Genomic DNA, 142,287 nt, shown 5'->3' with positions numbered 1-142,287 from the left:
GGTGTTTCTACAACTTGATTGGAGTCCACCTGTGGCACATTCAATTGATTGGACATGATTTGGAAAGTCATTATGCGGTATCGTCTGTAGATTGATGAGATAAAAACATTACATTTTAGAATAAGGCTGTAATTTATCAAAATGTGGAAAAAGTCAGGGGGTCTGAATACTTTCCGAAGGCACTGTATACGCATGTATTATCCCCCCCCAAAACAACACGTCACTCCAGGGTAGGAACACGAAACGCAGCCCTTATTTTAAGTGTTTCTAAAATCCCCTATGGGAAAAATAAATGGTGGAAAAACAAATTGGAACCATTTCCTTGTTAGACTGCCAGGTTTATGGGTATTATGACACCTCCACTGTGGGGCTCTATTGTTCATGAGATAACTCACCAGAGACTTCACTGAGATCAACAGTGATCTCACAAGATGGTCCCAATTCTCCTCTGGCGCCACGAGGAAGTTGACTTCAACAGCCACCTCAAATAGGTGGTCTGAGAAATACAGAAAGTAGGCATCTCCATTAATACTCATTCACAGCTCTATAACTATTGTACAAAGGCGAGTGCCTTGCAACTTTTGTTATAACCTTTGAACTATATTATACGGTAACACCCATAGAAGCCCCTGTGGGGCGGACTGGGTTTGCCTCTGATCAGCTGAACCACATGGAGGATGTTGGAGAGGGACCTGTACTTGGCCTCACGCCAACACTTCCCCAGGATCCTGTGACCCCCTGCGACCCCCAGGGGCTCGTCCAGGTGGATCTTGTCCAGCTTCCCGCTGCATGCGTCTGACTGGGTGAAGTCCTCTAGATGGAGGAGCACACGTTTACCGGGGTCTACCTGGATGGTCCAGTTACACCAGAACGGTAGGTAGTCTGGGGAGAAGAACTCGCTGCGCATCACCTGGTGGCAGCTCCGCAGCGCAAAGAAAATGCTTATAGAAGGAAGAGTCATCAATTTACTCGGGGCAGTTCGCAGTAAATAAACCATAGGCTAGTAGTGCACGTACAACTAGTAACTTTGAATGATTTCGTGGCATTTTAGTGTCACGCTGTGTTTACTTTTTCCAGTATTTGGCAAGCAAGTCCACTTCCCACACTGTCCCAGCTATTGTCAATTTTTTCATGCGGTGTTTCTTTCCGTTTCTGCCAAAAGTGGACGTAAACAGGTGAAATATATTGCTAATTAGCACGCCTTGATATTCGTGTGCTTCTGGTCTATTTGGGTTGTATCCACTAGGTGTCACTGCTATACTGTTGGTAAGTTTACTTGTCTTCTGCAGCTCAACTTCTCAGGTTCAACACAGGTATTATATGTAATACCTTTATCTTACCAAGTACTTTATAAATACAAATATATTTGACAAGAAAGACACTTCCATCAATTTATTAATTATCCAATGGTAAAGATGTTTATTCTAAACATTTGATGTTTTGTATACAGTAGTGAACAGATATAGATACCTTTCGTACCTTCATGATTCAGACCAACTTTGAAGAACGAGAGTGATTCCAAGGTTTGATGTTTGAATATTTTTTTATTCACTGTCATAAAAAATTGAAATACTCCAGGTATCCATCACATTTCTGAAAACATAAAAAGAAAACAGACATAGGGCATAAAATGGAGTTGGAAGTACAGACCCAGTTGATTCCATTATAGGCTTGTGAGTCACAGGAGGTTGGTGGCACCTTAATTGGGGAGGACGGGCTCCTGGTAATGGCCGGAGTTGAACCAGTGGAATGGTATCAAATACAAACACATGGTTTGATGCCATCCCATTCACTCCATTCCAGTCATTACTGTTGAGCTGTCCTCCCCCCAGCAGCCTCCACTGTTGTGAGAATACAGGAAGAGCTCTGCACATAACATCTCACTACAGCCTAAAAAAAACACTGGGTCACAGGACTACTAACGCCTTAAAATTCTGGATTATTCAACAAATATTTATTCACCAAATGTGCAAATTTGTTTTATTAATACAAAAAAATACTTTAAAGCTGAGCTCCGCATAAGGTGAAATAGAGCCCCAGGCACATTTGTTATTGTTTTTGTTTTGTTTATGAAATGGAGAAGAGGAGCTCGATAAGTGTGGTAAAACATATATATATTTTTTTTTACACACACTGAGTGTACAAAACATTAAGGATGCCTGCTCTTTCCATGACACAGAATGACCAGGAGAAAGCTATGATGCCTTATTGATTGTCACTTGTTAAATCCACATCAATCAGTGTAGATTTTTAAGCCTTGAGATAATTGAGACATGGATTGTTTGTGTCCCATTCAGGGGGTGAAAGGGCAAGACAAAATATTGAAGTGCCTTTGAACAGGGTTTGGTAGTAAGTGCCAGGCGCACCCGTTTGTGTCAAGAACTGTCTTGTTACTATTAAAAGAGATATGGATCCCCCTCCCAATCGTAGGTGATTTTCACATATGACTGTTAATTGTGACAAATTACATTTCTTGCAAATGAAGGACCTCTCGTGCAATAGTGCTTGAAAAGTACATACAGTACTAGTACATTTATATTAATGATACTACATTTGCCGAACACAGTCTCGAAGAGTGTACATGAATGGTTGCTCATGTAAAAAAATACTTTGGAATGCTAGAGATATATCAGCTGATTCTAATTGAAGCTGGAACACATTGACTTGTGACGTGCTAGTCGGAACTAGGAAACTCAAAAATGTTCAACTTCCTAACTGGTTGAACACGGCACGTGTATAACTACAACTAATTAGCAAGTCAGAAAATTCAGAGTTCCAACTAGCACGTGAACCCAGCATTGCTACCGAACCTCGAGGATTTTGGAATTCCACAAAAACCAAAGAAAGCACTTAGAACACATCAAAAAAATGCTCAAAGACCCATTGGATGCATCCCAAACGGCACCCTATTCCCTATATAGTACACTACTTTTGACCAGGGCCTATAGGTCTCTGGTCAAAAATAGTGCACTATGTAGGGAATAGGGTGTAATGTGGGATGCATGTAGATGTCTCACTGACAGTCCAATTCTGGATCGCTGAGCCAGGCCCAGATTTTGATCATCTCCTGCGGCGTCCTGCTGTGCACGAGCATTAAGCTCTTATACGTGCACGGGTTGCCCCTGTATTTCTCATCAATGTCAAACGTCCTGAAGCCCTTGTGCTTCTCCGGGACCAAGCCCAGCTTCTGGAGACACATCCCTGTGTAGACATCATCAATAGGATACAGCGCCACCTGCTGGGAGATGTTGTGCAACTGCAGTGCCAGTTCCCCAGAGTACAGGAACCCTCCTCCGCCGGCATAGGGAGGGTATGGCCCCACGAACACACTCTCTGGGATGAAGTACTTGAGCTTCCGGTCCCGGTGCGGGCCGGCGTTGGTGATTACATCCCCTATGAACAGATCCCTGGCCCTGATCTCTGGAAGATTGTGGAGGAAGTCTAAGATCCTCCAGGTGTTGACGAAGACGTCATCATCCCCCTTGAAGACAAAGCGGGCGTCAGGGCAACGCTGGCTGAACCAGTCCAGGAAGAGCACCTCTTTGAGGGTGAGGTTGAAGAAGGAGTCTCGGTAGTCCCACTGGAGGAGGTCCCCGTAAAGTCTGGCCTCGTGACTGAGCATCCCAGACAAGTTGGGGAAGTGGTCGACTGCCACGGCATTTCCAAGGAGGAAGACAGTGGCTACAGTCCGATTGGCCAGAACGCCCACCCGCCCCCACGACTCCCGGATGGCCTGCCGCCGGTCGAAGTGGGGCGCCAGGGACTTGACGGCCAATAGGAGGTAGGGTTTGCTCTCGCATACGCGTGGCTGGTCCATGATCATCGGATACGAGCGGCAGCGCATGTGCTGCAGGAAGTCATGGAAGCGGGGTGGCAGGGAGTTGTAGTCCTTCACCTGGGTGGTGACGCTGTAGTCCGGTTGGCAGGGGTCCGGGGACTTGGTGTCGTTGAGCCAATCAGGTAGCTCCAGGAGAGAGTCATTGGTCAAACCCAACATGAGGATGGGGTTGTAGATATAGTCCAGCCTCTGCTGCTCCTTATTCCAGAAGATCTCGCTGGTCATCTGCTTCTTCCAGAACCTCTTGGAGGGAATGCGTGGCTTCCGCTGGTCCCCCTTATCCTGGCCCAGGTTCCGAGACACGCCCACAAGGATGAAGACGAAGACATTGAGTATCATCATCACACACAGCACCCTGGTTTTCTTCCGACCGCCGTGCATCTTGGCTCTCTGCAGTCTCTGGACCTGGACAGGAAGTGGTAGAGACAAACAGGAAATAAGAGACCGAACCCAGAAGTTAGACTTACAACGTACAGAGTATATGAAGCGACCATAAGGAGATCGGCAGACTTACAACAAACCCAGGAGGCATGGGCCCATTCAGAAACATAGTGAAAGGTAGTCGTGGGTCACAGCTAACGGCCTAAAGTTTTGAGGCAGTAGACTCAAGGAGAAATGTTTGAAGGTAATGCAGGTTAGCGGGCCTTCTTGGTCAGTGCGTTGTTCGTGTCCAAGCCGGACCCAGCAGCAGCCGCATACCAGCCCGCTTTTCATCCCCTAATCCCCGAGGAATGAGCTTGTGCACATTTTTCTTTAACCCTTCTTTATTTCCTTTGCTTCCTCCCTCTCTTTCTACAATGCCCAGACGAGCATCATCATGCGGTCCCAATTCGAGGAGCTCTCCCCATGACACCAATTACAGGTGGCAGTGTGTCAGTGTCATCTCAGGCTAAACTGGCCTCGCCACACAAAAAGAGCCACACATTTCCACGTGCATTATTCATGTCACTGAGAGCTTTCGTGAGCCTCAGGGCACTGCCATGTAAGGGATCTCTATGATTGTGTCAATGGTAACAGAGTGTAAAATTAGACAAACAGAGCCTTGGATAGAAGCAGAACATGTCGTGATTTAATCATACAAATGATAACAATGGTTATGGCTTTAATTCAACACATGTACGGTATCCTCATATATTTCCAATTTGGAAGTGAGGGTGAACATACAGGCCGTCATTGTAAATAAGAATTTGCTCTTAACTGACTTGCCGAGTTAAATAAAAGGTTAAATAAATTTTAAAAAATTAAAAAATACAGCTCTGTGTTTCAAACACCCTGATCCAACCCGCTGAGCCATTCTAACCACTTTTAGTTCCTCCCGCTGTTATCAAATGATATCTAGCATATTACCTGTGAGTAGCAGGAAATGACTGGTCAGGCTGTTCCTGTGGTCCCGGCCCAGACCTTCTTAGCCCATGTGGGTCTCCTGCATGGGAGAAGGTTCTAGAAAGGGGAACTGAAACAGGACTGGTGTTCCTGCAGCAGCCACCTGGAAACAAACAACAAAAAAGACACAAGCCCACAGCATGTCAACAACACTGCGTTTTTTCTCCCTGAAGGGCAGGCTTTTTCTCAAGGGGTTATAAAAGGGCTTGCGCAAACCAAAGGGCAATTAGACATGCTTATACGCTCCCTACTGTAGCTAAGCCCTACCCTATCCCTCCAAAGAATAACACACAGACAAAGAACTACAAATCCCTCCAAAGAACCCGGTTACAACAGAGGTGTTGTTGTAGTTACTAGAGGTATTGTTGTAGTCAACGACTATCTGGATGTCACCATTTCTGTTTGCTGTAGATTGTCTACTCAAACCGTCACTGTAGATCATCTACTGAAAGCAATGGAATCCTGTACCTTTGACCTCAGAGTTTCTTACTTGTGAAAGTAGACGGAGGAATCTTAGCCTTTTAGCAAATGACGGTTGCTGATTGGCATTGCACCTCTTATTTACAAAACTAGACAGAGAGCTAGGCTACAGTAATTCAAAATATTGCTCTGCTGTGTGTGTGTGTTCAGCAGCAGCATGATACTCACAAGCTGTCAAATCTAACCAGACAAGTTGAGCTTTGAATGCCGAGTCACGAAAATGACCCCCCCACTCACTTGCAGTGGCAGAATAGTGTGCGTCCCAAATGGTACCCTATTCCAAGCTGCTTACCTATTGCAGATTCAGTCTTCTTGCCTGGTGCAGGTCTACAATTTTGTTTCTGGTGTCCTTTGTCAGCTCTTTGGTCTTGGCCATAGTGGAGTTTGGAGTGTGACTGTTTGAGGTTGTGGACAGGTGTCTTTTATACTGATAACAAGTTCAAACAGGTGCCATTAATACAGGTAACGAGTGGAGGACAGAGGAGCCTCTTAAAGAAGAAGTTACAGGTCTGTGAGAGCCAGAAATCTTGCTTGTTTGTAGGTGACCAAACATTTATTTTCCACCATATTTTTTGTGTGCAAATAAATTCATTAAAAATCCTACAATGTGATTTTCTGGATTTTTTTTTCTAATTTTGTCTGTCATAGTTGAAGTGTACCTATGATGAAAATTACAGGCCCCTCTCATCTTTTTAAGTTGGAGAACTTGCACAATTGGTGACTGACTAAATACTTTTTTAACCCTCTGTATATATATATATCTGTCATTAAGTAGTAATATTGTACTCAATGATGTAAACTGATGAAGTAAATACTATGTAACATAAAATAAACAACCACATCATAGTCCACTAAATAGTTACATAGTCTATCATTAGTTTACTTCATATGGTCAGTCATTAAACTTGAAGTCATGGTTGAGGGAGGCACTTGGGCACATGCTGGAGAGGCCACACAGACGTAAACATCTTTATTTGTATTTTTTTTTTTTAAATGTAACCTTTATTTAACTATTTGAGAGGGGGCCCCCATAATTAAACATCAGAAAAGCGTGTTTACTGAAGCACAGGTGACTCAACAGTGTGATATCAACAGGACTTAACAGGCCAGCCACTGATAAGAAAGTGAGAAGTGTTAACTTGAAGCACATTAGGTTTGAAATACATACACTCATCGAAGTATTTATTTGGACAGTGAAGTTACATTTGTTTTTATGTGGCTCTATACTCCAGCACTTTGGATTTCAGATTGAATGTTTTATATGAGGCAACAGTACAGAATGTCACCTTTTATTGTGGGGATATTTTCATACATATCTCTTATATTGTTTAGAAACAAATGCACTTTTATGTATCTAGTCCGCACATTTTAAGGTGTCAAGTATTTCGACAAATTCACTTATTATGTATTACATTTAGTCAAAAGGTTAGTATTTTGGACCAATATAAGAGTTGAGGAGTTGAGGAAAGACTGACTGTGTCACTTCTTGTTTTTATATGAAAATGAACGTGTTGGAAATTCCAAATTGTTTCCATAGTCAACTTACACACAGCACTGACAAACACACTTACCCCACCACACATACCACCAGGGGTCTTTTCACAGTCCTCAGGTCCAGAACAAATACAAGGAAACATATAGTATTATACAGAACCAAGGAACTTCCTTCCATCTCATATAGTGCAAGTGAACAGCAAACCTGGTTTCAAAAAACAAATAAACCAACACCTCACAGCACGACGTCTCTCCCCAATGTGACCTACTTGTTGTCTGCATGTACTGCCATGTACAGTATGTGGAACTGATAGATGCACACACACACGACATGTTAATGTTTTTGAATGCAAGCAAATTGTAAAGTCTTTTGTCTGCAATGTCTTCTTCGTTATTTGTCGGACCCCAGTAAGACTAGCTGGCGCCATTGGCGTCGGCTAGTTGGGATCCTAATAAATCAAATCAAAATCCTAGCACACAATGACCACGTCAAGCTTGTGACTCTACAAACTTGTTGGATGTATTTTCCGTTTTTTTTGGTCGTTGTTGTGTTTCAGATGATGTTGTGACCGGTAGAAATGAATGGTAAATAATGTATGGTCATTTTGGAGTTATTTAAAAAAATTGTAAATAAGAAAATAATATGTTTCTGAACACTTGTGCATTAATGTGGATGCTACCATGATTACGGATCATCGTGAATCCTGAATAATAATGAGAAAGTTACAGATGCACAAAGGTCATGCCCCCAAAACATGCTAACTCTTACCATTAGCAAGTTTGTAGAGTCACAAGCTTCATGTAGTCATTACATGTTATGAATAGGGGACCAAATACTAAACTTTTGACTAAATGAAATACACTAGAAGTGAATTTGTCCAAATACTAATGATACATTCAAATGGGGGGGACTAGATACATAAAGTGCTTTCATTTCTAAAACGGTAAAACCGATATGAAAATAACCTCAAATAAAAGGTGATGTTCTGTACTCTCGCCTCATGGAACATTTGATTTCAAATCCAAAAATGCTGGAATATAGAGCCACATTTTAAGTTTAGCTTCACTGTCCAAATAAGTATGTAGGGGACATGTGAATTATATAGATTTCAAAGGTTACTATGGACCTCTAGTGATGTAAGCCACTGATGTAAAAGTGACAATTGAATGAGCACACTAACTGTTAACCCGAAGGACATTTGGTATGACGGGAGAAATATACACATGTGAATGATGTAGATTTTCATGGTTACTACGGCGCTCTAGTCTGGTTGAAGACGCCTACAAGGAGCCTCTTTGGTTGGCTCTGGAGTGTCATAAATGGAGATAATGGAGAATAGAGTGCCTCTCGATGCTCCCTCATCAAATACAAAGGAAAACATTGCATCACTAATAGGCTAGTCTCTTTTCACAGATGCTGTGAAAAGAGACTAGTCATAGGCCTACATATGGAGCAACACGTTTGAGAGGGATGTAGTGTACAGTTGGAGTGTACAGTGTGTGTTTGTGGACTCCCCAGCACATGTCCAAGCGTCTCCCTCTGAACCATTACTTACCCTGTCAGTGAAGACTATGCAACAGACAAAAGGATTTTGACAGTATCACTTCGTAACCACTTGGTTTCTATGGTGAATTTCCCTTTGGAATCCCATTAGGTCCCAAATAACTGTTTCAATCAATGGTTCTACCTAGTGTTCCATATATCCAGAAATGACTGCCTCTCTCTCCCCCTCCTCCTAATGCATGCTATGCTATTAGATGAGCAACTGCTAGCAATCAGGTACTCAATGAAAACACAGACTGAGCCCCTTGTAGACTATACTGGTCACACACTGAGTGTATAAAACATTAGGAACACCTTCCTAATAATGAGTTCCCTTTTGCCCTCAAAAAAGCTCTACAAGGTGTTGAAAGCATTCCACAGGGACGCTTGCCCATAGTGACTCCAATGCTTCCCACAGTTGATTCAAGTTGGCTAGATGTCCTTAGCAAAGTGGACCATTCTTGATACACACAGGAAACTGTTGAACGTGAAAAATCCAGCAAGGTTGCAGTTCTTGACACAAACCTGTGCACCTGGCACTTACTAGCAAACACCATTCAAAGTAACTTAAATATTTTGTCTGGCCCATTCACCCTCTGAATGGCACACATACACAATCCACATCTCAATTGTCTCAAGGCTTAAAATACTTCTTTAACCTGTCTCTTCCCCTTCATCTACAATGCATTTGGAAAGTATTCAGACCCCTTGACTTTTTCCAAATTTTGTTACGTTACAGCCTTCTTCTAAAACTGATTAAATCTTCTTTTTTTCTCTCATCAATCTACACACAATAACCCATAATTAAATATTTTTTGCAAATTAATAAAAATAGTACAACTGAAAAAATACTTATTTACATAAGTATTCAGACCCTTTACTCAGTACTTTGTTGAAGCACATTTTTGCAGTGATTACAGCCTCGAGTCTTCTTAGTATGATGCTACAAGCTTGGCACACTTGTATTTGGGGAGCTTCTCCCATTCTTCTCTGCACATCCTCTCAAGCTCTGTCAAGTTGAATGGAGAGCGTTGCTGCATAGAGATTTTCAGGTCTCTCCAGAGATGTTCGATCGGGTTCAAGTCTGGGCTCTGCCACTCAAGGACATTCAGAAACTTATCCCAAAGCCACTCCTGCGTTGTCTTGGCTGTGTGCTTAGGGTCGTTGTCCTGTTGGAAGGTGAACCTTCGCCCCAGTCTGAGGTCCTGAGCACTCTGGAGTAGGTTTTCATCCAGGAGCTCTCTGTACTTTGCTCCATTTATCTTTCCCTTAATCCTGACTAGTCTCCCAGTCCTTGCCGCTGAAAACCATCCCCACAGCATGATCCTGCCACCACCATGCTTTTAGGTGCCTTTTGGCAAACTCCAAGCGGGCTGTCATGTGCCTTTTACTGAGGAGTGGCTCCCATCTCCCAAAAAATCCAAGATGGCATAGAAGTCAGGCATCTTTGTCTTCGTCTTATCGTGTCCCGTGTATATATATATTTTCTTCGCATATATTTAGCAAAACAAATTCTTAACCTCAACTTCAACATACTCTCCTGCAACCCGCCTCACCCAATGTGGTATGGATCTGCTATTTTCTTTACTTTAGAACCGGAACCCCCAACAGAAAGTACTAGTTAGTAGTCAGCTAGCCACTGCTAGCGGTCATCAGCTAACCTTTAGCCCAGACAACTCCTGCCAGTCTGCATAGCGCGATTCAACCCAGAGCATATTCGACTTCTTCTTCCCCATATCTCCGGATTCCTACCGCAAGCTCTGAACCTTTTCACCTGGATCATCGCAGCTAGCTAGCTGCTATCCGAGTGGCTACTCCTGGCTAACGTCTCTGTCCCGTAGCAAGCACCAATTAGCCTGGAGCTAGCCTATGCTAGGCCCATCTCCCGGCTAGCTGAAGAGGTCCATCAGCCACTCCTTGGGCTACAATACCTATTTTGCCAATTGGCCTGGACCCCTTTAACTGCCAATACAGAGCCCCGCCGATTCATCACGACTGGACTACCGACGTAATCCGCCCGAGGGCGTTTTTCAACAGGCTCCTCCGTCGTGACGTCCCCTGAATGCCCATCTGCTAGCCGCGGCTCAACTGGTTTAACTGGAGTCCCTAGAGACAATACCTCTCTCATCGTCACTCAAATGCCTAGGTTTACCTCCACTGTATTCACATCCTACCATACCTTTGTCTGTACATTATGCCTTGAATCTATTCTAACACGCCCAGAAACCTGCTCCTTTTACTCTCTGTTCCGAACGTACTAGACGACCAGTTCTTATATCCTCTAGCTGTACCCTTATCCTACTCCTCCTCTTTTCCTCTGGTGATATAGAGGTTAATCCAGGCCCTGCAGTGCCTCGCTCCACTCCCATTCCGTAGGCGCTCTCATTTGTTGACTTTTGTAACCGTAAAAGCCTTGGTTTCATGCATGTTAACATTAGACGCCTCCTCCCTCAGTTTGTTTTATTCACTGCTTTAGCATACTCTGCCAACCCGGATGTCCTAGCTGTGTCTGAATCCTGGCTTAGGAAGGCCACCAAAAACGCTGACATTTTTATCCCTAACTATAACATTTTCCGACAAGATAGAACTGCCAAAGGGGGCGGAGTTGCAATCTACTGCAGAGATGACAGACATCCGTCTTACTATCCAGGTCTGTGCCCAAACAATTTGAGATTCTACTTTTAAAAATCTTCCTTTCCAGAAACAAGTCTCTCACTGTTGCCACTTGCTATAGATCCCCTTCTGCCCCCAGCTGAACCCTGGACACCATATGTGAATTGATTGCCCCCCATTTATCTTCAGAGCTCGTGCTGCTAGGTGACCTAAACTGGGACATGCTTAACACCCTGGCCATCCTACAATCTAAGCTTGATGCCCTCAATCTCACACAAATTATCAATGAGCCTACCAGGTACAACCCCAAATCCGTAAACACAGGCACCCTCATAGATATCATCTTAACTAACCTACCCTCCAAATACACCTCTGCTGTCTTCAACCAGGATCTCAGCGATCACTGCCTCATTGCCTGCGTCCGTAATGGGTCTGCGGTCAAACGACCACCCCTCATCACTGTCAAACGCTCCCTAAAACACTTTAGCGAGCAGGCCTTTCTAATCGACCTGGCCGGGGTATCCTGGAAGGATATTGACCTTATCCCGTCAGTAGAGGATGCCTGGTTATTCTTTAGAAGTGCTTTCCTCACCATCTTAAATAAGCATGCCCCATTCAAAAGAATGTAGAACCAGGAACAGATATAGCCCTTGGTTCACCTGTGGCGTACTGCCTTAGCCCCTCCGATATGCAACTTTTCAGGGAAGTTAGGAACCAACATACACAGGCAGTTAGGAAAGCAAAGGCTATCTTTTTCAAACAGAAATTTGCATCCTGTAGCACAAACTCCCAAATGTTCTGGGACACTGTAAAATCCATGGAGAATAAGAGCACCTCCTCCCAGCTGCCCACTGCACTGAGGCTAGGAAACACTGTCACCACCGATAAATCCACGATAATTGAGAATTTCAACCCCTACCCCGGTCAACAGCCCTGCAACCCCACAGCAACTTGCCCAAGCCTTCCCCGTTTCTCCTTCACCCAAACCAAGATAGCTGATGTTTTGAAAGAGCTGCAAAATCTGGACCCCTACAAATCAGCCGGGCTAGACAATCTGGACCCTCTCTTTCTAAAATGATCCGCCAAAATTGTTGCAAACCCTATTACTAGTCTGTTCAACCTCTCTTTCATATCATCTGAGATCCCCAAAGATTGGAAAGCTGCCGCGGTCATCCCACTCTTCAAAGGGGGAGACACTCTAGACCCAAACTGATACAGACCTATATCTATCCTACCCTGCCTTTCTAAGGTCTTCGAAAGCCAAGTTAACAAACAGATCACCAACCATTTCGAATCCCACCGTACCTTCTCCACTATGCAATCTGGTTTCCGAGCTGGTCAAGGGCGCACCTCAGCCACACTCAAGGTCCTAAACGATATCATAACCGCTATTGATAAGAGACGATACCATGCAGCTGTATTCATTGACCTGGCCAAGGCTTTCGACTCTGTCAATCACCACAATCGGCAGGCTCAATAGCCTTGGTTTCTCAAATGACTGCCTGGCCTGGTTCACCAACAACTTCTCAGACAGAGTTGTGTGTCAAATCGGAGGGCCTGTTGTCCGAAACTCTGGCAGTCTCTATGGGGGTGCTACAGGGTTAAATTCTCGGGCCGACTCTTTCCTCTGTATACAACAATGATTTCGCTCTTGCTGCTGGTGATTCTCTGATCCACCTCTATGCAGGCGAGCACCATTCTGTATACTTCTGGCCCTTCTTTTGACACTGTGTTAACTAACCTCCAGACGAGCTTCAATGCCATTCAACTCTCCTTCCGTGGCCTCCAACTGCTCTTAAATGCAAGTAAAACTAAATGCATGCTCTTCAACCGTTCGCTGCCCACACCTGCCCACCCATCCAGCATCACTACTCTGGACGGTTCTGACTTAGAAAATGTGGACAATTACAAATACCTAGTTGTCTGGTTAGACTGTAAACTCTTCTTCCAGACTCACATTAAGCATCTCCAATCCAAAATTAAATCTAGAATCAGCTTCCTATTTCGCAACAAGGCATCCATCACTCATGCTGCCAAACATACCCTCGTAAAACTGACTATCCTGCCGATCCTTGACTTCAGCGATGTCATTTACAAAATAGCCTCCAACACTCTACACAGCAAATTGGATGCAGTCTATCACAGTGCCATCCGTTTTGTCACCAAAGCCCCATACTGCCCACCACTGTGACCTGTATGCTCTCGTTAGCTGGCCCTCGCTTCATATTTGTCATCAAACCCACTGGCTCCAGGTCATCTACAAGTCTTGGCTAGGTAAAGCCCCACCTTATCTCAGCTCACTGGTCACCATAGCAGTACCCACACGTAGCACGCACTCCAGCAGGTATATTTCACTGGTCACCCCCAAAGCCAATTCCTACTTTGGCCATCTTTCCTTCCAGTTCTCTGCTGCCAATGACTGGAACTAATTGCAAACATCACTGAAGCTGGAGACTCATATCTCCCTCACTAACTTTAAGCACCAGCTGTCAGAGCAGCTCACAGATCAGTGCACATAGCCCATCTGTAAATAGCCCATCCAACTACCTCATCCCCATACTGTTATTTATTTTTATTTTTTGCTCCAGTACCTCTACTTGCACATTAATCTTCTGCACATCTATCACTCCGCTGCTAAATTGTAATTATTTCGCCACTATGGCCTATTTATTGCCTTACCTCCCTTATCTTACCTCATTGGCACACACTGTATATAGACTTTCTTCTATTGTGTTATTGACTGTATGTTTGTTTATTCCATGTGTAACTCTGTGTTGTTGTTTGTTTTGCACTGCTTTGCTTTATCTTGGCCAGGTTGCAGTTGTAAATAAGAACTTGTTCTCAACTAGCCTACCTGGTTAAATAAAGGTGAAATAAATAAAATAAAAATCTACCCACTCTACCATAAAGGCCTGATTGGTGGAGTGCTGCAGAGATGGTTGTCTTTCAGGAAGGTTCTTCCATCTCTACAGAGGAACTTTGGAGCTCTGTCGGAGTGACCATCGGGTTCTTGGTCACCTCCCTGACCAAGGACCTTGTCCCCCCAATTGCTCAGTTTGTCCGGGCAGCCAGCTCTAAGAAGAGTCTTGGTGGTTCCAAACTTCTTCCATTTAAGAATGATGGAGGCCACTGTGTTCTTTGGGGCCTTCAATGCTGCCGACATTTTTCGGTACCCTTCCCCAGATCTGTGCCTCGACACAATTCTGACTCAGAGCTCTACGGACAATTCCTTCAACCTCGTGACTTGGTTTTTCCTCTGACATGCACTATTGGACGTTATCTACACAGGTGTCTGCCTTTCTGAATCATGTCCAATCAATTGAATTTACGACAGGTGGACATAGCAAAGGGTCTGAATACTTGTGTTGTTGGCCACTGTTTCAAATACTAAATTATTTTCGTATGTAAGTCACTATATTTATAGAACATTATTTGAAAAGGGCCCATTTGGTCGCAATTAATTAGCTTGGTTTCTCAGAGATCAAACTATATTTCAACAAAATAATGTTGCAAGAATGCTAATCCTATCTGTTTCTAACAGAAACTATTTCTGAACAATTTGAGATGGATGTCATGGCTTGATGAAATGACATTGAACGACCCATTATGAAGTAATTATCAACAGTTCCTATGTTCATTACAGGTGATTAACTAAGTCATCTTTCCCCTAGAAACAATGATGATTCGTTATATAATCTAACATTGATCAAATACTCGTATTTATAGGAGCAAAACTTATGGAAGCAAAATTAATAACGTTCATATGTTTTTCTATCTGGCATACGTAGCTATGGTGGCGTTGCAATATTAGAATCTAATATAATGTTTGCTATAGCAGCAGGACTCACACGTAATTAATGGTCTTCTAAGTTATAATATGCTAACCAATACGGTTAAACAGCGTGTATTCTCTAAACCTGGTTGCTGTACTTTACCTGAATAGCAAAGTTTCCAATCCAAGGAGCCACATTTTGGCCAACAGCCTACAAAACGAGTCTATGTGAATATACTCCTTTTCCGCAAAAAGTTAAAAGAAACATAACTTTAGAGTGAGGCGCCTATGCTCACTATAAGCAATCCATGTTAGTTTAATATTTCATAGATCACAGTAGAAGTCCTGTGTAAAGTGAAATCCAGGACTTGCCAAAATGAGAGAGAAAGAACACGCCTTAGTAACATTCGGGGTCTGTTCCTCTCTGATCTCGACTTCTACTCACCCTCCGCATTTTCAGGAAGAGGAAAATTCCAGCCTGCGTTCAGATCAGTGGGAGAAATAATACTATTCGTATTTTTTTCTTAGCGTAACGTTTGAGGGGCACGACTCCTCCTTGAATTATGTGACGTACCCTTTGATATTAACTAGGGGCAGCGTGTTTCCTTTTTTTGTGTACTTTACTGAATATGTTGGGAGAGCATGTCATTTAGATTTCTCATATTGTAAAACCAAAGTAGAGCACTTTCATTTCCCTCGCTATACAAGTAGACAGAGACAGAATGAAATGCGTGAATTCAGTTGAATGCATAGTATACATGGCTTCAAATATTGTTTCAGTTAATGTTGTTTGTTAATGAGGATCACCGACAATGACTAACCCACATCCTCATGTCACCCTCCCCCAAGTCAACTCAGTTATTACAGTGTTTCTGTCGCAGGTTGTATATTATTGTCACGAATTTTGCCCTGGAGGCTAACTCTAACCTTAACCACACCTATAACACTAAAAATAATAATTGGCGACCCCACTAGGCCAATGTGTTACTTTGCAGCTGGCGCAGTTAGCGTAAATCGCTCAGTTCTGCCTCCAGGGCAAGATTCATGACAATAAATGTCAACCTGCGTTTCTGTCTTGCCTTTACAGAACCAAAAGCTCCACTGTGATTACCATCTATTTTATGAGCTTGCGGTTCCAAGTTCATATGTGGACTCCATAATTAAATGTGTTGTTTGTATCTTTATGGGTAGATAGAGAGTATATACACTGTATACAAAACATTAAGAACACCTTCCTAATCTGGAGTTGCACCACCCTTTGCCCTCAGAACAGCATCAATTTGCTGGGGCATGGACTCTACAAAGGTATTGAAAGTGTTCCACAGGGATGCTGGCCCATAATGACTCCAATGCTTCCCACTGTTGTGTCATGTTGGCTGGAAGCCCTTTGGGGGATGGACCATACAGACAGGAAACTGTTGAGCATGTAAAAACCCAGCAGCATTGCAGTTCTTGACACAAACTGGTGCGCCTGCAACCTACTACCATAACCCGTTCAAAGGCACTTCAATCGTTCGTCTTGCCCAGTCACCTTCTGAATGACACACATGCAAAATCTATGTCTCAAGGCTTACACATCCTTCTTTACTCTGTCTCCTTCCCTTCATCTACACTGATTGAAGTGGATTTAACAAGTGACATCAATAAGGGATCATAGCTTTCACCTGTATTCAACTGGTCAGTCTCATGTACAGAGCAGATGTTCCTAATGTTTTGTATACTGTAAGTGATAGGCTTTCATATACAAAATTCAAGGCTCTATACAGCAAGACAGTTTTCAAATGAATGACTAAACAAAATTGGCTGAAGATTTCAGTGAAATATAGTAGGATGTAATGTTGGATGAAATGTTGTAGAAAGTAAATCCTCTTATGCAGAGGTTTCAGCCGGTGATTCAAGACTACAGGTGTTTCTGGTACACCATCTCTGCCTCACATGCTTCAACTTCCTCTTTACAGTAATCTTATAGTACGTCCTCTTTGACATAACTTTCTCAGCAGTGTCACTCTGGCCGTTTCCTCCTTCGGGGAAGTAGTGTTGTGAGCTTTTCCTTTACTTGAGAATGGCAAAAGCCCCGTGTTCTCCAGTCAACCCAACACCATTAAGACTCTCTAAAAAGGAAGTGACAATGCAATTAAATCCATTTCAAGCCTCTCAAAGTTCCTAATTTCCCAGTTCAATAGTCAACTCTGGTTGCGACACACACACTTGCTTATTTACATATTAACTAGATTCAACTTTGAGTGTCACCACCCCACCTGTATTTGGCAGGACTCTGTAGCACAGTTGTCATGCTCGTTCATAACTGGTAGTGTGTGGTATTTAGCACTCAAATGACCGTATTTAGCAATAGTACAGGGCCTTAAGTATTCGTGCCAAATGATCTCTATCAGGAGATCATGTCAAATTGAAAATGCATCATCTTGTCCACTCCTGGGCCTGTCCAAGGAAATCATTAGTGCTTAGGTTCCTGCTGGATTGAGAAGTGTGTTATCCATGTTGTTCAGGTGCCAAAAAGACCCAAACGCATAAGATTTCACACTAACATTTAGTTTACTAATAGGAGTTGGACAGAGTGAAAGCCATATGAGATTGGTGCGCTCTGAGTAACCACAACAGAACCACTGTTACCATGGTCTCCTCCACTTTATCTGCTAATGCAGTGGACCCCATCTAACATGCACGGACACGATGAAAGACGAGGAACGTGCATGGGAGGCAGAACCCTTGCTGCTTTTCTCTAAATACAAGGCAGACTCAAACACAAAAGAATGACTACAGGCTGATATAATTGGGTTAGCTGGAAAGTCTATTTCTTTATCGCCTGTCGTAAACATGGACTGATGCCATAATTACAACTAGAACTCAGTCTGATATATTTATAACTGCTAATTGAATGTCTCTGGCACTGAGTCCCAATTAGCACCCTATTCCCTACACAGTGCACAACTTTTGACCAGAGCCCTATGGGCCCAAATGTAGTGCACTATATAGGAAATATGTAATTTGGGAGGCAACCAGGGATGTAAGCAGGGAGTCTACAGCTGCTTTCGTCAGCGAGCACTTTCAAGCCTAAACCATCACACGCCCCTGTGCTAGTCCTTAACCAAAGCCCACTCCTTATTAAATTGTTACTAAAAATTCCATCTTGAACTCTGGTAAACTTTGGACACGTGTCCATGTGACTCAACGGTACACATGCTGGTGTTACATTACAATAATGCCTTTGAGATCTAGATGTTATAGTATGACAGCTGTAGCCGTCTGTTGTCTAATCCACATCTAGTTTACTGCAATTGTAAAATGGGACCTCCAGGTCCCATGTAAGGCTGACACCTCCAGGCGGAGATGTTTGGCTAGAGTGCTGGGTCTCTCTTCGGGTTGCGTAGTTGGCAGTGCCTGGATGACGACGACTGGATTGCAGAGCTGACTTTGGTCACTTAGTTGACAGTGAGAGGGTGTGAATGTACACTAGAAGACTAGTGGGTTACAGGGCCTACAGGTCAGCTCAGCAAGCCACCAAATCTTCCCGACCTGTTGGTCTCATCACTGCCCCGTGTGACCACAATCATGTCACACAACCACATTAACGATACCTAGATAAGGCCTGAAATCTTCCTCCTATCACTTTACAAGGAGGCTGTGATGCGGACACACAAGAATGTGTTCTTGTATACGAGGATGTATCAGTCCTCTCAGACCCAGTCAGCTCCCTGTCAATGGTGGTGGCACGCAAAGGGTGTGTATTAATCAACTTCCCCCACCTTATCAAAGCCTCGAGTGTCATTCTCTTCCCCCCTGTCGTCAGGAAGCCAGCCACCCCTCCTCCACTCCTCATTTCAGAGGCAACAGTGCCAGTCGGTGCAAGTCGGCTCGGTTGTCAAACAGTAACACTATCGCTTCCGTCCAGACTTTGAGCAGGAAGATTCGAGGACCTATGGTTCTTGGAATGAGGACGACACAGAAAGAGGTGATGAGGTCCTTTAAACTCTGTTTTATTAAATTACAAAGACAAAATGGAAAGCAGGCGTTGATACATTTTGTTAGTTTAATTTCTTTTCAATTATACCTGGTCCAAAGTGTTTAGCTTGGTAGCCTGTTACGGTGGGTTGATATCCCATTCTGCAGATGGGGGTAACAAGATGACATGAACCTTCATTAGAGCTGGGCGATATGGACAAAAATCCATAAATTGACTGAATTATCACAATAACGACCAACTGAACAATAAATTGATAACATGAATGTGCACCAGTTACTTCTTTTGTATTACCCTTAAAACTACTTTGAATGTTGCAGCTATCAATTATCCAGTTAGAAATAACGCATATTAGCAGACTTAATTAAGTTTTTCAAACTACACATTCCTCTAGTAAAGGCTACTTATCGTCAATATCAGTCAAATGTCCTAGATAAAAATGGTTGGTTCGGTATTGATTGTTTTATAGTCCCAGCTCTAACCTTCACGGTACAAATTCATCTTTATGAGATTACTATGGATGAATAAATGTTCGTTTTTTTTTCTCTTTCATGATCACTGACAGTTCGAAGGACCAGATACATTTCCATCATTTTTTACTTTTCAACAAATCAAAGTCTTTCAAATCAACCCAAAATAAATGAGACAAGAAAATAAGGATATGTAAAGCCATTGGGCCAATTGGGACAGCACGTAGGCCTGTCCAGGATGGTGCAACCATGCAAAATAACTCTAAATATGTTGTACGTAGAACAGATAGTCTTGCCTGTCATGTAGAATAGCAAATCTTGTCAGTTCTATTTGCAATGTTGTGAATGTCTCACCTCACCCAATATCCTACACCCCTGGCCTGTGCCCAGTGTTGAAAGTCTAGACCAGGTCAGGCAGTCAGAATGTTTCAAGGAGCTGTGAAGCACATTTCCCCCAGAAGGAAATTCATGATGGTGACAGTAAGTGTGGAAAGAAGCAGCTCATTTGGGAACAACGATATTGTACAAGTTGTCTGCCCAACATTAAGCAAGGGGATGTTAAGTTTACTAGGCTTAAACTGAAAATATCTATGTGTCACCGTCTGGAATGGCAAAGGGTACGTACAAAATGGACATTGCACTAATCGTAAAATCAAGCATAACAGTAGTGTAGGTTCTGTACGTGAAAAGAAGTCGTCCTTCCCGGGCCACAAAAAAAAACAGCATGTTTTCTCCTCTAGCAGTGATAGAACAATATCCCCTTTGGAGTAAATAAGGCCAATGTTAGATTAAACAGATAGGACTTACTAAGAAATTAACTAGCCAGTGTGTACAGTAAATACAAGTTTAAAGATACATCTATAAGGCATATTTGTCCTGTCTGATGTGGCAGGCTAATGTTTTCTGTCCAAGTCATAGAATGAAGGGAAATGGGAACGTTCCTCTCTTTCTATCACTCACACACACATTTAGACCCTAGCTGCGGTGTACGATGGTGTTGATGCTCTCCTGGATCTCAGCCATCTTCTTCAACACCTGGTTCACCTTCGCCTCGTCAAACTCCAGACACACAAAGTCTGAGTCCTGGAAGGAAAACAAGAACGGAGAAATGTGAAAGGGATGGGGGAAGGAGAAAGGAGAAGGAGAAGGGAAAAGGAGAAGGGAAAAGGAGAAGGGAAAAGGAGAAGGGAAAAGGAGAAGGGAAAAGGAGAAAGGAGCGGGATGGGGGAAGGGAGAAGGAGGAAGGGGGAAGGAGAAGTGAAAGGGAGAAGGAGAAGTGAAAGGGAGAAGGAGAAGTGAAAGGGAGAAGGAGAAGTGAAAGGGAGAAGGAGAAGTGAAAGGGGGAAGGAGAAGTGAAAGGGGAAGGAGAAGTGAAAGGGGGAAGGAGAAGTGAAAGGGGGAAGGAGAAGTGAAAGGGGGAAGGAGAAGTGAAAGGGGGAAGGAGAAGTGAAAGGGGGAAGGAGAAGTGAAAGGGGGAAGGAGAAGTGAAAGGGGGAAGGAGAAGTGAAAGGGGGAAGGAGAAGTGAAAGGGGGAAGGAGAATGGGAAAGGGGAAGGAGAATGGAAAGGGGGAAGGAGAATGGAAAGGGGGAAGGAGAATGGAAAGGGGGAAGGAGAAGGGAAAGGGGGAAGGAGAAGGGAAAGGGGGAAGGAGAAGGGAAAGGGGGAAGGAGAAGGGAAAGGGGGAAGGAGAAGGGAAAGGGAGAAGGAGAAGGGAAAGGGGGAAGGAGAAGGGAAAGGAAAAGGGGGAAGGAGAAGGGAAAGGAAAAGGGGGAAGGAGAAGGGAAAGGGAAAGGGGGAAGGAGAAGGGAAAGGCAAATAGGGACGGTATACTAAGAACAAGACAATAGGCAGTAGAGCATACTTCATGGATGATTGGTTGAGGGATGTAGCTCAAATGACGTGACATCAGAAACATTGTGATAATAGGAACCTTTCAACTTTACAGCAGAGGGAGAAGTTCACATCAAGTCCTATTTTAAGGTTCGGGCTCTCAGACAAAGTGGGAGCAAAGGTCAGATTAGGAAACTCCTATAAACATCCACTGAATGACATCAAAGAGCTGTAAGAACTAGACTGTTATGTAGTGGTGCTAAAGATGGGACCTGAGATCTAAGTCAGTTTGTGACCTCCATTGAACCTTTCGAAAGCTTATTCAACACTTTGTGCTACAGGAAGGTGTGTGAAAACGGGGTCAGAAAGTTGAGGAGCCTAGGACCAGGATGTGGTCCAGACACATTCAGTTAGGACCAAACACTTGTTCAAACTAAAAAGGACTAATCGAAAAAAACATTCATGAATAAACCATTATAAATGCTTCTACATTTAAAATATTTTTTTATAAAAAAGGTTTATAAATTATGCTTATTCAAGAAATGTATTTTTAGCGCGTTTGCAAGAAACTAATACAGTGGAAGAAGATTTCAGAAGACTGTTAAGCGGTGCGCGCGATGACCTAGATGTACAGGAAGCGTCACTTTCTGACAAATAAAAAGGCAACAGTTGGCCTAAATATAGCGACGCTTTGCCTGTAGCACAGCCATGAGTTTCCCCCACTTATAACAGGGTCCCTTTACTTTCACTTTCATTCCCTCTTACCCTCGGAGGCATTTAAAAAAAAATAGCCTCCAATATCACTAGTGAGAATGTGACCTTTAACCAGAGTGCCATCAAAGAGAGATGACGATAGGCACAAGGGATGAAGGACAAATGAGGGAAAAAGAGATATCTTAAAAAATTTAAAACAGTTGACTGTCCAAGGACATCCATACCCCTTGAACAGCTACCTTTGAGTCTTAAACATGATGCCACATAACATCAGGTTAACTCATAATGGTCACAGTTCGGACTAGATAATGGAAGCTGGTCCCAGAACAGTGAAGTTAAGCCAGGAGAGCAACTATAGCACCTGCCCTTAAAGGAAAACTCCACCCTAAAAACTAGATTTTGGTATTTTTCATTAATCCACTATTGATATAGTCCCAAAATAGTTTGTCAGTAATCAAGTTTTCAAAATATATAACATGCGTCACACCAGCTGTATTTCAGTATTTCGAAAGTTATACATCTTGAAAAGTTGGTTGCTGACATGCAAAACATTTTTGGTATATTTGAGTCAGAGTATATTTTCAAATGAGTAGCAGTGTACACAGACCGTGTGCAGATCGTGTGATTGGCCCATCTACTCACCCATTTCTATGATGTGTAGCATCTTTATTACATGCCACTGAAAAATTAATGAACATCCCTGGGTGGCCACAATAGGACACAAGACCCTCCATCTGGCCATGTCTTTGTTAGTCTGATTGTTCCCGAGAGTGGACATCACTACACAAGGGCCCCCATCACTGCTCTTAAAGAACAGTTGCCTGGTTACAGGCTACCGCTGCCCTATTTCTTTCCACCGTCATTTGTTTGATTGAAGCACAGGGTTTGAAGCGTGTCTGTTGCCCGGGACGATTCAGTGTTAATTTCGGTTGGCGAGAGAGAGGACCCTCATGAAGCTGTCCATCCACCTCAGCTTAATGGAATGCCATGCGCATTGTTCAACTGTCACTCAAGACTATGAAACACAAACATTGTAGCTTAGTGAATCCAGGCTGTATCACAACCGGTCGTGATTGGGAGTCCCATAGGGCGGCGCACAATTGGCCCAGCGTCATCCGGTGTAGGCCGTCATTGTAGATAAGAATTTGTTCTTAACTGACTCGCCTAGTTAAAAGGTTAAATAAATAAAATAAATGAGTTAGGACTTGATAGATGAAGTTACTCTGTGTAAACTCCTTGCATAGGCTTGCCCTGAACACCTATAATAATGTACTTTTATTAGGCTGCAAAACAGTTACTGTATAAGTGCTCCTCATTAGCCTCAATACCATTACATTTAGTGTTTAGCCTACTAAATTGTCAACCGAATACCATATGAGGCACACCTCAATCCTAATCTTCCTCTACTCTCAGGTGGAAAGTAGATTCACCATAGCGACAGCAACTGAATGTATGTATAACTCCTCTAATACAACAGCATAGTAGACTTCAACTAAGTGGTATCTTGTCTTCAAGGGCGTGCTGCTCTGCTGGCCTCATTCTCAGTACCAAGGGAGCGGCAGACTGTCACAGATCTGAGGGACATGGCACTGGAGCGACTGCTGACACCAGTTGCACCGGCAACTGATCACCTATGACGTTCTCAATGGGCTTGACCCCACAGTGACCCACATCCACACAGTGCCACATGCCCGTTCGGCTGGACATGGCAAAACACAGGTAACCAGGGGTGTATATTCATTAGTGTACAACATAGCAAATGTTTTCAAATCAAATTGTATTCGTCACATGCGCCAAATACAACAGGTGTAGATCTTAGTGAAATGCTTACTTACAAGCCCTTAACCAACAATGCAGATTTAAGAAAATACATTTAAAAAAATAAAAGAGAAGAATAACAAATAATTAAAGAGCAGCAGTAAATAACAGAGGGGCTATATACAGGGAGTACCGGTACAGAGTCCATGTCTGTGTGCGGGGGCACGAGTCGAGGTAATATGTACAGTTGAAGTCGGAAGTTTACATACACCTTAGCCAAATACATTTAAACTCAGTTTCACAATTCCTGACATTTAATCCTAGTAAAAATTCCATGTTTTAGGTCAGTTAGGATCACTACTTTATTTTAAGTGAAATGTGAAATGTCAGAATAATAGTAGAGTGATTTATTTCAGCATTTATTTCTTTCGTCACATTCCCAGTGGGTCAGAAGTTTACATACACTCAATTAGTATTTGGTAACATTGCCTTTAAATTGTTTAACTTGGGTCAAACGGTTTGGGTAGCCTTCCACAAGCTTCCCACAATAAGTTGGGTGAATTTTGGCCCATACTTTGGAAGTATGCTTGGGGTCATTGTCCATTTGGAAGACCCATTTGCGACCAAGCTTTAACTTCCTGACTGATGTCTTGAAGTTGCTTCAATATATCCACATCATTTTCCTACCTCATGATGCCATCTATTTTGTGAAGTGCACCAGTCCCTCCTGCAGCAAAGCACCCAGACAACATGATGCTTCATCAGACCACTTTTTTATAGACAGTCACTGGTGCTTCCTGCTTTAATTTTTGCTTGTAAGCAGGAATCAGGAGGATATAATTATGTTCAGATTTGCCAAATGGAGGGCGAGGGAGAGCTTTGTACGCTTCTGTGTGTGGAGTAAAGGTGGTCTAGAATTTTTTCCCCTCTGGTTGTACATTTAACATGCTAGTAGAAATGAGACAAAACTGATTTAAGTTGACCTGCATTAAAGTCCCCGGCCACTAGGAGCGCCGCCTCTGGATGAGCGTTTTCCTGTTTGCTAATGACGGTATACAGCTCAATGAAAGCGGTTTTAGTGTCAGCATCACTCTGTGGTGGCATGTAGACAGACACAAAAAAAATACAGAAACTCTAGGTAAATAGTGTGGTCTACAGCTTATCATGAGATACTCTACCTCAGGCGAGCAAAACCTTGAAACTTCCTTAGATATTGTGCACCAGCTGTTGTTCACATATATGCATAGGTCCCCGCCCCATGTCTTACCAGAGGATGCTGTTCTGTCCTGCAGATGGAGTGTATAACCCGCCAGCTGTATGTTCTTAATATCGTCATTCAGCCACGACCCCATGAAATTTAAGATATTACAGTTAATGTCCCGTTGGTAGAATATATGTGCTTTCAGCTTGTCCCATTTATTTTCCAGTGATTGAACATTAGCTAACAGGACTGAAGGCAAGGGCAGATTAGCCTCATCACCTGATCCTCACAAGGCAACCGGGTCCTTTTCCACTAAATCTCTGTTTCCTTCTCCAGCAAATCACGGGGATCTGGGTCTGGTTGGGTGTCTGTAGTAGTATATCCATCCGTCCGACTCGTTGAAGAACTCTTCGTCCAGTTTGAGGTGAACAATCGCAGTTCTGATGTCCAGAAGCTCTTTCGGTCACAAGAGACTGTAGTAGCAACATTATGTACAAAACAAATTACGAACAAGGCAAAAAAAAAAAAAAAGAAATTGCCGATAAGACTGCAGGCCTCCCCTCCAGTGCCATAGTGTTCAGAACAAGCATTTCTAATTGGAATAGTTCAGGTAGGTCCTGTTTGGTTACTAGTGAAGACATTCCTGATACTGTATGTTGAATGATACAAGTGTTTATCCTGTATGGTTAAGTATGTGCTCTTATGCTAGCCATGTGTGGAGGGAAAAAGCATTGAGAATGCACTACGTTGCAAACCATCGATGCACTCTAAAAAGTGTTTAAGTTCTCTGAGAGATATGCATGCATTTATGTTGCGCCTACACACTTAACAGCACAATAAACAGAATGATATGCTATATAGGCCTACACAGCATACCTGGCACAATTAACCGAGACAATGGTTTGCTAAACACTGACAGGCGACTAACATTTGTAATACAAAAGGATTCAGAAGACACAAACTGCATTTTAGACACACTACAGGTCAACCAAAAGACAACAGTAGACCTATCCAAATCTATCTTCCATCACCATTGTGTGCATAGCCAATAACCACCAACCACTCCTTACGTCTAAATACAGTAGTTTCTCAAGTTTGGCTGTGTCTCAAGTTAGGCAATCTATTCCTTAAAAAAGTGAACTATTTTTGAGGGCCATAGGCGCTGATCAAAAGTAGTGCACTATGTAGGGAATACAGGGCCATTTGAGATGCACACAGCGTTAGAATGCTGCCTCACTGTTGCTACACCCATTCGTTTCTTCCGTATTGGAGGCACCTATGAGTCTACCGGATCTGTAATCATATATTAGAGAACTAATTTAATGCACTCAAAGGGTCACGCCCAGGATCGCGCGGCACGCTAATGTATTTGTTTACTGGAAAAACAATAACAAGACATGAGATAACGAGAGCGCTGGCCAAAACGGAGCCGAGGCTTATCGTGAGATATGATACCCAAACCTGGTCTCAGAGCATTTCTTATTATTCTGTATGTAAATCCGATACACTCCCAATTGGTATGATATGTTACGTTTTGTATGGTACATATTCATTTGTGGGTGTCCAACAATGATATGTTACGAATTACAATTCGTATTATGTTACGAATTTGCTAAAAGTACAATGTTACAAATTTGTAAACGTACAATATGTTAAGACTTTGCAAAACGTATGATATGTTACGAATTCTAGCAAGGTGGCTAACATTTGCTCACGTTAACTAGGCTAGCGGTTAGGGTTAACCCTTTAACCTAACTGTTAAACTTAAGGGTAGGGTTAGGGGAAGGGTTAGCTAACATGCTAAGTAGTTGCAAAGTAGCAAGTAGTTAAAGTTGCTAATTAGCTAAAATTGGTCATGATGAGATTCTTATGGAACCATCGGTCTTATGTAACCATACCAAACGTAAAATATCATACTAATTTGAGTGGGCCGGATTTACATTTACTATGCTACGGCTAGTCTATGAGACCAGGCTGGACACCCTGGGAATACAAGTGTGCTCCCATTACTGTTATCGAGATCCATCATTCTTCTGTTTGTTGTGAGAGAAGACAAGCAGAATTTTTTAAATTTAAGATTTCACTGTGCAGTCCTCTGAGAAATCACCTGTGTGGAGAGAAGAATTGGTCATGCCTTCTATGTTTGCCAATGATTGACATGTAGGTAAACACATCGACATGTAAGAACAGTTAAGCCAACATCCTGAGAAAATAGGACAGGGAGATAATGTGTAATAAGCAATCATCCTCTTCTTTCCATGTCTTTTGACTCTCCACCCTCCAATTAAAGATGCCTAATGTTACATGCCAGCTCTCATCTATAGGCAGGAATTGGAATGCCTCATACCTATCATATTACTTCACTTTCCTAACTCTTGAAATTGTCACACACACACACACACAGAACAAACCTTCCCTTTTGACACTTTGGTCAAAAACAGTTTGGTCTTAGGGATTCAATCAACATTCTTTCTGCCTGATATTGTTAGTGCATTATGTCTTTGACTTCACAAGGTAATGGAGATTGGGTTGGGTCGCTGTGGGTAAAGGCAAAGCCTAACGACAGAGACAAACGATCCAAGCTTGTCTTGTAAATCAAACGTCAACTGGGAGCTCCTCAACTCCACAGATCACTGGTGCAAAACACTGTCTGCCAAATGTAATGCACTAAGGCTTAGGCTGTCATCCAGATGAAAAAAGACCAACGCCTGGATGGGCTTAGTTAATGGTGTTCAGTAGGACTAAATGTTTTGCAACGGGAAAAACAAATATGTGTTCTTATTGGACAAGATCCTGCAGCACCTCCATTTTGAAATGTTTCATAACGTTTCGTGCCTACAGAACAGGAACATGTGCTATATGAAATGTACAGATGTGGAAACTACAACCTCATACATTACCCACATACAGCCGGTTTAGTTCTGGAGCTCTGAGAATTCAATAGAATGTACAGCATGTACTGTGGTCATGCTCAAAAGGGGAGAGCACAGCCATCAGTGGTGCAATTTACGTAACTTCTCTCAAGCTAAGTAAATAGATCCATTGAACAACGACATCAGGGGACTTCAACAGAATTGGTTTACTATTCCACAGCACCTGATAAACAGTCAGTTACTTAGAATAGTATGTGTGGGTAGGATAGAGGATGTTTTAACCACAATCACTGGGCTAATTATAAAAAAAGGGGGATACCTAGTCAGTTGTACAACTGAATGAGTCTTCCGCATTAACCCAACCCCTCTAAATCGGAGAGGTGCGGAGGGGTGCCTTAAAAATCGAAGTCCACGTCCTCGGTACCCGGGGAACAGTGGGTTAAACTGCTTTGCTCTGGGGCAGAACGACAGTCAGCTCGAGGATTCGATCAAGCAATCTTTCGATTACTGACTCAATTACAAACTGTTACAGAACCCAATTGGCCTCAGAAAACCGGTTCTGCATAATTCAGACTTGTGCAACTGTTTGATTTATAGATGAGGGGCGACTAACCTGTAGAAACATTGCATGCGACCTTGCTAATCTTACTCCACAGACTACCAATTGTCTGTTGGCCTCTAGTTTGCATGCTGTAAATGTTACAACTGTGCTACTAGATTACAAAGTGAGGTTATTGATTTATCACGTTATTGTAAGAAGTACACACATGGGAATTCTTAGTTAAAGTTCTCGCAAGCGGAAAATAGTCTCTCCCACTGACAAATCAAAATGTCAACAGACCACTTCTATTCACCTTAGTACAAATGATGTCTTCATAAATCAGCTGTGAATCTGCTTTAGTACCCAATGAAAAGGAACAATGGCTGTGGATACAGCAAGAAAGTGATTGGGTCAGATTAGATCTTTTTTGACCCCAGATAAAAGCTGAAGCAGACACCACCCAGCCCATTATTAGGCTATACCAAGTTTATTTAAATAAGCGGGAGGGGAAGCTGTGCTCCATTTTAGCTCAAGTCTACAGGGAGCTACCGATTCAGTGTTGAATGAAAGTGGGCCACTCCGGTCTATTAGAAGATGAGACATGCAAAAGGAACAGGAAGCCATTTGAAATGTTGTCGGGATTGTATACATTTTCCTGTTAAATTAGGTCATTTCTGGGCAATATTTCTGCAGGACCCCTTTTGGTTCTAGAGCACCCTCCGAAGCAAAAGTTCTATATAGCCTTTTTAAGCAGTTGACTCTAGACCAGGGCTGCCCAACCCTCTTCCTGGAGTCCAACCCTAATTTAACACACCTGATTATACTAATTAGCTGCTCAACAAGACCTTAACTAGCTGAATCAGATATGCTTAATTGGGGTTGGACTGAAAACCTACAGATCTCCAGGAAGAGGGTTGGGCAGCCCTGCTCTAGAGAGTCAAGGCTATAGAAGCATTAGCGGGACAAACTAACCAACCATAGGATGGATGTAGCTCAGTCATGCAGATAAGACGTCGTCCAATAGCTGGAATAGAGTCAGGTTGGTGTTTTGGCCGTTGGTGATTAAGATGAGGACAGGAGTGGGGCAAGCTGATCCCAGACCTGTAACCTCCGTGGTGGTGGCTTCAGCTGGGGTCTGTCAGTTGACTTGTAGTGCATCCCAAATGGCACCCTATTCCCTCTGGCCAAAAGTAATGCCCTATAGGGAATAGGGTGCCATACCCTTCAAAATATTTCCCCCCTCTCAGACGTGCAAGGAATATCCATGTGTACATCTGGGCGGTGGGGTCCATAGCAGTTTGGCAAAACAAACAAGGGAAAATATTTTTCCGTCTGATCTATGACCAAACCAAAGCCAATCAACATTTGGCATATAGCTTATGGATACAGTTGAAGTCAGAAGTTTACATACACTTAGGTTGGAGCCATTAAAACTTGTTTTTCAACCACTCCTCAAATTTCTTGTTAACAAACTATAGTTTTGGCAAGTCGGTTAGGACATCTACCTTGTGCATGACACAATTAACTTTTCCAACAATTGTTTGCAGACAGATTATTTCACTGTATTAAAATTCCAGTGGGTCAGAAGTTTACATACACTAAGTTGACTGTGCCTTAAACAGCTTGGAAAAAATTCCAGAAAATGATATCATGGCTTTAGAAGCTTCTAATAGGCTAATTGACATAATCTGAGTCAATTGGAGGTGTACCTGTGGATGTATTTCAAGGCCTACCTTCAAACTCAGTGCCTCTGCTTGAACTCATGAGAAAATCAAAATAATTTACCCAAGACCTCAGAATTTTTGTTGTTGATCTCCACAAGTCTGGTTCATCCTTGGGAGCAATTTCCAAATGCCTGAAGGTACCACGTTCATCTGTACAAACAATAGTACACGAGTATAAACACCATGGGACCACGCAGCCGTCATACCGTTCAGGAAGGAGACGCGTTCTGTCTGTGGAAATCAATCCCAGAACAGCAAAGGACCTTGTGAAGATGCTGGAGGAAGCAGGTACAAAAGTATCTATATCCACAGTAAAACAAGTCCTATATCGACATAACCTGAAAGGCCGCTGAGCAAGGAAGAAGCCACTGCTCCAAAACTCCATAAAAAAGCCAGACTACGGTTTGCAACTGCACATGGTGACAAAGATCATACATTTTGGAGAAATGTCCTCTGTTCTAATGAAACAAAAATAGAACTGTTTGGCCATAATGACCATCGTTATGTTTGGAGGAAAAAGGGGGAGGCTTGCAAGCTGAAGAACACCATCCCAAATGTGAAGCACGGGGGTGGCAGCATCATGTTGTGGGGGTGCTTTGCTGCAGGAGGGACTGGTGTACTTCACAAAATAGATGGCATCACGAGGAAGGAAAATGATGTGGATATATTGAAGCAACATCAAGACATCAGTCAAAGCTTGGTCACAAATGGATCTTCCAAATGGAGAATGACCCCAAGCATACTTCCAAAGTTGTGGCAAAATGGCTTAAGGACAACAAAGTCAATGTATTGGAGTGGCCATCACAAAGCCCTGACCTCAATCCCATAGGAAATTTGTGGGCAGAACTGAAAAAGCATGTGCGAGCAAGGAGGCCTAGAAACCTGACTCAGTTACACCAGCTCTGTCAGGAGGAATGGGCCAAAATTCACCCAAGGCAATGCTACCAAATACTAATTGAGTGTTGTAAACTTCTGACCCACTGGGAATGTGATGAAAGAAATAAAAGCTGAAATAAATCTCTACTATTATTCTGACATTTCACATTCTTAAAATGAAGTGATGATCCTAATTGACCTAAGACAGGGAATGTTTACTAGGATTAAATGTCAGGAAATGTGAAAACTGAGTTTAAATGTGCTGAACTTCCAACTTCAACTGTATGTATTAGGTCTGAGGACTAACAGGTTAAAGGCAGACTAGTGTATGTAGTGCTGGTACATCAGACACAAAAATGTGGAACTGTGACAATGCAATAAATATACTGCTAAAGTAGGAAAGAGGAAGGTGAGAAAAAAAGCCACTGATGTGTTCTGAATGACATGTGCTCTTCAGCTTCCTCATAGCTTGCATAGTCCTGCATTATATTCACATTAGATTTCTTAGAGGTTCAACCCGGTGGGTTAAGATTTAACTTTAGGACTAATTAGATGGTTTAAAATCAAAATGTGCAAATTCCACACACCTGGGGCACATTATGGAACAAGTCCAGAGCAGAAAGCCTGTTGATTTGCATAATTTACTATGTCTGAAAGCACAATTTGGGAATCAAAACATATAATATTAGTCTAATTGCAGGCAGCCATGTAATGTGCTTGTACAGTCAGTGTGACTGGTATTTTAGAGTGTGGGCCTTTTCCTCTCCCCCCCACCCCAACTCCACTTTCCTCTCTCACCTCTCCAGCCCTGCCCAGTTCCAGCTCCACCAGGGCCACGGGAATGTTGGCAGCACCCCCTCTGCTGGCTGAGGTCTGGAGGTCCACCCTCCAGGTGAGGCCCTTCAGGCCGGGCTCCCAGCGGCTCTGGCCCAGCAGGCTCTCCCTCACCCGGGCCCGATGGCTCTTCCAGAACCTGGAGAGGGCGGCCGCCTGCTCGGCGCTCACACTCCCCGTGCCCTGCTTCCTGGTCTGGGCAGTCAGGAAGGCTTCCAGCTGGGCCTGGTCCATGTTTGCAGTGGCAATGGACTGAGAAGGGGAGAAGAAAACAAGCAGAGATTTGTTAGTCTAACAAAGAGGTTGATGTTTTTCTTGTTGTATTATCTTGGCCTGGTCAAGACAGAAATTTAGACACAATGTCATCTCCACATCAAGTTGCTACCATGCGGGGTTGCTGCCTTGCTGTGATGTTGTCGTCTTAGGTCTCTTTTTAAGTAGTGTTGTCTCATGTTTAATTTATCCCAGCCCCCGTCCCGGCAGGAGGCCTTCTGCATTTTTGGTAGGCCATCATTGTAAATAAGAATGTTCTTAACTGACTTGCCTAGTTACATAAAAGGTTATACAAAACAAATTTAAAACAATTTAAAAACAAGGACAAAGGGAAGTTGACATGTGTTTACACAGGTGTTCTAGTGCTGCCATCTAGTGACATGTAAATCTCAGCCTGTAGAGAAGACAAACTGATCTATCATTGAAAACCACCGTTCTCAACATGAATGAAGTTGTCAACATGAATTAATCCACACACCCTATGCTAGCCATTTATTTACAATGCCACGTGTACAAATTATATTAACTGATTTAGCTGAAAGCTGTTCTGGTAAGATTTTACAGACACAATTAAAGAAAGACAATAGAGAAACAGGGTTCAAGCATATGGGCTGCAGGACGAGGTTGAGCATTTGAAACATGTAACTATTTGTTACCTATTGCCTAACTAACCCCATAATAATGTAGCTGGTTACGTTTCTCAATCAACACAAGATGAATCAGGTGAGAATGATGTCCAAATGCAAAGTTGACAGTACCTTTAAAAGACCTTTCATCTTTTCATGCATCGCGCAAAATTCCTCCTGCGTTAAGTCTGGATAAAGTTCATTTTTCAAAAGTTCCTCTGTTATGTCAGCATTATTATAATACACTATTTGTGCTATTCCATTCAGCAAACCGTTCAAAGATTTGGTTGTTTCGACATCCGCCATGTTTCAGCCCCACGGGTCACGTGACTCCTGTCATGTGTATGCCCGCTCATTGGTTGTTTTTCTCACCATACTCACGCACATAAATCGCTGATTGGCCTACATATCCTCGAAAACCCACACACACACCAATTATCGTTGAAAGCGACGTGAGGTTGATTTAAAAAAAAAGTTGTCTTACCCAAAATATAGCATAGTTGAAAACAGTATTTCTTTTTGGACTTTGTGAACCTTTGCCAAACTAAATAGAACATGACAAGTATGTTAATGGTTGAACAGTCTCAAAAACAGCCTTTAATGTCTATTTATTAACATCAATAATACAGTGGTGAGTCTTGAAATGAGATAATGAAAAACATAGTAGCTTCAAGTTACAAATAGCGTCACTGCACGTGTTTGCTACATTTTGTGTAGCTAAGTACAGTCTTGCATTGTGTACTTACGGTATAAATGAGGTTTAAGACAATTGCATTAGGTTAGTCCTAATTACTGTACTTAATTATAGAATAATACCCGTAAAACACTCACAAGAAGGACACAGAATAGGTACAGCAAGAACCCTATCTATTTCATAAAAAAGGTACCGGGAAGTATGTATGAGTGTGTGTGTGTGTGAGAGAGAGAGTGCGCGCGCACGTGCGTGCGCGTGTGTGTTCATGGCAACATAGTAACAGTTACCGCAGGCTGTTTTTACAATTTGACATCGCATCTGTAACGTCAAACACCTATTTTATAGTTTGTGAATTAATGTATCAGCTAATAATAATCAAAAAAATTGAAAAAATATTTTTGAGTGTTTGAATAAACAAATGTTCACAAGCTACTGACCTCAATTTCTTCAACTCCGATCATAAACTACTATGAAGTTTGAGAGCAGCATTACATGCAGAATGAGGTTAGAATAGGTTGAGTTTGTGGCTCAGAAAATTAGGATGGTAGAGTGGTTAGGTTGTATTAGGTTGTTATAGGTTGTGACAGGATCAGGAAACAGGTATTTGGCTTCAGTCCACTCAATCAGGTAGTGGACAACGTTGTGGAACTCTCACATAGAAATACATACAAAAGCATAGGACACCCCTTCAAATGAGTTGATTCGGCTATTTCAGCCAAACCCGTTGCTGACAGGTGTATAAAATCGAGCACACAGCATGCATTCTCCATAGACAAACATTGCCAGTAGAATGGCCATATTGAAGAGCTCAGTGACTATCAACGATGTCACCTTTCTAACAAGTCAGTACGTTACTTTTCTGCCCTGCTAGAGCTGCCCCTGTCAACTGTAAGTGCTGTTATTGTGAAGTGGAAACGCCTTGGACCAACAACGGCTCAGCCGAGAAGTGAAGCTCACAGAATGGGACTGCCGAGTGCTGAAGAGCGTAAAAATTGTCTGTCCTCGGTTGCAACACTCACTACGAGTTCCAAACTGCCTCTGGAAGTAACATCAGCACAAGAACTGTTCGTCAGGAGCTTCATGAAATGGGTTTCCATGGCCAAGCAGCCGCACACAAACCTAGAGTGTGGAGGCTTTTATAGCAGCAAAGGGGGAAATACTCCATATTTAATACCCATGAATTTGTTATGAGATGTTCAACGAGCAGGTATCCGCATACCTTTTGGTCATGTAGTGTAGCTATATTGTGTATGACAGGCATGTCATGTAGTAGTAGGGTTAACATTTTGTTTTCCTCTCTCTCCTCTTTCCTCTCTCTCCTCCTTCCAATATTTTCAGGTGTATGGATGGCTAACGTTAAAACATTAAATGTAATGGGACACCTCAAATCGTCTGTCTCTGGTAGGTCTTGGCCCAGGCATGGGCTTTACCTGCTCCACTGGTTCTCCCATAACTACGTCATATTCGACAACAATGGTGACCTGCTGGCGCCGTACAACCCCAAAAGGAAGGAGTTCGGCTTCCATCGCTACGATAACCGCCTCGAGTGTGACGGTTACTGTTGGCAACTGCTTCCCAACCAGAACTTTCCGTACTATGAGATGGGCAACCTGAATACCTCAGGGGCAGATGACTTGCTATCATACGTTACGCAGAACTACGAAGGACACCATGATGACAGCAGTATGGACCGTATCATCATCAGCCTTCACCCCGACCCAACATGAGGATGTGAGGACCTTTGATCGCCAGAAGACCTATCGGATCATTAGGGATTTGGTCAGGCTCATCCGTAATCTGGAGCTGGGGGAGCTGCTAAGGCAAGCTTGGGTACCTGGTACCCAGACCGATTATGTTTGTCAAAGCAGTCAAGCGGCAAGAAACTCCAGCTCGAAGCCACACCACCGTTTATCAACCAGCTGTCAGCCAACCTGACCGGGTCAACATCAAGGGGCCATCAACATCAAGAGTCCCAGGCCAACACCATCAAGGGAGTCTGTGATTGACATGCCACATGACTCAATGCCTCGTAAGAACAAAGGAAACATGCGGACACAGAGTCATGTTTCTGTCAGTATCCCTGAGAACAGAGACTCCCATAAGCCTCGGCCGGAGAGGCGATGCTGTGTCATTCATGTAGACTGGGGCCAAAGAGAGTCAGAAGAGTTGTGCTACTTCCTCTTACAGGATGAATTGGGAAAATAACCGTGGACATCATTTATTGCGGTGCTCCTGTAAGTAAGTTTACTGTGCAATACTATTGTAATTACTCATTATTGTTACACTGTAGCTACAGCAGTGACCTTTAACCCCAAGTAACTTTTTAAACAATTATTTAGAATAATGTAATTGTTTTATTAAAAAGGATTTATTTCAACATACAATCACTTTTTAATATGTGTAGATTTCTTATAGATTATAATCAACCTCTATACTTCCAGTCTAAAGAAAACTACAACACCAACCAGAACCTGTTCCTGGTTTGGAACAGAATACAGAACTTGTTCCTGGTTTGGAACAGGTTTGGAACAGAATACAGAACCTGTTCCTGGTTTGGAACAGAATACAGAACTTGTTCCTGGTTTGGAACAGGGTGGGAACAGAATACAGAACCTGTTCCTGGTTTGGAACAAAATAAGCTACATTGGATGTAAATGGAGCTATGCTTGCAAAGACTGACAACCAGGACTCCAACCTGGGTCTGTAGACTGTTGGTCCAACACCCAAAACAGTTGGGCTAAGCCAATAGATCCAAACCGCTTCTCAAAATAACTGATATGTTGAAGGTATACATGGTTTGTTTACAAAGACTCAAATTACATCAAAAATATAAGTATGGAATAATACAACCTTACACCTATCGAAAAGCTTCATCTAAAATGTATCTAAGTCAAATGATATACTCTTGTAAATTATATGTTAACAGTTCAGTGAAATGTCTGCAAACTTTTTTGTCACTTTTGGTTATCATTGCAATACATATTTTTTCAAAGGCCTTTTATTTACCTAAATCCTAAGGGGATTCCCCTAGCTAGACCTTTAGGATGCCCAAGGATTAGAAAAATTTGTACAAGAAATTAATGCTGTACGGGGCTTAATGTGATGTCTCAAGGTATTTTTTGTAACTATTTTACATGAAATAGAATATTTGTTATCTATTGTCTATGAATTTCTACTGTCTATGAATTTCAGGGTTTTTACATTTCTTCAGTCCTATCCCTCAGGTTTTTACCAAACAGTAGTGGGGTACCCAGTTTGTTATTATTTGAACCGCAGATTGCCCTTTAGTTTATCAAATTCCCAGAGTGTTGTAACAGCTCTGTTCTAATTGGTTAAACAGCTTCTTGTTTAGATTCAAATGGATAAAGGGCTCTATCCAAAGCTGTCAATTATATGCATATTCTAGCATCTTGTCCTGACAAAATATCCCGTTTAAAACGGGAACGTTTGTTTTCCAAAAATGAAAATACTGCCCCTAGAGTCGCAACAGGTTAAGATCAATTATAAATGTTAGTCGTAATGGATTTGCCTTTGTATTTTGTTAAATGTATGATCTTATATTATTTTGTACATATAAGCTATTTATTTGATTATTTTGTATTTTTGACACTTCATTTAGACATTTGTAAACAGAGGGGGAGACAGGCAAGGTGGAGTATCAGTAGGAAGGGTGACCGCGGGGAATGAACCGGTAGGGAGAGGCATATATGTGGCTGGAGCCGGGAGCGTTGCCATAAGACCACCATATATTTTTGTTACCTAACTACAGTGGCGATTTTAGCATGTCAATCTTGGTAGGGCAAACTCCCCAAAACATTTTTAGATGCATGCCAGCAAAGCCACAACACTAAACAATACATTAATTGCACTATAATGGTGCCCACAAACTGTTAGGGCCTACATAAATCTGTCCCAACAGCAGCAGAGTCCTAACAGCAGTCCCAACACCTTACCACTGCTACACCTGGCTATCACCGGAGCCTTGTCTGGCAACGAAACAGTTAATTCAGCCTAATTTATTGCCTTTAAAAAAAACATAGCTGATATGGCTGACTTGCTTAAACAAATAAGCATATAAGCAGACAATGAAAGCTCTTAGAATATTCAATGATTACATTTCTCTAAAACAGGCTATAGGCTACAAATCATGACTTCAGTGATCTTCAGGTCCACTGGTTCCCGACATGGAATTCCGAATTGACCGTTAAAAACTTATTTTCCCAGTTGGAGCTCATATTTTCTGAGGTCCCAGTTGTCTTGAACTCAATGAAGTCTGAGACTTCCAGTTGTTTTGGAACGCGGCAGGAGTCATGCTGGATTGACAGCTTAGACAATGGTTTCAACCTTTTCTGGCCCATGGTGTTGAATGTTTATAATTTTAAGCTTGGAAAAGAGACCCTTAAACCCAGACTTGGACCACACACCGACTCCACTGAATAGCAGGCTAGTGATTGCTTTTCAACGCATGCAGTTAGCCACTGATTCCTTCCAAACCAACTCATTGTTGAATTTGCGATTTCCAACTTGTTGTGTAATGTTTATGTCCAATGCCCGATGAGCACTGAGCACGTTTATCTATAATTTATCTTCATATGACAAGGATTGAAAAGGATTTGCCAGTAGATTGTCAATGTGATTCATGATGATGACTTCTTGTCTAGTATGCTAGCTAAGATTTGAAAGTATGATGTTGACATGATCAGTCCAATCAAATCTACGGTAGACATAACATGATTTTATCTGTGGCCAATGACCTTGGGCCTTCTTGGATGGGCACTTCTAATGTAACTCTATGGCAGCACCCAAGGGGCTTGAATTTTCGAGCTCTCCCTGTAGATTTTGCAGGGATATAGTGTCCCCTTGAGTGACAGAACACTGAGCCAATCACGGCACAACTAGAGAACATTACCAACCCCTACGCTTTGTATTTTCCGCTGGCTGCCCCATCACCACAGAAAGCACTGAGCTACGCTGAAACACCTGCATTAAGGAGCTGCCTTACTCAATAAAGCAAAAAAGAGACCATGTTTGTGTGCGGCTTTAACATTTTTTACATTGTTTTCAAACTGATACAGTGGGGGAAAAAAGTAGTTAGTCAGCCACCAATTGTGCAAGTTCTCCCACTTAAAAAGATGAGAGGCCTGTAATTTTCTTCATAGGTACACTTCAACTATGACAGACAAAATGCGAGGAAATAAATCCAGAAAATCACATCGTAGGATTTTTAATGAATTTATTTGCAAATTATGGTGGAAAATAAGTATTTGATCACCTACGAACAAGCAACATTTCTGGCTCTCACAGACCTGTAACTTCTTCTTTAAGAGGCTCCTCTGTCCTCCACTCGTTACCTGTATTAATGGCACCTGTTTGAACTTGTTATCAGTATAAAAGACACCTGTCCACAACCTCAAACAGTCACACTCCAAACTCCACTATGGCCAAGACCAAAGAGCTGTCAAAGGACACCAGAAACAAAATTGTAGACCTGCACCAGGCTGGGAAGACTGAATCTGCAATAGGTAAGCAGCTTGGTTTGAAGAAATCAACTGTGGGAGCAATTATTAGGAAATGGAAGACATACAAGACCACTGATAATCTCCCTCGATCTGGGGCTCCACACAAGATCTCACCCCATGGGGTCAAAATGATCACAAGAACGGTGAGCAAAAATCCCAGAACCACACGGGGGGACCTAGTGAATGACCTGCAGAGAGCTGGGACCAACGTAACAAAGCCTACCATCAGTAACACACTACGCCGCCTGGGACTCAAATCCTGCAGTGCCAGACGTGTCCCCCTGCTTAAGCCAGTACATGTCCAGGCCCGTCTGAAGTTTGCTAGAGAGCATTTGGATGATCCAGAAGAAGATTGGGAGAATGTCATATGGTCAGATGAAACCAAAATAGAACTTTGGTAAAAACTCAACTTGTCGTGTTTGGAGGACAAAGAATGCTGAGTTGCATCCAAAGAACACCATACCTACTGTGAATCATGGGGGTAGACATTCTAACGTTTTACGACTATTCAAAATAAGTAAAATCTTCTCTCAGTTCATTCTCATTGTAGATTGACTCACTCACAATCACAAGTGCTTTAAGACAGTTAACATGGTATGGGCATTAGGTGGGCTGGTGACCGTTGTATACATTCCAAGTTATGGATGTCAAATATCAACATCTATCACTTCCTTCCAGGCATCATAGCAGGATGACAGCCTAAAGACCGCTGGCACTTTAGTGTCTGTTACAATCGAGGACGTCAATGACAACGCTCCAGAGTTTGACAAAGCAAGCTACTCTGTCACACTACTGGAGAACTCTCAAATAGACACGGCTGTTTTCAGAGTCACAGTCACTGACCTGGACAAGGTAGGTACGGTGTCCTAGAGGTTCATTACACATACAAAAAACTGGGTGATGGATTTACACAAAAAGAGATGTACTTTACTACTCAAGCTGGGATGCGATGTCAATAAGTGCACATATCACAACAGTTTACATGTTTGTATCTTGAGTTGTGTCTGTTTCTACATGAGCCAAATCTTTTGTCACACTAAAACTTCATTTTTTTCCCCAATTGGACATGAAACCATTTTGTCTTTGCCTCAGGGTGGATTTGTGGGAACGTTGTGGATCCTTCCGGAGACTGTGCCTTTTTCTATAAACTTGGATGGAACTGTCATAGTGAAGAGTTCAGCTGACCTGGACAGGGAGACTGTTGGGAACTTCATCTTTCAGGTCAGACACTCTGAAACACAGCAGTACTTAGACCTCCAACTTTTATCCATTTAGCAGCAGACAATCACAATAACTCATAAATCAGAAAGGAACCTGTAAATATGTCTAAAAAGTTGCAAACCAGGTCTAATGGCACTTGGCAGTGCCCTGTACTGTCTAACAAAACGTATCTTATCAATTAGTCTGTCACAATGGGCAGTGCACACGTCAGTTGGTATGCTGTTGAACACCTTCCCATATCTTCCATACATCCAATATGAAGATTGAAGCACGGGAAAACGACCCGCCTAACCACGTCGCGTTGGCTGATGTGAACGTCACCCTCCTGGATGAGAATGACAACAGTCCTCGATTTAAGAGCTCCAGGTACGAGGGCAAGGTCTTCAAGAACCAAACGGTAGGGATGTCGGTTACCCAGGTGAGATGGTTTCTAACCTTGCACCTCAATTCGTCACTGTGTTTGGTAAAGTGGTTTTTGTCCGAGACATTTGCAACGTGGGAAACACATGATAGCCTTTTTCATCAGCTGATGTCACCACACATATCCACAGGAACACGACTGTAAACAGGAAACAACGGTACTGCTTTGTCACCACATGCATTTTATGCCATGTGATTGGTAGGTTTTATGACATGTGATTGGTAGATTTTATGCCATGTGATTGGTAGATTGAAGCAGCAAATCTGGATGCTGGTGCTAATGGACAGGTCAAGTACCCAATAGAGTTTGGGAACCTAGAAGGATTTTTCTAAAGCTGGAAAAGAACATTCCTCTGGAGGAGAACAAGGTCCTTCAGTTCCCTCTCTATGTGGCAGCAAGAGATGGTGAGTCTAGGTACAGTCTCTGTCTACAGAACTTGAAGGCACTGTCATGTAAACAATTTTGTTGAGCGCATTGTAGTGTGGAATTAATCTGAACGTAAAGTTGAGAAAATATGTAAATGAACACAAGCAACTCAAGAAAACATACTATAGCCTAGTAGTCATAGCATATATACACTGTAGACTAGAAGAATATGAGAGGAATAGTGTATATCTACAGGAGGCTAGTCAGTCAACAGCTGGAGATTTGGTTATGGGTTCCCACATTTTTTGGGGCCCAAAGTGACTGGATGTTCTCCTCCTGTCCTGTAGGGGGCGGAATTTCTCATTCCTCCGTGGTGCTGGTGGAGATCCTGGAACCTGGAGATTCCAAACCCATGTTCATCTTGAGCACCTACCGTGGGAGCATAGAGGAAGAGACGGATCCAGGGGCTGTGATTGTCAAGGTGAACTTCCCCAGATCCATTAAATTCTACTTCATCTGAAAAAATAACCAGATCGATCCTATAACATTTTTGTCACCCCAAATACAGGTGACCTTCCTAGCAGTAACTACAGTAGTTCCCGTGACGCTTCAGGTCCTGACAGACGCCGACAAGTTTGCCATCGACTCCAAAGGCGTTTTTTACCTCTAAGGTCAAACTGGACTATGAGACCCGAAGGAACTACTCAGTCCAGATCTCAATCTCGGATGGCACAAGCAGCGATGAGGCAACCATCGTGGTGCTAGTGATTGGCACCAGCTCTGTGACACACCCTGTTCCGGAGGATACAGAGGTAGGGGCCAACCTCACTGCCATGACCACCAGGGACGCGGACGACGGCTTCAACAGGGAGCTCCGCAATGCCCTCTGGGGAGGCGAGGGGAAGTTCACTATCGACCCCAAAATGGGGATGGTGTCCCATGGCTGGGGCGCTGGACAGAGAGACCAAAGCCGAGTTCAGCCTGGAGGTGGTGGCTCAGGACCAAGCTCGTCCAGCTCTCTCCCTCTACCGCCACCCTGCTCATTCAAGTATCTGACGTCAACGACAACGTTCCAAGTTTCTCCAAGACAGAATATGAGGTTGAGGTCTTAGAAACAGAGTCCGTGGGAACGACACTGGTCACCCTAGAAGCGGTGGACCTTGACGAAGGCACAAACGGTGTAGTGACCTATAGTATATTTCAGCAAGACCCTCCCTCGACCGTGGCGCTCTTCCAGCTGGACTCTTCCACTGGGGTACTGCGGCTGGCTCGGGCCTTGGACTATGGAGCAGTGAAGGTGTACAACCTAATGGTACAGGCTGCAGATGGGGGGACCCCGTCCCTCGTTGGGAATGGATCAGTGGTGGTGAGGGTGACAGATGTGAACAACAACCCGCCTCAGTTCAGCGCAGAGCGCTACGATGTCGCCGTCTCTGAGAACCTGGCCAGCGGAGCGGCTGTCGTGACCCTGGAGGTCACCGACGAGGATGAGGTCAGAGAAATGAGAATGTCATTATCATCAGGAGATCTATTATATTTTGTTTTGATGGTAACAATATCTTGGACATTACTATCTACATTGAGATGAGGGATATATCTGCACGACATGAAGACTATTGGCTATATATAATATTGGTATATCGATTACGGTATATCAATGACAATATATATAATCGATGAAAATATATAATGGTGATACATAATGGTGTTTATCATGACGATATCAACAATCTGAAAATATTTCAATACATCCATCCCACTAATACATTTCTGACGAACCTAGGAATGATAAGCCGACACGCACCATTAACATATCTCTGGGTTATCCTTTTAGGGTGGATTCTTCTCGAGTATTTACAAGTGATACCTTCAACATAAACAAACAAGGTGTTGTGTCCCTGTAGAGTGACGTCACCTTGGACAGAGAGACAAAGGATAACTACGTTCTACAGGTATACCACGTCATGTCAAACAGCATGTGCTTTAGCTGAGTCTCTCATAAGATCTACACCCAAATATAGGCCCCAATAACAGTCGGGTCTACTTCCATAAATGTAATCCATGTGGAGGAGGGAACATTTTTCATATCTTAACGATGGGCAAGGACGCAGCTGGAGGAGAATCTCTCTCTTCCTATCACCCTGACCTTAACTCTACCCCACCTAGACGACAAAGTAAACATTGTCTTTGCTCATGTTGTTAAGTCATATAGGTGATAAAAATGTACAATGTGGATAGGCAAATGCAGGCTGGTATTTTGACTTAAGATGCTCAGGTAGACCATGAAGGTCAGCAACGTTATGCGTTGGAGTCAACAATGTTACGTTTTGTCAACTACGTTACCTGTTAAGATCTTACCCCTCTCACTGTGTTCAGGTGGTGGCGGTGGACAAAGATGGGCTGAACGCCACAGCCCAGCTCAACATCACCGTTCTGGACTACAATGACAACACACCCCAGTTCCCTACTCTTCCAGACCCCATCCCACCATGACTGGGAATACATATATGCATCTGTTAGTCACAGGTACAGTACTTCAAAAAGTTTTTAATTGCATGGGTCAGAAAACCAGTCAGTATCTGGTGTGACCACCATTTGCCTCATTGCGTGACATCTTCGCATAAAGTTCATCAGGCTGTTGATTTTGGTCTGTGGAATGTTGTCTCACTCCTCTTCAATGGCTGCGCGAAGATGCTGGACATTGGCGGGAACTGGAACATGCTGTCGTACACGTCGATCCAGAGCATCCCAAACATGCTCAATGGTGAAGTGTCTGGTGAGTATGCTGGCCATGGAAGAACTGGGACATTTTCAGATTCCAGGAATTGAGTACAGACCCTTGTGACATGGGGCTGTGCATTATCATGCTGAAACATGCAGTGATGCTTGAAACATGCACGCATTGAAGCTGTTCTGGCAGCTCGTAGTGGATGTATATAAATAAATAAGCCAACATCTCAAAGCATAGCCAAGGTGATTTGTCCACACTGATGCTGACATGGAGGCGCATGAAAATATAGCCAAACGTTTAATTACATAAATAGGCCTAAAGGCAGTGATGTTTGACAAATATAATTTAAGATAATTAACATTAACGTAAAGGCTCGTTCTGTTGACATACTCAAGGTGTAACAGTATAACTTTAGACCGTCCCCTCGCCCATACCCGGGCGCGAACCAGGGACCCTCTGCACACATCAACAACAGTCACCCTCGAAGCATCGTTACCCATCGCTCCACAAAAGCCGCGGCTTGCAGAGCAAGGGGAACTACTACTTCAAGGTCTCAGAGCAAGTGACGTCACCGATTGAAACGCTATTTAGCGCGCACCGCTAACTAAGCTAGCCGTTTCACATCCGTTACAAAGGCACGGTTCGTCCAGATCAAATGGTCACAAGAGCTGCTAGAAAGGCCAGTGCCTGTTGCGCACCACACACGTCAACCACCTTGAAATCTGAACAGAGGAAATCAGCATTTTATAACTAAAACTTCATGGTTTAAAACCTGGAGGTTTTAAGTCATTTTGAGGCATGTCTTACCTTGCTCCAAAGTAGCCTAGCGAAAATCAGACCATGAAATGTTGAGGGATTTTTATAAACAGTTCCTTATACCATTGAGCAGCAATTCTAGCATGTTCTACTGGGTTTCTATCAACTTCATTTCAGTTTCCAGCAGCCCAAGACAATCCTAGTTATACTAGCAACCAGTGCTATTTGCATCTTTAGATCTCCCCTCTTCCTAAATGTTAATATCGGTCACATAGAACCACTGACGTACTGTGCATTTTGAAACATTCGATTGTAGCCTATACTGCATTGTGCGCAGTGCTGCGCTTACCATGGGCCGGTCCAAAAGCATATTTTGCAGTGGGGGATACTATGATTAAATGAGGAACTGATTATGTGGTGCAAAGCCAGGAAGACAGTAGCTGCTTGGCGCTTTATAGTGGGAAATCAAACGAATCATGGCATATTAACGGGGGGGGGGTTCAAATTGACGTGTTTCTAATAACCCCCCGCCGTCCCCTCCGCAAGTTAGCGTGTTAGCATCGGCCTGCTAACTGTCAATCGCCGTGGACCCATATGTTCACTTGGCTACGCATGCCTCTCTCTAATATCAATATGCCTCGTCCATTACTGTCCTGGTTAGTGATTACTCTCTCACTGTAGAGCCTCAAGCCCTGCTCAATATGCCTTAACCAACCATGTTGTTCCACCTCCTACATATGCGATGACATCACCTGGTTTAAAACGTCTCTAGAGACTATAGCTCTCTTCATTACTCAATGCCTAGGTTTACCTCCAATGTACTCACATCCTACCTTACCTTTGTCTGTACACTATGCCTTGAATCTATGCTATCATTCCCAGAAACCTGCTCCTTTTACTCTCTAGTCCGAACATGCTAGACGGCCAGTTCGTATAGCCTTTAGCCGTACCCTTATCCTACTTCTCCTCTGTTCCTCTGGTGATGTAGAGGTTAATCCAGGTCCTGCAGTGCCTAGCTCCACTCCCACTCCCCAGGTGCTCTCATTTGTTGACTTCTGTAACTGTAAAAGCCTCGGTTTCATGCATGTTAACATAGAAGCCTACTCCCTAAGTTGGTTTTACTCACTGCTTTAGCACACTCTGCCAACCTGAATGTCTTAGTCGTGTCTGAATCCTGGCTTAGGAAGGCCACCAAAAACCTAGAAATCTCCATCGCTAACTATAACATTTTCCGCCCAGATAGAACTGCCAAAGGGGGCGATGTTGCTATCTACTGCAAAGATAGCCTGCAAAGTTCTGTATTACTATCCAAGTCTGTACCCAAACAATTCGAGCATCTACTTCTAAAAATTAATCTTTCCAGAAACAAGTCACTCACTGTTGCCGCTTGCTATAGACCTTCCTCTGCCCCCAGCTCTGCCCTCGATACCACATGTGAATTGATTGCCCCCCATCTATCTTCTGAGCTCGTGCTACTAGGTGACCGAAACTGGGACATGCTTAACACCCCGGCCATCCTACAATCCAAGCTTGATGCCCTCAATCTCACACAAATGATCAATTAACCTACCAGGTACAACTCCAAATCCGTAAACACGGGCACCCTCATAGATATCATCCTAACCAACCTACCCTCCAAATACACCTCTACTGTCTTCAACCAGGATCTCAGCAATCACTGCCTCATTGCCTGCATCCGTAATGGGTCTGCGACCAAACGACTCTCCTTCCAGACTCAAATTAAGCATCTCCAATCCAAAAGAAATCTAGAATGGGCTTCCTATATCACAACAAAGCATCTTTCACTCGTGCTGCCAAACATACCCAAGTAAAACTGACCATCCTACCGATCCTAGACTTCGGTGAAGTAATCTATAAAATAGCCTCCAACAATCTACTCAACAAACTGGATGCAGTCTATCACAGTGCCATCCGTTTTTGTCACCAAAGCCCCATACACTACCCACCATTGCGACCTGTACGCTGTCGTTGGTTGGCCCTCGCTTCATATCTCACCGGTCACCCCGAAAAGACAATTCCTCCTTTGGTCATCTTTCCTTCCAGTTCTCAGCTGCCAATGACTGGAACGAACTGCAAAAATCTCAGATCTCACTCACTAGCTTTAAGCCCCAGCTGTCAGAGCAGCTCACAGATCACTGCACATAGCCCATCTGTAAACAGCCCCCAGTATCTCTACTTGCACATTCATCTTCTGCACATCTACCATTCCAGTGTTTAATTGTTATATTGTAATTACTTCGCCACCATGGCCTATTTATTGCCTTAACTCCCCTATTTTACCTCATTTGCACTCACTGTACATAGACTTTCTTTTGTTCTACTGTATTATTGACTGTTTTGTTTATTCCATGTGTAACTCTGTGTTGTATGTGTCGAATTGCTGTGCTTTATCTCGGCCAGGTCGCAGTTGTAAATGAGAACTTGTTCTCAACTAGCCTACCTGGTTAAATAAAGGTGAAATTAAGTTCCACAGCTGCCTGAAGGGTCCCTGTGTGAAAGTGGTCTTCAGTAACCCTGTAACAAATCAATACATTTTTACAGAGAGGATGATTATGATAAAATACCATCACACACACCACACTGGTCTCTCAAGACCAGGATTGGGTAACGTTGAGTACACCGCATGTCCTCCTCTCAAGGACAGTTTCAAGACTGTTTCAAAACACTGACCTAGCATTGGGTTGTGCAGGACTTACACCAAAACCAAATGCATGCTTTTCAACCGATCGCTGCCTGCACCCGCATGCCCGACTAGCATCACCACCCTGGATGGTTCCGACCTTGAATATGTGGACATCTATAAGTACCTAGGTGTCTGGCTAGACTGCAAACTCTCCTTCCAGACTCACATCAAACATCTCCAATCGAAAATCAAATCAAGAGTCGGCTTTCTATTCCGCAACAAAGCCTCCTTCACTCACGCCGCCAAGCTTACCCTAGTAAAACTGACTATCCTACCGATCCTCGATTTTGGCGATGTCATCTACAAAATGGCTTCCAACACTCTACTCAGCAAACTGGATGCAGTCTATCACAGTGCCATCCGTTTTGTCACCAAAGCACCTTATACCACCCACCACTGCGACTTGTATGCTCTAGTCGGCTGGCCCTCGCTACATATTCGTCGCCAGACCCACTGGCTACAGGTCATCTACAAGTCCATGCTAGGTAAAGCTCCGCCTTATCTCAGTTCACTGGTCACGATGGCAACACCCATCCGTAGCACACGCTCCAGCAGGTGTATCTCACTGATCATCCCTAAAGCCAACACCTCATTTGGCCGCCTTTCGTTCCAGTACTCTGCTGCCTGTGACTGGAACGAACTGCAAAAATCGCTGAAGTTGGAGACTTTTATCTCCCTCACCAACTTCAAACATCAGCTATCCGAGCAGCTAACCGATCGCTGCAGCTGTACATAGTCTATTGGTAAATAGCCCACCCATTTTCACCTACCTCATTCCCATACTGTTTTTATTTATTTATTTACTTTTCTGCTCTTTTGCACACCAATATCTCTACCTGTACATGACCATCTGATCATTTATCATCCTAGTGTTAATCTGCAAAATTGTATTATTCGCCTACCTCCTCATGCCTTTTGCACACATTGTATATAGACTGCCCATTTTTTTTCTACTGTGTTATTGACTTGTTAATTGTTTACTCCATGTGTAACTCTGTGTTGTCTGTTCACACTGCTATGCTTTATCTTGGCCAGGTCGCAGTTGCAAATGAGAACTTGTTCTCAACTAGCCTACCTGGTTAAATAAAGGTGAAATAAAAATAAAATAAAATATGTTAAGATTGTTACGGTAGAAAGCAAAACCAGACGGCGCAAAATTAAAAACAAGAGCAGAGCTGATAATAGCGGCCATTAGTGTCGCAGTCCACCCAAAGACTTCTCTCGAAACTGCTGCAGTCTACGAACCAGGTTTCCCTTGAAAACATACATCCATCTAAATGGGACACGATTGATTTGATAAAGACACGGTTCAATTCAAATGATTGTGGTTCTTCACAGCAGTGTAACGTGTGGCGGAATAAGTCCGGAAACATTGTAGTAAACCTTACGAGCTGATGTTGTGGTGAAGGCTGTACGGGGGCTCCTTTAAAACAAATCAATCACAACGCTAAATCAATCAGATTGTAATCCAGGATGTGCGAGGACGCTATAGAACAAAATGATCATAGCTCATTTGTGGTTCAGTTCATAATTATTCAGATTACAATTTTTATTCATTGATCCTATAATCAAAATAAATTAAAAAAGAAACAAAACAACCAGAAGAAGCAAGAATGATAATAGATTATGGAAATGTATTTTCAGTAAATAAAATAAAGCTCCAACTGTTACACCAAGACTGCTTTATTTCACCCACAGATATCGTGTCAAATAAAGCACCATTATATATATATATATATATATATATATATATATATATAGTTTTCATATACACCGCCAGGCAACAACTAGAGAAGATTCTTTACAGAATCAAGTTTCTTGTGGTTCTTTTTTTAATGTACAGGTAAACTTAGTTTGGATATTAACCACAGAAAAAAGCAAGGCAACTTTTGCCTCTCATCAAGTACAAAACTGGCACAGAGGACACCATTTTATACAGAGTAAAAATGCAATAAAATTAAATTCATACAGAAGAGACTAAAATTCCTGTAAACCTTTCCCCGTTACAGCAACCTCAAAACAAATAAATCACTTCAAAAAGAACTCGGAAATCGGTAAAAAAAGTAATTATTTTTCGTCCAATGGATCGGCGGCTGTGCATGTTTATAGTCATTTGGGAGCATGCTGTCTAGAGCCTTCTTCTGCCATTGAAGCTGGGGAGGAGTGATTGCGTGACAAACCGGAGCACAAGAACTGATAGAAGCACATCAGCAGAGGCCAACGCAACACACACAGAAAATGGAAAACAAAAACGAAAGGATGAAAACAGGGAAAGAAAAGTGTTAAACGAAAGAGCATAATACACAGACAAAAAAGATTTTTAAAAAGGGCTCATAGCGCTGAGAGCAATAATGGGGATGTCACGAGGAGGCGGAGCACGGCCCTTTCGCAGATAGTTTTGTAACCACGGCGATAGTGGCCTCCACTGTCCTGTAGAGCATTTCCAGGGTGTCCGGAGGCGGGGCAGAGTTCGTCAGAGCCTGCGAGGGGGCGTGGCTACTGCACCCTGGGACCTCTGGCCCCTCTCCTGCCAGGCCCAGGGCAGATGGGAAGGCCAGGTCCTCCGAGCCTCCGCAAGTCTTAGAGCCCGTCTCCCTCTCCTCCTTTGTCTCATCCATTGCCGCCGTTGCTTCCCTCCTCTCTTCCTCCTCCGCTCCTGCCATGGCTGCCTGTTGCGTCTGAGACGACTGCGGCTCCTCCCCTCCCTGTCCGCTGCCGCCGTACGACAACTCTCCCGTCTCTGGGAGGGAGGAAGAGGATGATGATGAGGAAGAGGAGGAAGAGGAAGCCTCCATCTTCTCCTCCTTGGGGGAGGCGTCCCCAGGGGGTTGGCTGCAACTGGTGGCAGCGGTAGGATCCGGTGAGGGCGGGTCGTGCTCGGTTCCCGGGTCGATGAGGGACGAGGAGTCCCGAGTCTCTGTGTCCGAGGTGCTGGTGGGAGTCAGTGCCCCCTGGTGCTCCGGCTTCAGCTCGACACATGGGGGGAGGGAGGAGGTGGTGGCGGCTGCGCAGGTGGGTCCGGATACGGTCACACCCCCAGTGCTGGTGCCGGCGCTGGTTCCTTCCCCGGGGCCTTCGTCGCTACTCATCCGCCGGCGCTTCACTGGGGTGGCGCCCTCCTCCTCCACTAAAAGACAGAAGAAACTCAGGTAATTAACCTTTACATCGGTGTACAGGTAAGTACTACCATTAGCATTTTCAACTTCAATTCATCATATCCCAACGAGTTTAAATGACACATAGTGTAAGCAGATAACAGGGTTGGACTAAGTGACACCACACATTGACTACCATCGATGCGTTTAAATTTTTCCAAGTTTGTGACGGTATACTGTATGTGTCGTACCTTTGGCCTTGCGGTCCTTGGCCTCCTGTTCGAGCGCGCTGCGTTGCTGCACACAGGCGCTACACTTGGACAGCAACTCCTGCAGGGCCGGACCCAGAGCCGGGTCCAGCGCCTGGGGGGTGTGTATGGACAACATCAACGCCAACGCTCGCAGGTCCTGCAGAGAGGGAGGGAGAGGGACAAAAGAACAGTGATTATCTTGTAGAGAATAGCATTTGAACAGGGAATGACAATCTAGTAAGGCATGACTATGGAATTAACGAGTAAGCATGAATAAGGCCCGAGTAGAGCGTGAAAAAGGGATGAATAGCATGTAAATAGGGCATGAATTGCATTAGAATAAGGCATGAATAGTGCACTAACAGAATGTGAATAAGGCGTGAATAAGGGCACGAATAAGGGGTACTGACAGCGTTGAGGAGGCCGCTGGTCTTGCTCAGCTCCAGGCGGTGGGAGGCCAGCTCGGGCTGTAGGCTGCGGTACTCGTTCAGCAGGTTGGTCACCAGCAGACTGATCAGGTTGGCGCAGCTGGGGCCTGACAGCACCTGGCTCTGGACCTGAGAGATGACACACACACACACACACTTACGGTCATGCACTCGAAAGGCCCATCAACATGGCATTTACAAGTAGCAAGGGGTCCCAGATCAGATTATGCAGTCTTGCCAACATCATTGCGGTCATTTGAAGTTGACAAGACGGCAAAACAGATCTGGGACTCAGACCAGCATGACACCTTGGTAGAGCGTCAACATTGGATGCATACATGAAATGACACGCTATAAAAACAGGCTCAAGCAGAGGCTGTCGGTGTTGAAATAAACGGATGGTAGTGGTGGCTCCAAGATGGCTACCTTGTGCAGGAAGCAGGTGAGGAAGGAGTAGGCCATGTTGTTGTTGAGGAAGGTCCTCTCGTCCATCAGGATGCACTTGATGTACTCGCCGAACGCCGGGTCCTCGCACAGAAGCTTCACACAGGTCTTAGCCAGGGCCGACTACAGAACAGCACAGCAAGATGTTGGTGACAACGACCAATTATATTTTGTGTGTTACGTGTGTTTGTACATTTGGATGTGTGTTAAGTGTGTTTTGCAAGTGAGAGAAATAGTACACATTTGTGTCTGAGTATTGTGTGTGTGTGTGATTGTATTGGAGTGAGCGTGTTAAAGTGTGTGTGAAAGCGTGTGATATTTACCTGAGACTGGCAAAGCTCCGTCCACAGTTTGGGGAAGAGGGCCAAGTGCAGAGGCAAGCCCTCGTACGCTATCAGGACACCTGGAACCAGAGAGACATGGTCACATTGGCGATACACACACACACACACACACACACACACACACAGCCTTTTTAGTCATTAGATACAGTAACATTAGAAACGCATCCACACACACTCACTTAGTTTGACAAGGGTCTCTGTGAACTTCTCGCAGTTGATGGCGACTCGACACAGCAGGTGGATGAACTGGTGGTAGGAGAGAAAGTAGTCTAGGAGCATCCGGTCATACACCTCATCTTTACCCTGAGAGAGAGAGCGAGAGCGAGCGAGCGAGAGAGAGAGAGACATGGAAGTTGATGATCCTTCTCAATGAAAGCAGGAAGACCACACTAGCGCAAATATACACATGAAATGAACAGACCTTGAAATTGCGAAGAAACATGCATACATAAACCACTTTATTTACTTCAGCTTCCACTTATCCAACCATGACTGTAACCAGGTAGGACAGATGGTCTCATCTTAAATTAACCTTTACTTAGTAGCTAGGTCAGCTATCAACAACAATCTCCCTTACAACAACAACCTGCGGTGAGATTTCCCCCAAAACATCCTCTTTAGCACTAAGACCACCGCTCAATCAAACTTGCCATGATCTTGGTGCCAAAGATGGTCTTTATGTTAAGAAAATGACAAAACTGGCCAAGAGACACGAAGCAGTGGTAGTATTCAGAGACACACACCTTGCTGGTCTCCACCATGGAAGGCAGGAGGCACATGTTGAGTTCAGGTCTGGGAGGCCGGATGTTGTTCTTGCCTCCCATCAGCTTGATGTTCTCTCTGCAGGGCAGGTAAGGCCCAAAGGACACTGTGTACCAAAGAGAGTCACATTCAGACAAATCCTACCTGGTCTTACGCAAATCTACAGCAACATTTATGCCAATGGGAGATTGTGGTTGTCCCTTTCTAGATATGTGTAGGACAGTTGAGTGACTGCCTCAGGCACGGAGAGGCCAGGACAGTCAAAGACTCCCCCGGGTACTCTGGCATGCACTTGGAGAACCAGAGGCTACAAACAGAGCCAGGGTCCTTAGGATAGCATGCTGTGTAGTATTATTCGTAGGCATCGTTTCCCTGATCGCTTGCGTTTGTCCTCGTTAACTTTCGTCAATACATAAGACGAGCTCCAAGTGTAGCAGCTGGAGGGGGGGCACTCACTGGGGATGTTGCTGTGGTGGTAGGTGCAGTGGTTGTGCTGCAGGAAGGGCACCAGAGTGTGCAGGAAGTCATGGGGACTCAACAGGACCAGCTCCTTCAGAACATCTGGAAGGGGGGGGGGGGAATAACCAGGAACTACTAGTGACATCACATCTCATATTACATACAACAACAGGTACTCCCTCGAGTGATTGGAATTGTTCCAAAGGTGTATTGTATATACTATGTGGAATAGTTTAGAGGGGAGAATGTGGTCAAATATTATCCAAACTGTTTGCGTGTTCTTACCCAGGCAGGCGTTGCGGAGCTCCGGAGGGCTGTAGGAGTTGAGGAGGGTGAGCAGCTTGTGGGCAAAGTCGATCCTCTCCTGCCACTGGATAAGAGCCTGCTTCACGTCTATAGGAGAACAACACAGGTTACACAGAGACTTTACAGGGTCCCTAAATAAAGAAAGGCACTTAAGTCACTTAAGTCATGCATTGATGTCAAATGTTCTGTCTCCCATTGACTCGGAAATGAGGTTTTGCTACAAGGTAGGTGGTCGGCGTGGAATAACTATCTTCAAAGTAATTGACTAGAGACGTCGGTGGCGAGATGAAAGCTTCTTTTTAGTAATAATACATTTTACCACTTTAGATTCTACAGAACAATAAAAAGAAAGTTGCCAGCAAAAGCCACGATAATGACTTGCACATAACTGGCGCATAATAAAAAATAAAAAAAGGCATTCTGGTACTTGCAGTCAAGCTCTCTCAAATCGCCACATAAATTCTAATACAATTACTCTTACATATGTAAATAACTCAAATAAAATGTTTTTTAGGATACAGCGGAACAAATTAACTGTAAAGATGAACTCTGTATCCCATTACGGTTACAACATCCAAATTAACTGTAAAGATGAACTCTGTAACCCATTACGGTTACAACATCCAAATTAACTGTAAAGATGAACTCTGTAACCCATTACGGTTACAACATCCAGAGGAGAAGGGGGAGGGAGGGTCGTTTTGGCTGACCTTTGCGCTGCAGATAGGGCCGCGTGGCCTTGAGTACCGACAGGAAGATGGACAGCAGCTCCACCAGGTCCCCGGTCACATGACACGCTGTGGCCTCGTGGTACATCATGTGCAGGGTGTTGAACGACTGCAGGAAGCGGAGGGTGAGGGAGAGCGCGAGAGGGGCACATCAAATGACAAACCGTTGCCTACGCTAGAACCCTCGGCCTACGAAATTAACGTTACCAACACTTTATAGTAAAATATTATTTTACTGGATACAGTTCACAAACTACCAACATCATGTGTAGGGTGTTAAAGACAGCAGGATGGAGGGGGGGGGGCATGTCAAATGCCCGGTAACGATTTATGCAACAGCTGACACTCTTTACATTGAGAAACGTAAAAAAATATATATAGAATATTTTATATCGGATACTGAATAATACATTAAACGCTAATATTATTTACACCTTTGAACCCGTTAACCAAACCTTGATTTCCACTAGCCGATTGATACAAGAGACTTGGAAATATGGCAACACGAGACTACCCCCAACCCCACAACTAACTCAAAATGATAATATAGAAGCCAGTGAAATGAAGCCATGAACAGTTCGTTATAAAGCCTAATAACCATCATTAGTGCAGAATGTCTGGACGTACCTCTGTCATGAGGATGAGTCCTCTGTTGAAGACCACCAGTAGTCTGTCCTCGTCGTTCTCCAACAACACACGGAAGGCACTGCGGACGGACACAAAACACACTTACACTATATCATGGACATATATACCGTAGTTCACAGTGCTTTCATCTCAAAAGTAAAACAGTGCCCATATGATTCTCTAAAAGGCATCAGACATCTCTCTGGTTAAGTTGCCGTGAGTTCATATTTTTGATTAAACTCTGCAGATGCTTCGTATCTGGGCCGTGTTTTAGGGCATGCGACGGAATAAAAAACAACAACGTTTTGGCCCTCTTTTTGTGTCCTATTGGACCATTCCAGGTAGTCCCTGTTTCAGTCTATTTTCTTCAACGTGGTGCCTGATGAACATGATCCTGGTGGCAAGTGTGTGTGTGTGTGCGATCCCCTCTCTGTGTGTGCGATCCCATCTGTGTGTGTGTGTGTGTGTGTGTGCGCGTGAGCCCCTCTGTGCGCGCGCGCGAGCCCCTCTGTGCGCGCGCGCGAGCCCCTCTGTGGAGCGATGGGTAACGATGCTTAGTGGGTGACTGTTGTTGATGTGTGCAGAGGGTCCCTGGTTCGCGCCCGGGGACGGTCTAAAGTTATACTGTTACATCCCCTCCGAGTGCGGCGACCCCCTCCGCGTGCGGCGACTCCCTCTGTGTTACCTGATGAGTGTGGTCCAGCAGGAGCGTCCATCCAGGCAGCGGAGGTAGCAGCTGATGGTGGTCTTCTTAAACTGCTTGACATCCTCCAGCTCCTCCTCCCTCATGTCCGACCGCTGGGCCACAAACAGCTGCATCAGGTTGAACAGCTCCTCCACTGCCTGCAGGGTGACAAACACACAGACACACCAGACAGTGGTCAGAGATGTAGGGGGACAAACACACAGACACACCAGACAGTGGTCAGAGATGTAGGGGGACAAACACAGACACACCAGACAGTGGTCAGAGATGTAGGGGGACAAACACACAGACACACCAGACAGTGGTCAGAGATGTAGGGGGACAAACACACAGACACACCAGACAGTGGTCAGAGATGTAGGGGGACAAACACACAGACACACCAGACAGTGGTCAGAGATGTAGGGGGACAAACACACAGACACACCAGACAGTGGTCAGAGATGTAGGGGACAAACACACAGACACACCAGACAGTGGTCAGAGATGTAGGGGACAAACACAGACACACCAGACAGTGGTCAGATATGTAGGGGACAAACACACAGACACACCAGACAGTGGTCAGAGATGTAGGGGGACAAACACACAGACACACCAGACAGTGGTCAGAGATGTAGGGGGACAAACACAGACACACCAGACAGTGGTCAGAGATGTAGGGGGACAAACACACCAGACAGTGGTCAGAGATGTAGGGGGACAAACACACCAGACAGTGGTCAGAGATGTAGGGGGACAAACACACCAGACAGTGGTCAGAGATGTAGGGGGACAAACACACCAGACAGTGGTCAGAGATGTAGGGGGACAAACACACCAGACAGTGGTCAGAGATGTAGGGGGACAAACACACCAGACAGTGGTCAGAGATGTAGGGGACAAACACACCAGACAGTGGTCAGAGATGTAGGGGGACAAACACACCAGACAGTGGTCAGCGATGTAGGGGGACAAACATACCAGACAGTGGTCAGCGATGTAGGGGGACAAACACACCAGACAGTGGTCAGAGATGTAGGGGGACAAACACACCAGACAGTGGTCAGAGATGTAGGGGGACAAACACACCAGACAGTGGTCAGAGATGTAGGGGAACAAACACACCAGACAGTGGTCAGAGATGTAGGGGGACAAACACACCAGACAGTGGTCAGAGATGTAGTGGGACAAACACACCAGACAGTGGTCAGAGATGTAGGGGGACAAACACACCAGACAGTGGTCAGAGATGTAGTGGGACAAACACACCAGACAGTGGTCAGAGATGTAGTGGGACAAACACACCAGACAGTGGTCAGAGATGTAGGGGGACAAACACACCAGACAGTGGTCAGAGTGGCAACAGAGACAAACGCAAATCAACCTCATACCGGAGTCAGAGAGACTACGTAGAAACATCTCAGAGGCCTAGCCCCTACTACTATCCATCTGATCTCCTCATGAAGTGCTTAGAGGATGATAGTGGACAAGGCACAAGGGACTAATGAATCGCCTGAGGGGTCATGGACACAGGCAGTATAACAGAGGCATAAGATATGTCGACCTGACGCAGTGAGAGAGAAAAAAAGACAGACGGAGAGTCACACGAACAGACAACACACACCAGCACCCAGTCAAATCAGGTCATCTTCCCATTACACACAAAGGGACAGAGTCAGTCAGTCAGCTGGACCACCCACCCCTGGGTACTGGCTGGCGTGCGGCGTCAGGTTCTTGAAGGCCCACTGGATGTTCTGGTGCGAGGCCAGCTGGCGGGTGAAGGCGGGCGACTGCTCGCAGCACATCCTCAGGATGCCGTAGTACGCCGGCAGCATTCCCCGGTTGAACAGCACCACCTGTTGGTAAATCATTGCAGGCAGGCTTTCAGACTCACCTCTAGCAACTGGCCCACCTTCATTCTTTGGCGGTTGTGTTTTTGCTTGTAACATTTTGTACATTTTCAATGTGTTCCTGGATAAATTGCTCAGAAAAAGTTGAGTTCTCTCCGCTCTCTTTGCCAGTGGAAGGCGCTTCTTTCACTGAAGGTTATAACTATTGAACTGTTGTACGTTTTTGAATAATTAGGGGGGTTTGCAGCTAAAATGTATTATTTCCACCTCCTGGTCGTCGTGGTCGGCCAGGATGTAGTTGAAGGCGATGTTCTTAGTGACCACGGGGTTCTGGACGACCAGACGGACGTTCTCAGGACACTCCATACACACGTTGTACCAGAAGGAGAGGAGGGCCTGCTTGTTGTGGTTAGTGGCGATGGCTGGTTCAGACAGCTTGGGCTGAGAGGGGAGGGACATGGAGAAAGATCAGAGAAGTTCTCTTACTGCAACTCAATTATTTCATTACTATCACTAGTTATTATTCAATAAGGTGTGTACAGGTGAACACACCACAGAGGAAGAGAAAAAGGAACCAAACTAATCTAAATTAAACTAATAGACTTCATTTTCATGCCGTGAGATGAACCAAAACGCATGTATTTAATTATTCTAGTGTGGTGCAGTGAATGCACAAAGAGACTAACTTCTAAATGACTAATGTGACAAATCTAATCCCACTCTCATTTAGCCCACTCAATTCTTCCCAAAGCAGACAAAGCCCTTTCAACCCCCCCCACTCACCTGGAAGAGGTTCCATAGGTCCATGAAGTAACCGGAGAACATGAGCTTCTCCGTCTTGGAGATGAGGCAGTAGGTCATGAAGCTGAAGTACTGCACCAGCTTGGTGGTCCCATGCACCGCCGCGTCCACGTAGAGCTTGGCCCGACCCAGCAGGCCCAGAAGCAGGTTGTACACCTGGTACAGGAGCAAAAGGGAAAGACTACAGATATTTTTCGGTATTTTTCGTTTTCACACTAAATAAACACAATTTCAAAACAGCTCCTGTGAAACACGTACACTTCCATCTAATCGTTGTACATAATGTATCTTGTCAATAAATTGTATTATGTAAGTCTCCTTCACGGGTTGTAAATTACATCCACTTCTCCCAGTTTCAATAAAATATCTGTACTTGAAGTCTTCGAACTAGAAGATATCTGAGCAGGTGATCAAAAAATACCAGAAAATGGATATTATTGCCAAGACCTGATTGGTCGAAACGTCACTGATGATGGAAACCGTTTGACTTGAGCCCATTATAATTGTATAATACGCTCATTAGTAGTAGTCTTGTTATGGATTTGGTTGTTGGAGCTTGTTATTGTAGTGGCAAAGGGGAAGCACAGAACGTGTAGGTCTCAGGTCAGACACTGTTAGTGCTGTATATTAAGATGCTAAGGAAGTAGGTAAAAAAGCAACAGTTGGGTTGCTGTTGAGCTAAGTTAGTTTCTGAGGAACAAGGGCAAGGAGAGGACAATAGTTGGGTTGCTGTTGACCTAAGTTAGTTTCTGAGGAACAAGGGCAAGGAGAGGACAATAGTTGGGTTGCTGTTGAGCTAAGTTAGTTTCTGAGGAACAAGGGCAAGGAGAGGACAATAGTTGGGTTGCTGTTGAGCTAAGTTAGTTTCTGAGGGACAAGGGCAAGGAGAGGACAATAGTTGGGTTGCTGTTGAGCTAAGTTAGTTTCTGAGGAACAAGGGCAAGGAGAGGACAATAGTTGGGTTGCTGTTGAGCTAAGTTAGTTTCTGAGGGACAAGGGCAAGGAGAGGACAATAGTTGGGTTGCTGTTGAGTTAAGTTAGTTTCTGAGGAACAAGGGCAAGGAGAGGACAATAGTTGGGTTGCTGTTGAGCGAAGTTAGTTTCTGAGGGACAAGGGCAAGGAGAGGACAATAGTTGGGTTGCTGTTGAGCGAAGTTAGTTTCTGAGGGACAAGGGCAAGGAGAGGACAATAGTTGGGTTGCTGTTGAGTTAAGTTAGTTTCTGAGGAACAAGGGCAAGGAGAGGACAATAGTTGGGTTGCTGTTGAGCGAAGTTAGTTTCTGAGGGACAAGGGCAAGGAGAGGACAATAGTTGGGTTGCTGTTGAGCGAAGTTAGTTTCTGAGGGACAAGGGCAAGGAGAGGACAATAGTTGGGTTGCTGTTGAGTTAAGTTAGTTTCTGAGGAACAAGGGCAAGGAGAGGACAATAGTTGGGTTGCTGTTGAGCGAAGTTAGTTTCTGAGGGACAAGGGTAAGGAGAGGACAATAGTTGAAGAGGGAGGAAACATCTGCGAGGGGGGCCAGAGGGGCGCCAATGACACTAACTGCAGCTTTCTCTCCCTCACAGACACACTGGCCCACAAAAGGTTCTGGACACTAACAAAGAGGCACAGACCTAGTTTCCGCCCAGCAACAGAGACTAATTGTTTATCTTAGACATACAAGAAGGGGAAATCCGCCTAGTCGGGGTATAAATATATGCTTGTGTAACTTGCATGCAGGGCCGGGTCCTTGCCTCTCTGCCGCCCTAGGCGAGACGCACACAAAAAAAGGACCTTGGCTGGTGTTTACTGGGGTGCAGCCTACCATGTCGACCAGCCGTGGAATTTTAGGAATGCCCATACACCCGGTAGGCCCACCATTTGTAAAACAGGCCACTGCATTGGCTTTATTGGTCCTGTGACTAATCAATTTGGCTATTTAAGCTCCGAATGTCAGCTACCCAACTTCATCAGGAGTTACCCTGAGCCTATTTGCAATGTGTTTGCACAACACGTAATATAAACAGAATTCAAGGAGAGCCGCACACTCCAGGAGCTCAGATGCAATAATTTAATGTCCAACGTGTCGACAGACGAGCCGTCTTCATCAGGGTAGAATCAACACGTAATGCAGAAATATTAGATTTTTTCGCTATGGTCAACTTGTTAAAAATACACAAACTTGAAACCACTGATCATGACAAAGGGGGGGAAACTCCTGGACAACAGTTGTGATTGTGGATTCTATATTGTCCATGTTACTTTGACCTGTCCTGTTTTCAGGATATGTTGTTTGTTAACGTGACAGCGCATTTGTCGTCGTCGATTGGGCGCCATTTATTTTGATCAGAGAAACCTGCACGATGATAAAAAAAGTGTCCGTCTTAATACATTGTCGTACGTTTTGATCTCCAGCCTGTTGGCTACAGAAAAGGCCACATACTCTTTCTACGATATCTGACATGTGATTTATGTTCGATTTTCTTTTTGACGGAACGTTGGTGGCGCGCCGCATCTCAGCAATATAGCATCCTGGAGAAGTGCGCTGGGAATGGACAAGTGAAATAGCTCATCACAGGGCGGCATCAGAGCACACCTAAAAAGCCCATATGCCACTGGTTGAAAGAAATTGTAATTGTTTTTGGCCAGAATTCCATGAGGTTTTATGTGTTTTTGTTGGTGCGCCTTGGTCAGTTTAGATCAGAAAATGGCGCCCTCAAGTCAGTCTGCCGCCATAGGCGGACGCCTAATCCTGCCCAACGAGCAGGCCGGCCATGCTGGCATGTTACGCTATTTAGCTGAAGCATCCAGGCTGGGTGAATAAATCTGGTTTGAGCGTTTCTCAGTGTCCGACTGTACCTGGAGTCGAACCTAAACAGGAATAAAAACACAGGGAGGAAAGACTGTGGCGTGTAACCGTACCTGGTGGAGCACCACGGTGGTGTCGGGGGACAGGGGCAGGTCCCGCGTGGGGATGTGGAGGGAACGCGTGGAGCGGAACATCTGGCGGAACGAGTTGCTGGGAATCAGGGAGACCAGGAGGTAGGCTGCCGCTGGAGGGTCAGAAAGAGAACTTCAGAGTTGGAGCAGCGTTTAGCCTAAATGTCTGTCTTTTAAAGAAAGATTTCTAGGCTAACTACACACAATCGTTCTTTTGCTAGAGTGAGAAGAGAAGGATGGGGATGAGTGCAGTGGACAGCAGTGGTACCTAGCTCTCTGTTGGTTCTCTGTGAGGTGGGGATGGAAGCGAGAGAGGGAGTAACATATAAAACAAGTTGAAAAGGGCACTTAAGGAACCTGTTTTAGGGGATTGTTTTATGGGGAAAGTTTTGTAACCTACACTATATATATATTTTTTTATTTTACCATTATTTAACCAGGTAGGCAAGTTGAGAACAAGTTCTCATTTACAATTGCGACCTGGCCAAGATAAAGCAAAGCAGTTCGACACATACAACAGAGTTACACATGGAGTAAAACAAACATACAGTCAATAATACAGTACAAAAATAAGTCTATATACAATGTGAGCAAATGAGGTGAGATAAGGGAGGTAAAGGCAAAATAAAGGCCATGGTGGCGAAGTAAATACACGCGCAACGCCAAGCAATGGCTGAAGAGGTGTAAAACTCGTTGCCATTGGACTCTGGAACAGCGGAAACTTGTTCTCTGGACTGATGAATCACGCAGTCCGACGGACTAATCTTGCTTTGGCGGATGCCAGGAGAACACAACCTGCCCCAATGCATAGTGCCAACTGTAATGTTTGGTGGAGGAGGAATAATGGTCTGGGGCTGTTTTTCATGGTTCGGGCTAGGCCCTTTAGATCCAGTGAAGGGAAATCTTAACGCTATAGCATACAATGACATTCTAGACAATTCCGTACTCCCGACTTTGTAGCAACAGTTTGGAGAAGGCCCTTTCCTGTTTCAGCATGACAATGCCCCTGTTCTGCCCCTGAACAAGGCAGTTAACCAACTGTTCCTAGGTGGTCATTGAAAATAAGAATTTGTTCTTAACTGCCTTGCTTAGTTAAATAAAGGTAAAATAAAATTTAAACAAAGCGAAGTCCATACAGAAATGGTTTGTCAAGATTGGTGTGAAAGAACTTGACTGGCCCGCAGAGCCCTGACCTCAACCCCATTGAACACTTTGGGATGAATTGGAAGGCCTATTTGCCCAAAATAAATGCCCAACCTCACTAATGTTCGTGGCTGAAAGGAAGCAAGAACCCGCAGGAATGTTCCAACATCTAGTGGAAAGCCTTCCCAAAAGAAGGAAAGGGGGACCAACTCCATATTAATGGCCATGATTTTGGAATGAGATGTTTGACGAGCAGGTGTCCATATACTTTTGGCCATGTAGTGTAGTTCGTAAGAACTTCCAGACAGAGACATCACAAGTGTTCTTACAGGTGCGGACACGGGGGTAGTTGTGGGCCAGTAGGAAGCGCTCCACCCAGTTCTCCATGTTCTGCAGCACCCAGCTGTGAGCCAGCTTGTTCCTGGGGGTCTGCACCGCCAACCAGTCCAGACACTGGCTAGGGTTGTACTCTATCACCTGGGAGAGAACACACACACACACACAAAAAAAGGATAAGATTCTGAATATTTTAGGCAACGACGTCAAGATCAACTGAAATAACTTGACTAAGTGAATTAAGGACAAATACATAGATACATTTATGTTTAACTGAAGTCACTTGATAAAGAACAATTAATCAGATGAACCTATGTGACTATGTTCACTCCAAGCTCATCATTAAGTTCAGTACTCTGGGACTGAACACCTCCCTCTGCAACTGGATCCTGGACTTCCTGTCGGGACGCCCCCAGGTGGTGAGGGTAAGCAACAACACATCCGCCACTCTGACCAACACTGGGGTCCCTCAGGGGTGCGTGCTTAGTCCCTTCCTGTACTCACTATTCACCCAGGACTGCTTGGCAACACCTAACTCCAACACCATCATTAAGCTCGCTGACGACACTACGGTGGTAGACCTGATCACCGACGACAAGACAGCCTATAGGGAGGTCAGTGACCTGGCAGTGTGCTGCCAAGACAACAACCTCTCCCTCAATGTCAGCAAGACATCGTGGACAACAGGAAACGGAGAACCAGGCACGCACCCATCCGCGCGATGTAGTGGCGCGGGTCGAGAGCTTCAAGTTCCTCACTAAGGAATTAACACGGTCCACACACACCAACACGACAATGCCTCTTGCCCCTCAGGAGGCTGAAACGATTTGGCATGGGCCCTCAGATTCTCAAAAACGTCTACAGCTGCACCATTGAGAGCATCTTGACTGGCTGCGTCACCGCTTGGTACGGCAACTGCTTGGTATACCGACCGCAAGGCGCTACAGAGGCCAGTGTGTACGGCCCAGTACATCACTGAGGCAGAGCTCCCTGCCATCCAGGCCATCGATACCAGGCGGTGTCAGAGGAAAGCTCTAAAAATTGCCAAAGACTCCAAGTCATAGACAGTTCTCTCAGCTACTGTATGGCGAGCGGTCTGGAACCAACGGGACCCTGAACAGCTTCTACCCCCAAGCCATTAGACAGCTACATAGCTACCTGGACTATCTGCATTGACCCTTTTTGCACCAACTCTTTTGACTCATCACATACGCTGTTGCTACTGTTTATTATCTATCCTGTTGCCTAGTCACTCTACCCCCTACCTATATGTACATATCTACCTCAATTACCTTGTACATCGACTTGGCTATATACACACACACATGGTACCAGTACCAAGCTAGTTATTTATTCCTTGTATTATTTATATTTTTCTATCTGCACTGTTGGGAAGGGCCCGTACCGGTCACCGTTTACGAAGCATGTGACAAATAACATGAGATTTGATGTTTGTGTGTGTGTGTGTGACCGTACCTCCCAGATCCTCTGTAGGATGTAAGAGGCGAAGGAAGGCATGCCCGGAGGACCACCTGACAGCTCCATCAGCATGGTGAGCAGCTTGAAGAAAGGGTTTGCCGCCTAGACGAGGAGAAGCGGAAGACGGAGAGCAGGGTGGAGATGAGAGGGAGAGAGAGGGACGGAGAGCAGGGTGGAGATGAGGAGAGGGAGAGAGAGGGACGGAGATGAGGAGAGGGAGAGAGAGGGACGGAGATGAGGAGAGGGAGAGAGAGGGACGGAGATGAGGAGAGGGAGAGAGAGGGACGGAGATGAGGAGAGGGAGAGAGAGGGACGGAGATGAGGAGAGGGAGAGAGAGGGACGGAGATGAGGAGAGGGAGAGAGAGGGACGGAGATGAGGAGAGGGAGAGAGAGGGACGGAGAGCAGGGTGGAGATGAGGAGAGGGAGAGAGAGGGACGGAGAGCAGGGTGGAGATGAGAGGGAGAGAGAGGGACGGAGAGCAGGGTGGAGATGAGAGGGAGAGAGAGGGACGGAGAGCAGGGTGGAGATGAGAGGGAGAGAGAGGGACGGAGAGCAGGGTGGAGATGAGGAGAGGGAGAGAGAGGGACGGAGAGCAGGGTGGAGATGAGGAGAGGGAGAGAGAGGGACGGAGAGCAGGGTGGAGATGAGGAGAGGGAGAGAGAGGGACGGAGAGCAGGGTGGAGATGAGGAGAGGGAGAAGCGGGAGACGGAGAGCAGGGTGGAGATGAGGAGAGGGTGAGAGAGGGACGGAGAGCAGGGTGGAGATGAGGAGAGGTACGGAGAGAAAGAAGTAGAGAACATGAGGGACAAATTGAGATTTGTACAAACTAATAATTGAGTTGGATAATAGACAGAGCATTATGTATTAAAAGTATAGGTTCTCACATCAGTGCTTACCTCAGGCGTCAGTTTAGCGATAGAGGTGAAGAGCATGGATACAATCTGGAATAAAAACACAGGAGAAATTATGCCCCTGTATATAATAATAATTTGGTGGGTGCCTATATATGTCCTATTTCAAACATGTAAAAGTCTGTATTAATATCAATTGTGCTTTTTGCAAATCCCAACTCTCTCTGAGACACCCTCGGAGAGTGAGGTCACGGCCAGGGTCTACCATTAACAACGGCGACGTGTTTGTTTGTGGGTGCGTGCGTTAGTGTGTGTGTGTGTGTGCGCGAGCGTTAAACGTACGTGCTCGGCCAGAGTCTACCATTAACATCGGCGACGTGTTTGTTTGTGGGTGCGTGCGTTAGTGTGTGTGTGTGCGCGAGCGTTAAACGTACGTGCTCGGCCAGGCGGTTGTTGTAGCGACACAGGCTGAAGATGAGGTTGCAGGTCTGCCTGATGTTGATGCCGTCTCGGATGTGCTGGAAGAGGAAGGGGAAGCCTTTCCCCCCGGTCAGGGCTGCCATGTCACTCTGGGACAGAGTCAGGTGTCTGGAGAGAGAGGGAGGGGGAAAAGGAGATTAGAAAGAAGACGAAAAATTAAGCATATGAAGAAGGGTGAGGATTTGATACAGACAACAGTGAAAATATTGGGTGCTATATGTGGTAGTATTTCTAGCTAACTTCTGGGAAATATTACCAACACTATGTTGTGCTGTACCAGTGCCAGAGACTGCTTTTCCTGTGTCCCAAGTGGTGCCACGCAGCGCCCTACCTCTCAGAGCGGGACTGTTCCACCAGCAGGGCGATGAGAGCTATCATCTTCTCCAAGGCGGCAGGGCGGTACTTCTCTTCTGCCAGGGATAAGATGTCCTCCTCCTCATCCTCCTCTTCTCCCTCCTCCTCAGACAGCACCTCCACCTGGGGCTAGGGGGGGCAGGTTATTACACACCCAATCACAGAAACACACACACACACACAACTAGTGTTTACTTACGTTCTCAGGCCCCTTGGTGCCCATGTAGAAGTGCACCATGATGGAAATGGCTTGTAGGGACAGAAGGAACTGACTCTGGAGGTATGAGAAAAGAAAAAACAAAACAGACTTAACAAAAACCTTGTTCTCTAAAAACCCTTTCAGCCATGTATTTTGGTGAGGTAATGCCAAGGTCATGGGGTTCAAGCCCTGCAGGAATCACAGAAAACATGTGCACTCAGAGAGCAGGCTCTGGTCAAAAGTAGTACACTCTCTTGGTTATAGGGTGCCATATGGGGCTCATTTTTACACACTTAAGTCCTTTGGGATAAAAGTGTCAAGAGTGTTTTCCTATAAAATGACAATTGTTATCAACAACCCACCTCCTCCTCTCCCATCTTGGCGAACTCGTAGAGGAAGGCGAAGTACTCAGTCAGGTGTTTGCTGTGGGGCTTGACGCCGTGTTCCATGATGGACAGCAGCGTCTTGACGAAGCGCGTCACGCACGAGCGGCTGCCAATGTCCTCCACCGGCCCGTCCATGTCGTCAGACCTGGAGGCAGCACACAGGAAGTGACACCAGACAACTTGTGAGGTCATGTTCATTACCAAACAAATGAAGATGGACTGAAACAAAGGGACTACCTAGACTTGTTCAATGAGTAACTCATTTTCATTTCCTTTTGCAAAGCATTTTGAAACGTTCTCTGTTGAGTACCCTAATGAACATGATCCAGGTGATAGTAGAATTAAACATGTAGTTCTCCCCGAGTTTTTCCCAAAAATTATAAATCGATACTTCTTTTGTTTGTGACCATTTTCCTCAATGTTTTGCCACAAAACTCTCCAGGTGCCCATAGTGCTAGGGCAACAAGGTGACACATGGCCAGCTAATGACACCGACAACACGGTGATGTCATGCTGCCATGCCTCTAGTTTCAGCAAAACATGATCAGCTCAAGAGCCACGTTATAGACTCATGGGATATCAGAAGCCAGTTTAATCTGGGAAAAATTCAACAACAAAAAGATTATATAATTATGTGTAAGCCATCAATTGTTAACATTATAAAGCATACAAATTAACATGTTTCTCAGGTTGTGAGTGATTGAGTGGGTGGATGATTGATTGGTACACATGCAACCAGTCCTACCCGTCCTCCATGCCAGGTTGTAGGTAGAGGTGGGCGTGGACTGGCCGTAGCCTCTGGATGACGTGGATACACAGCCTCTGAAACATCTGATGGGGGACAACAGGGTAGAGAGTATGAGTGAGTGAGTGAGTGTGAGTGAGTGAGTGAGTGAGTGTGACCGCCGAATAATCTGATTGGGGCTCTCACCTGTCGAACAATCTGATTGGGGCACTTGATGAGGATCTGCATTGGCCACCAGTTGTCATCAGCCATGCGGTCCAAAAACCACTGAAAGTCCATGACAACATGAGAACAGGAAGTTAGCAATTACCCCGCTAATGATTGAAAACCATTTCAGCACAATGTGTTCCCGGATTTGTCCTTCAACAAACAGTCAATTCACCTCGCAGGCCGCCTGGCTGTTGTTGAATTGTTTGGTCAGTAGCTCGATCCACTGCAGCATGGTGGGCTGAAAACACACAGACAACATTTAGACAAACCCTTGCTATAAGTTACAGACCATCTTCCACACGGTATAAAACAGAGGGCAAAAAAAAAAAAAAAAAAAAAAGCTGAAAAATTAACCAGACTGCAATTGAAGCTGGCAACTAGAGAGAGCCATCCACTGACAGTAAGGAAGGACAACTCACCTTTTCCTTGGAGTGAATGAACGTCTCCAGGACAAATGATGTGCTAAGCTGTAACCAAGGAGGAGAAGTGTGAGAGTGGAAAGTATATTCAAAAAGTGGAAAGGTAAAACCATAAAAAATTAAACGGTGAAAAAAGGTCAAGGATTTTTCGAATGAAGTTCTACGGTTGCGAATAAGGCTTTAGTGGAGTGCGGTCGTACCTTGGCAGTCATGAGGGAGATGGCTTTGGGGTCTGGTAAAGTGCTAGGGATGCTGCTGCAAAGTTGCCACATGAACCTGTAGGTAAGAGTGGCGAGAGAGTCACAACACTGATCTCAGACCAGTTGATCCGCCAAGGCAAAACTACATCCTACATAACTTGCACTATGTTAATAGATCAAGACCACATTTGATTGCATATGAGCTTTAATTGAGACAGTATTTCATAAGTAAAATCAATTTGGTTATACATTTCAGGGTAAAGTCAAGGGCACACAAGCAAAGTACTGTTAACATAAACTCTCAATTATATCACATCTGCATTCTAGCTTCAGAAAAGGTACAGTCTTGACGGCTAGTACAAAAATGTGTCACTGACCCAAAGTACGTGTGCTCGAAAATGTTCTTGTCCTGGAGAAACTGCATGTTGTCTTGCCAAATCCACTGAGTAGAGAAAATAAAATAAAAACACAGAATAAGAGAGAGAATTTAGAATGTGAGAAAGGAGAGTGCAATGAGATTGTGACCAGCCGGGTACCTCGAGTAGATCTGGAGAAACGTCAAAGTTGAAGTCCTTGCCATTTTCCTCCTCTAGCTCCACTCTCTTGTAGAAAAGCATGTAGGCGCTGTGGGTCTGGAGTGCGAGACGCGGGACAAACGGTCAACTTTAAAACCCATCGTTTTATTAAACGAAATTTAAACATTCGAAAATGATTTACAAGGAAACTGACCTTCTCAAAGGAGAAGTCCATGAACTTGTCGGTGACAGAGTCATACGTTTTTGTCTAAAAGACAAAATATGTAGGCGAGACAAAACATTGAAATATTTAAAAAGGTATTAATTAACAGTAAAACATTGAAGCCGTGTCTTTTTTGTGTGGATTTACCGTCATCTCTCCACCGAAGCACTCGGAGGCTAGCTGGGCTGAGTCAAAGGGCTTCACCTCGGCATCGTTGAATAAGTACCTGAGAAAAGCAAACAAATGACCTTAATGACAGTCGGTTGTATTCCCTAAAATTCAAAAGCATCCAGATATCAAAAGGCGTGTCATGAATGAATCTCCATGTAAAGGGACAATAAAAGTGTATCGTAAGACAATAACATGAGACCTCTATTTTTTTTTAAATTCCCCCACTGATCTGATTTCAATACTAGAGCCAGAGATATTCCTCACCATTTGTTATTCTTGTAGGCGTGCGGGTTGACGATGTCTCGGATGAAACTGTAGTAATGGCCGCCGTCGGCCGTGCCCGTGTGAACCGTGACGCCGATGAGGTCGTACTCGTAGCTCTCCGCCACCTTGGCCTCACCCTCCTCCCGGAAACCTGTAGTAGGACATAGTGGACCACATCAATGACCAACCCATTCCTCCAATTATTGGTCCAGCTAGCCTCTGATAGGCTAGATAGATGAAGATACCAAGAGGATAAAAACTTTATATTAAATCACCGATAAATCACTGGGGAGCATTCGAGGTGCAGACATGACTTTGTTTTCAAATATTTGTTTTTCTAACCAGCACATGTGTCCTCTTTCTACAGACTGCGAAAAAGGAATTATCCGCAAATTGCTACTCAACCCGATTTCAAAACACACCGACTAGTACAGTGATACAAGTGAATTTAGTACAGAGCCTATGAGAACCAAATCATGCAGTTGGTGGGGGGGGGGTCTGTCGGAACAGGAAGTGACGCGTACCCTCTTTCCTGTCGCCCTTGGCCATGAGGAAGTCCTCAGTGTAGGGGGTCATATCGAGGCGCAGGGGGAAAGAGAAGTGCGTGTTGACCTTCTCCTTCATCATGGTGACCATGTTGAAGGTGTAGCGCATGGTGTTGAAGCTCAGGATGCGAGGCAGCTTCTTGAAGCAGGCCCTGGAAAGGAGAAGGATCGAGAAAGGGAAGGGAGATTAATATAAGCACAGGTCTTGTACAAAAAAAAAAAAAACTAGAGACGTCAATAAGTTATTTTTTCAAATGGTAAAACCAACATCAACTAGTGGAAAACCAGCCAACCATTCCAAAAATGTCTAGTACACAACTACGACGGCCAGCGTAGGATAGTTGGCTTATTTTCAGTAGAAACCAGCAGGGTCCTCTTCATGAGGTTCGCGTTGACTCACCTCTTCTCTGCGCGTACTTTCTTGCCACACTGGGAGCAGGTGTACATGTTGTCCCCCTCCAGAGTGTCCTTGATGGTCACCTCGTCCAGAGATTCCTGAGGAAGCACGAAGACAAGTCTCTAGCAACATGCCAAGCAGTACTATATGCCCACTAGAATTAGGAGCATAGAAAATACACCGGACTAACAGAGTCCGACATAGGATGACTTGAGGAGAAGTTGCCATTTGCAAGAGTAAGAATTCCAAGCTGAATAGAAGGAGGCAGTGTGATACTACAGTGCTATGTGATTTGAGACGTGTGATTGGAAGGTAAACCCCAGTCTATAACACTTGGTTGCACTTCTAAATGACGTCAACGGTGTTGATGGCGATGTTGTCCTTACGTAGATGTTCTTCATGTCGGCCACCTGGCACCTGACTGTGTAGAACTCCTCGGCTGTCTGACTCACGTGGTCACAGTCCTGTTGGACGGGGAAAATGACTTGAATGAGAATGTGTGTGTAAAGCCACACAAGTGCAATAAACACATGTAGGGCAACATTTTGTAGTGAATTTTTGTAGTGCAAAGGAATAGGTTTCAAGACTAGTCATTCAACTGAGACTGCTCTTCTCTGTATCACGGAGGCGCTCCGCACTGCTAAAGCTAACTCTCTCTCCTCTGCTCTCATCCTTCTAGACCTATCGGCTGCCTTCGATACTGTGAACCATCAGATCCTCCTCTCCACCCTCTCCGAGTTGGGCATCTCCGGCGCGGCCCACGCTTGGATTGCGTCCTACCTGACAGGTCGCTCCTACCAGGTGGCGTGGCGAGAATCCGTCTCCACACCACGTGCTCTCACCACTGGTGTCCCCCAGGGCTCTGTTCTAGGCCCTCTCCTATTCTCGCTATACACCAAGTCACTTGGCTCTGTCATAACCTCACATGGTCTCTCCTATCATTGCTATGCAGACGACACACAATTAATCTTCTCCTTTCCCCCTTCTGATGATCAGGTGGCGAATCGCATCTCTGCATGTCTGGCAGACATATCAGTGTGGATGACGGATCACCACCTCAAGCTGAACCTCGGCAAGACGGAGCTGCTCTTCCTCCCGGGGAAGGACTGCCCGTTCCATGATCTCGCCATCACGGTTGACAACTCCATTGTGTCCTCCTCCCAGAGCGCTAAGAACCTTGGCGTGATCCTGGACAACACCCTGTCGTTCTCAACTAACATCAAGGCGGTGGCCCGTTCCTGTAGGTTCATGCTCTACAACATCCGCAGAGTACGACCCTGCCTCACACAGGAAGCGGCGCAGGTCCTAATCCAGGCACTCGTCATCTCCCGTCTGGATTACTGCAACTCGCTGTTGGCTGGGCTCCCTGCCTGTGCCATTAAACCCCTACAACTCATCCAGAACGCCGCAGCCCGTCTGGTGTTCAACCTTCCCAAGTTCTCTCACGTCACCCCGCTCCTCCGCTCTCTCCACTGGCTTCCAGTTGAAGCTCGCATCCGCTACAAGACCATGGTGCTTGCCTACGGAGCTGTGAGGGGAACGGCACCTCAGTACCTCCAGGCTCTGATCAGGCCCTACACCCAAACAAGGGCACTGCGTTCATCCACCTCTGGCCTGCTCGCCTCCCTACCACTGAGGAAGTACAGTTCCCGCTCAGCCCAGTCAAAACTGTTCGCTGCTCTGGCCCCCCAATGGTGGAACAAACTCCCTCACGACGCCAGGACAGCGGAGTCAATCACCACCTTCCGGAGACACCTGAAACCCCACCTCTTTAAGGAATACCTAGGATAGGATAAAGTAATCCCTCTCACCCCCCTTAAAAGATTTAGATGCACTACTGTTCCACTGGATGTCATAAGGTGAATGCACCAATTTGTAAGTCGCTCTGGATAAGAGCGTCTGCTAAATGACTTAAATGTTAAATGTTAAATAGTGAAAAGTGCACAAAAACAGTAAACCTCGTAATCAAGCAGTGTGGTTTAATGCGGTTTATGATGAGTTTTGCACTTTACACAACTCTTTTGCACCAGGGAAACGTTGCAGGAAAACATTTAAAGGAGTATAGTGATTCTTACCAGCGAGACCACATTGTTGGTGATGACCCCTCCAAAGAGCGTCTTCACTGTGTTTTTCAAGTCCTGGGACATCTCCTCTATCTTGGTGATGAGGTCGGTGAAGAACTCTGTCATGTCCTTCTGCTCGCCCGTGTTCAGGGGCTGCTTGTCCATGGTGTAGGTCTTACAGAACGGGCGGGGGTTGTACGCCTTCCTCTCGCTCTCCTGGAACGAGGGATGGAGAGCGAGGGGGTAAAAATGGAAGAAAGGAGGAGCGGAGCAAAATGGAAGTAGCAGGGTCTCCACGGGGACAACGTCAGTTTGTTCCTGTCATGTGGACGGAGGAGCTAGATGAGAAGGGTGTGAGACAGAGGGCTGAGAGAGAGAGAGAGAGACCGGCTGCGTACCATGAGATAGGTGAACATCTTCTGGAGCTCCAGCAAGGTGGTCTTGTGCTTAATCTCCTCTGCGTACTGGGGAAAAAAAAGGAAAGAAAAAAAACACACAACTCTCATTAGCAAACAACATTCGCAAATACCAACATCGAAAGCATTCTTCCCGGGTGGCAGAGGGAGTGAAATAGCATGTGTGGGATGAGCATTCTTGCGCAAAATGGCTGCCGTGGATCTTCCAAGCGTGGATGTGGTGAAATTGCCCCCATACAAACTACAGCATTGTGAAAAAGGAACCACAGTAATATCATCCATTACAAATCGCTAATATAGAGCGAGGAGAGAGAGCGAGAGAACAAGACAGGGGGGGAAAAAACAACGAGGCGTAAGAAAAGAAAGAGGGAGAACAAGAGAGGAACGATAGAACAAAGAGAGGGCGTAAGAGGAGCACAGTATTTAGCGGACTGACCTTCGCAGTGAAGACGGCCTGGCGTGCCTCAGGGATCATGTAGAGCTGTTGGATCGTGGAGGCCAGGTAGCAGGTGGCCCCCAGGTTAGTGAGGCCCACGAAGCGACACTCGGCACGCACGTCGTCGTGGGGCCAGTAGTCCCACTTGTACGGGGCGTGAGAGGCTGTCAATTTAATTAACATTAACACAAATATTAATATCGTTCAGGGGCCTAATAAAATATACCGGATCTAAGATTGTTTGATGATGCTCAAATACCTTAAATCATAGCGACTTTGTGACTTTGAACCTTAATAAACCAACTTGGTTCACTCATTTGATCCGATAATGGAACTCCACGGAGCAGACATTACCAACAGGAAGGCCTGACTTCAATGGGATGCTATTTGGCTGTTTGTTTAAAACCAGCGTATATAGCATTTCTACTCCCCGCACCCCACCAAGGAAAACAGCTAGGCGCAGTTTAGGGGCGGAAACTATTTTCAGATTCTGTCAGCCAGCACAATGTCTAATTCAATGGCCATTGTATTCCCTTGGGCCCTCCTACCAATGCATTACTCTCATTGACAAATATCCCTAGTAGCATTTTCAACCGTTCTTAAAAGGTCCTTCTCACTCTGCATGTGCTGGGACATGACCCAGTTGTGAAGCAGCCTGTAGTTCTCCACCGAGCCCTTCACCGTCTCCACCAGGAGGTCGTAGGCGGCGGCGCGGGCCGCATGCGACTTGCACTTGGGCTGGGCGCGGTCGGCCAGGCTGGGAAGGAGGAAGAGGAGGTTGTGGACGTCGCGCAGGAACTCCTGGCCCTCTCGGGAGAACTTGAAGGGGGGCTTGTGTTTGAGGACGCTAGTGGCGAGGCGCAGGAGGCCCGTGAGGCCGTCGTCCTCGATGGCGCCGTCCTGCTGGTCCAGGATCTCGCGGCTGGGGAGCGGGAGACAGGTCAATGTTTGAGCAAGCAAACTTTAATTGTAGAAGTGGTTTAAAAACAATATTGTGCCGTGTATTTGAACTGAGCTGGCCTTAATTCTCCAGAAAGAACGTGGACAACGCAATCCATCACATCACATATTTCCTATATAGCGCATTTCTTTTGACCCAGGCACATGGTCCAAAGGCAGTGCACTAAACAGGCAATAGGACGCCGTTTCAGACGCAGACCTGGTCTTGGATTCATCTTGGACTCACCTCCGGATGCAGTCGGCCAGGTGTCTGGCTAAAGCATCCAGGTCCAACAGAGTGGTTTGGCTGGCGTCTTTGACGTGGATGTTGTCGATGAGCTTGCACAGCAGCCAGAAGTACTCCTTACAGCCCGTCCTCAGCACGGGCTCCTCTTCATAGTCCTCCACCTGAACACATGACCACACAGCACATCAGCTACAGAGCCCCCTTCATTTATATTAGATATAACTTGACCTAGGAATTTAATAACCCACAACAAACACATTTGTTTTAGTCAGTATACAGTACAAAACAAATTGTGCTTGTGTGTGTGTGTATATGCATCTGTCTATACGCGCAAGTGTGTACGTGTGCTGTACCCACCCGCAGTGGTTTGAGGGCCTGTGCGTCGGGGAGGAACTTGAGCAGCGTGGAGGCGGCCAGCAGCAGGAAGGACCTGTTGATGGACTCTCCCCCCTCCAGACCCGACAGGGACAGCTTGTACAGGCCGTTACACGCCTCGTGACGCACCGCCGTCTGAGAAGGCACACTCGCGTTAACCCATTCCTCTATTTGATGTTGTTACCAAGGTCACACGGATCGATTGGGTCACAGAATAGTTAGTATTCCAGTGGCATCAAAATAGAGACAATATTTTTGGATGGAAATTACCCACAAATGTTACACCGAAACAAACTGGGGGGGGTCAGTGTCTCATTATTCCCCCAGATCTCACCTCCGGGACCAGCAGGGTGAGCTTCCTGAGCCAGTCGTGGAGGTGGTCGCTGTCGGCCAGACCGGACTTGACCGTAGAGCAGCAGTGGGCCCAGCTCACCAGCAGCCACATGGAGTAGTGGGTCACTGGAACATGGGAATAACGTCGTCATTTCACATGTCTAATGTGTCATTCCTAAGAACAATGTGCTTAAGCACATACAGAATGGATAGGAGGCTATGAAAGCTCTACTTTCAGTGCAAAATGTGTGAAAAAAAAAAAAAATGTGGCTTTTAATTTCTCTTGCTGATGAACATTTAAGCATATGTAAAACGTAGCTCACCTTCATGGCGGGACCGGTGATCCGATTGGGCCTTCAAAACTCTGCAGGTGAGACAGGAAGTAAACAAAGTCAAGATAGGCTGACGGAAACCTTTAGTACAAAAACATTTCACACCGATACCCCATGTCAATAGGACAACACAACTTACAATGAATGCCTTCCTTCAAATTCAATAATTTGTTCCCGGTCTTCAAATTCAAAAGCCTTTCTTGGCATGGAGAGTGTGACCACATACATTGAGCCACACCAAACATACTTAGTAGTTAAGTACTACATATCACGCTAGTGGGTAGTGTGACCACGGAAACACAGGCCTCGTCTTCGGTGTTCTCTCACCTGTGTGCTAGGTTGTCGTAGGTGTAGGCCACGTTGATCAAGCGCTGGATCAGGTTGGTGCCTTGGACAAGGCCCAGGAAAACCTGACATGAAAAAAAATTATAATCAAGTATTACCAAGTATATCAAGTATTTAAGATACAAATAATTACCCATGGGGATAGTTTTGAAGTTCGTGTAGAGGACAAGACACCACAGGGAAGGAAGTACAGAGAGACAAAATAGCTGTGGGCAATAGAAGACTGCTTCAGAGGGAGAGAAGAGGCAATAGAAGACTGCTTCAGAGGGAGAGAAGAGGCAATAGAAGACTGCTTCAGAGGGAGAGAAGTGGCAATAGAAGACTGCTTCAGAGGGAGAGAAGAGGCAATAGAAGACTGCTTCAGAGGGAGAGAAGAGGCAATAGAAGACTGCTTCAAAGGGAGAAAATATGCAATAGAAGACTGCTTCAGAGGGAGAGAAGAGGCAATAGAAGACTGCTTCAGGGGGAGAGAAGAGGAAACAGAAGACTGCTTCAGGGGGAGAGAAGAGGAAATAGAAGACTGCTTCAAAGGGAGAGAAGAGGCAATAGAAGACTGCTTCAGAGAGAGAGAAGAGGAAATAGAAGACTGCTTCAGGGGGAGAGAAGAGGAAATAGAAGACTGCTTCAGGGGGAGAGAAGAGGAAATAGAAGACTGCTTCAAAGGGAGAAAAGATGCAATAGAAGACTGCTTCAGAGCGAGAGAAGAGGCAATAGAAGACTGCTTCAGAGGGAGAGAAGAGGAAATAGCAGACTGCTTCAGAGGGAGAGAAGAGTAAATAGAAGACTGCTTCAAAGGGAGAGAAGAGGCAATAGAAGACTGCTTCAGAGAGAGAGAAGAGGAAATAGAAGACTGCTTCAGGGGGAGAGAAGAGGAAATAGAAGACTGCTTCAGAGGGAGAGAAGAGGAAATAGATGGGGAGACAAAAAGATGCTGCAGGACATTCTCTACTACTTTCTACAGAAATGTTGCCTTCACTACAGAAATTAAGTTGAAAAAAATGTAATTAAAATGTTTTATAGATTTTTTTACGGTTTCTGGTTTCTCAATCCTGGGTTATTACACGTTTCTGTATTTCCTGGTTACGTCAAACAAAATAATACAAAAATCGATCGATCATTTCGCTTTTAAGTGCCTCAGCTGTGGAAAGAAAGGCCGTGTCCCGCACAGAAAGAGTTAAGGATGGCAACTCTCCCCACCCAGCGGTGAGCATAAGCTGTTAGCATTTAGCTGAGGGACCAGTGTACCTCTGTGAGGCGGGGGATGTGCAGGCCCTTGCCGTGGTCGCCGGCGGACTTGCGGGACTTGCCAGGCCAGGCCCTTTTGCGCTGGCTGTCGGTGAGGCCCGACCAGGAGAAGACGTCGTGGTAGGCCAGGTCCAGGTCGGCCGGGTCCACCGCAAACTGGCAGATGAGCTTAAGCAGGCAAGCCAGGCAGTCCAACAACCACTGGAGGAGAGAGAGAGAGAGAGAGACGTGACCCGTGTTAACACTCAATACTAACTTTTTTTAAACAATGATGGACATGGTTTTATTTCTGTCCTGTTCATTCCCCCCCATGTTTTTCATATATATTTGATGATTGTCCACTTTGAAATTGGAAATCGTCAGCACCTCATAAAGCGGTTTTCAATGTGTGAAAAACTTTCTTTTTTTTTTTTACAGAATAATTACCACTCGTCATATGAATGTAGAGTACCGAGACTTCAACTTTATTTAGTTTAATCTATACAACCCATTCTATTCCATTTCTCCCACGTATTATAATGTGTTTCTGATCCACCCACCACTGTCCAAGACTCCTGGTCCTTGGGCTCCAGAATGGCAGAGTTGAAAATCTCCAACAGCAACTGAAGCCCTCCAGACGACACAAACTGTAAGAAGAGAGCAACAAAAAAAACAAACAGGAAATGGAGTTGACGTGATGGATAAGTGGTTTGTGTAAGTGTGTACAGTATGAGAGTTAGTCAGTTTATAAAGAGGCGTACCTTGCAGCTCCAAGAGTTCTTACTATTCTCTATCTGGTCCTCGCTGGAGTCGTCGGAGTCTGGGTACAGGTCACTGTAGCTCCCCTGGACACACACAGACAACACAGGGGTCATTCATATGCGTGTTGGAATCAGTGAGCAGAGCAAGGGTGTGCATATGTGTGTGTTCATGAATGAGAAAAAGGTGTTTGAGTGACAAAGTGTATATATATATATATATATATATATATATAATATATATATATAAATAATTAGTCCCAGTAGTACCGTGGACTCCCGGTGGATGCGTCGGTTGGGCTTGCCCAGCGCCTCGATGATCTCCAGGGCGTACAGCAGCTTGTGGGGGCTCTTGATCCTCAGCAGGTCCTTCCAGCACAGACCCTCGCCTCCCTACGGACAGACGGAGAACACACACGAGACAGGACGCATATCTTTATGTTGTCATTCATTGGTGAGCAAAGTGGGTCAGAACAAGCACGGCTCATTGAACAACTCAACTAAATCGGCAGGCCCTTGATATGTTGAATGAGGCGTGTGCGTGACGGGCTGAAACTAAAATGTACACCCCTGGGGCCCTGGGAATGTTTAAGAAATACGAGCAGAAACTAATGAGCAGGATGCAAAGGGATAAGCAGGCCAGCATGAGCAGGGGCACAACAGTATTGGGGAGAGTGACGGCGTGTAAGGGGGAGCGTGACGGCGTGTAAGGGGGAGAGTGACGGCGTGTAAGGGGGAGAGTGACGGCGTGTAAGGGGAGAGTGACGGCGTGTAAGGGGGAGAGTGACGGCGTGTAAGGGGGAGAGTGACGGCGTGTAAGGGGGAGAGTGACGGCGTGTAAGGGGAGTGTGACGGCGTGTAAGGGGAGTGTGACGGCGTGTAAGGGGTGAGTGACGGCGTGTAAGGGGAGAGTGACGGCGTGTAAGGGGAGAGTGACGGCGTGTAAGGGAGCGTGACGGCGTGTAAGGGGAGCGTGACGGCGTGTAAGGGGAGCGTGACGGCGTGTAAGGGGAGCGTGACGGCGTGTAAGGGGAGAGCGTAAGGGGTGAGGACGGCGTGTAAGGGGAGCGTGACGCGTGTAAGGAGCGTGACGGCGTGTAAGGGGAGCGTGACGGCGTGTAAGGGAGCGTGACGGCGTGTAAGGGGAGCGTGACGGCGTGTAAGGGGAGCGTGACGGCGTGTAAGGGGAGCGTGACGGCGTGTAAGGGAGAGTGACGGCGTGTAAAGGAGCGTGACGGCGTGTAAGGGGAGCGTGACGGCGTGTAAGGGGAGAGTGACGGCGTGTAAGGGGAGCGTGACGGCGTGTAAGGGGAGCGTGACGGCGTGTAAGGGGAGCGTGACGGCGTGTAAGGGGAGCGTGACGGCGTGTAAGGGGAGCGTGACGGCGTGTAAGGGGAGAGCGTGACGGCGTGTAAGTGACGGCGTGTAAGGCGTGCGTGTAAGGGGAGCGTGACGGCGTGTAAGGGGAGCGTGACGGCGTGTAAGGGCGTGGCGTGTAAGGGCGTGGCGTGTAAGGGGAGAGTGACGGCGTGTAAGGGGAGAGTGACGGCGTGTAAGGGGAGCGTGACGGCGTGTAAGGGCGTGACGCGTGTAAGGGCGTGGCGTGTAAGGGGGAGTGAGCGTGTAAGGGGAGCGTGACGGCGTGTAAGGGAGCGTGACGGCGTGTAAGGAGCGTGACGGCGTGTAAGGGGAGCGTGACGGCGTGTAAGGGGAGCGTGACGGCGTGTAAGGGGAGCGTGACGGCGTGTAAGGGGAGCGTGACGGCGTGTAAGGGGAGCGTGACGGCGTGTAAGGGGAGCGTGACGGTGTGTAAGGGGAGAGTGACGGCGTGTAAGGGGAGCGTGTGTGAGAACAGGTGACGTACCGTGTCATCGGCCATGTTCTGGAAGGCCAGCAGCATGTTGGGGCAGGTGGGCAGCAGCATGAGCAGCTCCCAGACGCGCCTTGACAGGTTTTCAGCATGGAGATGCAGCTCCTCACATCGTAGGTTCTGGAGAGTAAAATAAAAATCATCTTTATTTAGATATTTGTAACGCGTTATTTTCTGCTGTCACAGTGACAGAACCCATACACCACACACACACACACACACCACAGCCTTGGAGCAGCAGCAGCCTTGGAGCAGTACTATAAACACAGCCGAAGGCAGGCACACACTATAGTCAATACCTCATTTTGATTCAAGTCATTTTGTTAACGTTCTGGTCAGATGAGTGTTAGATGTGAGGAAGTGAAGAGGGGGGAGAAAGAAAGAAAGAGAAAAAAAGAGACAGAGTCCCTGTGAAGGGAGAGACTATAAAAAGCACTGACCGCCGGGTGACTTTGCATTTCAAAACGAGACGGCTCCCGCCGCTGTGGCTAAAATATACACGTTGACAGATGAGCGCCTTACATCCTATGTATTACACACCTGAGGCTCGGTCCTAAATGGCAACTTATTCCCTACACAGTGCACTACTTTCGACCGGAACATATGAGCCCTGGTCAAAAAAAAGTGCACTATCAAGGGAATAGGGATGGCATTTGGGACACAAACATGCAGTACGTTTTACTGGACTATCAAACGACTGCCAGAAGACCATTGGACAGTCGTGATGCATTATGCATGATGCACCTGGAAGGAAGAGCCTACTTTATATTCTGGAAGGGCTTTTTGTTCAAAGACTATTTCACATTTAATCGGATGGAGAGTATTTCAAGTCTGGTTTCTATGTAGCTGTTTCCAAGCTGCTTTTTCAAACGCTCTGTTGCATTCTTATTTCCTTAGCTATATTATCAAGGGTAACTAATAGACGAAAAAAATGTCAAGATATACAATGAAACCCATCCCCAAACATATCTACTCCGTCACACACACATTTTTGATGGAGATGCCGAAGGGGACTCCCCCCCCCCAACATACAACCCCCTCAAACACCACGTCCTGCCAAACCATCTTTGTCTCCACCCCACCTACACACACAAACCATTGGACTGTAAAGGGCCTCCTCTCACAGAGCACTGGGGGGCATAAAGCAGGCTGGCATCTCACATACCCTCAACATCCCCTCCACACACAGCCCTAAACCCATGCCCCCACAACACACACACTCCATGACCCACCTCGGGGCTGTCTCCCAGGGCACTGGGGGGCTTAAAGCAGGCTGGCATCTCACATACCCTCAACATCCCCTCACACACAGCCCTAAACCCATGCCCCCACAACACACACACTCCATGACCCACCCAAGGGCTGTCTCCCAGGGCACTGGGGGGCTTAAAGCAGGCTGGCATCTCACATACCCTCAACATCCCCTCACACACAGCCCTAAACCCATGCCCCCACAACACACACACTCCTTGACCCACCTCGGGGCTGTCTCCCAGGGCACTGGGGGGCTTAAAGCAGGCCAGCATCTCCAGCAGGTCGAACAGGGTGGTGAGGTGGGGCTCCTGGAGCAGCAGTAGCATGGGGATGTGCTCCTTCTGGGGCGGGGGGAGACACGAGGCCGGAAGCTGCACCCCCTCGCCCTTACGCTCCCGCCGTGGGGCGCCCAACGAGACAAACACCATCTGTAAATGACGAGAGGGAGAGGCATGAGTGCCATAGCTGAAGGGGCCAATCGTGTGTTATTAGGCATTGCGGCTTTGAAAGCCAACGTTCCCCCGTTCGCAGAGATATCGTTCACGTAAACTCTGCATGTTATCGGCTCAAACAGAAATGGCCTTTAAAAATCCGCAATGACTAATAACCAGCGATCGGTTTGAAATCCCCGGCTCAAGTGTGTGCGAATATTTATGCCTAAGTGCAGACTGCCAAGTGTGTGTAGGTAGTTACCTGCATGTCTTTGAAGCCCAGCTCATGAAGGGTCTTCTCATCGTAGTCCGTGGTGAGCTCATGGCCAGAGGAGATCATTCTGACCGGGCCCATCAAACCACCTGACGGAAACACACACACACACACACGTTAGAAACACAGACTGGCGAAACACCCAATACTAAAAGCGGCTTCTGATCCATTAACTTGCTCCTTTCCCTTAGTGAAAAACCATGACTCAGATCTGAAAGGACGGCATAGAAACGGTGTAATCCTTCCTTCTGAGGTGATTACCTCAATAGATCACTGACCATTCGCTACATAAGAATTGCCCTTCGGGACAAAAAACGAATTGATTTCAATTCAATTCAAGACTACTGACACCACAGGCCCTGTTTGAATACCCCTAAAATACTGATACAAAATACACGGTGAGATCAGCGATTGCTTCAAAAAGGGAAGGATGCAACAGCCTTGGGGAGAATCTCAATTGCATTTCCTTGATCCCATCCAATCACATACTCATTATCCAATTATTATTTTATTTTTTTAAAGGCCGAGGAGAGGATGCGAGGAATCAAGGAAAAGCAATCGAGATTCTCCATTGGTATTGCCGCCACACTGGATCAGGGGTCAAAGGTGAGAGGTGACAGACCTGGGAAGTCCCCCTGGCGGCTGCTCTGCCCAAACTCCTGCAGCTGGGCCTGCTGGTTCATCTGCTCCTTCTGCAGGTTCTCGTACCAGTGGGTCACCTCGGCCCGCAGGTCTGCCACCTGGTCACTGGGGTACATCTCGATGGTCATCTGGTACCACATACACAGGTAGGAACGTAGACACACACACAGACAGACGCAACACACACACACACACAGACAGAAAGGGACAGACGCACGCGCGCGCGCGCACACACACACACACACACACACACACACACACACACACACACACGTGACCAAACAGACACACACAGACGCGCACACACAGAAAAAGTGTGTTAGAACATCCTTACAAACATCAAGAATGAGAACACAGCATTCTTCACAGTAGTATCACAACAAACATTTCTACTCCATAAAAGTATGAAATTAGCTTGCACCAATCGTTTCCATTCATTTTGACATTGTGGCCTGTAGATTTTCCCTAACACCACAGAACACAACAGCAACAAGAGCATTTGAGTGTTTCCAAGCGATCAAGGGTTAATAATTAAGTACCAAGATGCTGGGTACTTTCTTGGGTACCTTGTCGGGCAGGCCGGCGGGCTGGCACACGATCCTCAGTGGCAGAGACTGCTTGTCGCTCAGCGCCTTCAGGTGGCTGCTGATGCCCGTGCCCTCGATCTGCCACTGACGCAGGTGATACGCAAACCTGGAGACAAAGAGACAAAGAGAGTGGGGCAGGAGACAAAGAGTGTTGGGGGTGCAGAGAGAAAGTGAGAGAGCGCCAAAGAGAGACACGGTTCTTCGTGCTGGTTGAAATTAGCGTGGGAGTTGAGTCGGGGGGAAAAGTTTGGGTGAAGGGTGGATGGGTCAGGAGAACTGGACCAAGAGCTTGTCCTGTAGCTCTCCAGGTCCAGGGATGATCTCTACTAGGCGAGGCGGAAATATAGTTGATGATAAGCAGTGTACTGGTTAAGTTTAGAGGTTCAGGGCTTAAAGTACACAGGTTGAGAGGATGAAGATGAGGAGCGTGTGTGTTTCTCTGTGAGAGAGTTTCGGTGCGTCTGCTTGCGTACATGCATTTGTGTGTGTGTGAGTTCCCAACCTGCGTCGGAAGGCCTCCAGGTGGGTCTTGAGCATGAGCAGGCCCCTCTCGATGACGGTGAGGCTGGAGTGGGCGTCCTTCTCCAGGTTGGCCGAGGTCATCATCAGGCTCTCCATGCACTTACTGATGAACTCCTGCTCCTTCTCCAGGCCCGTCTTACCAGCTGGGGGACGGAGACGGACACGCAACCGCAGAATCAATATTGGCCAAGATCGGAAATCAGTAGGTCATCGCGGTGACTCCTGATAGGCACGTTGCAATAAGCCGAGCTTCTAGGCAAACGTCTAAAACCGCTCGTTCAAAATAATGACTATAAAGTAGGATGTTTTGGATCTGGACGTGCTGCTGCGGACAGGTTTTTTTTGCAGCAATATAAAACAAGGGTGTTATGGTGGAGAAATTCTACTACGAGTCTTCAACCATGTACCAGCTGAAGGTGCACTGACCGTTGATGTAGTAGGAGTTAATGTACTGGATGGCAGCGCGGCTGATGTCTGCGGACTGGGCCCTGAGGGCGATGCCCCACAGCTGGTCCATGCCACACAGCTACAGAGGAGGTGGTCAAAGGTTAGAGGTCATGGACAAGCGTTGACAAGGTTCAGTGAGAGGTATGGACGTGCCTGAAAGTTACCAAACACTCCATGACACAAATTGTGTGTGTATAAGAGTGTATGTTTGTATGACCAACTGTACTCGGGTGGGTGTGTGTGTGTCCCTGTGTGTGTGTGTTTGAATCCTTCTCTGTAATGTGATTTGTGGATTCAAATAAAGTGTGTGTGTGTGTACCTCGCAGTTGGAGCCGCTGTCGTAGGCGCTGGTGGCCAGACGGGCCAGGTTACAGAGATGCTGGAAGAGGTTGAGGCCCGTCATGCTGATGGTCTCCGGCTTCAGCTGGGGCATCTGAGGAAACAGGAAGTATTAAGGGCAAACGGTATTACAATGACAGATTCTGAGACTTTCAGACCAACGATTTAATGCCAAGGCTTTTCAACGATTTGGGCAACTTTTCCAATTTGTTTCCCCAGGCTAGTGAATCACTTTTCAATGACCTTTCACAATGAAGTGACAACTTTGGGACTTTTTAAATGACAACCTCCTCCCACTCCCCACCCCTTTTTTTGTTTGTTACAGATTCTAGCTATCAACTTGTTTAATTGGTTTTTAGCTCAGGTTCACCATCACAGACCACGTTGGAATGACCCTTGTCCAACACCCCTCCCCACTAAGACCAGATGGTCCAGTCCGGTCGTACCTTTTCCAGGAAGAGGTGTTTGTAGGTCTCCATGCCCATGGCGTGCTGGTCTTTGCTGCGGACCTGGTTGAGGAACCAGTGCAGCGCGTCGTCGTAACACTCTCCGTCCTCCACCAGGCAGTGCCACAGGATGTCCACCTGCTCTAGACTCAGTCCTGAGGGAGAGGAGAGGCTGTTAGCGTGTTCATATACAAATACCCCACTGTTATATATGCACACATTCACTGCTGGGGAGAGGAGGAGTTAAACTGGTGTCAGCGTTGGTACACAACCACACACACACTTTTGACTATAAAGGGGAAGATGAGCGTATCACTCCCACACTGGATCCACAATAGGCACACAACCACACAGGCAGATCGTCATGTACACCACATCCACATTTTCACATCCACACAATATAAATGGGTTCCCAGAGAAAATTGGCTGCAGTATTAATCCTTTTGTGTCCTGATCGGGCGCCACCATAAGACTGCAGGGAGTCTCCCAGTCTACCTCTAAATCAAAAAATATTAGCTCCCCTTCACGCATACACAAAAGCGTGCAAACACGCACACACACACACAAAAGTCACACACACACACACAGGCAACACACACAGGCATACACAAAAGTCACACATACACACAGCTATGAACAGAGTGAATTAGCTAGGTAGATCCAGTCACCCCTCTGGAGACGCCAGAGGACAATGAGGTCTCTGTTGTAGGAGAGAGAGGCTCATCAGGTTGCACATCTCCTCCAGGGCCAATTCCATTCCCAGGGTGTAGCCAGCCAGCCATAGAGGGAGAGAATGATAGGGAATGTTTCTGTTGAACTGTATGTGAAGACTGGGTAATGTAACGGAAAGCTGGAATAAGTCTTCCTTATTGGACACGTCATGGCTGAAACACTCGCCGTTTCAGTCTTGTTTCGCTCCATTTGGTGCCTAATGAACACGACCCCGTTGACTTACTGAAGTGGTCTGGGGAGCCCAGTGTGGAGAAGACACAGGTCAGGAACTGCAAGCGAACTTGGACTTCCGCACTGTGGCCATACCTGTGATCGCATAGTAATCAAAAGAAGATATTTCAATAATGAACTATTCCGTTTCCTTTTGAACTGCAACGTCACTCTAAACGTACATTCCAATGCGTTTCACATTTCAAATAAGGAAATCAAAAAGACTAGCCACGCTCTCTGTGGTTCTGTCAGGACAAAACATGCACGTTGTCGTTTTTGTCTCGGCGGTCCCTTAAAAGCAGCCAGCACCTCCCGAGCTGGCCACATACACAACCACAGAGTCACTGTCCGCAGCCATTGCACACCAGAAACGCACTGCAGCGAGACTGGTCGGCTTAATAAGCTGCAGTTACATTGGTGTACCTACAATACATGCTGTGTTGCCATACTCCACAGTAATAAGACTGTTACCGTTGTATAGTTACAAAGGCACGGTCAATAATGTCAATGGGAGAGTGGAGAGAACGGGTGTGTTACTCACAGGGCAAACTTGTGCCTCTGCTCTCGGACTTCCTGGATGTAGTGCAGCAGGTTCTCAAAGAACAGCTTCATCATGTACAGCTCCTTCTCCGCCCACCTGAAAGACACGACACCAAAGGGTGCGAGTTCGGAAATTAATTATCTGCTCCGCTTTCGGAGCCCGAGTGTAGCCAGAGCGCAGAATAACTGATAACGGCCGTTGAATATGGCCGGTGTAAGTAAACGTCTGCAAAACAAACGGAATTCAACTGTAGCCAGCGGCACAGTTACAGTCACTAACCAGCTCTGCTAGGGAGAGTAAAACGGTCAGAGTGAGGTGTTCTAGCATTTGTGTCTGGAAGTAGCTTGCAAAGCTAACCAACGTTAGACAGTTAGATTGGGTGCTTGACTGCCGTGTGAGAACACTTCTGAGAACGCTCAGAATCAACCCTATTCCTCGGCCAGAGCGTCCAGTGTGCACTCTGAACGCCCCGAGTGCAAAACACTCGGAATTTACGAACATACCAAATGTCACAAAAACGGTAGTTATTGTCACAATATGTCCAACATGTGCAAATCTGTTGCATTGCCAATGTTATTCTGTGATGCCATGTAATGGACAACGTTTTGTCTGTTCTAATCATGCTGAGGGTGCGATGCTTACATGGTGATCCAGTGGGTGTCGTAGCTAGAGCCGAACTGCTGAAAAGTGCCGAACAGTTTGGGAAGGAGGCGCAGGGAGACGACCACAGATCTGTGGGAGAGAGAAGCATGGAGTTTCACATAATAGCTAGCCAACGAAGAGATAATACAAAATCATTTGACTTTTCAGAGCTATGTTGTTCACACAGACATACACGCTCATATATATGCGCGCACACACACACCTGTGGTGGGCTAGGTTCTCCAGGCAGCCCTCGATGAAGCGCATGCGGATCTGACGGTCGGTGAACCAGCACACCAGAGAGCACAGCAGCTTCTCCGCCTCGTTGATCAGGCCCTCCGACAGGTGGATCTGATGGAACAAACAGGGAAGAACGGAGAAAGGTCACTCGCAACTCTTTCTAGACTTCAGAATATCACAAAGATCCTAAATTAATAGCGATAACTAACCTTAAATAATAAATGAGCTGCTCCTCGAAACCTGAAGGAGGAAGTGACGCATTCTCCTCTAATACGTTGAGTATTTAGTAGCTGACAAAACGTTTTTGCAACACAGTAACCAAGTTTCCATCCAACCATTTTTATCCGAGTAAAGTACCCGTGGAAAAAAAGAGAGCAAAAAAAAAAAAATCACGACAGGTCTGATTTAAACTGTCAAATTGTCGGGAAATTCCCTAAAAAGTCAACAAACAAAACAAACACTCGAGACATGGGTGGATACTTTCTTTGGTCGCTTATTAGAATATGCAACGAATTGCAGTGCAAATTGCACAATTGCTGATAGACTAACCATGACTTTGAGATATATTTACAGTCATGCGATGCTGTGCGTGGTCTTGTCACTACAACTTGAAAAAGCATGCAGTTTATTAAGCTCCAGATGAAATCATTTATAATGAACTTCACAGGGTGGTGAAAGTTGACAGTAATGAGCTTGATGCTCCTTTCCAATAAATATCAAGGGTCTTCATTTGTATGCTGGTGACATGATGATTGATGATTGGCTGCCTGTAACCAAATAAAAATGATCGCATTGTATTTGCGAGCTGTTGACTATAGCGCATGTGCCAAGACCAGAGTGGGCACATTTGCTAGTTATCATGGACCTTATGTGCCAAAACTATCGACAGAGTTAATTAAAGATAGGACACTACTCCTACTCCCCCTCGCCCAGTTAGATTAACAAGAACTTAAGCTTTCTGCCCATATAAGACATGTCTATGTCCTGGAAAGTTGGCCATTACATCATTCTAGTCACATTAGCGCACGTTAGCATCAACTGTCCTGGTATAGGGACACCGATCACGTAGAGGTTAAAAATGGGAAGGAAAAGCAGACTTTTTAAAATGTATTTTTATTCGGTGAATGAACATTTAAACAACAAAATGTGTACCTTGCTTCTGGGAACTCAAACTCTGCTTCTATGCCGCTAGGCTTCAAGGCTGTCTGACTACTAGCACGCTCCATGCTTTTGCACAGCAAGAAAGTCGCTAGCAGAATGCTTTCTTAGTGCACGGTGTAATCCAGTGTCACGGTTCTTACCGCGTCCTCATCCTGCACCAGGTCCCAGAGCAGCGTGTTGCCCTTCTTGCACACGTTGTCCAGGTTGATGTCAGTCACGGCGTTGCCAGAGTACTGGTGCTTGTGGACCTGCGGGCCTGCAGAGGAATAAAACACAGCCGCTGGTGAAAAAGAGAGCCATAAAAAAAAGGTTCAGTAAAGATTTACTGAAGTGCTAAAATGTCAAGCTAAAATATCATGCTAAAATGTGGCACGGATGACAACAAATCGAGTGACACTAAGAACGGCAATAAGAAAGCAGCCATATGGAACGGAACGCCAGACGGTCACGTTTACAGGTAGAAGATGATTTTGTATTATTTAGCAGACGCTCATATCCAGAGCAGTAGTGAGTGCATACATACACCGTGGGAATCGAACCCAGAACCCTGGCGTTGCAAGCCATTGGCGGCAGGTTGCCTAGCGGTTAGAGCGTTGGGGCCTGTAACCCAAAGGTTGTTGGATCAAATGCCAAAGCTGTCGTTCTGCCCCTGAACAAGGAAGTTAACCCACTGTTCCCTGGTAGGCCGTCATTGTAAATAAGAATGTGTTCTTAACTGACTTGCCTAGTTAAATAAAGGTTCAAATTTTAAAAAATAAAAGTGCCATGCTCTACCACTTGAGCTACACGGGATTAACTGATGGTGAAAGCGTTTGACTGGATTAGCCCATCCAGACGATTAGTAGAACCATAACTCTATGATTCGTGCCGCTGTAAACTGAGGCCCGTTATTGGTGTGCAATAAGTGGGTGAACCGTTCCGCGAGTGCGGTATTCTGTGAATTTTCCAGCCGCGATTTCTGGGAAACCTGGGAATTTTGGGGTAAATTTAAGTCAATTCACAACCCTAGGTGCACCGTGCAGTGCAGCCTACCTTGCACCATGTGCTCGTGGTAGATAGAGGCCAGGTTGGGCAGGTGCTGCTGCAAGTGGGAGCTGAGCTCGGCGTGCGAGTTGATCTGCACCAGCTCCTCCTCACAGCCAGACTCCTCACCGTCAAAGTCGGCCATGTTCTTCTCCGACTTGGCGCTGATCTGGGAGCTGCTGCAGGACACGTCATCTGCGCTCAGCATGTCGTCCGCCATGTGCCTGGTGGATGACTCAATGTTAGAAGGGCAATGCATGTTGTTGTCACTTGAATAAGCCTAAGATTCACGTTGCAAGGAAAACAAATACATTTACACTGAATGTACAAAACATGGCTCTTTCCATGACAGACTGACCAGGTGAATCGAGGTGAAAACTATGATCAATTACTGATGTCACTTGTTAAATCCACTTCAAATGAGTGTCGATGAAAGGGAGGAGACAGGTTAAAGGATTTTGAAGCCTAGAGACAATACGTTTTATTTCACCTGTATTTAACCAGGTAGGCTAGCTGAGAACAAGTTCTCATTTACAACTGCGACCTGGCCAAGATAAAGCAAAGCAGTGCAACACAAACAACAACAGAGTTACACATGGAGTAAACAAGCGTACAGCCAATAACACAATAGGAAAAAAACAGTCTATATGCAGTGTGTGCAAATGGCGTGAGGTGGTAAGGCAATCAATAGGCCATAGTAGTGAAGGAGTTACAGTTTTTTTTTTTCACAATTGAGACATGGATTGTGTATGTGTGCCATTCAGAGGGTTAATGGGCAAGACAAAACATTGAAGTGCCTTTGAATGGGGTACGGTAGAAGGTGCCAGGCGCACCGCTGTTGACTGTGTCAAGCACTGCAACGCCGCTGGGATTCACACGCTCAACAGTTTCCCTGTGTGTATCAAGATTGGTCCACCACCCAAAAGACATCCAGCCAATTTGACACAACCGTGGGAAGCATTGGAGTCAACATGGGCCAGCATCCCTGTGGAACGCTTTCGACCCCTTGTAGAGTCCATGCCCCGACGAATGGAGGCTGTTCTGAGGGCAAACCGGGGTGTAACTTAATATTATGAAGGTGTTCCTAATGTTTAGTACACTCAGTGTACAGCTAGTTCCTCATGACAAATGTAGACATGATTGACTGGACACTTCTACACATCTATGCAACTACAGGCAACTCAACTGTCTATGGGTGGTGTCTAGACTCATTTGGACGCCGACATAATTGCTAGTAGTTGGTCCTGATTCAACATGTAGAATCGGCCACGGACAGTTTGTCTTGGTTGGGGTCTGTGGTCGAAAGAACCCTTAAAAAGAAGCTCATCTCCCGAGGCAAATTTGCCAAACATAGAACATTGTGAAAGAGGAGATATAAAGAAGATAACAGGTTAGCGTAAAGAAAGCAAAAAGAGATGGTGATCGTCTTACCCTTCGTGGTGGTGGTGATGGTGGTGGTTGTGGGGCCCGATGAAATGTCGGCAGTTGAACAGCTCGTTGCCCATGGCGTCCCCCAGGAAGTCCCCGGGGCAGGGCAGGCAGGTCTGCTCCTGGGGGCCAGGGGCCATTTGGGATGAGGGGCCTCCCATCTCTGAATGTTGTTGTTCGGGCCCATCAGGCCGGGCCGAGCAGGCGTCCAGCATCCTCATGCGGCCCTCCATCGATACCGCAGCCGTTACCATGCCGACGGCTGCCTCGGGGTTAAATGGCAAACATTTGGGTTTTGGTCCGTCTCCTGCCCCTCTCTCGGCCCTGTCGCCATGCTCCTCCACCAGTACCTCGCCCGCTTTCCGCTTCCTGACCTCCGGCTGGTCCCGGGGCTGCTTCTGCGGGCTGCCCTCGGCCGCTACGCCCCGGTTGTTCCCCTCTTCATCCTCTTCGTCGTCCTCATCTTCATCATCATCTTCGTCATCTTCCTCCTCCTCCTCCTTGAGGACCTCGCTGTCAGCCATGTCATCAGAGTGCAGCTCACTGCCTGGGCTTCCCGCTGACTGGCTGGCACGGCTGGAGCCCGCCTCGTTGCTGGAGCCCTCGCTGTGGCCACTGCTGCTGCCGGGCCCACTGCTGCCCTCCTCCATGCTGTTGGCCGTCTCGTCCGAGCTGCCCTGCATCGACTCCTGGACGGGGCGGAAAGAGGAGACCAAATCAGTTCCAGTTAAACCGGCCATACATCAGAACCACGAGACGGGGATATTGACTTAGATTAGCTTTTTGATAAAAAGTCTAAAAAGTTAGCTATTGGAGACAGTGGCTAGGCAAACAAAAACAACAAGGCATGGATTTCTGAACAGCGCTGGAAAGTAACAGTTTGCTACTAACAACAATTCCCATTAAATGTATTGAGAACGTGCATCACTTGTTTCTCCAGCTAGATGGTGTGAAAAGGGTACTGGAGTGCTGCTAACCTCCGTGTCAGAGAGTCTCTGCTGGCCCCGCTTGCTGCCGCCCATCATCTGCTCGTCCATCTCCATGTCGCTACCGCCGCTGTGGTGAGTGTCGCTGTTGTCACTGCTGTCCGGGCTGGCCGCTGGGGAGCCTGGGTCGAGACGAGAAGCAGAGGATTGATGCATCAGATTCCGCATCTCACAAAACATAAGGTAGTCCTTATACAGCAGATATGTTTAAGAGCATATTTATCTAAGCAAGTGGTAAACCATGGTTACTGGTATCTAAAAAGGTGTTCAAGACTTTTGTTCCATCCCAGCACTAAAACATTCGATTCAACACCTTGATTAGTGGACCAAAAACATGCATACCACTCACTTAACAGCACTGGAGTTGTTGACTACCACTGATCAAACAAAAAGGTATATCCCCTTGAAATACACAGACACAAACACAACCATCGTACCTTTCTTGTTGCCCATGGGGACGTTGGTGTTGAGCAGCGAGGCGAAGGAGCTCTGCTTGGAGAGCTGGGCCTTTGCGGACAGGGCGTTGTTCCACAGAGCCTTGATCAGCATGGAGGCCAGGTATAGGGTCTGGGGGAGCAGCATAGAATTACATACAGAATCACAATTATAGGATCTTTATGGTGGGCAGGTGTCCAAGACAAAGAGCAGCTCTGTTAGTTAGACTAGGTGTATGTGACTATAAAGCTCCTTATCAAAGTCTTTTTTTATTTATTTTATTTTTGTATTTCACCAGGTAGGCCAGTTGAGAACAAGTTCTCATTTACAACTACGACCTGGCCAAGATAAAGCAAAGCGACAGAGTTACACGTGGGATAAACAAATGTACAGTCACTAACACAATAGAAAAATCTATATACAGTGTGTGCAAATGGAGTAAAGAGGTAAGGCAATAAATAGGCCATAGTAGCAAAGTAATTACAATTTAGAAAATTAACACTGGAGTGATAGATGTGCAGATGATGATGTGCAAGTAGAAATACTGGTGTGCAAAAAAGTAAATAAAAACAATATGGGGATGAGGTAGGTAGATTGGATGGGCTATTTACAGATGGACTATGTACAGCTGCAGCGATCGGTAAGCTGCTCAGATAGCTGATGCTTAAAGTTAGTGAGGGAGATATGTTTCCAACTTCAGCGAATTTTGCAATTCGTTCCAGTCATTGGCAGCAGAGAACTGGAAGGAAAGGCAGACAAAGTAGGTGTTGGCTTTGGGGATGACCATTGAGATATACCTGCTGGAGAGCGTACTACGGTGGTTGTTGCTATGGTGACCAGTGAGCTGAGATAAGGCGGAGCTTAACCTAGCAAAGACTTATTGATGACCTGGAGCCAGTGGGTGGTGGGGCTTTGGTGACAAAACGGATGGCACTGTGATAGACTACATCCAATTTGCCGAGTAGAGTGTTGGAGGCTATTTTGTAAATGACATCGCCGAAGTCGAGGATCGGTAGGATAGTCAGTTTTACGAGGGTATGTTTGGCAGCGTGAGTGAAGGATGCTTTGTTGCGAAATAGGAAGCCAATTCTAGATTTAATTTTAGATTGGAGATGCTTAATATGAGTCTGGAAGGAGAGTTTACAGTCTAGCCAGACACCTAGGTATTTGTAGTTGTCCACATATTCTAAGTCAGAACCGTCCAGAGTAGTGATGCTGAACGGGTGGGCAGGTGCGGGCAGCGATCGGTTAAAGAGAATGCGTTTCGTTTTACAAGCATTTAAGAGCAGTTGGAGGACACTGAAGCAGTGTTGTATGGCATTGAAGCTCGTTTGTAGGTTTGTTAATACAGTGTCCAAAGAAAATTCAGATGTATACAGAATGGTGTCGTCCGCGTAGAGGTGGATCAAGGAATCAAGAGGGACATCGTTGATATATACAGAGAATACAGAGAAGAGTCGGCCCGAGAATTGAACCCCGTGGCACCCCCATAGAGACTGCCAGAGGTCTGGACAACAGGCCCTCCGATTTGGCACACTGAACTCTGAAAGGTAGTTGGTGAACCAGGCGAGGCAGTCATTTGAAAAACCAAGGCTGTTGAGTCTGCCGATAAGAATACAGTGATTGACAGAGCCGAAAGCCTTGGCCAGGTTGATGAAGACTGCTGCACAGTACTGTCTTTTATCGATGGCAGTTACGATATAGTTTAATACCTTGAGCGTGGCTGAGGTGCACCCGTGACCAGCTCGGAAACCGGATAGCACACCGGAGAAGGTACGGTGGGATTCGAAATGGTCAGTGATCTGTTTGTTAACTTGGCTTTCGAAGACTAGAAAAGGCAGGGCAGGATGGATATTGGTCTGTGACAGTTTGAGTCTAGAGTGTGTCCCCCTTTGAAGAAGGGGATGACCGCGGCAGCTTTCCAATCTTTAGGAATCTCGGGACGATATGAAAGAGGTTGAACAGACTAGTAATAGGGGGTTGCAACAATGACGGATCATTTTAGAAAGAGGGTCCAAATTGTCTAGCCCAGCTGATTTGTACGGGTCCAGGTTTTGCAGCTCTTTCAGAACATCAGCTATCTGGATTTGGGTGAAGGAGAAGCTGGGGAGGCTTGGGCAAGTAGCTGCGGGGGGGCAGAGCTGGTGATATGTAATTCAAATCACACTCAACATTTATTGTCCACTCCTTGCCGTGGCCTAAATTTACTTAGTGTTGTGTTACCTTGCCACAATACTAACTAGTATCGCGATACTGGCATCTTCCCGGATCGAGGTAATTCGTAGAATACCATCAACTACCATTGGGCACTCATGGTGTGTGGTGTGTGCGCGTGTGTACCTGTTCGGTGTGTGCGCTGGGGTGCAGGCCGGACACCAGGTTGAGGACGTGGCGCAGCGGCACCGGGTCCAGGTTCTTGATGAGCGAGGGGAACAGGTCGTGGATGTAACGGCTACAGTGCTTCAGCTACATGGGGAGAACAGATAGAGAGGCAGGGTCAAGGAGAACATCAATGGAAAAGAACAACAAATAATTAAATGGATTATGATAGCAAAACTAATTGGTAGAATACAGTAAAGAAAAATAAGTTAAAAATATGCATACAAATTCAGAGTAGGAGTGCTGCTCTAGGATTAGGTCCCTCAATTTGATTAGAGGCTAAATGTATCCTACAAATCCGCATTTCTACGCTGAAAATCTATATACATGCGGCCCCTGGTGTTTAGGACCTAGTTACCTGAGCTGCTGCCCAGATGCAGTCCACATGCTGGGTGCTGAGCCTGCCCTCTGCGGCAAGGAAGTTCAGGATCACTTGGCACTGCTTAATTATCTGGAACGACAACAAAGAGGCACAAAGACAAACTCTGCATTATAACAGGGGAGTTAAAACACAGATTGCCCATAAAAATGTATCGAATTGGTGTAAGAACGACTTGGAATGGGAAAACTCACCTCTATGTGCAAATTTGGTCCAAATATGTGCTCCACTACATTGTTGTTGATTAGCCAGTCAGCTAGTTCCTTTGCTATTGACCTGGAGGGACAGTTTGAGGTACGCTGCTTTTACGGTCCGTGACGCAGTGCTAAATCAACTCAATGGACTTACGCTTCATTGTAAAAATCGACACAACTGACTTGAGTTTCATTGTAAAAAATCTAATCAATTGACTTACGTTTCGGTGTCGGACACCAGAGACTCATTATTACAGACATCGTTGAAGGTGTGGAGCTGATTCTGTGGGGAGAAAACGAGTTGTAAAAAATATAATGAATGTATGCATGTACACACCAGTGTACTTAATTTATTGAGTTATTGACCCTCGTGTAAAAGTCTTAGTTACATTAAACTGAAAGTCCTAGTGAAGCTTTAACAATGTACACCCTGTGTCAAAAACAAAACAGCTGTCACAACGTGCTTCACAGTAAACCCGGCCTAGACTCCTCCCAAAGAGCAAGCGACACGGCAGTGTGTGAGCCTCACCGTGATTTGGCTGAGGCCGGCCAGCCTCATGGTGAGCGTGGGGGACATGAAGTATTTGAAGGCCAGGTCCAGGCTCTCCTTGTCGAAGCACAGTGCGCTGTCCAGCGGCTCCTTCACCGTGCTCCACATCAGGTCGGCCATGTTGCGTGCAGCGCTCTGACGCAGCTCCTGGTCCGACAGCTTGCACAGGTACCTGGGGAGGGACACATTTGGAAAGAAGTTACTTGTGAATTGAGTTAACTTTGTTTAAACCAGGAAGTTTCTTCTTTAGGAAATACTTTTAATTTGTTCTGTTTAGTTTTAAAAAGTAGAAGACATGGTAGACAAGTTGGACATAATGACTGGACAAATGGGACTAATTAAGTGTGGGGCATCTATCGAGGCTGGCTGCAACACTCAGATGAGGAGAACCGTGACAATAGTTGGCTACAATGAGAATCGAGTCTTTGCGATCAATAAGATACAGTATGTATCTTTTTAATAACTTCTGAAAAAAACAAACATTTTGCTCAATTCAGGAGGAAGGAGTGATACGCTAGAAGGTGTCAATGCACTGGAGTCAGAAATTCACATTTCATCATTCTTCGTCGACTAAGGATCAAAATGACTAAGGAATGTTCCATTTGGACATCAGGACCAGTTAAACCAGCCCACCCAGGTCACATGACAGAGGTATGACGAGGCCTGCGAGATGTCTGGCTGCTCCAAGGTCATGTGAGGAGAAGCTGACTGGAGCACTGGCCACTGTTACCATGGCGAGGGAAGCTCTTCCTAGCAACACCAGTTGGTGGCACAGCAAGAGAGGGCTCTCAGCTGCAATTGCTTTCCATCCAGAAAAAATATATATACAGTCAAGTATCTGATCGAATTTTGAAATTCAACTCAAATACAAAACTATGCTTGCTTTGGAAGAGCATCCACTAAATTCATCCTTGATTTATGCTAATCGACTGCCAATATGCTGGATTACACCATTTGCATAATGTCCCCCTAATACTACATCCAATATTCAGGGGAGCATCTCTATCAAGTGCGTTTGATTGTGTGTTGGAAAGTGGCGGGCGAGTTGAACAACACCGCACTGTGTATACAAATTCAATATGCATCTCAAACAGCCCCTTGGGCCATTTCAGACTCCGACTGCAACAGCAACTCTCCTCTCCTCTCTCTGCCCCATTTTCTTATTCTCTTACAATGACTGCAGGAAAAAAAAAAGCACTACGCAGAAGTATGGGATGCCATATTGTATAGAGCTGTATTTGATATGGGGGAAACGACATGACTAACATTAACCATTATATTCAATAAAAGAGGTGTGATTCAATCTGTATTGACACATGCCTAAATAGGGATTTCAAGGCACTAGTGAAAACTCACTGGCGGTGAGAAACTAACGTAGACTTAATGATCCTCACTCTGAAGTAAATAGAGATTTCACCAAAAGAGTTTCATTGATATGGAGAGTGTGAACTTACCGTATTACATACGTGCGGAACGGGATGATGTGCTGCATGACGGCGGGAATGTGCAACCATATTCGGATCTGTGTGTGTGTGTGGAGAGAACAAACAGAATTGGAATCAGACTGACATCCCTTGAGATGTGTGAGAAGCAGTGGAAAACCTAAAAAACGGATGCCACTTTAACAGAGCTGGCTGACAACTGATTATTCACTGCAATTACTGACGGAGAGAGCATTCACAAATGAAACAGCTGTGCTATAACATAGAAACTGCATCAAGAACATCTACATATGGAGCTGAAACAGCATCTGGAGGTTGTGGTAAATATGTCCAGGATTGGGTGGCTAAATATTAGGCGGTTGGGTTGGGCTGCAATGTTGGGTGGCTGGATTAATTTGTTGGGTGGCTGGATTAATTTGTTGGGCGGCTGCCAAGTGGGCTGTGGTGCCATCTTGGGATCAACTCCTACTCACATTGGAGACGATGGTGATGAAGGCGTGGGCGATGGGGAAGGGCAGGCTCTCCGGCGTGCCTGACTCAAAGCAGTCCTTCATGAGCGACAGACCGTGCTTGCCACAGAACAGGCAAACATAGCGCAGCAAATGCAAGGGGACCTCCACATCCTGGTCAAGGGGGACAAACAAGGTCAATGCAACTTTATTGTCCACACGGAAGTGGAAAACTAACTTTGGCTTCATATCCCAAATCATAGTGGAAGAGACTAGCGTGATGGGTGCAACTCAATGGTTTCAAGTGGTTTCATACCCTCATCTCCTTTTGGTTTATCAGAACTATAGATTGAAAGCAATATGGTGGATGGATGTATACTGGGAATGTGCTTTCACTTGTCTAGTTCTTTCACACCATCTCATGAAGGAGAAGAGATTATGGCTTTTTTGCAGCCTATTCAGGACAGAGTACGCAGACCAGAACTGGGTACATAGTATATGAAATCTTTGAGCATTTGCTTATGCCTGCCTAGTGTGCCAGATAAGTAGGGAGCTTCATCAATAAGTGTATCGATGACGTCTTTACCACAGTGGCCGTACGTACATACTCCAACCAGAAGCCATGGATTACAGGCAATATCCGCAATGAGCTAAAGACGCTTATAAGAAATCCCGCTATGCACTCCGACGGATGTGGCAGGGCTGGCAAACTATTACGGACTACAAACGGAAGCAGATCCGCAAGCTGCCCAGTGACAGGAGAAGCCTATCAGATGAGATTAATTATATGCTCGCTTCGAGGCAAGCAGCACTGAAGCATGCTTGAGAGCACCAGCTGTTCTGGACGAATGTGTGATCACGCTCTCCATAGCCGATGTGAGTAAGACTTTTAAACGGGTCAACATTAATCTGGCCGCAAGGACGTGTACTAAGAACGTGTACTAACTAAGAACATAGGTTGCATCACCGCCTGTTATGGCAACAGCTTGGCCTCTGACCGCAAGGCACTACAGAGAGGAGTGCGTACGGCGAGTACATCACTGGAGCCACGCTTCCAGCCATCCAGACCTCTATTCCAAACTGTGTCAAAGGAAGGCCCTAAAAGTTGCCAAAGACAACAACCACACTAGTCATAGGGTTCTCTCTGCTACCGCACGACAAGCAGTACCAGAGTGCCAAGTCTAGGTCCAAAAGGCTTCTTAACAGCCTATACCCCCAAGCCATAAGACTCCTGAACAGCTAATCAAATGGCTACCCAGACTATTTCCCCCCCATTTTACACTGGTGCTACTCTATTTATTATCAATGCATAGTCACTTTACCTATATGTACAGTACCAGTCAAGTTTGGACTCTTACTCAATCCTGGGTTCTTCTTTATTTTGACCATTTTCTACATTGTAGAACAAGTGAAGACATCAAAACTATGAAATAACACATAAGGAATCATGTAGTAACCAAAAGTGTTAAACAAAACAAATGTTATATTTGAGATTCTTCAAAGTAGCCACCCTTTGCCTTGATAACAGCTTTGCACACTCTTGGCATTCTCTCAACCAGCTTCATCTAAAATGCTTTTCCAACAGTCTTGAAGGAGTTCTCACATATGCTGAGTAGTTGTTGGCTGCATTTCCTTCACTAAGCGGTCCAACTCAACCATCTCATTTGGACTGAGGTCGGGTGATTGTGGAGGCCAGGTCATCTGATGAAGCACTCCATCACTCTCCTTCTTGGTCAAATAGCCCTTAACACAGCCTGGAAGTGTATTGGGTCATTGTCCTGGTGAAAAACAAATGATAGTCCCACTAAGCGCAAACCAGATGGGATGGTGTATCGCTGCAGGATGATGTGGTAGCCATGCGGGTTAAGTGTACCTTGAATTCTAAATAAATCCCAGACAGTGTCACCAGCAAAGCACCCCCACGGTTCACATGGGAACCACACATGCGGAGATCATCCGTTCACCTACTCTGTTTCACCAAGACATGGCGGTTGAAACCATAAATCTCACATTTGGAATCAACAGACCGAAGGACAGATTTCCACCGGACTAATGTCCATTGCTCGTGTTTCTTGGCTCATGCAAGTCTTCTTCGTATTGGTGTCCTTTAGAAGTGGTTTCTTTGCAGCAATTCGACCATGAAGACCTGATTCACGTAGTCTCAGCTGAATAGTTGATGTTGAGATGTGGCTGTTACTTTGTGAAGCATTTATTTGGGCTGCAATTTCTGAGGCTGGAAACACGAACGAACTTAACCTCTGCAGCAGAGGTTTCATCACAGCACTTGACGGTATTTGAGACTGGCACTTGAAGAAACGTTCAAAGTTCTTGAAATGTTCCAGATTGTCATTACTTTAAGACATGATGGTCAGTCAGACTGTCATTTCCCTTTGCTTATTTGAGCTGTTCTTGTCTTGCCATTATATGGACTTGGTCTTTCACCAAATAGGGCTATCTTCTGTATACCACCCCTACCTTGTCACAACACAACTGATTGGCTCAAACGCATTAAGGAAAGAAATTTCACAAATTAACTTTTAACAAGGCACACCTGTTAATTGAAATGCATTCAAGATGGTTGAGAGAATGCCAAGAGTGATAAATGTCACCAAGGCAAAAGGTGGCTACTTTGAAGAATTTCAAATATAAACTATATTTAGATTTGTTTAACACACTTTTGGATACTACATGATTCATGTGTAATTTCATAATGTTCATGTCTTCCCTATTTCCAACAATGTAGAAAATAGTAAAAATTCAGAAAAACCCTGGAATGAGTAGGTGTGTCCAAACTGGTACTGTACATATTACCTCAACTAACCTGTGCCCCCGCACACTGACTCTGTACCGGTACCCCCTGTTTATAGCCTATTATTTTATTACGTTATTTTTTCTATACATTTTTTTTACTCATGAGTAAATACTTTAAAACCGCATTGTTGGTTAAGTGCATGAATGTGCCGCCCTGGCTTTCACTGCCGGGGCGGCAGGGTAGCCTAGTGGTTAGAGCATTGAACTAGTAACCGAAAGGTTGCAAGTTCAAATCCCAGAGCTGACAAGGTACAAATCTGTCGTTCTGCCCCTGAACAAGCAGTTAACCCACTGTTTAATATGGTGGAGAGGTACGAGCTGGAAAGTTATTCAATTAGCCTGAGATTATTGTACTCTGGGGAAAGATCGACAGTACTTGGAGGTGGAAATAAGCCTCAATTTAATAAAAACTCTAAATATACTGCAGACACATTTCACACCTCATGTGTACGTTGGCCTGAAAACCACAAGAGGGACCTGAGATCAGTGTTTAGAGAGCCTTCTCCCCCTGTCTCCCCTAGTCCTAAAGGAAATATTTGTAATTGGACCCCTGAGGGAGAACTATTCTAGGACCTATTGTTAACCAAATCTACACCAAACCTCCTCGAGTGAAAACCCATTACAACAACCTGGGAACAGTGTTCAGAGTCCTGCCTCCCTACTCTCCCAGTCCTAAATGGGACATAGCTGTTGGGTTCTGGGCATGCCACTTTTCATGAGGCTTCCCAATAAAATAGAAATAGAGCCAAGATGTCATAAATCACTAAGATGAGTAACATGACCACAGGAGAGAGGAGAGGGGACTAGGAGGAGATTGACGATTGGTCAAACAGGCAGCCCAGACATTAAGGCATGGGATGCATCCCAAGTGGCACCCTATTCCCTATATAGTGCAGTACTTTTGACCAGAGCCATACGGGCCCGGGTCAAAAGAAGTGCACTCCAAAAAGGGAATAGGGTGCCATTTGAGAGACGTAGATGTTGCTGTAAAGAGTTAGAACCGACACAAAGCGACGATCAGGCAGATTGAGTATTGTGTTTTCCTTACGTTCATGTCGCAGAAGGAGCCGAGGATATTGCTTTCATGAGCAGAGATGTCCTGGAAAAAGGAAACAAAAAGAAAGTATGACGAGTATATTGTATACTGAGAAATGTTAGAGAACATTTTAGAACAGGATGACACCAATGTCATTGTCAAGTATTACGTACCCCATGGAGACAAATACTGATTCCATAATAGACTTGTGTGTATGGCCGCATGTTACGCTTTTACCTCTATGGTGCAGTGTGTGTTGTGTCGGCGGTACATATTAAACCATTAATGCTTTGGTGGGGTGGGTGTTGTGTAGGGGGGAACCATGTTATTTGTTTACCTCTACAGTGGGGTTTGGGTATGTATTGTGTTGTATCAGGGTGTGTCATTCCATTACCTCTATTGTGGGGTGTGTGTTGTGTTTGTAAGCCGTGTACAGTGGGAACTGGATCTGGAAAATCTTGGCGGCGCAGAGCAGCAGCTTCTCCCGGTCCTCTGTGCTCCACGAGTCAAACATGTCCTCCTGAGCCTGGCTGTCCGTACTGCCGCTAGCTCCAGCCTCAGACGCCCCAATACCACTACTACTTTCCTCTGGCTTGGGGGCCTCCTGCTGGGCCTTGCTTGTCCCCTGGACTGGGTTCTGGTTGTTGTTATTCTGGTTCTGCTCCGGTGCGTCCCCGGCGGCGTCCTCCTCCGCCGAGTCCCTCTCCACATTCAGCGGCTCGTCCTCAACAGGTGAGGAGGGCGGTTGCTGGGGGTGTGGCACTACTCCAGTTATTCCACCCTCTCCCTCGCCTCCCCATTCTGTCCCGGGCCCCTCCGTGCCACCTGCGGCCCCGTCCCCGGTGTCGGCCCGTTGGCTGATGGTGCTGCAGAGGCGGTCCCTCAGGCTGGTGACCTGAGCGATGACCAGGTTGATGAGGGCGTAGACCAGCTGGTTGAATACCTCCAGGTGCTTGTACTCTTTGAAGCAGCATAGACATTGCCTATGGAGGGAAAGGAGGGGTGGCCAGAGGGATTGTGTGAAATACGAATCACGAAGACCCACCAGTGAGTCGCATTCAACTCCTACTGGGGTCACAGTTCGAGGCTGACTCATTCCATTTGGAAGGTCAAAGAATCAAAACGTTTGGGAACCATAAAAAGGCAATGCACGGTCCACACTGCAGTGAACTGTAGCTTCTGCTTGTGTTGGCCTCAACAACCAGCCATCTTTAGAGAGACTCATCTACGGGCTCAATTCAATCAAACTTGCATTGAAGCGAATAAGGCATAGGAGAAAAAAAAATCTCCCCATATTCAAATAAAATAGCAAGAGGAGCCTAGTTTTAGGTACTTGCAACAGAAAATATTCAGTTCACTCACTTTCTGAATAAGACATGTAAGTAGGATTTAGTTGTATTAACAACAATGCAGAATATTCATTGTCGGAGGATTTGATTGGATGAAGCCCTTGATCTACTGAACTCTGTTCATGAATTCTGTTTCTTTTGACAGTTACGTAATGTTAAAACGCATGTCTGACTATATTACTGACCATCCTATTTTAGAAACCCCCCCCCAATGTATTTTCATGAGACAGCAACCAATTAACACACATGAAGGATCCCACACAAATGACGGATCCCACTAATCAGAAACACAAAGAGAAGATTGCAAAAGTAGAAGAATGCCTTCAGTCAAGTTTCCCTGATTAGTCAAGCACTTTTCCCCCTGATCTCAGAGAGTGGGAGAACTACTAGGAAAGGTCAATAATTCCTCAAGGCTCTTCTCCGCAGACAGGCAGGCACGCACACATCTAGCTAAACAACAATACAACCACCACTAAGCAAGACGAAAAACCTATTATGACCTACTTGTCCTCTGGTGACCTTAGCGAGCCTACATGCTAAGCTACACTTAAAACACATTGGTTAGCCTTTGGCGCTAGTAATACATTTTGAATTCACGGCTGATAATGACCTCCGAGTTATCCAGGAGCGGATATCCTCCCCTTTTAAATATTAACGGTCTACGTTCCCAATGAAACCCTTTTCCCTACATAGGGGTCAAAAGAAGGGCACCTGGTCAAAGCAGTGCATTAAATAGGGAACAGGGTTCCATTTTGGACGAATCCGTGGAAGAATAATGAATGCAGGGAACAGAGGAGAGCGGGAGACTGACCTCTGGGTCCATGAGCTGATGTAGCTGAAGACTCGTAAAGCATGCTCCTTCTTCAGCTGTAGGCCCTCAGTGCTGTCTGCATCCGATACTGGAGGGGAGAGAGAGCAGACAAGGTGGTGAGTACAGTTCAATATACATGGAAAAGGCTAGTGTAGGACATGACCCTTGACCCACACTGCTTGTTCAAAGGCTACTGGCCTATATAGTGGCCAGGCGCTAGAACATTGCACATAGGAAGCTGAAATTGCAATGCAAATATTTGAGGCATTATCCAAGATCGTTGAAGAAGGAATAGTGGTTGTCAGACGCTTTCCTACAACAACAAAATATATTTCCCGAGGCGCAATGCGAACGGTCCTTTGGTCAACAGGAGAACAGAGATGATCGTCTCTCTAGTCTGGATGGGAGACTGACCCATGGAAGTCTCAAGCCTCTGGTGAGAAACGTGCCTCAGCACCACATTAGCACAGTGCCAGGCAAGGCTCCCCATCGCCGACCACTAACAGGTACACCAAAATGCCTTCCCAAGCAGCATTGGCTTGTACAACAGGCTAAAAATAAAGTCAGCTACTGTATTATGTGTTGGTGACTAGGAATGGGGGTCGAAATACATTTCACTATTTGAATAGTATCAGACATTGTCGTCGGTATCCGGATATTAGAAATATACAAACGTTTTCAACCTGAGCACTGCTGTGCGGAAAAGAGGCTGGCGCTCTATCGCTGCTCCTGCTTGGAAATGCCGGTGAGATGGGAGCGAGCAGACAGGCAGAGGTCGTGTCTACACTTGACACTTACATGCGACTTCTGCTATCAGAACACGAAGATCACATTGAAAAGCCACTTTGCGGTCTGACGGTGTTCAGATCTGGCTGACCACTTCAGGAGATGGTCGGGGACGCATTGTGTGCCGAATTTCTCCTAAGTCTGGACGTAAACAGGCTACCGAAATCGCATACAGTGTGCGATGTTATCAGCAAGCACTCCTCCCACAAGTCTCCAGAAAGCGTGTGTTTTGGGACCGAGAGGCACCTTTTCATTATATTGCTGGAGGAAATACACTACCGGTCAAACGTTTGAGAACACCTACTCATTCAAGGTTTTTTCTTTATTTTTACTATTTTCTACATTGTAGAATAATAGTGAAGACATCAAAACAATGAAATAAATCAAATACAAAAACATTTTTTGGGGCTGGAGTTATGCTAACCCGTTTGCGTTGCTTGCTCTTGACTAGCTACAGAGGTTAGCTGGCTCGTGTGCAACACTAGTTCGCTACTGCCATCAGTTGTTGCTGTATCATATTTTGCCTAGTCCACAGTTTTTAGAATGCATACTGGCATTTGAATATAGCGCTGGAAAAGGGAATCCGGACACACTGTGGACACCATAGACACATTTAAATGTAGGTGCTGGCGTATGACATGTTTGGAATTCCATAAATCAGAACTCTATATCAGAATACTAAATCTGCATGAACTGTCAAGTCTAGACACGGCCAGAGAGAGAGACGCTGCCTCGCTACAGCCTAGACTAGCTAACTTGTAGCAGGCAATGTTATTTATCATCCCATGCAATAGTGTCCGTCTTGACTGGAGTAGCCTACAAAAACTATAGGTAGCTTGGCTAATTTAGGCCACATTTAGAACCCTCTCCCCAACCCCATTCAATAAAACTAAAGCCTACCTATTGGTTGCTTGTTGTAGCCAAATAATTTCGCTTCCGTAATTTAATTCCGTCTCAATGTGGAGTGAACGCTCACTACACATTGAGCCTCGTTGATTGGCCAACATTAAACAACAAGCGACACGTGAAGGCTACCAGACAGCTACCGGCCTTTTTTAACGGGGCAAGTCATAAAAACAGTTGATTTTATTAAATTAATCATTTGAAATGTCACAGACCTTGTATGTAACAATGTCACATGGATATTTAAATTTAGAAAATGCCTGTGTTAAAATAGGCCTATACATTTTTTTTGATGCAAAAATGTATTCCCACAAGTATTCATATACTAACATCCTTTAAGACATTCGTAAAACCATGCACATCCCTATTGGTGACACACAAACACACAGTCTCAAAACAAAACGTAAGCGACGTGTGGGGCAAGGCATGTCCAACGGAAGGTTATTGCCGTGTCAAAAGTTCAGCTCTAACATTTCAGTGGAAAGTGCAGCATTGCCTATATTATTTCCGCAAACCCAAAGCACTTGTGTCTTCACAAAGTCATTGGTGTAAATGAAAAACATTTGTGACACTGGGGAGGCTGCATTTGTGACGCGTCGTTTTCAGCCGCACCCACAGATCTGTTGTTGTTGTACCAACAGCCTATTTTCTGCTCTCAGAAAAAGAGAAAACGGACCATATTGTCGCCTCCCATGCCGAGGCTACTAACAAGAAAAGCAAAAGGACACCCCGATGAAAGCGTTAGCTGATACGCAAAATGACTTAGCCCACATATTAAAGGCTTTTTAACTTGCAAACCCACACGAGTGCTTCATGTTAGACTTTTTTTATGCCACTTCAGACCCAATTTTTGTTGGGCATTTCGAGTACTATTTCACGACAAGAGCAGCTGTGGTTGTTTTGGAATACTTGAAGAGTTACTGCTACTTACTTTTCTTCACTACTAACTAAAAGTTAGAAGTTTAAGATAAATTGCTAATGAAATCAACTATACATTGAATATTGCACGTTATGTTTGAGGGAGAAGTGTCATTTAAAAAAGGCACAGCCTACATGCAAACTTTGTGACAAAGTTTCCATACCCGACTGACCTAGGCCTCAATGCCACATTCTTATCATGCATAATAACAACCACTGTGAAAATTGGAGTTGTGCCAAAACGTTACCAAGAGAAGCAGAAAACATAAAGGGGAACTAGTGTCTAGGTAAGTGGGTCTGTTCTTGAGATGAAGAAACAACAAACAGGGTTCTAAAGTTCACCAGGGCAGCTTGTCTTAACTCTGACCTAACTGTGTGTCTGCCTTCATTCCCTTTTCAACAACTTTTCTTTTTTTATCTTGAACTGGACTCAGCCAAAATTCCCAGCTCCCTTCATAAAACAATCCATGACATTGTGTTCAGAGGCCTGTACCAAAGACATTGCGATCATCCCCAGATAAGACCATCTGGATATCCCAGCCATTGTTCTGACAGCAAAGCTTTGAGCTTGTAACAAAAACATTAGAGAAGTAAAATAGACACCTACAACTCAGCAGTTCTCAGCAGGGCTCTGCTGTGCTCAACTGCCTGTGTTGGTGGAAGTAACGTCGGTTGTCTTAGGTGCTGATCTAGGGTCAGTTTTGTCTTTTTACATCAATGGATTAGTATTAGGCTAGGGGTGGGCAGGTAAGCTGGTCCCAGAGATCTATGCTCAAGAGCAACCTCTGCCTTGCTGGCCACAGTGCCAGACAGCATCTTAAAGCAGGGTGTGTGGAGATTGACAATGGCAGTCACATGTTACATTTTAGTCATTTAGCAGACGCGCTTATCCAGAACGACTTACAGGAGCAATTCGCAGCGTCTTCTTCAAGGGGCAATCGACAGATTTTTCACCTAGCTGGCACGGGATTCGAACCAGCGACCTTTTGGTTACTGGCTCAACACTCTTAACAGCGAGACTACCTGCCACCCTGCAGGATTACTTGCACAGCATATTCAATAGCAGGTTGAAACCCTTCATTCCCTCAGTAAATCCCTCACTTCCCTTGCATGCATGCAGCCACACACAAAAAATTCCCGGCTTCATGCATACCGCAAGAGCAAATTTGGGGTCAGGGGGTCACCTAGTGAACGCACCCATGGGGCTTCCAGTCTCACACACATGGGGCTGCCAGTCTCACACCCTGGCGCTCCAGACAAGACTCTCACACCTCTACTGGCGGCAGCCTGGTGCCGACAAACACTCACACAGGGGTGTACTCTGTTTTGCTCAACAGAGGGATGACCCCCGTCACACGTAAAACAGCAGCTCTACTGTGAAAACATACTACTGTGTGGCCTACTAGCCATTTCAGAATTATTGTTGATAGACGTACATGTGGGCCAGAGAGAGGGTGTTTTGCTCAAAGACAAAAGGGGGCTGTTTTAGACCACTAGTGACATAGGCCTACTCCTCCACACACTTTAATAATACATCAGTGTGTTCACTGATTATAGGCCAAAGGAAATGTATAGAACCTTTAAGTAAGGCTACATTTCTCTCTCTGCCTACAAACCACCAAATGAATGAGCGCCTAAAGTGTCATACCCATTGCTCATTTGAATAACAGATTTGCAGAGGGGATAGGTTATGTTATATTCCATTCATCTAGTTTATTTTAAATGTGTATTGGCAGGATGAAAGAACCTTTGAGCAGCAGCATCATGATGCCCCTTTCAAAGGGGTCCTGCAATAATCAACACACAACTGCTTTACCATGTGGGTTTGGATGTCCTCCCAAAACATGGAGACAATTTAAAAAACGATTACTCCCCTCTGGTCCAAGTCACCAAATCAAACGCTTAGTCACTAATATCAGACTGAAAATAGGTGTAAAACATCAAACTCACAAGACATCCTAACTAGTAAACAAACATATTAAGATTAAAATGAAAAATCCCATATTATTGACGGCAAACAACTCATATGGCAAGAAGTACAGTACACCAGGCCTTAAGGCAGACTGTCTGTCAGCAGTGTCTTCTTGCTACCATCGCCAATGCATTCCCATATTCAGTTCGCTAACTAGGCAAAACAAGTGCACTCTACATATACAAACCATTGCAATTTCATAGACGTATAACTAGCAATAGATGCAATGGAGGAAACAAGAGACGTAGCCCCCCAAAAATGGGCCTTTGTTTATTCGCTCCCATATCCCGTTATGAAAGCAATATGGCCTAGTTAGCTAACGTTACATCGTAACTAGCAAATAATCTGTTCTGATGTTACTGTCCATTTTAATCTTAACTAGGAAATACATCCAATGGCATTCGAAGGCACATTTGATTTTGATTAAGAACAAGTTTATAATAGTTAACTAGCAAACAAAAACTCAAATGAATCATAGTTGGCATATGTTACATGCCTAGCTTGCTCGCTAGCTTGCTCGCTTAATGTATTTACGTAAATAAACTAGTGACCCCATATTACTCAGCTAACTAGCCGACAATGCTAAACATTTGCTTGTAATCTGGCAAAATTATATTACAGCGCCTGTGTCAACTCAAACATGAAAACTAATCAGTCCGTTTTGATGCTAGCTGGCTAGTCAGTGAGTTAACGTTGGACAACTCGTTAGTCAACGTGAAACTGACAAACATATCAACCAGACAGGCTAGCTAGAAAGAGCGAACACGCCTGCACAACATAACCACTTCCACAGCCACCCCTCTCGTCTCGGACATAAAAAGGGCACATGCAATGTGTAGCAAACATTTGTTATGGCCAAATACATGTCAATCCACATGTATACAGGCAGTTCACCAAACTGTTAGCTAGCTAACCAAGTTACCATACAATGGCATCAACCCAATCTAATTAGTTAGCTAACTAAGTTAAATTATGTTCAGAATCTCGTCTAACTAACAAGCCAGTTAAATCTGCTCAGGCATCCCCTTCATCCTGCAGCGATTTGACAGAGACAGGCCTCAAAGTTGCAGACAAGGTTCCATTTACATTCAGATCATTAATTCAAGACAAGGCCTTACATTGGCAGCTGTCTGGCTAGTGGAGAACCGGGTACGATAGCTAGCTGTCCAGCTTCCATCAGGTAGCCTGACTTAGCTAACGTTAGCTAGCGTTAGGGGACCACTACGGCCAAAACATTTAATATATTTTTTTCACTTACTTTCATTTAAAACCTCCACCAGCTCGGCGCAGTTTTCACACATCGTTCATTAAGAAAATAACAAAGGAAAAGTGTAGTCAAACCATTGGAAATTGTTGATGGATACGAATTGTTGGCACCTGGTTGTTTTGGGGGAAAAGGCCCGACGTAGTGGTTGGTGAAGGTTTGCTAATGCATTAAATAAAATAAGGGAGAGTAATAGATTCAGATTGAATTTGATACTAAATATCGTTGATAAAGTCAAAAAGTAAGAGGCATTAAGATTCAGTCGAGTCAATATCCAATCGGAGCGTTACTGGAGAGTGTAGATACCGCAGCCATATTGAAAAGGGGTGGGGGCACAGCATGTTCATAATTCGTAACTTTCCGTTGTCTCTTTCGCCTTGTTCGTCTTTTTCCGCTAGTCTCGCGGTTACACCATCAGCAAGAACTGTTTACAAATGGCGTTTCATTCACAAGCAGCAGACAGTCAAGAGAGCACCAGCCAGTAGCCACTGAGGGGATTCGATTATCTGGCCCGGGTTACCCCGATGAGGGAAGGATACACAGGGCATGTGCCCTTTTCACATGCATAAGTGATTGCTTTTTATCTGCTTTCCCATTGAGAACTCTTTTGAAATTTCAAAAATAAATTTGATGGAAAATGTTTGTTTCAGGACGAGTCACAATGCTGCCTTGTTGACAACATAGAGCGACGCAGATTACGGTTCGATTTGAGGGTGCTCCTCCCTCATTGCTTGTGCCCTTTCACGTCACGGACCATAGACCGGTGAACTGCGGCTCAGGTTTATAGATGGCCCTCATTGGCACCAGCAGACAAGCGCACCTTTGCAGACATTTTATTAATTTGGGGAATTTGTCAGAGAAGCACGATACCATGGCATCGTTTTTATTTTATTTGTTTACTCCAAAGTATTTAAGTAATTTAACCTTAACGTTTAACCTTCCTCTCAAAATGCAGATTTATCAGTGAGTGTTTAATAGTTTCAAATCCTAATTCAGATATTGGATTTAATAACCTTCAATGATGGAAGGAAACACACACACACAGAATAGGACATAAACAGTTTTGTAAAAATAACCAACTTTATGTTCCCATAGTACTAAGACAGCTTTACAAACAGGATGATATGCACATAACCTTCCTTTGATCTAACATTCTTGTCCAAATGTCAGAGCAGTCCGTTTTTGGTGCAAACAAAACCTGACTCGCCACATAAAAACTGCTGCCAAAACAGAAACAAAGGAAGCAGCGTCATTTACCGTCACATTCATCTGCAGGTTCCTCCAAAAAACACACGTTCTTTCTATTGGAGCACTTCCTGACACTACAGCGCTTTTTAAAGTAACCTTTTAACGTGTGCTTTTAACATATCTTACATATAAACAAATAGAAGAGGTGTTGGTGGGGGGGTGTAGGGAAAGAAAGAGGGTTAAAAATAATTATTTCTTTCAACTTCATGCACGGCGAAACAAAGGATGACCAAAAATATAACGCTTGAATTAGGAGGGAAAAGGAGCAATACCATATTATTACACAAATGACTCTGTATAAAATGCGTCCGTATGCAAAAAAATGTGAGTGCCCGAATCATAGGCGCAATTCTCATTTACATATTGGCATTGATTTGGTCGACAAAGCAACTCTCAATCTCACACACACACACACACTTGACAAGAGGAGCTCCCAGCTTCTCTTGGCTTTCTTTTTTTCAAAAACTGTACATGTTTACTGTGGTGTTCGTTCCTATATGGCGGCGCTCAGTCGCACATCTCCTCGGGGAGCTCATGGGGGTTGAGGATGCCGGGGACTGACATCTGCAGCTTGTGTTTCTCTTCCTGGGCCTGCCGCAGCGACGTCTCCCGCTCCTCCAGGAACAGGTCTGTGGTGTCCTCGCCAGCAAACTCCTGGACAGGGAGTAAAAAGAGGAAGTTGAGTGCGAGGGACAAATATCACGTACATCTACCATGCTTCAGTGGTTTGACACTTCAGACTGATAAGACACGCGAGGGCCAGAGAGTTACTAAGCGTTTGCACCCATGTGTGTGTGTGTGTATGGCAACAAAACCAGAGTGACTCACCTTGATCTGCACCAGGAAGTCCCTCAGGTGCTCCTTGAAAGCGGGGATATCCTGGTTCAAGCTGAATAGACCTGTTACAAACACCTTCACCTGGGCACTGGAATGGAGAGGAGAGTCAGGATTACAACACAATCACCTATCTATATACCAACTACCTACAGTAAGTACATCACTTTAGATCAACTAGTTATTGTCTGTAGTACAAATGTATCCCCAACACCAATGTAAAATAGATGAGGCCCATGAACTACAGGTTCACTGTGGCAGCCATTTGGGCCAGTGCGGTCCATTGTAGAGGAAGCAGCGAATTTGACAAGGCTGAAAACTAACACATCCCCATTTCAGTGCTCAGAGTGGAGCACAACAAAATGTTTCATTTAAAATTGACTTGACAGGGTCCCTCAAGGCAGCTAAGAATAATGCAAATAGGCAGGCTGACAGACACACTTACTCTTGTAGATGGGGGAAGGCTGTCTTGAGCAGGTTGGCCACATACTCCTGAACGTAGCCCTGGTTGTTCTGGCTGGCTGGGTTGAGGGAGGTGCTGATTTTACCCTCCTCCACCAGGTTGAACATGTAGGCCAGGATGGATGCGTGCATGGTTAGCCCTGCAGAAAGTCAAGCATAACATCAATTATACCCACGCTTGTCTGGCACTCACCAATGGCACTTAAGCACATTGTCGCGTCCATCTGCCATGTCTGTGTTTGACTCTGCTGCAATGTGACATCAAAGTTAAATATCCCCATCAGGAATCAAACCATCTACCCATCTAGTGTAAAACAAGGACTCGGATTCCTCGCCTGTACCCAACACTTTTTACAGTACCATAGATGTTTCCGGTGATATTTAACTGTCAGCCACCGACCCCACCACCCCCTCACCTGCTGTATGCGAGGTATCTGTGACGACAGAGAAGATGTGCTGGAGGATGTCACAGAAATAGGTCTGGTAGAAGCTCTGTGCAGCAGCCTCCTCCTGGGCCACGTTCTGCAGCAGGGTGTAAAGAATCTGCAGACCTGGGGGACATAACGAGACAGACGGAGAAAAAGAGGATGCGGGATGAGTGGCTTGATGACAATAAGCAGGGCATATTCCACAATGTACCGAAAGGACTATTTTCTCAGACTCAGATTAAGCCTAGTCCTGGACTAAAAAGCTGTTCTCCATTGAAAGAAAAGCCTTAGTCCAGCATTAGATTTCACCTGCGTCTGAAACGCCCATAATATTTGAAATATAGAGTTAAGTGAACTGCATTTCACCTCAGAGGAGTTTGCCAACCTCATTCATCAACACAGTTCCAATCTCGTGAAAGTCCTAGTATGTATGAACAGGTAGGTAAGGCAAAAGCATATGGAGGGTCCTACCAGTGTCTGCAACATTCCTCATGGTGTGTTTGAAAGCCCAGATAATGGAGTCCAGAACCAGTTTGAACTGGGCCGGGGGAATGGAAAGGAAGGCCGGGAAGCACTGCGAGTTCACAGCTTGGAGGAGGTAGAAGAAATGGGTCCTATGCTCTGGGTACTCCTCAAAGTCCTGGAGGAAGAAAAAGGGGACAATTCAAGTTGGACAATGTCAGTGGAATTACTTTCTATAAGGAATAAAGACTGCTTGGATTATCTCAGTCATACAGTTTTTGTTCACATAAACAATTACAAAAAGTATCCTGTGTTCAACAATCCTGCACAACCATGCATTGTAAAGACTTGACCGATTGTCTGTAGTACAAATTTATCCCCAACACCCACGCAAAAGGGATGTGGGGCCCATGAACTACAGGTTCACTGTGGCAGCCATTTTGGCCAGTGCGGTCCATTGTGGAGGAAGCACTGAATTTGACAAGGCTGCACACCAACTCTAACTTTCTGTTAATGTTCCTTTGACATCATGCACAGTCTTATAAGGGCCACTCAGGCCAGCTAAGAATATAAATTAATTAATAGATTACCACATTTTTAGTATCGTGCTATAATAGTATAGGAAACATCTATGAAACATACTTTATTGATCATGTTCAAAGTGCACTCGAAGACTGCGTCGAAGATCTTCGGGATCTCCCCGGTAATGTGTCCACCCAGTTTATTGACGATGGTCGCCATGGTGCTGAGCACCTCAGGCTCTCTGGCGGCGGGGACGTTGCGCTGGTAGTCGATGAGTACGGCCTCCAGCAGGGGCGGGACAAAGTTCTCCCCCACCTGAAGAACCACGGAACGTGGTAGAACGTGACCAGTTAATAAAAGGACATTGAATCTAACAAAGCAAACTGTCAGATAACTGAGGGCTTGGGGCTCCACTGGGGGATAGTGGTGGTTCAATTCATTGGCACCATAGTTATTTTGGAGGAACTGACAGGCAAATGCTATATCTTTGTCTGTGATGTGAGCTATACTCTGCTTTTTCAACCTGTAAGTGGATGAAATTGTTTCAATGGGCATGATGCCTCTGGATAAGGTTGGGGCTGTGTGGAGTGCAAGCTAGTCCAGACAGCGAGTTTGATCTTTCTGGTTGTCTTTCTGCCTCCCGTTTCTCTATGGTGTGGTTTAGACAGGCCATCTATGGTCTGAGAGACGCCCGCTCTGATCCCACCATTAGATTTACTGTTTATTTAACAAGGAAAGTCAGTTAACAACAAATTTGTATCTACAATTACGGCCTTCTGAGAGGATCTATAGAATAACCACTGGTCTATACCATTCCCTACAGGCTGTGACTCTAGATTTGATTAAGACAGGACAGACTCGCCATTTGTGGGTCGTTGGAGCGGCTGACCCAACCTGAGATCAGCTTGAGCGTTTCTCTCTTCACCGTCCTCATGCTCCGGATCAGGGGCTGCTTGGTCACCATCTCTCCTTGCAGGACAATAGAGCATTAGTTATCTAGCATAGGGATTAGTGTGGTAGCATGGTGTTAGCATTGGAGAGCTCAGTGACGCTTAAGAAACGTTATTATGCCACGTTCAAAACAACTGAGAACTTCAGTGCGTTCAAGACAAACGAGACAAAATCGTTGTGAATGGTCACCCAGCCCCGACTTTCCGACCTGAATATCACTGACGGCATGATTTGACATCGTAATTTTCCAGAGTTCCCAGCTGTCTTGAACGCAACGTTTGACTGGACTTATAGTTCTGTGACTGATGCCGCAGACATACAGTTAAGCACACACACACTTTGACAAGCAAGTGCCTCAGGCATACTAGAGTGACAGACCCACACACCAAGACAAACAAGCACCTCGGGCACACAGATCAGATAGACCAGAGACAGACGACTAGACACACACGTCTCACCGTTGGTCTGGATGGCAGAGGAGATGTTCTCACTCAGACACTTGTAGACATTGAGCATGTCCAGGTAGATGCGTCCCAGCTGCACCACGAAGGGATGTCCCACGGCCTTGCAGGCCCGCACGTTGGTCTTCAGGATGCTGCCCAGCTGACGCACTGTCTCTGCATCCTTCAGGATGTCCACATTCTGGGGGAGAGAGAGTCAACAAGTCAGTTAAAATGCTTTCACCGCATCTTCAGACAACACATGGTAAGTCGCTCTGGATAGCTTTTTACTCAAGTGTAAAAAGATGAGGCTTTGCGAGTTGCTATTTACAACAAATGGGAGAAAAAGCATTTGTTGCTTATAAAACTACAAGGGCATCTAAGACGGTGGGTGTTCCTCTTCATTTCTTCATGGCACAGTGGTACAAGGTGGATGACACCCCCGTGTTGTTTGGGTTGTGGGGGAGATCTTCATGGGCTACACTCAGCCTTGTCTCAGGATGGTAGGTTAGTGGATGAAGATATCCCTCTAGCGGTGTGGGAACTGTGCTTTGGCAAAGTGGGTGGGGTTATATCCTGCCTGTTTGGCCCTGTCCAGGGGTATCGTCGGACGGGGAGCCAGTGTCTCCCGACCCCTCCTGCCTCAGCCTCCAGTATTTATGCTGCAATAGTTTGTGTCGGAGGGCTAGAGTCAGTCGGGAGTATTTCTCCTGTCTTATCCGGTGTCCTGTGTGAATTTAAGTATGCTCTCTCTAATTATCTTTCTTTCAGAGGACCTGAGCCCTTGGGACCATGCCTCAGGACTACCTGGCCTGATGACTCCTTGCTGTCCCCAGTCCACCTGGTCGTGCTGCTGCTCCAGTTTCAACTGTTCTGCCTGCGGCTATGGAACCCTGACCTGTTCACCGGACGTGCTACCTGTCCCAGACATGCTGTTTTCAACTCTCTAGAGACAGCAGGAGCGGTAGAGATAATCTCAATAATCGGCTATGAAAAGCCAACTGACATTTACTCCTGAGGTGCTGACTTGTTGCACCCTCGACAACTACTGTGATGATTATTATTTCACTCTGCTAGTCATCTATGAACATTTGAACATCTTGGCCATGTTCCGTTATAATCTCCACCAGGCCCAGCCAGAAGAGGACTGGCCACCCCTCATAGCCTGGTTCCTTTCTAGGTTTCTTCCTAGGTTCTTTCTTAGGGAGTTTTTCCTATCCACCGTGCTTCTACACCTGCATTGCTTGCTGTTTGGGGTTTTAGGCTGGGTTTCTGTACAGCACTTTGAGATATCAGCTGATGTAAGAAGGGCTATATAAATACATTTGATTGATTGTGTTGCATCCATATAATTTAAAATGCTTTGAAACAGAGCTAACCAAAACCCAATCCCATAGTGGAGTGTGACTTACCTTGGTGGCCTGTTGGATGATGCTGTCCCACACCTGGTTGGGTAGCAGCATGTACTTCTCGATGAGGTGCTCTTGCACGGCCTGGTCCGTCTGGGCCCCGATCATGTAGCCCACCGCCTCGTAGAACGTGTGCACCTGAGGGGAAGCGATACGAGGTTGATTATGGTCATGTGAACAACTCCAGCCATTTCACATGGCTGTGACAACTAGAAACATGGTGCTCCCTGAACTTGGCCAATAGAAAACTCAAAACCAGTGTTGCTACTTGAAAATGTTCAACTACTACTGTATTTTACTCTTAGTTTTGGTTGTTTTCAGAGGCCTGTAGCTCAACTGTGTCACTGCTAATCTTGGTGTATCTGTGTACCTGTTGGGGCTGGAGGTCACAGATGATGGTGTTGATGTTGTTGAGGATCTCGTCGATGAAGGGCATCACCTCGCCCACCTGCACCTGGACAAAGTGGCGCCGGCACTTCTGGGCGATCTTAATGAAGGTGTCGCACGCCATGTCCTGCACACCATCGTGAGTCTCTGCCAGGAACAATTACATTCAAATAAAACGTTCAATAAAAGACACTGTTGGGACGTGTTCATTTGGACATACCGTAGCGGAACTTTTTTTTTTTTTTTTTTTAAAGCTTTGAATCGTAAACCGCAAATGACTGTTTCTTATTGGACTAGTCCAGGTAGTCCCTCCCTGTTTGTTGGCTTTCTTCTGTCTTGTGCCAAATGAACAGAGCCCTGGTATTTTGCATGGATGCAAAATCACACCAAGGAAATCCATTTTCAAACGACACTGAAAACAGTATCCTGTATCTTTTTGAGATATGCAAGTGATGGCCTGAACAAAGTTGCTTACCGTGCATGAACTCAAAGAGCTTGTTAACAACAGTCTTGAGGAACTTCCAGTGGGCTCGGAGGAAGCGTGGGTACTGGCCCACGATGTACATGATGTTTGAGGCGATGATGGCCTTGTTGTCCTTCCCCCTCTTCTGCTCACAGAGACCCAGCAGGTCCTGGAGACATGATGAGAAAACGACAGTCGGTCAACAACACAGAAACGCAGCTCAGTACATCCTGACAGTCACTCTACAGCAGCAGAGTTGGGGCCAATTACATTTGAAGTCTTGTCAGGTGACGTGGATGTGTAATTTATCCATAAGTGTCATTAAATTCTTTTTTTGGGTCAAATGTCAGTTCTATCAATCACTCCAAGCACCCACTGTTCTGAGTCCTCGGCATAGACATAGCCCTGTTACTCTCCGCCCCTCATGACACAGGCTCAACATGCACAGTCGGACTGCAACACCTCAACAGGCAGGCCATTCAATTTCTGAACAGTAAGGGGAACATTTCTGGTCTAACAGAGCACGGAATTGATGACTAAGACCAGCAACTACTGTATGTGTGTATTTTCCCCTTTAAAGACCGTAGCTACCTGTGAAGGTGCGACGCGTGTATGTGCGTGGTTGCGAGTGCATGAGTGTGCACTGTGTCCGTTAAGACTACTACAGACCTTGATGACGGTGACCAGGAAGCGCTTCTCGTCCTCCTCGTGCATGGCCCCGCTGATGGAGCCGATAGCCCAGCATAGCGTGTTCAGGTTCCTCCACGACCACTCTGTCCCGTTGACCTGGTTGTGCAGCTTCTCCGTCATGATGCGCTCCGTGTCCGCATAGTCCAAATGGGTCAGGTAAACTGGGGGGGAGAGAGGGGGTTATGGTAATCACAGAGAGAGGGAGTATGTGAATAGTTCCCTACGTTATAGACAGTGAACAAAAGTGTGCGGGAGAGATGTGCATCACTGACAGAGCGATCAATTGTGGAAAATACCTTTGAGAATGGAAAAGATTGCAGATTAACTGACATTACAGACTAGAGAGAGGACGCGTATATGTGTGTGGAATGTGCAGACTGTCCTGGGCCAGGCACTTACCCAGTGTCTCTCTCATGTTCTTATAGAGGTTGATTGAGTCTGTGTCCTTCATGAACTCTCGGACCACCTCGCCCTGGTCGTTCTCCACCACCAGCACTTCCTCTGGTTTGGCCATTCGGCTCACCATGAGCGTACGCACCTGTGTTACCGGGCAGACAACATGCCAGTGACTATTAATGGACAATCTAAATAGTGTAATCCTATCAGACACCATGAGGCAGGGACACAGTAGAACAGTAAGGTTATGTCCAGTAGGGGGGAAACAGTTTGAAGTGGTGGAAACCTTGTTCGATTGTCACACATCTTGTCACACACAGTGTGTGTACCCGTCCGTCGGTCTGTGTGTTACTCCTCACCTTGGAGAGCACGGGCAGGTAGAGGTGCCGGCGTGGCGGCACGTCAAAGTGCTGGCTCCCAGAAAGCAGGGGGGAGGTGGAGGTGGAGAAGGGGCTCTCCCTGTAGAGCTCGGCCGCCAGGTGATTCCAGTACTCCAGACAGATCTTAAAGATCTCCGTCTCCTCCACCTCAGACACCAGCAGCATGTAGTGCAGAGCCTGGAGGGGGGGGGGGGGTGATTAGAACAGAAGGTAAGGAGAATGTTGAGGATTGGGGGGGTTAGTGCCATTTCAATGGTGCGTGACTTGAGATGACAACAAAAACTGAACAAAACATAATAAAATGCAGATAATACATATCTTCATTGTAAAGCATGTTTCCCATGCTGGTTCAACTAACCATAAACAATTAATGAACATGCACCTGTGGAACAGTGGATAAGACACTAACGGATTACAGACGATAGGCAATTAAGGTCACAGTTATGAAAACTTGAGGACACTAAAGAGGCCTTTCCACTGACTCTGAAAAACACCAAAAGAAAAGATGCCCAGGGTCCCTGCTCATCTGCGTGAACGTGTCTTAGACAAACTGCAAGGAGGCATGAGGACTGCAGATATGGCCAGGGCAATAACCACGCTCCTCGCAGTGGCAGACCACGTGTAACAACACCTGCACAGGATCGGTACATCCAAACATCACACCTACAGGATGGCAACAACTGCCCGAGTTACACCAGGAACGCACTATCCCTCCATCAGTGCTCAGACTGTCCTCAATAGGCGAAGAGAGGCTGGACTGAGGTCATGTAGTTCTGTTGTAAGGCCGGTCCCTCAGACATCACAGGCAACAACATCGCCTATGGGCACAAACCCACTGTCGCTGGACCAGACAGGACTGGCAAAAAGTGCTCTTCACTGACGAGTGGCGGTTTTGTCTCACCGGGGGTGATGGTCGGATTCGCGTTTATCGTCAAAGAAATGAGTTACACCGAGGCCTGTACTCTGGAGTGGGATCGATTTGGAGGTGGAGGGTCCGTCATGGTCTGGGGCGGTGTATCAAAGCATCATCGGACTGAGCTTGTTGTCATTGCAGGCAATCTCAACGCTGTGCGTTACAGGGAAGACATCCTCCATTATGTGGTACCCTCCCTTGCAGGCTCATCCTGACATGACCCTCCAGCATGACAATGCCACCAGCCATACTGCTCGTTCTATGTGTGATTTCCTGCAAGACAGAAATGTCAGTGTTCTGCCATGGCCAGCGAAGAGCCTGGATCTCAATCCCATTGAGCACGTCTGGAACCTGTTGGATCGGAGGGTGAGGGCTAGGGCCATTCCACCCAGAAATGTCCGGGAACTTGCAGGTGCCTTGGTGGAAGAGAGGGGTAACATCTCACGGCAAGAACTGGCAAATCTGGTGCAGTCCACGAGGAGGACTGCAGTACTTAATGCAGCTGGTGTCCACACCAGATACTGACATACTTTTGATTTTGACCCCCCCCCTTTGATCAGGGACACATTATTCCATTTCCAGTCACATGTCTGTGGAACTTGTGCAGTTTATGTCTCAGTTGTTGAATCTTATGTTCATATAAATATTTACACGTTAAGTTTGCTAAAAAAAATAGTTGACCGCGAGAGGACATTTATTTTTTTGACGAGTTTAGTATTTGAGGTCAAAGGTAAAATTGTTCTGGCTGCAGTACAGGTTGGGGAGGAACAAGAGGGTATGTGAACTGTTAATACGTGACTTATGGATGAAAACGATTGATTTGTGCATTTCTCCCAAAAAAAACATTGTAGGAACAGTATCTCTGCTGTTATTGTCCAGTATTCACGGCGTTAACGCTACCTCCACGAGTGTCTCCCTAAGGTTGGGCCTCTTCTCGATGAGCTGTCCATGCTCTTTCAGGAAGGTGCAGAGGAACAGGCTGAGGTTCTGGATGAAGTTCTGCTCGTCGTCCTTGCCGTTGGAATATGCCAGGCGGATGTTGGTGTTCAGGGGGAGCATCTAACACGCAAAGAGAGATGCGGGAAAATGCAGATTATGTGATGCGTCAATTAGTGTTAAATCACCTTTTTTTTATGTAAAAATGTATGCTAACTTCTTAATAGTTCTTATGATGCCTGCAATATGATCGTTGTTGAAACATAGGGTCTGCAGTATCCTGTTTAAAATAATATATGAAACCCATCGGTTTGTCCTGCTCCATCATTTGGGTACCACTGCTACAATAGAGTTTTGACAGTAGGCTTAACTGGCCAGCAGATGGAGCTAAGCATACCAGTTTGAGCTGACATGGTGTGTACCTGTTTGAGCTGATCCATGGTGAGCGTGAAGAGGTTGACAAACTGCTCCTCATACTGGTTGACACTCACGCCGGCGATCTCCGTCAGACACTTCAGCGTCACGTTGCGGAACATGGGCACGTTCAAGAACTGGGAACGGACGAGAGGAAGAAGAGGTTAGTCAACAGGGTCGTATTCACTAGGCACCAATCAGAAGAAAACTGACTGAAACAAGGAGGGACTACTTGAGCTTGTCCCAATAAGAAAAAGTTCTGGACCGAAGTTGAGTACACAACAGTTCACCTAACAAGACTGAATCCAAACATTACACTTGATTTTATGTGCATTTTACATTCTGTACTTTGACGCATTTGCTGATAACGAAATCTGAAAATACTCTGGATACATTCAGTAACATGTGGAGTAGGTGCAACATAAGACAAAAAAAATGACAAGGATTTGAGTGAGAGGACTAACTGGTGTCTCCAAGTGGCCACACACCTCTCAAAGAAGAGTCTTCAACTATAAGCTTCTTTTTTTTGCTCTCCTATCTGTGCTGTTGAGGAACTAGAGCAAGCACACTTGTAGTTTAGTCCTGAACACATCCCCGCCGTCGCACAATTACTATTGTGTTTTATGCAATCCAATAACTCCCAATTATAAATCGCAATCTGGGTCAAGTGGGCATAATTTGAAAGCTTATTCTATTGCCAACATGACCAGTCTTTATAAAAATATGATATTACAGTGTTCAAAAGGCAATTCAGAGAAACAGATCGGAATGTTGGTGCACGTAGAAAGGAGTCATGACTGCATTCAGGTGCTGCTGCAAATTTTCTTCACAATTGACAAACATAGGCTCATTCTGTTCAGAACAACCCAGGGTATGCGGCCATGTCATATTGTAACTGTACAACAAACAGTAATCATAAACTTTGACACAGTATATGACATGAGTTTTGAGATTTGGACACGTGAAAGTCACATTTGGACGAGTGTTTGGCTTGCTTGTATGACATCAAAGCGGTATTATAATCCTCATGTCTCAAATACAGTCCTGCTCAGCCACTACATCATGTACAGCATGTTACTGTACAGCCACTATGTTCCAATTTAGGCATTTATTAGTGGCCAAATCTGCCATTTTCAACCCGTACACGGGTACAAGTGTACGGATGTTTGCAGCAGACCAAGTCACCGACGCAACAAGGTGCAAATGTCTCAAACATTCACAATATTGTTCCTCCGGTTCTTACGCACTTGCAAGCAAAACCAATGCAAGAGCGCCTTTGTGAGAGGATGCCTATAGCTCAACAGCCGTTTCAGGTTTACACAAGCCGGTATTGCTGTATCACGTCAAAAACCCCACTAAATTGCCTAGGGAGATGTTTCAATGGAACCGAGAAGTAGTAATAAACCGATACTTAGTCATCTAATTTTCAGTATGGGGACAGGTGCAAGTGAGTCATCAGGAGTTGAGTTACCTTGTACACCAGAGTGCTGATCAATTTGGTCTCAAATATGTACCCCAGGGGGATCCAGTTCAGGAAACGCAGGAGAGTCTCGAGTGTGGCTTGGACCAGAGGGGCATTCTGGGAGTTTTCCTGCAGAAAATGTTTGCATTGAACTTGTGTTGGGTATTCAACATGTCAATTTCATATCATATTTAGAATCCCTGAGCCATTGCTTACCATGACAAACTGGCAGAGCTGGAATATTTGCGAGAATTCGTTGCACATACTAAAAGAAAAAGAAAATCATTACTAAATAGCATGTCAGTGTACAATTCCATCTTATCTACCCATGCCTTCAAATAATGTGATGATAAAAAATGTACAATTCAGTTGCCATGAAGAGACTGGTAATGATACCAACCACTAATACTCAGGGAAACAGACTCTTTGCGATATACAATACATCTCCAAGCAGCCAAAGCATTTATTGTATAAATAAGCATTCAATTGTACCGTGTAGGCTACATTGTATCCTGCACATATGACAAACTTTAAAGTTATTAGGTAGCTGGATAGGAGACGTTATGTACCTGTCTTTCAGGTGCTTGGCCTTCACCTGGGTCATCTGTCCACTGGAGAAGTCAAAGACCTCCTCACTGAGCAGCTTGAGGATGATCATGTTGTTCTGACACAGACTCTCACTGGTGCGGCTGGCACCCACGATGTCACTGATGAAGGTAGGCCAGTGCTTGGGCCACTCCTGCTTCAGGATCTACACAAGCAGAGGAGACACGTTGCGTTTGATTGTTTCGGTTTTAACCATTTGTAATGACAGGACAGACGCGTTTCTTACAAAATTGCTTTTTTTTTTTTTTTTTTACCTGTACGAGGATCATGTTAAGTTTTGCAATGTACACTCCATCTTTCTGAAACACAGATAAAAAATGCAGATGAAATTTGGGAACGAGCACAGAATTTCAACATGGAAAACATTGCGGCGAGAACTGGGTCAAACACAGGAACGACTCTTTACCTCAACATTTGCGGCATCAGATGAGGTCTTGATAATCAGACCAACGACATACTTCTTTATTCCTGAAAACATGCAGAAATGTTTGACTCAACATTGTCAAAGATCAAATGTTTGTGCCTGCATAACACGGAACATTAGCTATGTAGTCTAGCCACGTTATTCCCTTATCTTAATGTCACTGTTCATTCCCAAGGTTTGTATCTCACGCTTGGCCCTAATATAGTGGTGTTATTCCAAACAACCTATACAGCGGGTGTTACCTTCACATTGATTTCTTGGAAGAATCTTCCAGCGTGTCTTGATCACAGTCTCCAGAATTTGCAGTGCATAGTACTGGAATGGAGAGGAGGGAGGAAAGGCATATCACTCACAACTTCATCTCATTTCCACTAATAAGAGATCTTTTATGTTTGATATATATTGGATAAAATACATCAAAAGCTAACAAATGTAATAAACCAGATCTACGCATCTCTATGGATCCAACTGGACTGCCAATGCCTGGCTGTAATGATATGCTTTTCAATGTTGACTTATATATTCGCCCTGTTTAGAGGATGTAAACCGATCACAAGGACTGAATCACTGGCACACATACTTTAGTCTTCATGTTCTGAGAAAACTCCAGGATGGTGTCGACTCGTGTCCATGCGTCCGGGTGATCCTTGAGGTTGGTCAGCACCTCCTGGGCCATGCGTTGCTGTGGAAGAGAAGGAGAGAGAAACTGTTCTGAGATCTGTGTGGCTTTAAAGGTCTAATCCGCAGTTGAAACAAAGCATGAACCCTGCCACTAAGGGATGGAGAAATGTAAACACTCAAATTCATAGAGAGCAATGGATGCAAGGACTGATCTTCCATGATATGAAAGTTACAGTTTTAACCATGTTCAGGCTATACAGTGTTTGTTTATGTTTACCAACATGGGAGTAAAGAAAGTTTGTATTTTGAGTCATACAGGGTACAATTAATTGTCTGGCTACCTAAACTCCTTGCTCCGGCCAAATCCTACACCACACCTACTGACGTAAGTTTCTTCTTCGCAATGAGTCTGGATCTGAGTAACTCCAGACAATTTCTAGAATGGAAAGCTATTCTAGATCGTAGGACTGGTCCCATGAACCAAAAGGTTGGGCGAGAGCCAGAACACACATCCAGAAATGATCCAATCACTGATTACTTTTTTTTTTTTTTTACAAAAACCCTGGTTTTGAAGTCACTGCAAACAGCCTAAATGATGGCAGTCTGACTTAATTATGTAGCAAATGACAGAGCAGCAGAAGGGCAAGGAGCAGCTCTCACCTGTGATCCAATGTCATAGTACATGGAATTGACTACATTGTCCAGCAAATTGATGTCCAGCTTTTGACTGAAGTCTAGCAGCTGTCTTGCTGCATGATCCGCCAACATTGTCATGTTTGCTGGCATAGAGCTCTAGCAATGGAGGGGTAGGGAAACATGAGAACAAATGGCAGAACTTAACTACAGACAGACCTGTAAATAAAACCTGACCAAAGATATTATTTTCACTCCCGATATTACTACCTATGGCTACACCCACCCACGTAACAACAATGGCGAAATATTGAGTGTGACTAAAATTGCGACATCACTCGCAAGCCTGTAAACTTAAATAGATTTGCAAATTGCGACACCATGGACCACAAGTGGTACTTGTGGCGCGTTCAAGTGCTCGTCGGAACCAGGAGAATCGAAAATGTACGATTTATAAACTGGTTATAGTCAAACACGTGCCGGGTTTAAACCAGTTAGTCATTCGGACATTTCTGAGTTTTCTAGTTCCGGGAAGCACGTAAACGCGGCAATACAGCAACCCCTCCCTCCATCCAGCGATTCAAGAGTGCTGCTAGTTGATAACGCAAGCTAACGTTACTGTTTAACTTATGGCTAACTTAGCGTTTACTATTGTTAGCTAGCGTTACCTCTATTGTGTATACTACTTGGTTACGTCTAAATTAACTGACCTCAAAGTTGAAACAGGTCTCGTTAGCTTATCGCATAAACTTACGTCTGGCTAATGTTAAGTCTGTAAGATGTTTAAATTTCACTTCACTCACTCATATTAACAAACTTAAGTAATATTCACAATTATAGCTAGCAAGTTAGTTTAGCTATAAATTCAGCCAGATAGCTAAAAGGCTAGTTAGCTACCACTAATAGCTAGCTGGCTAACGTTAGCTACATCACTACCCAAACTCAAGAGATTCAACCCACTAAACAGCTAGCTACCAAACTTACCTTATTTAGTCTTTCCGTTGTAATAAAAAAAAAGAAGAGACTTTTGCCCTTATTTTTCAACTGTCGTTTGTTTGGCTGGATGTCAAGCTATCTCATGGCACACGTTCCAGTGTGGTTGACATTCACTAACTAGCTTCCTGGCTAATTAGCTAGCTAGCTAGCCAAATTATTTATGTCTTAATAGCACGTCGTTAGCTGTATGTCCTGCCACTGAAGCGAAGTTTCAGTATGATAATGTACATGTACCAATTTACCAAATAGCAAATAAATGTCCACGGACTAGTCTAGAAGTAGCTTAGCAATGATTGAACCGTTGCTGACGGCGAGAAATGTTGTCAAGTTAGCCTGCTAATGCACAAGCCAATGATGACTTAGCTTCCCTTGGCTAGCTAACAATTTACGGAGTCACACGTATAGCGTTATTCCGGTTCATAATCACAAATTAAAATAATCTTGAATTTATTATTGGTTCTATTCGTATATAATATTTGATAGCAGGGCTGTGTAAGAGCTTGTACGCTAGCTCTTCATCTCATGCTTCAAACCCAAGACCGGTTGAAACCGGTTAAGACTGGGATATTCCATCTAGGTTTTTCGGCCCATGGCGCCGCGTAAAATTTGGACTATGTGCACGCCCTTGAGTGATCCGATTGGTTTGTCATAAAATTGTACAAGGGTTGTCCTGTTATTTTACGGGCTAAAGATGCTGTCAATCAAAATGAACATCCATCCTTTAGTACCCATGCGGCTGTGTTTTCCGTTGGTCTGCGGGGTCCACACACCCCAAAACATATATAATCAATTTGGGTTGGTAAATGACTTCAAGTCTATGTACTGTACATAGACTTGAAATCACTGGCCACTTTAATAATGGAACACTAGTTATTTTAATAATGTTTTCATATGGCTTTACTCATCTCATTTGTATATACTGTTTTTAGTCTATGCCCCTGAAATTGCTCATCCTAATATTTATATATTCCTTAATTCCATGATTTTACTTTTAGGTTTGTGTGTATCAAATCAAATTGTAATAGGTTTCACCTTACAGTGAAATGCTTACTTTACAAGCCCTTAACCAACAATGCAGTTTTCAGAAAAGTATTTTGTAAAAAATACAAAATAAATATTTAAAGAGCAGCAGTAAAATAACAATAGCGAGACTATATACAGGGGGTACCGGTACAGATTCAATGTTAGGTTAGTCGAGATAATTGAGGTAATATGTACATGTAGGTAGAGTTAAAGTGACTATGCATAGATAATAAACAGAGAGTAGCAGCAGTGTAAAAGAGGGGGTGGGGAGACAATGCAAATAGTCTGGGTAGCCATTTGATTAGCTGTTGAGCAGTCTTATGGCTTGGGGGTAGAAGCTGTTAAGAAGCCTTTTGGACCTAGACTTGACACCCCGGTACCACTTGCCATGCGGTAGCAGAGAGAACAGTCTATGACTAGCGTGGCTGGAGTCTTTGACCATTTTTAGGGCCTTCCTCTGACACCGCCTGGTATAGAGGTCCTGGATGGGAGGAAGCTTGGCCCCAGTGATGTACTGGGCCGTTTGCACTACCCTCTGTAGTGCCTTACGGTTGGAGGCCGAGCAGTTGCCATACCAGGCAGTGATGCAACCGTTCAGGATGTTCTCGATGGTGCAGCTATAGAACTTTTTGAGGATCTGAGGACCCATGTCAAATCTTTTCAGTCTCCTGGGGGGGGATAGGCTTTGTCGTGCCCTCTTCACGACTGTCTTGGTGTGTCTGGAGGACCATGATAGTTTGTTGGTGATGTGGACACCAAGGAACTTGAAGCGCTCAACCTGCTCCACTACAGCCCCGTTGATGAGAATGGGGGCGTGCTTGGTCCTCCTTTTCCTGTAGTCCACAATCATCTCCTTTGTCTTGATCACGTTGAGGGAGAGGTTGTCATCCTGGCACCACACGGCCAGGACTCTGACTTCCTCCCTATAGGCTGTCCCATCATCTCATAGGTTTTTATTTTATTTACATTGTTGTGTGTATTGTTGTGAACTGTTAGATACTGCACTGTTGGAGCTAGAAACACAAACATTTCACTACACCCGCAATAACATCTACTAAACGTGTATGTGACCAATAAAATGTGCTTTGATGAGGATTTATTTCCAAATTGTTTTATGACAACTTGTACAGAAATATAAATATCCCATAATGTACATGAAATACATAACACCTTTATGTTCCCAAATGTTATGTATATATGAAATGAAAGTATGATCCTGAAATATATTGCAAATGTTAGGCTACACATATTTAGTCACAAAACATTGACAAATAATTGTCTAAAGAAAATGTATCACAAACATCCAAAAGTAAGTGGTCATAGTGTTGTATTTCCTGCATAGTAGGATATCACAAAACAAAGAGTACCCTAAACTGTTCAATGTGACAATTTGCATAACCATAACCTACTACTACAATTGACTCTGGTCTGTGTATCACACTAAATTGTATTTGCCATTTTCTTTTAATAAACAAGAAATTAACCAATTGTATTTACACATTTCCCATTATATATATATATATATATATATATATATATATATATATATATATATATATATACACACACACATACATAGACAGATATCCTACCATACATTTAGCCTATTTTATAGTAGAAGCATCTCTACCACTGTGTGTCAGTGTTGTAGACGTTTGCGCACAATGTAGTCCGCCTACGTGTGAGAAAATGCACTCCTTTGACTTTTCAGTCATCCTCGTCATTTTTCTTGTCTGCTATTGCAGTGTTTTCCCTATCACTCTCTGACTTTTGACTGTTTCGGCTGTACTGGCCGCTTCTATAGCTTGGGCTGCTCTCTGTACTCTTGGGCCTTTTGATGATGTCACTCCCTTCATTATTTTCATCGTCCAGGGGCAAGTAATGCTCACTGGCATCTGAGTAATGGTCATCATCATCTGAGTAATGGTCATCTGAATAATCACAATCATCTGAATAACGCCCAATGTCCTCCCTCTCCCGCCCTACTTCGTCATGGCCTTCATCCTCCTCTTTCATGGACTTTAATTCATCTTTCTCAGCCTCCTGCTCTCCTTCCAGTTCTTGGTCAGCAAAGCTGTCTTCATAATTGTCTGGGTAGTCATCCTGGAAGACCGTGTTGTAAATAGCTGGTGTATCCGTCTCATCCTTGTCACTGAGGAAACAAAATAAAAACATATAAACTCTTAAACCATGGCATTGTTGAATACTCGTTTCTGATTGGCTTGAAGTGCATTCTAGAGCGTGCATTATTTCAGAATGCTAGGATTCAATATATTTCGTTAATTCTTACATGTTATATTGGCGTGATCCTGGACAACACCCTGTCGTTCTCAACTAACATCAAGGCGGTGGCCCGTTCTTGTAGGTTCATGCTCTACAACATCCGCAGAGTACGACCCTGCCTCACACAGGAAGCAGCGCAGGTCCTAATCCAGGCACTTGTCATCTCCCGTCTGGATTACTGCAACTCGCTGTTGGCTGGGCTCCCTGCCTGTGCCATTAAACCCCTACAACTCATCCAGAACGCCGCAGCCCATCTGGTGTTCAACCTTCCCAAGTTCTCTCACGTCACCCCGCTCCTCCGCTCTCTCCACTGGCTTCCAGTTGAAGCTCGCATCCGCTACAAGACCATGGTGCTTGCCTACGGAGCTGTGAGGGGAACGGCACCTCAGTACCTCCAGGCTCTGATCAGGCCCTACACCCAAACAAGGGCACTGCGTTCATCCACCTCTGGCCTGCTCGCCTCCCTACCACTGAGGAAGTACAGTTCCCGCGCAGCCCAGTCAAAACTGTTCGCTGCTCTGGCCCCCCAATGGTGGAACAAACTCCCTCACGACGCCAGGACAGCGGAGTCAATCACCACCTTCCGGAGACACCTGAAACCCCACCTCTTTCAGGAATACCTAGGATAGGATAAAGTAATCCTTCTCACCCCCCCCCCCCTTAAAAGATTTAGATGCACTGTTGTAAAGTGGCTGTTCCACTGGATGTCTTAAGGTGAACGCACCAATTTGTAAGTCGCTCTGGATAAGAGCGTCTGCTAAATGACTTAAATGTAAATGTAATATGTTTGAGTGGCCTATGAAAGCAACACAAGTCGAACTGAAAACATTATTGCCATTGTTGAATTCGACTTTTATAATAGCAAGCTAAACGTGTGTTCGTAAATTCAATCTGGAGTGCCAGAGTGCGCTCTGGGCGTCCGTAAATTCGGAGCGTTGTCTGATTGTCCTTTAGTGAATTCAGAGCGCACAGTGGACGCTCTGGCCAAGGAGAAGCGTTGATCCGAGCGTTCTGACCTCACAACGGCAGTCAAGCACTGCTAGCTAACTGCTAGCTACAAATGAGGAACAACTCACTCAGACCATTTTACTTGCCCTAGCAGAGTTGGTTAGGCTGTTACCCAGATCGTTGGTGACTGTAACTGTACTGCTGGCAACAATTTAATTGCGCCTTTTTGCCGACGTTTACCAGCCATATTCAACCGGTATTGAGTGGTCGTACATTCATCAGTTATTCTGCGCTAAAACTGATGGTTTGGATAGCTAAACTAGCAGTATGTTTGTTTCGTTACCAAGGCAACTACTGCTACAGTAGTAGTACATTTGCTAGCTATTTCAGTGGATTTTGAACACATTTCTAGCGGCAAATGTGTACATTATAGCCATGGTATAAAAGGGATAATAAACTCGGGGCTCTATGCATTCTCTGTAAAATAATATACACCTTCCATGTCCTTCATTATTTTCCACAGAACGCATATCCCTCATTGATTATCCCTTACACATGGCTCAACTACTTTGAAATAATATTATTTCTATTGATTATGAGTAACTTAACGACTGTGTTAAATATGTTATGTATTATATGTCTTATTCACTATCACCATCTGAGACTGTAATACTGTATACAAGATCTAAGACCACAGCACAGGTGATGAGGTAGGCCTAAAACGTTTTTTTTGCAACGTGATACTGTATTGTCTTCATAGAGATTTTGACTAATGAAGTATGTTTACAAAATGTATAATTCACTGTCATTGAGCCAGAAGTCTACCTTTGTTTGGAGTCACTAGAGAAGGAGGTCCTGCATGCAGAGTCTTGGCCACCTGGCCGCTGGGACTTGGGCACCTTGCCACTGACAAAGTCCTCACTCACTCCACAGCCTCGCAGGGTGTCTGTGTAGTGCTTCTCTGCAGCATGTTTGGCATTCATCTGTCAACAGACAGAAGTGAAAAATTGTATACACCATGACCAGTGATGGGTAAAATAGTCAGTCATACATTTATTATTCATGCAATATATATTTATTGTGTGAATGAGTGGACTGAGGAGATGAGGAAAGGAAGCCACTTATAACTACTGAAATTGCAACCCATGTCATGTCACTCCACGTGTGTGTGTGTGTGTGTGGGGGGGGGGGGGCGTTTCAGGCTCACCTGTGCGACCTGCTCCAACAGCAGAGGCCTCCCCTTCACTCTCTCCTGGATCTCCCTCATCTCCTCCTTGTACTCCTTCCTGCGCTGAAAGTCCTGCTTTCTGTTTGAAACACAGACAACCTCTCACCCCTGTGATCCCACAACCCTCAAATAACCCTCAACCCTGACCTATTCAACAAAAACATCACTTTTACAACCACAGCTTACTGATATGGAAATCATTCCGAAACAATTACTTGAAACTGAAATTGGGATAAGGAACAAAAGGGTATCCACACATTAGTATGTTTTTAATGTCTTATAAAAACAATGAAGAGATCCATCCATATTCTTCAATATAATATACTAGAAAAAGAGTCACAATTGAGACTGAGGCAATGTTCGGTTCAGTCTTTTTAATAGTGTTAAATTAACACTTTAGGTTTGCAATTCCATTCACTACTTCCATATGAAAATGTGGGGCAGGCTGTGGAGTGGGTGTTAGTACTGGTCTCAGGTAGGGTGAGTTTCTTGGTTGCTACAAGTATTATTGTAATGTTATGGTTTTCTATGGGTACCTGAACTGCTTGAGCTTGGACTGGTTGGTCTGAGAGAGGGGCACGTGGGTGTCGTTGGCCTGGGCGCGCCTCGAAACCACCTTCGCAAGCTTCTTCTCTCTCTGCTTCTGCCTCTCACTCCATCTCGCTTCCTCTTCCTCTGCCTTCTTTCTCTGCTCAAGTACCTTTCTACTCAAGGAGACAATGACATCGATGACAGGAAGGCATGGGTGGAGGAAGGACTGTCAAAAGGGAAAATGAAGGCCAATGACACTAGAAGTAGGACTAGGGGGGTAATAATGTCAGAGGTTGGGCATTTGGTTGTTTTGGAGCTGGGAGTGTATAGGAAGTCCATAGGGATAGGAAGTCCACAGGATTCAACAGACAAGGGTTTCAACTTTCAGGGCATAACTATTCCTAAAAAGAGCAACTAAATTCTGAAGCGCTCACTAGCTCGTCTAAAAAGGAGACGCTCCTTGCTATTCTATGTGGGTAGTACCTTACGGCCTCTTGCCGTTTTTTGCTGGCATCGGTGACTTTGGCAGGCAGCTGTTCCAGACTGCCTGAGAGGGAGGAGCAGAGGCTAGAGTTGTGTGAACGGACATGCCCAGTTATGCTGATGTAAGGCCAGCGCTTGGCCCGCGGACTCATCTGCTCCTTCTCGATGTCGGCCAGGATGCGTTCGCGGTGCGAGGGGATCTGTGACGTCCGGAGCTGGAACGGCTCGCACGTCGTCAAAGGTTTCACGTCGCGCCGGCTCTCCAGCTGCTTCTTGAACCTCCTGTAGCTGGCGTCGAAGTCGGGCACCTCCGTATTTATCTTAGGCCTGTAAGAGGCACTGTTGTCATCCTCAAATCCAGTGGTGTCCCCACTGGCTTCATCCTCGGCCCACTTCCTTTCGCTAAGGTGGCGTGCAAGCATGCTGGGTGGCATGGAGGCGCTGTGGAGCAACTCCTGGGCCCTCATCTGCATCTTGATGGCGCGGTACAGCTGCTCCTCCTTCAGTTGCTCGCCCGACGCCGCCTCATACACTGCCTTGGGCACGGGCTTGGCCCTAAATGGTTGGACTCTCTCCTTGCTGTTTGGCTGGAGGTTGCGGAGCTGCTCCTCTCTCTGCTCCCTCTTGAGACGTTCGCGCTCCAGGAAACTGAAGGGCTGCTGGGTGGAGCACAGACGATGCTGCTCCCGCTCACGCATGGCCCGCCGTGCCTCGTCGCGTTCTTGGAGCTCCTCATACAGGGGCAGGCGCACGTGGGCGGGTACTGAGCTGGCACGGAACTTGCGCTGGCATTCTGTCAGCTCCTCAAGCTGCTTCCGTAGGGCCGTGTTCTCCAGTTCAATCTCTGACCGTGTCTTGACACCTTTCTGGTGCTTCTGGTTCTCCCGCAGCGTCATGTGGAATGGCTTGGGGACGGTCACTTTGGGTTTCCAAGGCTCGTGTTCAACATCTTTTCGCCCTTGCTTCCGGTCCTTACCCTTGATGCCGTTCTTGTTGTCCCCAATGAGGCTCTGGTGGGAGGATGTGGACAGGTAACACTTGCGAGGCGACAGCTTGAAGTCCTGCCACATGTTCTTGATGTGCTCTTTGGGGGAGGACTGCAGACCCTTCTCCACATTGTTGTCGACAGTACCTTCCTCGTCAGATGTGTCCGACAGCCCAGAGCCCCTCCTCAGCTCCAGAGCAGAGTGGGCCTTCCTCAGACGCCTCACAGGCATGGGGCTGATCTTCAAGTACGACCTGGTGAGCGAACAAAGATTTTACACCCTTCTAATATTACGTAGACGCCGAGTACAGTACACTCCAGGAGCAAAAATAATGTACCCTACCAACTTCAGCTTATCATCTTGATGGTTAATCAAGAAAAACAACAAATTCCAAACAAGAGCCACAACACACCTGTGTGCCTGTGCCCCCTGCACATTTTCTGAGGGTGGTGTGCTTTTGAGCTCCAGCTTCTTGCGGTACATGCCCTCTAGCTCGGCCATGGTGCGAAGGTGGGCCCTCTTCAGCTCCTCCAGTTTACGATAGTACTCCTCGTTGGAGAAGTAGAACTCACGCAAGTCGATGTGATCCCCTGTCACTCGGTAGTCTTTGATAATCAGGGGGCTGCCCTTCCCGGGGGCATCCCCATCACCGTACTCAGACCCCGAGTCGTCATACTGCAGCTGAGAAGTCAAAGAAAGTCATGAGGGAAATGAAGCAAAAAACATTTACGTTGTGCACGGATTGTGGAGCATGTGTCTGGAATCCATTCCATACAAATAATAAAAGTAGCCTACAAAAGGACATTATTGGTCAAATGTAAAATCGACTTTGTCTCGGACCTAACACCGGTGCCAATATATCCTCCAAACACCGGCTTCTCTGGCATTATCCCTTAAGTAAGTCATTGGAAGCAACGGGTATCTTGGATAGGATTATGGTCGCATGGAAGAAAGAGCCTTTCACCTGTTTTTCTATGACTTTCAGATATTTCTTGAATGGGTGGCCCCATTTGTGTTAATATGCCAAATGTATGGAAGTGTGTCATCATGTAAGAGTAGTACTGATGACTGGACATATTGTGGATGGTTATGAAGTGTGTAGAGTAGAACATAATATGAGATGGCTACTTGAGGCCTAAGCTCATTATCCCCAGCTCTGTGAGTTTGGATGACCTATCCATATGGTCACGCACAGAATGTGGGTGATAATGGAAGGAGTGTGTTCAACTTTCACACTAGCTGCTCGGCCCCCAACCATCTCAATCTTTTTTCTAGGGGTGAAGAATGGACGAGATCAAATCATATATTTACAAATATTAAGAAAATATGTCTAAAACTTGGCAATTCTAACTAGTATCCTACTGGTTAGAGTACAAGCCAGATAAAAATGAATGTACTTTCTAATTTATTTATTTTTTGAGATGCCCAGATGTAGGGAAGATCATTGTCCAGTGAGGAAAAATAAAATAGGATTTGAAATAATGTTGTCCAATGGAAATTAAGCATTTAGGATTACTGGCACTATGACGTCAGCGTAAGCTAGTCAATGAGGGAAGCCAAAAATAGGCCAGTCACAAGTTATACAGGTGAAATCCTCTCCCACACAGGCAGGTTGACCTGAAAACAGTCAAATCTCTGTAGTAACATTTGAGAACAACATGGATTTATGAGAATCCACCGACATAAGTACATGCTTGACCTGAAGTTTCCCAATCTTTAACATGAGTGACATTAAATATATTAATTAATAGATTCTCCACTTAATTTACATCACTATCCAGTATCATAGGATATACATTAGGCCTACTTACATCAACTTGTATGCCATGTATGATCAATATGTTTTATGACTAAAATATCTAGCAGATCAATGAGGGAGGACCAAAGAATTAGCTTATTATGGACTTTTGACCCCATGAATGTAAAATATATATGTAGGGTTCCTATGGGCAACTGATTCCATTCCTCTCCAGATCAACATAAAGATTGGAGGTAATTTATAACGTTGATGGATTGGTTAGTGGGATGAATGGCATCTTGCCAAGTGTTGGATGGTGCTCCAGTCCTCTTTCCACCCTTATGCTGCATTTCAACCAATCATTTCAGAATATTTCTTGATTGCTTAGCTCAGCTTTCAAATACCAAACTCATCTGCCGATATCTTACCTCTTTTTCGTAGTCTCGATTGTCAATACGACCAGCTGCTGGCGAACATGGAAGGGCTCGCTGCCTTTCATACAACGCCAACGGAGCCTTGGTATGTGGGTCTACCGGCGTTTTCAAACAGGAGGTTACCAGGACGTTGGCGCGATGGGCATTCGCCATTGTTTCCCCTATTCTTGCTTTCTTTGTCAAAGTTGAATGTAGTAGAGACGCTACAACTACTTGGCAAACGCTATCAAAAGAACAGCAGGTGCTCTCCAGAGCAACATCGACGCGTCGTGTGGTTGTGAAGGAAATGACTAGCTGTTTCAGGAAGTAATAGTTTTTTTTTTAACTGTTAAGGTGCACATTTATTAGTATTTAGAGCCTAACAGCTTTCTTGTTGGCAGAGTATTTCATTTTCTTAACATATAGTTTAATTTATTTTTGCAAGGTATGAAAATGTGGTGTTTTGTTTCTAAAATTACATTTGTGAATATGAAATTTGGCCAAAATAATAATTAAATGAATAACATAAAATAGTTTCAACTTATTTTCTATTGTAGGTAAAGAATCCAAGCAGTACATCTCTCCAAAATAGTGTAAAATCTTCATAAATGTAATTTTCAATTATACATCTACTGATGTCTTGGCACAGATTCCTTCTGGGTGGTCATTACAAAAGGTCAAATTCGATTTTTTAAAAACTTCTTCATATAGTGGTTGGCAGGATAATATGTATGAATCATTTTAAAAGAAACTTCCTTAATTTTGTTAATAAGTAGGTATATGTGTGGCAATATCCAAACTTTTCTCTAGCGGTTGAAAAAGTACCAAATTGTCATACTTGAGTAAAAGTAAAGATACCTTAATAGAAAATGATTCAAGTGAAAGTCACCCAGTAAAATCGTACTGGAGTAAAAGTCTTGAAGTATTTGGTTTTAAATATACTTGAGTATCAAAAGTAAATGTAATTGCTCAAATGTACTTAAGTATCAAGAGTAAAAGTATAAATAATTTCAAATTCCTTATATTAAGCAAACAGAAGGCAACATTTATTTTTATTTTTTTAAGGATAGCCAGTTGCATGCTCAAACACTCAGATATAATTTACAAACAAAGCATGTGTTTAGTGAGTCCGCCAGATCAGAGGCAGTAGGAATGACCAGGGATGTTCTCTTGATAAGTGTGTGAATTATACAATTTCCTGTCCTGCTAAGCATTTCAAATGTAACGAGTACTTTTGGGTGTCAGGGAAAATGTATTGAGTAAAAAGTACAGAATTTTATTTAAGAATGTAGTGACGTAAAAGTTGTGAAAAATATAGTCAAGTAAAGTACAGATACGCCAAATAACTACTTAAGTAGTGATTTAAAGTATGTATACTTAAGTACTTTACATCCACTGCTTTTTCCCAACCAATATTATCAAATAAACCATTCCAGTAAGGCATGACATAAGGTACAACATATCCAAGGCTCATATAGCTCATATAGCTCCATTGGACTAAAAGAAAAACAAATCTTTCCTACTGTTGAGTCAACAAGCTTAATTGTAAGTATGTTCTGAGGGTCAGGTCTTGACACGTTCCTGAATAATAAAGCAACGCCTGAGGGAATGGCATTTTAAACAATTGCAAAATCTTCAGGTGTTACAGGGATTTTGTAAAGTGATAAGAATTCCTTTTAAGTAAAATACTTTGCATTTACAAGTTGGCTCAGGATATTATTTCAGAACCAATATTCTAAAGACAAAGAAGTATTTTTATACAATATGTCCCGATTATTCCATATATAATATCTGTGTGGAGAAAAACTATGCTTATAAATTAAGGACCATGACAAGAAAAACCTGCAATGAAAAGCAGAGAGTGTCACTGCCACCAAAAGTAGAGACGATATGAGTATTTAAGTTCCACATAGTGGGTCTTCTTAGGAATTGTTTTATCCAATTGATGGCATTCTACCCGGGCACATACCTGGTTGACCGGGGTGCCGGCGGTGGAATTCAGTGATGAGGGCTGGGTCCAGGATGTTCCTAGCGGGGACCCAGCACCTTTCCTCTGGACCATAACCCTCCCAGTCAACCAGGTACTGGAATCCCCTTCCCCGAGATTGAACACACAGGAGACGCCCCGCCGTGTAAGCCGGATGGCTATCGATGAGATGGGGGGGGGGACAGAGATTTAATCCCTGATACATGAAACATGGGATGTATACGGAAGGTGAGGGGCAACAGAAGACTAACAGCAGAGGGGCTAAGGACCTTGGAAATGGGGAAAGGGACAATAAAACGGAGGGAACGTTTGCGGGACTCTCCCCGGAGGGGCAGATCCCAAGTGGACAGCCATACCCTCTGCCCAAGACGATACCTGGAGGTGGTCTTGAGAAGAGCGGACCGAGCTCTCTTCCAGGTACGCCAACGGCGGACAAACATCTGGGCCTAGGGTATGTTGACCTCTTCCTCGGGAAGAGCAGGGGTTGATAAGCCAAGGAGCACTCGAAAGGTGAGAGCCCAGTGGCCAAGCAGGGAAGGGTGTTCCGGACGTACTCCACCCACACGAGTTGCTGGGTCCAGGTGGTGGGGTTGGCCGAGACGAGGCATCGAAGAGTCGTCTCCAGGTTCTGATTGGCACGCTCCAAACTGGCTGTTAATTTGGGGAATGAAACCCGGACGACATGGTGGCCGACGATCCAATGAGTGTACAGAACACCTTCCAGAACTGCGATGTGAAGCACGGTCGGGGGGCCTCCCGGGTGGTGCAGTGGTTAAGGGCGCTGTACTGCAGCGCTAGCTGTGCCACCAGAGACTCTGGGTTCGCGCCCAGGCTCTGTCGTAACCGGCCGCGACCGGGAGGTCCGTGGGGCGACGCACAATTGGCCTTGTGTTGTCCGGGTTAGGGAGGGTATGGCCGGTAAGGATATCCTTGTCTCATCGCGCACCAGCGACTCCTGTGGCGGGCCGGGCGCAGTGCACGTTAACCAAGGTTGCCAGCTGCACGGTGTTTCCTCCGACACATTGGTGCGGCTGGCTTCCGGGTTGGATGCGCGCTGTGTTTTAAGAAGCAGTGTGGCTTGGTTGGGTTGTGTATCGGAGGACGCATGACTTTCAACCTTCTTCTCTCCCGAGCCCGTACGGGAGTTGAAGCGATGAGATAAGATAGTAGCTACTAACAATTGGATACCACGAAATTGGGGAGAAAAAGGGGTAAAATAAAAATAAATAAAAAAAGAGAACCACGGTCAGAAAGCATGTCCATGGATCCAGAAGACGTGCTGCACCATGAGCTGGGCCGTTTCCTTGGCAGAAGGTAGCTTGGGGAAGGGAATGAAATGGGCGGCTTTGGAAAACCTGTCCACAACCGTGAGGATAGTGGTGTTTCCATCAGTCGGAGGGAGACCAGTGATGAAGTCCATGGATATATGTGACCAGGGACGATGAGGGACAGGAAGAGGTTGAAGGAGGCCAGCCGAAGCTTGCCGATGATTCTTGTTCTGAGCACAGACAGTGCAGGTGGTGACGAACGCTGAGACGTCCGGAACCATGGTGGCCCATCAAAAGTGTTGTTGCACAAAGGCCAGGGTCCAACAGGAGCCATGGTGGCAGGCAAGCCTGGAGGAATGAGCCCATTCCAGGACAGGGGAGCAGGCAGCATCTGGAACATCCGGTTAGTCGTCTGGGAACCCTGCGCCACAGACATGGTTCTCTATTCCCCCAGATGAGGGTAGCCACCAGGCACGAGGTAGGAAGTATGGTCTCGGTGTTAGATGGTGTAGAAGCGGGGCAATAGAGGCGTGAAAGCGCATCCGGCTTAACATTCTTAGACCCCGGGCGGTAGGAGATGGTGAAGTTGAACATGGTGAATAACCAGGCCCATCGAGCTTGGAGTTGAGACCCTTGGCGGTGCAGAGATATTCCAGGTTCTTGTGATCCATCAACACAATGAATGTGAAGTTCCACCCACTCTAACCAGTGTCTCCACTCCTCGATTTCCCACATCATAATTCCTCTCCGTGGCGTTAAGGCAATGGGAGAAGGTGACGCAGAGATGCAGCTTAAAGTCCAGGGCAGAATGCTGGGACAGGACGACCCCCACTCCGATATCCGAAAAGCCTACTTCCACCACAAACTGACGGGACGGGTCCGGATGGATCAATATGGGAGCTGTGATGAAGCAGTGCTTAAGGTCCAGGAACGCCCGGTCAACAGCTGGGGACCACGTGAATGGGAACTTGGGAGAGGTGAGTGCTGACATGGGGGAAGCCATGGCGGTGCTGTAACTCCGGATAAAAGGGTGATAGAAATTGGCAAACCCCCAAAAAAACATTGCAGCTGCACTCTGGACGTGGGTTGGGACCAATCCACCACAGCTCTCACCTTTCCCGGATGCATCTGCACATTCCAGCAGAGATATTGTATCTAAGGAAGGAGATGGTGGAGTGATGGAACTCACATTTTTCATCTTTGGCAAACAGCTGGTTCTCCAGGAGATGCTGGATTATTTGTCAGACATGGAGAACGTGTTCTTGAGCCGAGCGGGAAAAGACGAGGATGTCGTCGAGGTAGATGAACACGAACCGGTTCAACATATCCCAGAGAAGGTCATTAAACAGGGCCTGGAACACAGCAGGAGCATTGGACAAACCGATTGGCGGCACCAGGTATTCATAGTGTCCGCTAACAGTGTTGAAGGCTGTCTTCCACCCGTCACCTTCCTGTATCCGTACCAGGCGGTAGGCATTCCGCAGGTCTAACTTAGAAGAGATAGTGGAGCGGCTCGAAAGCAGAGGCAATGAGTGGTAGCGGGTAGAAGTTCTTAACCGTGATGTCATTGAGGCCCCGGTAGTCGATGCACAGGCACAGGGTTTTGTCCTTCTCCACAAATAAGAACCCTGCGCCGGCGGGGGAGGCAGAAGGACAGATACCCCCTGCAGCCAGGGAGTCCTCTGTACGTCTCCATAGTCTTGGTCTCCAGACCCGACAGTGAATACAGCAGTCTCCAGGGTGGTGTAGTGCCCGGGAGAAGGTTGATCCCACAGTCATAGGGTAGATGAGGAGAAAGCGAAGTGGGCCGGGCCTTGCTGAAAACCTTATGGAGATCCTGGTACTCCGCAGGAATGGCGGAGAGGTCCGAGGCTTCTTCCGGGGCAGGCTGCGCCAACTTCAGGCAATGGGCGTGGCAGAACAGGTTCCAGCCCACGATAATACCAGCAGTCCAGTTGATAAGGGGATTGTGGCACTGGAGCCAAGGAAACCCCAATACCACAGGAACCTGAGGAGACTTGATGAGCATAAACTGTATAGAGACTCAGTGTGGTTTCCGGACACACGCAGGTGGATAGGAGTAGTATTATGGGTGACCCTGCCTATAGAACGCCCATCCAGTGCTCTAACGTCTTTGGGACTGGAGAGGGGCTGATTGGGGATGCCCAGCTCAGACACCAGGGTGTTGTCCATGAAACTCTCATCGGCCCCAGAGTCAATGAGAAACCGAAGAGACTTAGACTGGTCGCCCCACAGCTGGATGGCATGGAGAGGGATGCGAGCAAGGGGAGAAGAAAAATGATCCGTAAGGCCTACCAGAGTACTCGTACCTACAGAGGAGGCTGGTCTCTTGAAAGTACAGGTAGACACATAATGACCGGCAGCAATACAGACAATACAGACAATTCTGGGCGTTAAGTCTGCATAAGCATTTGGCTGGAGGGCTGCAGCTCGAAGATGAGGGAACACTGGGAAAGAAACGGCCAACAGGTTCCTCCAGCAAGCGTTCCGGAGGTGGTAAGCGGGGTTCTCGGGAAGCCGGGGTGGCCTGGAGAGACGCACTGCTTATAGCAGTGTTATTGGGGGGCTGGGAGGCTGTAGCTGTGGCCGGCTGCCTCACAGATCCATAAGACCTCAAAGTGACTCCTCGTGTCTTCCAATGGTTGCTCCTTGGTGGTGATGACGTTGCGGAGTTGGTCCGAGTCTGCTGGGTCTGTCATGGCCAGTTCGTACTATCAGACCCAGATGCAGACAGGTCGAAGTAACAAGAGTTTATTACAGCAAGCGACAGGTCAAGGGCAGGCAGAGGTCAGTAATCCAGAGCAGAGTCCGAAAGGTACAGAACAGCAGGTAGGATCAGGGTCAGGGCAGGCAGAATGGTCAAAACCAGGAAAACTAGAAAACAGGGACTATAGAGAAAACAGGAGTATAGGAAAAACACTGGTAGGCTTGACAAGACTAACTGGCAACAGACAAACAGAAAACAAATAAATGGATAATGAGGAAATGGGCGACACCTGGAGGGGGGTGGAGACAAGCACAAGACAGATGAAACAGATCAGGGTGTGACAGTATGGAGAATCTTAATAGCCTTAGAGAATAAATCCACAAAGCCAAATTTCCCAAGGGAGTGGAAGAAGAACTGATGCTCCACTGTGTCAAATCCTCGGTTATTAGGTCTGAGTAGTCAAGTATGTCTAATACTAGTCTGATATTGTTAGAAATATATATGTTCCTAATAAAGCCAGACTGTTTCATCAATGATTGCATCTAGGACTTATTTAATTATATTAGTAGTAAGGCTAATATGTTATAGTCATTATTAAGAAGACAAATTGGACGCCAGTTATCGATGTGCAGCACTTTTTTATTAACCCCTGACTCATTGTAGGAGGGAGAACATTGTTTTTAATACTCTCTAAAAAAACTTCAGGTAGGAAGGGAACTACTTGTTCAGAAAATAACTTGTACAATTCTGCTGTAATTCCATCAATACCTCGGGATTTATTGATCTTTAGAGGTTTGATAGACTCGATAACTATGATGAGTTCATCACACTGTTTAGATTCTGTATCACTGATAGTGAACACATACATTTCCAGTAAAAGAATTGCTACAGTATTTAGTGATTCATTTTTGCCAATCTGTAATAACACAGTGTTTAAATTATGGATAGTGTTATTTGTAGTGACATTTCTCAAGTCTAAAGAAATAGGATGAATTCTGTTCTCCCTCCTCAAGCCATTTTTCCTAGATCTAATAAAAGCTCCTTCTGCTTTTAATCTATGTACTGTATATTATCCAGTTTATTTAATCTATGTACTGTATATTATCCAGTTTATTTAATCTATGTACTGTATATTATCCAGTTTATTTAATCTATGTACAGTATATTATCCAGTTTATTTAATCCATGTACTATATATTATCCAGTTTATTTAATCCATGTACTATATATTATCCAGTTTATTTAATCCATGTACTGTATATTATCCAGTTTATTTAATCCATGTACTGTATATTATCCAGTTTATTTAATCCATGTACTGTATATTATCCAGTTTATTTAATCCATGTACGGTATAATATCCAGTTCATTTAATCCATGTACTGTATATTATCCGGTTTATTTTGTAACTCAATCAGTTCCATCTCTCCTTCCCTGAGAGGCTGGCTGGGGACCTCTGAGAAAGGAAGTTCTCTTAATGATCACCTTTTCCTCCTCAGCTCTTCTGGTTTTAGCAAGATTACTACCATATTTTCTAAGGTATTTGGCCACAAATTTAAAGAGCTCCCAGTTCTTGCAATAAGATTTTTCTAAACAAGCTCTTTCCCAAAAATGCGAGGGCAGATCTTTTTACCTCAAGCTCAGCTAGAATGAGGAGCTATTTAGCTTCCAGTAGGATGCTCTACCAAGGTTAGTATCAGGGGTAAATATTTTGATATCAATGTAACTGGCCCTATGGTCTGAGGGGAGTAGTAAAAATATTAGTAACACTCACTATCAATACATTTTCGATAAGCCAAAAATCTATTCTGAAC

General features: G+C 45.3%; 5 protein-coding genes, 1 long non-coding RNA gene and 5 other non-coding genes across 20 annotated transcripts; 1 reads left to right on the top strand and 10 right to left on the bottom strand.

Moving 5' to 3' along the window:
• Positions 1-1,524: 1,524 nt before the first annotated feature.
• Positions 1,525-15,672, bottom strand: LOC115103893 (N-acetyllactosaminide beta-1,3-N-acetylglucosaminyltransferase 2-like). 3 transcript variants are annotated; one of them, XM_029624924.2, is made up of 3 exons: positions 15,569-15,672; positions 5,186-5,324; positions 1,525-4,243 (listed from the first exon to the last, which is right to left on the bottom strand). In XM_029624924.2, the coding sequence occupies exon 3, from the start codon at positions 4,217-4,219 to the stop codon at positions 3,014-3,016; it is 1,206 nt and encodes a 401-aa protein (XP_029480784.1). In that variant the 5' UTR covers positions 4,220-4,243; positions 5,186-5,324; positions 15,569-15,672; the 3' UTR covers positions 1,525-3,013. The 3 variants fall into 3 exon arrangements, with proteins under 3 accessions (XP_029480784.1, XP_029480785.1, XP_029480786.1); XM_029624925.2 differs by lacking the exon at positions 15,569-15,672 and adding an exon at positions 15,287-15,554; XM_029624926.2 differs by lacking the exon at positions 15,569-15,672 and adding an exon at positions 5,994-11,760.
• Positions 15,673-18,878: 3,206 nt separating this feature from the next.
• Positions 18,879-27,366, top strand: LOC115103892 (uncharacterized). Its single transcript, XR_003859664.2, has 3 exons — positions 18,879-19,093; positions 23,634-23,837; positions 25,414-27,366. It is a non-coding gene; the product is annotated as an uncharacterized LOC115103892 (long non-coding RNA).
• On the bottom strand, positions 19,098-33,170 carry LOC115103891 (COMM domain-containing protein 1). Of its 2 annotated transcripts, none has more exons than XM_029624922.2 (3): positions 32,957-33,170; positions 31,890-32,177; positions 19,098-20,655 (listed from the first exon to the last, which is right to left on the bottom strand). In XM_029624922.2, the coding sequence occupies exons 1-3, from the start codon at positions 33,128-33,130 to the stop codon at positions 20,548-20,550; spliced, it is 570 nt and encodes a 189-aa protein (XP_029480782.1). In that variant the 5' UTR covers positions 33,131-33,170; the 3' UTR covers positions 19,098-20,547. The 2 variants fall into 2 exon arrangements, with proteins under 2 accessions (XP_029480782.1, XP_029480783.1); XM_029624923.2 differs by lacking the exon at positions 32,957-33,170 and adding an exon at positions 32,311-32,411.
• A 15,585-nt stretch (positions 33,171-48,755) lies between these two features.
• Positions 48,756-109,105, bottom strand: LOC115103889 (ubiquitin carboxyl-terminal hydrolase 34-like). 7 transcript variants are annotated; one of them, XM_029624915.2, is made up of 78 exons: positions 108,775-109,105; positions 102,938-103,025; positions 101,172-101,760; positions 100,790-100,840; positions 96,955-97,104; positions 96,494-96,561; positions 95,019-95,211; positions 94,711-94,772; positions 94,490-94,571; positions 94,275-94,367; positions 93,878-94,003; positions 91,540-91,669; positions 91,094-91,224; positions 90,120-90,805; positions 88,698-88,912; positions 87,806-87,945; positions 86,488-86,615; positions 86,265-86,354; positions 85,623-85,718; positions 85,095-85,177; positions 84,140-84,294; positions 83,674-83,787; positions 83,334-83,433; positions 82,888-83,050; positions 82,338-82,491; positions 81,779-81,926; positions 81,145-81,245; positions 80,676-80,879; positions 79,192-79,317; positions 77,598-77,720; positions 77,331-77,414; positions 77,130-77,216; positions 76,591-76,791; positions 75,328-75,410; positions 74,992-75,032; positions 74,670-74,794; positions 74,318-74,470; positions 73,961-74,121; positions 73,392-73,696; positions 72,775-72,938; positions 72,321-72,386; positions 71,935-72,138; positions 70,246-70,323; positions 69,863-69,957; positions 69,442-69,614; positions 68,918-69,068; positions 68,630-68,708; positions 68,474-68,527; positions 68,281-68,376; positions 68,122-68,186; positions 67,745-67,820; positions 67,545-67,592; positions 67,298-67,363; positions 67,102-67,182; positions 66,916-67,001; positions 66,147-66,315; positions 65,785-65,859; positions 65,563-65,714; positions 65,186-65,339; positions 64,785-64,841; positions 63,895-63,999; positions 62,412-62,559; positions 60,922-61,052; positions 58,002-58,175; positions 57,486-57,659; positions 57,069-57,224; positions 55,366-55,523; positions 54,681-54,759; positions 54,036-54,162; positions 53,305-53,412; positions 53,017-53,121; positions 52,542-52,666; positions 51,978-52,101; positions 51,778-51,857; positions 51,437-51,577; positions 50,993-51,139; positions 50,583-50,739; positions 48,756-50,363 (listed from the first exon to the last, which is right to left on the bottom strand). In XM_029624915.2, the coding sequence occupies exons 1-78, from the start codon at positions 108,815-108,817 to the stop codon at positions 49,597-49,599; spliced, it is 11,067 nt and encodes a 3,688-aa protein (XP_029480775.2). In that variant the 5' UTR covers positions 108,818-109,105; the 3' UTR covers positions 48,756-49,596. The 7 variants fall into 7 exon arrangements, with proteins under 7 accessions (XP_029480775.2, XP_029480776.2, XP_029480778.2 ...); XM_029624916.2 differs by having other exon boundaries at positions 64,797-64,841; XM_029624918.2 differs by having other exon boundaries at positions 82,365-82,491.
• On the bottom strand, positions 52,771-52,904 carry LOC115104446 (small nucleolar RNA SNORA44). Its single transcript, XR_003859749.1, has one exon. It is a non-coding gene; the product is annotated as a small nucleolar RNA SNORA44 (small nucleolar RNA).
• Positions 85,356-85,490, bottom strand: LOC115104425 (small nucleolar RNA SNORA70). The gene has a single exon (XR_003859729.1). It is a non-coding gene; the product is annotated as a small nucleolar RNA SNORA70 (small nucleolar RNA).
• Positions 109,106-109,841: 736 nt separating the features above from the next.
• LOC115103888 (exportin-1) lies at positions 109,842-125,425 on the bottom strand. Its single transcript, XM_029624914.2, has 25 exons — positions 124,846-125,425; positions 123,889-124,020; positions 123,188-123,289; positions 122,850-122,922; positions 122,590-122,651; positions 122,438-122,482; positions 122,147-122,328; positions 121,794-121,842; positions 121,587-121,706; positions 120,124-120,252; positions 119,666-119,824; positions 117,832-118,029; positions 117,476-117,614; positions 117,056-117,237; positions 116,399-116,555; positions 115,907-116,070; positions 115,540-115,674; positions 114,146-114,329; positions 113,599-113,705; positions 112,857-113,051; positions 112,224-112,392; positions 111,741-111,875; positions 111,308-111,464; positions 110,857-110,953; positions 109,842-110,682 (listed from the first exon to the last, which is right to left on the bottom strand). The coding sequence occupies exons 2-25, from the start codon at positions 124,012-124,014 to the stop codon at positions 110,536-110,538; spliced, it is 3,213 nt and encodes a 1,070-aa protein (XP_029480774.1). The 5' UTR covers positions 124,015-124,020; positions 124,846-125,425; the 3' UTR covers positions 109,842-110,535.
• Positions 111,045-111,179, bottom strand: LOC115104444 (small nucleolar RNA SNORA5). The gene has a single exon (XR_003859747.1). It is a non-coding gene; the product is annotated as a small nucleolar RNA SNORA5 (small nucleolar RNA).
• LOC115104439 (small nucleolar RNA SNORA5) lies at positions 112,569-112,705 on the bottom strand. Its single transcript, XR_003859743.1, has one exon. It is a non-coding gene; the product is annotated as a small nucleolar RNA SNORA5 (small nucleolar RNA).
• Positions 116,729-116,861, bottom strand: LOC115104449 (small nucleolar RNA SNORA17). Its single transcript, XR_003859752.1, has one exon. It is a non-coding gene; the product is annotated as a small nucleolar RNA SNORA17 (small nucleolar RNA).
• Positions 125,426-127,190: 1,765 nt separating the features above from the next.
• On the bottom strand, positions 127,191-134,801 carry LOC115103887 (protein FAM161A-like). The gene is made up of 7 exons (XM_029624913.2): positions 134,506-134,801; positions 132,752-133,020; positions 131,354-132,592; positions 130,876-131,043; positions 130,319-130,418; positions 129,937-130,094; positions 127,191-128,032 (listed from the first exon to the last, which is right to left on the bottom strand). The coding sequence occupies exons 1-7, from the start codon at positions 134,662-134,664 to the stop codon at positions 127,588-127,590; spliced, it is 2,538 nt and encodes an 845-aa protein (XP_029480773.1). The 5' UTR covers positions 134,665-134,801; the 3' UTR covers positions 127,191-127,587.
• Between the last annotated feature and the right edge of the window lie 7,486 nt (positions 134,802-142,287).

Source organism: Oncorhynchus nerka, linkage group LG21 (genome assembly GCF_034236695.1).
Source record: "Oncorhynchus nerka isolate Pitt River linkage group LG21, Oner_Uvic_2.0, whole genome shotgun sequence".
NCBI classification, from domain to species: domain Eukaryota; kingdom Metazoa; phylum Chordata; class Actinopteri; order Salmoniformes; family Salmonidae; genus Oncorhynchus; species Oncorhynchus nerka.
This window is presented reverse-complemented; position numbering and strand designations above follow the sequence as displayed.

Excerpts from the sequence above, each read along its gene's own strand:
- LOC115103893 (XM_029624924.2), bottom strand. The coding sequence starts at position 4,219 with ATGCACGGCGGTCGGAAGAAAACCAGGGTGCTGTGTGTGATGATGATA.
- LOC115103891 (XM_029624922.2), bottom strand. The coding sequence starts at position 33,130 with ATGGCGGATGTCGAAACAACCAAATCTTTGAACGGTTTGCTGAATGGA. Across the intron at positions 32,178-32,956 it reads AGATGAAAGGTCTTTTAAAG|TCCATTGCCACTGCAAACAT; the intron begins GTACTGTCAACT and ends TCCCCTTCTCAG. Across the intron at positions 20,656-31,889 it reads AACTGGGCAGGGCTGGAGAG|GACTCAGACTTTGTGTGTCT; the intron begins GTGAGAGAGGAA and ends TTTTCCTTCCAG.
- LOC115103889 (XM_029624915.2), bottom strand. The coding sequence starts at position 108,817 with ATGTGTGAAAACTGCGCCGAGCTGGTGGAGGTTTTAAATGAAA. Across the intron at positions 74,471-74,669 it reads TCACCCTGCTGGTCCCGGAG|ACGGCGGTGCGTCACGAGGC; the intron begins GTGAGATCTGGG and ends GTGCCTTCTCAG. Across the intron at positions 68,709-68,917 it reads GCCTACAAGAATAACAAATG|GTACTTATTCAACGATGCCG; the intron begins GTGAGGAATATC and ends TGCTTTTCTCAG.
- LOC115103888 (XM_029624914.2), bottom strand. The coding sequence starts at position 124,014 with ATGCCAGCAAACATGACAATGTTGGCGGATCATGCAGCAAGACAGCTG. Across the intron at positions 113,706-114,145 it reads CTCTGCCATCCAGACCAACG|GAGAGATGGTGACCAAGCAG; the intron begins GTGAGACGTGTG and ends TTGTCCTGCAAG. Across the intron at positions 110,954-111,307 it reads GCCTTCCCCCATCTACAAGA|TGCCCAGGTGAAGGTGTTTG; the intron begins GTAAGTGTGTCT and ends TCTCCATTCCAG.
- LOC115103887 (XM_029624913.2), bottom strand. The coding sequence starts at position 134,664 with ATGGCGAATGCCCATCGCGCCAACGTCCTGGTAACCTCCTGTTTGAAA. Across the intron at positions 133,021-134,505 it reads ATCGAGACTACGAAAAAGAG|CTGCAGTATGACGACTCGGG; the intron begins GTAAGATATCGG and ends TTGACTTCTCAG. Across the intron at positions 131,044-131,353 it reads AAACGGCAAGAGGCCGTAAG|AAAGGTACTTGAGCAGAGAA; the intron begins GTACTACCCACA and ends CTCCTTGAGTAG.